General features: G+C 41.4%; 17 protein-coding genes and 1 non-coding gene across 31 annotated transcripts; 11 read left to right on the plus strand and 7 right to left on the minus strand.

Moving 5' to 3' along the window:
* Positions 1–5,468: 5,468 nt before the first annotated feature.
* LOC135612704 (uncharacterized) lies at positions 5,469–7,127 on the minus strand. Its single transcript, XM_065109302.1, has 4 exons — positions 6,837–7,127; positions 6,431–6,761; positions 5,800–5,870; positions 5,469–5,708 (listed from the first exon to the last, which is right to left on the minus strand). The coding sequence occupies exons 2-4, from the start codon at positions 6,754–6,756 to the stop codon at positions 5,695–5,697; spliced, it is 411 nt and encodes a 136-aa protein (XP_064965374.1). The 5' UTR covers positions 6,757–6,761; positions 6,837–7,127; the 3' UTR covers positions 5,469–5,694.
* A 2,088-nt stretch (positions 7,128–9,215) lies between these two features.
* Positions 9,216–12,962, plus strand: LOC103976041 (uncharacterized). The gene is made up of 5 exons (XR_671017.3): positions 9,216–9,476; positions 11,533–11,680; positions 11,797–11,945; positions 12,190–12,243; positions 12,654–12,962. It is a non-coding gene; the product is annotated as an uncharacterized LOC103976041 (transcript).
* Positions 12,963–13,615: 653 nt separating this feature from the next.
* On the minus strand, positions 13,616–15,918 carry LOC135600226 (BIIDXI-like protein At5g11420). The gene is made up of 3 exons (XM_065094126.1): positions 15,762–15,918; positions 14,454–14,951; positions 13,616–14,325 (listed from the first exon to the last, which is right to left on the minus strand). The coding sequence occupies exons 1-3, from the start codon at positions 15,838–15,840 to the stop codon at positions 13,793–13,795; spliced, it is 1,110 nt and encodes a 369-aa protein (XP_064950198.1). The 5' UTR covers positions 15,841–15,918; the 3' UTR covers positions 13,616–13,792.
* Positions 15,919–24,288: 8,370 nt separating this feature from the next.
* LOC135600297 (EG45-like domain containing protein) lies at positions 24,289–25,365 on the plus strand. 2 transcript variants are annotated; one of them, XM_065094131.1, is made up of 3 exons: positions 24,289–24,636; positions 24,731–25,028; positions 25,216–25,365. In XM_065094131.1, the coding sequence occupies exons 1-3, from the start codon at positions 24,480–24,482 to the stop codon at positions 25,220–25,222; spliced, it is 462 nt and encodes a 153-aa protein (XP_064950203.1). In that variant the 5' UTR covers positions 24,289–24,479; the 3' UTR covers positions 25,223–25,365. The 2 variants fall into 2 exon arrangements, with proteins under 2 accessions (XP_064950203.1, XP_064950204.1); XM_065094132.1 differs by having other exon boundaries at positions 24,308–24,636; positions 24,712–25,028.
* A 147-nt stretch (positions 25,366–25,512) lies between these two features.
* On the plus strand, positions 25,513–31,803 carry LOC135582406 (protein TIFY 8-like). Of its 4 annotated transcripts, none has more exons than XM_065094128.1 (6): positions 25,513–26,853; positions 26,944–28,780; positions 29,978–30,165; positions 30,285–30,917; positions 31,293–31,500; positions 31,609–31,803. In XM_065094128.1, the coding sequence occupies exons 2-6, from the start codon at positions 28,534–28,536 to the stop codon at positions 31,641–31,643; spliced, it is 1,311 nt and encodes a 436-aa protein (XP_064950200.1). In that variant the 5' UTR covers positions 25,513–26,853; positions 26,944–28,533; the 3' UTR covers positions 31,644–31,803. The 4 variants fall into 4 exon arrangements, with proteins under 4 accessions (XP_064950200.1, XP_064950199.1, XP_064950201.1 ...); XM_065094129.1 differs by lacking the exon at positions 25,513–26,853 and having other exon boundaries at positions 27,650–28,780; positions 30,285–30,709; positions 30,830–30,917; XM_065094127.1 differs by having other exon boundaries at positions 25,513–28,780.
* A 201-nt stretch (positions 31,804–32,004) lies between these two features.
* On the minus strand, positions 32,005–35,931 carry LOC135600324 (serine/threonine protein phosphatase 2A 57 kDa regulatory subunit B' kappa isoform-like). Its single transcript, XM_065094133.1, has 3 exons — positions 35,626–35,931; positions 34,074–35,403; positions 32,005–32,598 (listed from the first exon to the last, which is right to left on the minus strand). Exons 2-3 carry the CDS (start codon positions 35,235–35,237, stop codon positions 32,230–32,232), a joined length of 1,533 nt encoding a protein of 510 aa, XP_064950205.1. The 5' UTR covers positions 35,238–35,403; positions 35,626–35,931; the 3' UTR covers positions 32,005–32,229.
* A 1,694-nt stretch (positions 35,932–37,625) lies between these two features.
* On the minus strand, positions 37,626–42,745 carry LOC103976035 (protein FAR1-RELATED SEQUENCE 11). 5 transcript variants are annotated; one of them, XM_065094137.1, is made up of 4 exons: positions 42,607–42,745; positions 39,248–40,338; positions 38,660–39,100; positions 37,626–38,567 (listed from the first exon to the last, which is right to left on the minus strand). In XM_065094137.1, the coding sequence occupies exons 2-4, from the start codon at positions 40,274–40,276 to the stop codon at positions 37,830–37,832; spliced, it is 2,208 nt and encodes a 735-aa protein (XP_064950209.1). In that variant the 5' UTR covers positions 40,277–40,338; positions 42,607–42,745; the 3' UTR covers positions 37,626–37,829. The 5 variants fall into 5 exon arrangements, with proteins under 5 accessions (XP_064950209.1, XP_009389488.2, XP_064950206.1 ...); XM_009391213.3 differs by lacking the exon at positions 42,607–42,745 and adding an exon at positions 40,869–41,401 and having other exon boundaries at positions 39,248–40,291; XM_065094134.1 differs by lacking the exon at positions 42,607–42,745 and adding an exon at positions 40,999–41,400.
* LOC135611655 (acyl transferase 5-like) lies at positions 42,417–42,917 on the plus strand. Its single transcript, XM_065107295.1, has one exon. The coding sequence runs from the start codon at positions 42,417–42,419 to the stop codon at positions 42,915–42,917; it is 501 nt and encodes a 166-aa protein (XP_064963367.1).
* On the minus strand, positions 42,748–45,796 carry LOC103976034 (uncharacterized). 5 transcript variants are annotated; one of them, XM_065094139.1, is made up of 2 exons: positions 45,222–45,791; positions 42,748–42,885 (listed from the first exon to the last, which is right to left on the minus strand). In XM_065094139.1, the coding sequence occupies exon 1, from the start codon at positions 45,685–45,687 to the stop codon at positions 45,223–45,225; it is 465 nt and encodes a 154-aa protein (XP_064950211.1). In that variant the 5' UTR covers positions 45,688–45,791; the 3' UTR covers positions 42,748–42,885; position 45,222. The 5 variants fall into 5 exon arrangements, with proteins under 5 accessions (XP_064950211.1, XP_009389485.1, XP_009389486.1 ...); XM_009391210.3 differs by lacking the exon at positions 42,748–42,885 and adding an exon at positions 43,085–43,224 and having other exon boundaries at positions 45,222–45,796; XM_009391211.3 differs by lacking the exon at positions 42,748–42,885 and adding an exon at positions 43,762–43,780.
* Positions 45,797–46,287: 491 nt separating this feature from the next.
* Positions 46,288–49,316, minus strand: LOC135600395 (uncharacterized). Its single transcript, XM_065094138.1, has 3 exons — positions 48,751–49,316; positions 47,886–48,015; positions 46,288–46,929 (listed from the first exon to the last, which is right to left on the minus strand). Exons 1-3 carry the CDS (start codon positions 49,306–49,308, stop codon positions 46,709–46,711), a joined length of 909 nt encoding a protein of 302 aa, XP_064950210.1. The 5' UTR covers positions 49,309–49,316; the 3' UTR covers positions 46,288–46,708.
* Positions 49,317–53,867: 4,551 nt separating this feature from the next.
* On the plus strand, positions 53,868–57,746 carry LOC103976031 (uncharacterized). Its single transcript, XM_009391206.3, has 3 exons — positions 53,868–54,214; positions 56,239–56,319; positions 56,959–57,746. The coding sequence occupies exons 1-3, from the start codon at positions 54,056–54,058 to the stop codon at positions 57,352–57,354; spliced, it is 636 nt and encodes a 211-aa protein (XP_009389481.2). The 5' UTR covers positions 53,868–54,055; the 3' UTR covers positions 57,355–57,746.
* A 1,755-nt stretch (positions 57,747–59,501) lies between these two features.
* On the plus strand, positions 59,502–63,516 carry LOC103976029 (cytokinin riboside 5'-monophosphate phosphoribohydrolase LOG7-like). The gene is made up of 7 exons (XM_009391205.3): positions 59,502–59,776; positions 60,586–60,683; positions 61,101–61,131; positions 61,728–61,827; positions 61,916–61,986; positions 62,555–62,698; positions 62,943–63,516. Exons 1-7 carry the CDS (start codon positions 59,627–59,629, stop codon positions 63,036–63,038), a joined length of 690 nt encoding a protein of 229 aa, XP_009389480.2. The 5' UTR covers positions 59,502–59,626; the 3' UTR covers positions 63,039–63,516.
* A 1,845-nt stretch (positions 63,517–65,361) lies between these two features.
* Positions 65,362–69,394, minus strand: LOC103976028 (ATP-dependent Clp protease proteolytic subunit-related protein 1, chloroplastic). The gene is made up of 9 exons (XM_009391203.3): positions 69,020–69,394; positions 67,771–67,886; positions 67,477–67,677; positions 67,260–67,364; positions 67,065–67,127; positions 66,161–66,272; positions 66,027–66,088; positions 65,764–65,946; positions 65,362–65,674 (listed from the first exon to the last, which is right to left on the minus strand). The coding sequence occupies exons 1-9, from the start codon at positions 69,285–69,287 to the stop codon at positions 65,588–65,590; spliced, it is 1,197 nt and encodes a 398-aa protein (XP_009389478.2). The 5' UTR covers positions 69,288–69,394; the 3' UTR covers positions 65,362–65,587.
* Positions 69,395–79,117: 9,723 nt separating this feature from the next.
* Positions 79,118–83,186, plus strand: LOC135600512 (plant cysteine oxidase 2-like). 2 transcript variants are annotated; one of them, XM_065094143.1, is made up of 5 exons: positions 79,118–79,811; positions 80,792–80,910; positions 81,008–81,167; positions 81,381–81,482; positions 82,678–83,186. In XM_065094143.1, exons 1-5 carry the CDS (start codon positions 79,595–79,597, stop codon positions 82,800–82,802), a joined length of 723 nt encoding a protein of 240 aa, XP_064950215.1. In that variant the 5' UTR covers positions 79,118–79,594; the 3' UTR covers positions 82,803–83,186. The 2 variants fall into 2 exon arrangements, with proteins under 2 accessions (XP_064950215.1, XP_064950213.1); XM_065094141.1 differs by having other exon boundaries at positions 79,128–79,811; positions 81,276–81,482.
* A 743-nt stretch (positions 83,187–83,929) lies between these two features.
* Positions 83,930–89,956, plus strand: LOC135582431 (heterogeneous nuclear ribonucleoprotein Q-like). The gene is made up of 9 exons (XM_065094144.1): positions 83,930–84,069; positions 86,635–87,091; positions 87,163–87,279; positions 87,805–87,945; positions 88,116–88,289; positions 88,388–88,592; positions 88,680–88,843; positions 88,957–89,042; positions 89,565–89,956. Exons 2-9 carry the CDS (start codon positions 86,666–86,668, stop codon positions 89,677–89,679), a joined length of 1,428 nt encoding a protein of 475 aa, XP_064950216.1. The 5' UTR covers positions 83,930–84,069; positions 86,635–86,665; the 3' UTR covers positions 89,680–89,956.
* A 15,496-nt stretch (positions 89,957–105,452) lies between these two features.
* On the plus strand, positions 105,453–106,921 carry LOC135612707 (phospholipase A1-II 5-like). The gene has a single exon (XM_065109308.1). It carries the CDS (start codon positions 105,549–105,551, stop codon positions 106,653–106,655), a length of 1,107 nt encoding a protein of 368 aa, XP_064965380.1. The 5' UTR covers positions 105,453–105,548; the 3' UTR covers positions 106,656–106,921.
* Positions 106,922–117,970: 11,049 nt separating this feature from the next.
* Positions 117,971–119,104, plus strand: LOC135611659 (phospholipase A1-II 5-like). Its single transcript, XM_065107303.1, has one exon. It carries the CDS (start codon positions 117,971–117,973, stop codon positions 119,102–119,104), a length of 1,134 nt encoding a protein of 377 aa, XP_064963375.1.
* A 13,177-nt stretch (positions 119,105–132,281) lies between these two features.
* On the plus strand, positions 132,282–133,751 carry LOC135612710 (phospholipase A1-II 5-like). The gene has a single exon (XM_065109317.1). The coding sequence runs from the start codon at positions 132,379–132,381 to the stop codon at positions 133,483–133,485; it is 1,107 nt and encodes a 368-aa protein (XP_064965389.1). The 5' UTR covers positions 132,282–132,378; the 3' UTR covers positions 133,486–133,751.
* The last annotated feature ends 6,033 nt before the right edge of the window (positions 133,752–139,784 follow it).

Here is a 139,784-nt window from a genome sequence, read left to right on the forward strand (position 1 = left end):
GATATGTACCCCACAAATTCCCTCGTGGAGCTCGGCGAGGACGGTGTTGGCCTCAGGTGGTGCAAGGCAGAGCAAGAGGGGCTGTGAGAAACCCCTACGGTACAGCTTCCCACCGACTAAGCTGTACCAGACTTGCATTCGCCTTAGTCGTTTCACTGCTGTCGGGTCGTCGGGCTCCGTCCCGTCTTTCTTGAAGCGGAGTATCTCCTCCATCCAGTTGGGCGGGTCTTGAGTCTCGATGACGCCGCAGGTCGGTATGGTAGATGTCGTTATGTGCTCGGTCACGGGGGTTTCTTCTAAACCCCGCGCGGAGGCTCCTTTCGCCAGGGCGTCAGCCGCCGCGTTCTGGGTCCGGGGTACCTGAGTGATCGAGAACCGGCGGAAGAGGCGGGCGAGCCGTTGCGTTTTTGCCAAGTATGATGACATCGTGGGGTCCCGGGCCTCGTAGCTCGCATTCACGTGCCCTGTCACCAGCTGGGAGTCGTTGAACGCCTCGAGATTGTCTACCTGCATTTCCAAGGCGAGGCATAGGCCATGTAGTAGCGCCTCATACTCGGCTTCGTTGTTAGTGGCCCGAAATTTCAGTCGGACGGACCTCTCGTAGATTTCTCCAGTAGGGCTTTTAAGTACGAGTCCGACCCCGGCTGCGCCGGTGATGGCGGAGCCGTCGACGTGCAGGGTCCACGCGCAGTCAGTGTCCTTCCGCCCATCTGCACAATCCTCGGGCGTTAGCTCAGAGATGAAGTCGGCCAGTACCTGGGCTTTGATGGCGTTCCGAGGAGAGTATCGGATATCGAACTCGCTGAGCTCGACCGACCACCGTAACATTCAGCCTGACATGTCGAACTTGGATAGGATTTTCTACAGCGGCTGGTCGGTGATGACTTTGACCGTGTGGGACTGGAAGTAAGGGCGCAGCTTTCGCGCCGTCTTTACCAACGCCAGAGCCAGCCTTTCGATGGGGGGGTACCGCGCCTCGGCACCGACGAGGACGTGGCTGACGTAATAGATAGGATGCTGCTCCGACGGTGCTTCTCGGACCAGTACCGAGCTGACCACACGCGCTGACGCCGCCAGGTAAAGGCCCAGGGTTTCCCCTGGCTGAGGGGAAGCGAGTCGGGGCAGGCGGGCAAGGTACGTCTTTAGGTCTTCAAAAGCTTCCTCGCACTCGGGGGTCCAAGTGAAGTTATCGGCTTGTTGCAGGGCCTGGAAGAAGGGTAGGCATCTGTCGCCTGACTTGGATATGAATCTGCTGAGCGCCGCCAGCTTCCCCGTAAGGCATTGGACTTCTTTGACGGAGCGGGGTGAGTGCATCTGGTGGATGACGAAACCGAGGAATCTTCCCGAGCTAACCCCGAAAACGCATTTCGCGGGGTTTAGACGCATATTAAATCGTCTGAGGGTCTGAAAGGTTTCCGCCAAGTCGGCAAGGTGCGCCTCTGCGGTTCTGCTCTTTACGATCATGTCGTCCACATATATCTCCATGTTCCTGCCAATTTGGCGTTTGAATAGCTTGTCGACCATCCTCTGGTAGGTTGCCCCAGTGTTCTTCAGGCCGAACGACATCACCCTGTAGCAATATATTCCTCTATCGGTGATGAAGGCGGTATTCTCTTGGTCCTTTGGCGCCATGTGGATTTGGTTGTAGCCCGAGTACACGTCCAAGAAGGTGAGGAGTTCATAACCCGAGGTGGCGTCGACTAACTGATCTATCCTTGGGAGCGGGTAGTAGTCTTTAGGACACACCCGGTTAAGGTCGGTATAGTCAACGCACATCCGCCAGCTCCCATTAGGCTTTTTAACGAGGACTACATTTGACAGCCATTGAGGGTACTTCACTTCGGAAATGAATCCGGCCTCTGTTAACCGGTCAATTTCTTCGCTGATCGCCTTCTGCCGGTCGGGCGCGAACCTCCGTGGTCTTTGCTTCACGGGCTTGGCCTCGGGATTGACGTTAAGGTGGTGTTCGGCTACCATCCGATCGATTCCTGGCATTTCCTTGGGCGACCATGCGAATACATCGACATTTTCTTTCAGGAACTCGACGAGCTGGAGCTGGTTTTCTTTGGGCCGGGCCACGCCGATTTTCACAATCTGACCGGGTCGGTCCTCCTTTATCGTCGTCTCGGAGAGTTGCTCAGGGGGTTCGAGGTGGGTTGGTGTGGCGGCCTCTTCTCGAGGGTTTGGGATATGGGGGCATACTCTCTTCGGGAGGGAGACCGCAGTGAGGTAGCACCTTCTCGATTCTCCTGGGTCGCTTCGTGACTCTCCGACCCCTGCCGGGGTGGGGAACTTAATGGCTCAGTGGTAGGTTGAGACTACCGCTTTCAGCTTGTTGAGCGTCGGGCGTCCGAGGATGACGTTGTAGGCCGAGGGCAGGCTGACCACCATGAACGTAGTCATTATCGTCTTGGTTCTTGGTTCCTCCCCAATGGTGACAAGGAGTGTGGTGGTGCTGAGCGGGGAGATTGAGTCTCCAGTGAATCCCGTGAGTGCCGAACTCATGGGAATGAGGTCCTCGGTGGGCAAGCCGAGCTTTTTGAAGGCGTCGAGGTACAAGACGTCGGCGGAGCTCCCAGTGTCGACCATCACTCTTTTTACCCAAGCGTTGGCGATCTGGATGGAGATCACCAGAGCGTCGTCATGATGGGACCATTCCCCCTCCTCGGCTCCAAACGAGATTTTGGGTTCTAGCTCGGGTCGGGGACGTTTCTCGACCGAGCTCCGGGCATAGGATTTCCTTGCGCTTGAGCTGCTGCCGCCTGTCGCCGGTCCCCCGATGATGACATCAACCTGCCTTTCGACGGGGATCCGGGGACGCGAGGTCGTTTCTCGGGGTTCCTTGAGATAGCGGCCGAGGTACCCCCTTTTGATCAGCTCCTCAATCTGGTTCTGGAGGTCGTGGCAGTCCTCTGTGTCATGGCCATGGTCTCGGTGGAACCTGCAGTATTTCGACCGATTTTTGTAAATAGCTCTCATGGGATTGGGGGGCCGCAAAAGACCTTTCTCCCTGATTTGGAGAAAGATCTCGGTACGGGGCGTGTTGAGTGGGAGGGGCGGAGGCCTCGGGAGCCGTTGCTCGGGATGGTCGAGCCTCCGACGGGGTTGTGGGTCGATCGGCGAGGTGGCGGTTCGGGATTGCTCGGTCCGCGGCTTCTTCCCGACCGTGCGTCTTCCAGCCGCTAACGCTTCGCCGGCGATGTATTGGTTGGCACGGTGGAGCATCTCAGGGATAGTGGACGGCGGCTTCTCAATTAGTGACCATAAGAACCTTGAGGGTTTCAGCCCCGTCAGGAACGCCTGCATGATCAAAGAAGGGTGAGTGTCCGAATACCCGCGGATCTCCGCGGCGAAGCGTGTTACGAACTGTGCGAGCGTCTCCTCCTCGTGCTGCGACAGCGCCAGTAGGGCGGCTATGGAAGGCCAAGGTCGTGCGCTGGTAAGGAAGTTTTGTTCAAACTCCTTGGCGAACTGGTCGAAAGATGCGATTGAGGATTGGCGCAGCCGGCTAAACCATGCGCGTGCTGGTCCTCTGAAGGTGGTCGGGAATGTACGGTACATCAATGCGTCGGACGTGCCGTAAAGGGCCATCTGAGTTCTGAACGCGGCGACATGTTCCGCCGGGTCGGAGCCGCCGTCGTATGTTTCTAGGGCCGGTACCCTGAAGTTGAGGGGAACGGGTTTCTCTTGTATTTCCTGAACGAAAGGGGATCCACCCGAGGCGCCCTCATTTGATTCGTCCCGTGATTTCTGGAGCTCACGTCGGAACTCGTCCAGGCGGCGGTTGACCTGGGAGAATTGTACCTTAATGAAGCTGTCTGCCGTGTCGGACGATATGGTGTCAGAAACGCGTGCGGGCGAACTTTCGTGGTGAACGGCCCCGTCTCGGGTTTCACCGGTTGCATCCCGTCCCGTGCTCGACTTTCGCTGGGCTGGGTCGGCCGGGGGATCTGTCAGTCGCCTGATTTCGGGAATAAGTGGGACAACGGTCTGCATTATCTCCGCCATTCCGTGTACTTGCTTAGCGAGGGCGAAAAACGCCTCGGGCGGTACGACCGGGGGGCCGACCGCGGGTAATGGGGGTGGCATCCCTAAGTCGTTGAACAGGCGCCAATAACGATCTGGCGTTGACATTGGGATTTCTCCTTCTTCGTGGGCGACGGGTCCGGCGGAGCCGGCGTGAGGATCGCTCGACATTCAGGCCTTCCTTCTAGCACCAATCTGATGCGGCCTGATCCTGTGCGGCCTACACCAGTTTAAGCCATGACCTCAGAATGGTACGACTCGGTTCTGGGGTCCGGATGCCGAGGATCTCAGGAGGAGCTTGACGTCTTTCGAGAAAGGGTTCGCGGCAACCCGCTCGGGTCGTGGTCTTCGGAGGCGGATAGATGCAGCGCCCCGGTTGCGCGGTCGTCGTGTACCTGCACAAAGGTCGGACCGTTCCTCCGGCCCGACCCCTCCGACGGTCTAATTAGTGGACGAGAGCAGAATGGCCCTTTTCTCAGGGCCTTGGACTCTTTATAGCTTGGGTCTGATATTACCTGATGTTCCTGTCTGTCAGAGCAAGGTCGTGTCTCTGGCGGGATTTGACATTGCTATTAAGGTCGCGTGGCGGACCATCTTGTCGCAGGATGTGGGTGGCCTCGATCGTTGCCCCCTGCGTTTGGGTGAACGTGCAGGGCATGGGCGAGGGAGTCGCTGGCTGTGGAGGGGTGACGTTGGTGATGTCGGGTCGATGTTAATGCTCATTCCCTCGACTGGCGACGTGGAGTGTCACGTCGTCATTACTCCCTTAGGGGAGTACCTTCGGGTGTCACACCACGGGATGGCTGGCGTCACAGTCTGCATCCCTGCTGACTTTATGGTGACTCCCCTATCAGTGTTCTCCTTCCCTGCACCGAAGTTTCTTGCAGCATTGTGGCTCTCTACAAAGGCAAGATCGTTACTGATTTTTTCGAATTTTGAATAGATTTTCCCAATAACTCTGGCATCATTCACATTGAGGTGCTACTTGAGGGACCCATATCACCATAGTCCAAAATGACCCTTTTATATGTTGTATGTATGCTCAAGGCTTCTCACATTGTCGACACAAGGAAAGCGTTCTGTTCATTACGTTCACTACTGATGTATTAGAAACTTCTAATCATCAGGTTCACGGTCTTGACAAGCTTAGGAATCACATATCCGGATTATTCATTTGATTCTAATATCCAAAACATGTTGAAGTCATTGCAAGTGAATTTATTACTATCAAGCCAACCCCTGTTGCATGCAAGTAGGAGGAGGAGGAGGAGGAGGCCCTGTAACTATCGTTCACGTCCCCAAAAGCTGGTATTATGAGTGCTAAATCATTGGCTGGCTACTCACAATATCCTCCCCTGGGACGTGGACCACTCAATAATTTGAGAGAATAACGTGACATGGCACGTCAAGTAGCAACAGCAGCAGGGCCATACAACTGTTGATACACAAGAAAAAGGAAGCCAAAAGGTCCATGTCTCCTTTTAACATATGGATATATATTAAATAGACGGAATTGCCATAAGCTTCTTTCATGTCTATATTATAAGTATATTATAAGTTACATGGTGTCATACGCCCTTTCTTCCATTTCGTACGTCAACGCAACTACACGATAATGATACAGCAACACTCAGTCCAGTCTCCACTCTCCTTGGTTTACTCCTCTGCTTAGTATCCTGAACCTGAAACGAAACGTACGGGGAGACGGAGTCATGAGAGAGAGAGAGAGGAGACTTCGTTATCAGAGTGCTAAACACAAGACTGATTACTTACTGTAGTCCCTCGGTGCATTGCATCGGAAACATTCCATCCTGCTGGCATAGTTGTGCTCGTTGCAGCCTAATCTGTTTCATCAATAAAGTGGGATCAGCAGCCTACGCTAAAGTTGGAGAATCCATGACATATAGCTTTGCCTTTTAGCTTATGTTGTACATGGTCGAGACGGTATATTCCTCCCCAAAGTTTACATGCATGCATATACATTGAAATATGGGTTATCGATCCATGTATTTTCCATGATCCAACTACTTCCAGGAATATTCACGTAATGATAGTGGCTGAACACCTTAAATAAAGTCATGCTATCTTCAACACACGGCATCTCTTGGGATGAGTGCTACTTTACGCAGCTGACATGTAATATATTCACGTAATAGTGGCTGAAAACTACAACAAAAGTCGTGTTATCTCAACACATGGCATCTCTTGTGATCGCTGCTTTACACCACTGTTGTGTAATAGTGGTCCTAATTGCTCTTCTAGATTATATCATAAGCTTCTTGTGTGTGTGCATGCCTGTTGCAGGAATTAACACACAACAGTGGTATACTATCTTATGAGCAATGCAATCTTATACATGCTGGGAGAGATTGGTGCGGTGGAGGGAGCAGGAGGAGTGATATACCTGGTGCAAATCCAGTCGCCGGATTTCCAGCCCGACGACCAAGCGCCACTGCATCTGAAACCCCAAGACTGCGCCACCGCGGAAGCAGAGTCGTCTTTTGTTGCGCCGCACTTGAAGCAGCTGGAACGGCTGGCGTAGTTGTGGACGCCGCAGGAGCAGTACCAGTCGCCGGGCTTCACATCCCAGCTCCCGCTGACGCTGGTGTAGTCCGCCCTCTCCACGCCCAGCTTGAGCTCCCCGCATCGCTGGCACGAGTCCCGCCGGCAGAAGTTGACGTACTGACACGACCTGCAAACCCAGTCCCCGGGCTTCCGACCGCTGCTCATTCTCCCTGTAAGGACAACCAACCCATACATCGATACCATGGCTCTCATCTCATGTTTTAATGGAAGCCACGAGAGCTTACTTGTGTTCTGGAGTGTATTCTAATGCTGATCGATCGATGTCAAGCGGGCAACGGTTGCTCGAGTAGAGGAGATGGATCTCTTGAGCGAAGTTGGTGGCTTGGTTTCTGGTGGTTTAGGTGGCGTGGGCTTTTATAAGGAAGGTGGTCTCCTGTAGGTGATAGCAGTGCATGCAACGCGAGAATTGTTCTCTTGTGGCCCGCCTAAATCGAAAGGCGAGACTTGTAAAGAGGGAGGGAGGGAGAGAGAGAGAGAGAGAGTAGGCGAGACGATGCACCGAGACTATCTCTGTATCTGCAGGTTAGAATGGAATATGGGGAGGCTAACGCTGTGCTGGATACTGGATATATAGAGAGAGAAGGGCTGAGGAAGGGCAAGCATGGACAAACTCATGTGATTGATTGGAGGAATTTTACATTATAGTTCGGACCTAGCGTCCTTCTCTCTCTTTATGCGATTCCCCCACACTTTGCTAAAGCTCAGAAAGAAAACCCAAGGCAGGTCTTATGTGGGGAGCTCATGTTCTCTCGCTCCCATCCGCACCTGTGTAAACCCACATCACATGTTCATGTGCGAGACACCAGGAGAACGCGTGGCGGCGAGGTGGAGCCCCGCCGTCCTCTCCCTCAAGGAACGTGGCTCGCCGTGACATGGAACCTCTTTCTCCTTCCCTCTCGCCTCTTATTCTGAAAAGATGTGTGCGGCTCGATCGTCTCCATCTCCACCACTGCGCGCTCCTGCGTTTACATGTTGACACGGATTAATGTGTGGTTGTCGTAATCTGGGTAATAGTAGCGATCGATGATCCGTGTTCGCGATGATAACTAATGCGAATCTGTGGAAGTTCTTCCTTTACAGATATCGCATGAAACTGTTAAAACGCGAGCCGCTTAATTGCTCCCCGATCCAAATAACTTTCAGCTTCTGTTGATGAACAGTGGGTGGAATGGCATCTCTTCAGGAGCTGTCTTGTCCTCCTAATTTTAAATGAAATATTGTCTAATTTATATGAGATGCTGTATCAGAACTACTCTGCATATGCATTCACTCACTCCTCGTCATATAGGAATGTAATAAGATGCCTCATCATACACTGTTGCAGTCTGGATTCATTTTCCAAAGAAGAAACAATGAATATGCTCGAGTAAGAATTATCTGCATATAGACCCCTCGAAATTTAAGGTAAATGCCTCGAGTTCCCACAAATCCAAGTTCCTTTTCGCTTGCGGAGTAGCCACGTTATCAATTGATGTTCTCAAGAAGATGCGTTAATTCATGTCACCAACATACCACAGACCCCTTTCGATTGATTAATCGACACTTGTTTTATGCATTGCATCGCATTGGATTCTTAGCGCATGCAACCATGTTCGACACATGCAAGTTCTTTTCTAGTTTCAGCTCGTGATGCTCGTGGCGCAAGAAGCACATCGAAGGGTTTGGTTCACCGCATCGAGCATGCGGTTGAATCTATGTATGATAAATGGCAGCCGACGAGAGCATCTACGAGTGAGTGTGCATGGAGATTCCAACTTTTGATGGCGTGCGATAGAGAAGGAAGGGGTGAGAGGGAGGAGGATGTCTGCTACTACGACGACTAGTACAGGAATAGAAGGAGACGCCTTCCCCGAGTGGCTCACAAGTGGGATGCTACTGCCAGCGATCGGTGACGCCGGTGGGCTCGGCATGTCTCCCTCCATCGCCATTGGGTGCTGCTTGCATTGGTTTGGTCCTCTCCTTTGGCAAAAGGCTGGTTCCGATCATGTCAGTGTGTAGAGGATAAGGAGGAACCGCCGCCACGTATCACGCCAGCCAACATGAATGAATACTATCCCAACATCCGCCCAAGTAATCAACCAACCAACCAACCAAACTTTTCATGCGTACATTATTTAATTTGCATGAAATCCCTTCTGTAGGCAGTGGCAGAGGCAGAACCAACAGAAGAGTCACTTTTCCCTTTTGGGGGAATATTTGGCACTGCTAATTAATACAAATGATATTTTAATGTTTAATACCAAAAATGTGATTGGAAACACAAGATGACAGTTTTTCGTGTCTGTGTGTGTCAGTGTGTAATAACCTTTCAAAGTTAGTAATTTTGGTCTTTATCGGTACAAAGCACAGAGACTAAAAAGATTAATGTAATTAATCACCATCACTTGACATAACAAAATGTGTTAATTAATTTAAAATTTATTTGAAATATTATTTATGTTCGAAAAACTAAATATTTGAAGGGGTTTTTCCTAAATTGGGAAGGGTAGATGCGTCATTTCACTTTTGTTTTTAGGTTACAAAGCGGAACGCATTGTGATTGTTTCACCGTTTGGGAACTCAAAATTGCTACCGGTTGAGGTTCGATGAACCAATCTTCCCGCGGCCTTTCCCGATCTCTTCCCACGTGTATGGCCAAGAAAACATCATCCAGAAACTTCTCAGCTGCGACTGAACTCGATCCTAAACCTATTGCCGAAGCCGCTTCCACCGCCATCCCGCTAATTCCCGGTCAATCGCGCGCCTTCCGCTCTCGGTTGCGCCTCCGTTTGTCGCCGGTAATCCTTGCTCTCCACCCGTCCCTCCTTCCATCGCAGGTTTCGGGGCCAGAAGTCTCTCTCCGCTGGTTTGGAGCGATTCCGGAGGTTTTAGGCTCTCTCGATCTTATGCATATGTTGTTGAAATCTACTAACAGTGCTTATGATTTATCAATCGATTAAGTAGATCCGTTGCATTGCGACTGGTCATGGATTCCGATGCCGATTCAATTGTTCTGTGATTAACCCGCAGTTAATCCATCTAGGATGTCGTCTTTCTGTATATCCATCTAGTTTATTGAGTGATTTGTCTCTGAGATGTATGTGTTTCAATTTCATATTCACATTCTAAACATTTAGGATGATCGAGTCTGAGATTGCTATTATTTACCTTGAATTTTTCAACAAAAAAAAATTCAGAAAAAAAAAGTTTGTTCTATACGAGGGATTACCACTTCTTCTGTATTAAGAATGTGTGGTGGATGCTAGTTTTCTTCTGGTTTATTTTATCCTAAAGAAGGGAAGGCAGTAGATGGACTAATTACATATTATCCCTATGTACGTAGACCTCGTTAGGCATCTTGGTCCCTATTCTTAAAAAATCTAAATTGGAATCCTTGTACTTATGAAAGTGAAACATCTAAATTTTTTTATCTTAGCACCATCGGTTTTATCCACGAAAATACAAAAACAATAGATAAAAAAGTAATTTTAATATTCCAGTTGGTGGTGACGGACGACGACACCATTGGGGGCCTCGGGTGCTGCTGTGGATGAGGAGAGCGGTGGCAAGAGATGAGGGTCGTTTTGCATCTGCGTTCACGTTGACGTAGTTGTCGAGTGATCCTTTTACTGCTTTGCATCTGCATCGATGTCGACATAGTTGTCGAGCGATCCTTTTGTCGCTCTGCATCTGCATTGGCGTCGACGCAATTGCCCAATGGCGAAAGGGTCGACGATGTAGATACCGAGTGGCCCTTTTGTCACTCGGCAACTGCGTCGACGCCAACGAAGATGTAGAGCGGCGAAAGGGCCGCTCTCTACATTAACGTCGACGCAGTTGCTAAGTGATGAAATAGCCTCTCAACATCTGTATCGACGCCGACATAGATACAGAGCGACGTTGCTCGGCAACTGCATCGACGTCGACGTAGTGAGTAGCCCTTTCACCGTTCTGCATTTGCATCGGCATCGGCGTCAACATAGTTGTCGAGTGACGAAAGGGTTGCTCGACATTTGCATCAGCACCGGCACAAATGCAGAGTGGCGCCAACATAGATGTAGAGCAGCCCTCATCTCTCATCGTCGCTCTCCTCATCCACAGCAGCCATCCGCCTCCACCGATGTTGTCTATCACCACAAACTAGAATATTGAAATTACTTTTTTGTCTATTGTTTTCGTGTTTCTATCGGTAAAATCGATAGCGTTAAAGTAAATGGACCTAGATGTTTCATTTTCATAACTATAGGGATTTTAATATAAATTTTTTAAATCTAAGGATCATAATGTTAAGGAGGTCTAACTACAGGGAATAATCTATAATTAGCCTGCAGTAGACATAGCAACTTCAACTCTTTGATGGCTGCTCGGGATACCATCCATGATAGACCAAAATATAATAGAATTACCACCTGGTCCATCTTCATCTCGAACAAGATTACTCCTTAGATTTCATTTCACTGGGTTGTGATAAGGTACATTATCTAGTATTGTTATTTGCACAATTATTTTTCCTTTCGGCACGATATTGATGTTGGAGTCCCTTGAGAAAAGAAATGCTTGGTCATTTACTTTCACTTTCTTTTGGTGTACAAACTTGTTCCTTTTTCTGTTCTTTGCCTTTTCCTTTTTCCCTTTTTTTGGTGAGTATACATCTCTTATTTTCTACCCTTAAAGCAATAGCTTCTTCCCTTGTCTGTCTTCATTAGTAATTAATCACAATGGAAGCAGGGAGGGAGGTGGAGGCAGTTTCCTCGACTCATCATCTTTTTTTGTGGAGTGAAAGAATTTGCTATTTACCTTAACTGAGTGAACTACTGATTCAAGTTATGGTTATATATATATATATATATATATATATATATATATATATATATGTGTGTGTGTGTGTGTGTGTGTGTGTGTGTATCTCATGACTTTTTGCCTTATCATATTACATTGCAGAGGAGAAAGAATGCCTGGAGGAAGGATCCCTCCACCATGGCGAGTTCTTGGGACTGCTACAGCATTCGTCTTCGGGGGCTTGTTCACTCTGTCCCTCGCTTCTTCTGTGGCTATGCGATCCCTGCAATCCTTAGCAGAAGCTAAGCGGGTGAATATTTAGAGATGCCTTTATTAGTTTTTCTTGCTTGCTTAATTCCTTGTGCTTCAACCCTTGAATCTATTTTTGATAAGTTAGAATGTTTCTTTCCTACAAAATAACTGTAGAAGAAGGTGGCCCTGCCTTGTTTGGCATGTAAAGGGAAAGGCTTCTATGGATGCAAGTTATGCAATGGGAAATCCACCATCGAGTGGTCTCCTTTGTATGATCCTATAGTTATCAACCCTTGTCTCTGCCCTACCTGTGAAGGAAACAGGTCAGTCTTTTATGAACTTGCACTCTCTCAAATTTTATTTTATTTTTTGCTGACTGACATCAATGGAATTTCACTTCCAATTTAATAGATTTGCTAGGTAGTAATTTGGTAAGTCGGTCTTATCTACTATTTTACCTGAAAGGGTTGTAGGGAATTGCGTTTACTCAAGAAAACTCTAAGCAAATAAATGGTCGCTCATCTCATTTATTTTCACTGACGATCTCCTTGAACTCTCTTTTACCAGAATCCAGAGATGCTTGAACTGTCTTGGGAAGGGTTATGCATGATTCATCTTATGGTATGCCTTCTTTGTGGTTGTCTTTATCCTACTACACAATCATTTTTTGGAGTACCACTAAGACAGAATAAAGAGATTTACTTGAGTAAAACTATGTCTGAAACCTGAAACAGGTGAAAATAAGATGCTCTAGGAAACAAAGTCATGTATGGATCTGAAACAAGTTTATGACACTCCATAAACGATATTTTGCACAACAGCTCCTGATAGTCCTTGTTCATCTGGTTGACGTATTCTGAGTTATAGGCCGCTAACAATCATTCATTGAAATTGCATGCATATATGGTCTTCCTGAACAAAAATGGCTCACACGCTGAACATGATTAGTGTTCTTTTTGTAAGTCTATGATCATGTATTGATTGGTGGATCTTTCAAATCCTTGTGTTCAATAATTGTTCTTTGGTTTCAGCTATGATCAACAGGTGGAGCTTTCTGTGGCATCATAGCGGGATCTTAATTTTTCTTAAACATTATTCAGGCTGACGCAAGAGGTGTCGGTTCTTGGCCCGGGCATGATCAGAGTCCATGGATTTGCTTATTTTTCCCTGAAAAGATGATAGGACAGGAGGACATGCAAAGGGAAAGCAGCATGGTTAATGAGGCAGATACATTACTGTGTATAGGTACCTTGTTTTGGGCAAGAATACATGACAGTACGGGCATCAGAAATCTATGCTACCTTTCAGGTTCCAATGAATCATCAGAATCACTTCGTTCAGCTTCGCCTCCACCAGTCTTCGCATCTGGCTTTGCAGTAGGCACCAGAGCCCCTTTTTTGCGCTGACCACCTGCCTCAGGCGTGAACCTACTTAACAGTCGCTGTAAGGACATTAAGCAGTAAGAATCAGTTCTCGTAATGCATTAATTAGGGTGGATCGGGAGATCTTTCTCGACCCGTTGCACAACCTCCGACTGTTCATGCAAGAGAAATGTGCGCATGGATATAAGACAGAACAAAAGGAATGAATACCAAGGAATAGTATATATAGTCAAGGCAATTATAGCGAAAACCCGAACAGACAAACCAAAATCTCCATCGGCAGTAGACGAGAGTTGTGTTCTTGAAGGCTCTACCATCAGATCGCCTCCCGTGGAGTCGATGGGGAAGGAGGAGAGAGGATTCGAGCATCCAAAGTGCAGAGCAGAGCGACGGGCGAGAGAGGGGAGGAGGATAGCGCACGGGGAAGAGGGCGTAGTTGTTTTAGGAAGCAAGATGCTTCAAACGGTCTCGAGAGCATCCATTATATGACGCCAGCATCCGGACCGTTCAAGCTGGATTGATGTGTAAAGGGATGTGAACCGGGTTCGATTGAGTATTTCCCAATTGGGTCGGGTTGGGTCAGATTCGTGGACCGAGTGCAAGTACTCATGTGTTAAAATTGGAGTACATCACAGATCATATAATTACTGGATCACTCGCAGCACATATAGGGTTGATTGATTACATGATGATGCATCAGAATATAATCCCGGTATTAATGATGAGCGGGTAGGGATGGAAGTCGAAGGGTTCGAGGCATTAATAACTTAAAAGCCCTTCTCGGTGGTTCAGTCCCGGCGCACGGGGCTCCGGACGCTCAACAGGGACACGTCGTCCAGCGAAGGACCGCAGAGCGAGCCGTCGACCTTCGTGTGGTAAAAGGTGCTGAAGAACACGACGCGGGTGCGCTCCGCCACGGCCGTGAACCGGAGCACCCCGCGCTTGTACCCGCCGGTGCCCTTGGACTCGTAGGGGATCTTCGCGGTGCCGCGGCCCGCGAACGCCTCCACCACCATAGACCCCACGCAGCCGTTGCCCGCGTCGCCGATGGAGAAGGCCAACGCGTAGACCTTCCCCGGGACGGTGCGCGCCACCTGGGCGAGGGCGCTCTCCTTCCCGGCCACCAGCTCCACGGCGCGCTTGCCCCGGGGCACCGAGAAGTGGTCGGAGTCGATGTACTTGACGGCCTTGAGGGACTCCACCGTCCATCCGGGCAGCGGGGAGTGGTCGTCCTCGATGTTGGGCGGGATCAGCACGCCCCAGGTGGTGTTGGGCAGCACATATGGCCCTTCCTCGAAGTCACGGTTCTTCAACAAGTTGTCTGCACCAATGCCAAGAGGAAGGGAGCAAAGCAAATCAATGCATGCATGCACAGACGCGATCGATCAGCTCGACCGACGAGCTAAAAGAGTGTGGGTGCTTGTGCCTGTGTGTGTGTCCATCACTTACCGCCGGTGAGCTTTGGCGGATAGAGGGTTTTGATGGCGACGGAGTCGATGAGAGGGCCGCAGGCGGGGTCCTCCTCGACGCCGGGATTGTGGATGACGAGGTGGACCTCCTCCAAGGCGGCGCGGAAGGCCCAGGCGTAGGAGTCCCAGCCATCGCTGCCGTACGTGGTCTGGATGGGGAGCAGGCCGGAGTCGGGGGTGACCGACACGTTGAGGCGCTCGTCCTGGGCGCAGGTGCGGGCGGCGCTGAAGGTGATGGAGTAGTACATGCCCTTAACCACCTTGAGCTTCTGCTTGATGGACGCCTCGTTACCTAGCCGGACGGCGTACGCGCCCTCCGGCACCACCAGCAGCATGTCCCCCTGCTTGTGCCCCGACTCGATGTACTCCACGAAGCCGGAGATCTCCCACTGCGGGATGGCGTAGCGGCTCATCACCTGCGTCCCATTCAGGTCCGACGCCTTCGGCTTCGCCTCGAAGTTCCCATTTGGCACCAGACCTGTAATCGCATCACGCGTGCAATCAATTAGCTAACAAGTAAAAGATTAGATCTGGATTTGGATTTGAAGATGAAACTGCCCCGACAAAGGCAGGCAAACGGACACCGTGGTTTCAGAAAGATGAATGGATCGGCCATATTATTTTATTGTCGGAGGACGACACCCATGTGAACCTTCTTTCATCTGTTCGTCAAAAGTACAAGTGCTGACAGGCATCAACTCATCGAGTGTCAGCAAAAAGTTAGTCGGCCGACCCGTACCCAAGTTTTGCCTTACATGCAACACAGTTTGAGCGAGGGCATCTATTGCTCCAGCTACCTACGGAGCCACCAACTCGTGTCGTCAGACCGTATTTTCCGTCGTTCTCGGCTCCAAATATATGTCGGGATGACGGCAATATGATTAACTCGCAGGTACGAGTAAGTCCATGGTAGATTTGGTTCATGAGGCATGGAGAGAAGGGATACAAACATGCATTTTATTTTATGCTGTGGCGTTGCTTTCTTTCCAGGGTAATAATTTAGATATGCCTATTTAGCAGCTTCCAATCGAAGCGAAATTGTTAAGTACGAGGGAGGGAATGACTTTTGTTTATTGGCCGTAGCACCTTCTTGGAAGTCAGAGCACGCGCTCAAACTAGGAAGGGAAGTGAAGAAGAAGAATACAAATAAATTACTGGAACACGAAAGATTTTTGTAGCAGAGTGAATGGCTGGTGACAAGTAAATCAAACTAAGAAAATGCAGTAAACACCGAGCGCAGCAAGTAGATTCGAGGAGTAGAAATAAGAACAGGGAGACGCAGGCTAACCATCGGTTATGGCCAAGGCAATAGGAACGGCGGAGCAGAGCAGTAGGATCGCCGCAGCGCAATGCATCATCTTCTTCATTCTTCGAGGGTTGCAGCGCGCAAGGAGAGAGAGGAGGTGGTGGAGGAGGCCAGGGAGGGAATGGTTGTACCGAAGACGCTTTGGCCCTTTTTATGGTGTGTATGGCAGCAAAAAGCCCCCCGATGCTAGCGCAATATCGAGAATGCCAACCGCGCATTGCTCTCCGCTGCCTCAAACTGGCCTTTGCCACGTGCGGATGGGCCGCCCTTTCGAACGCTGTCTCGCGCGGGATGACGCCTCCCTTCTGCAATTCGCCACCACCAACTGGGGGAGGCGTGCACCGCCTCCCGATCACGTGGGGCTGCCCCCCTACCTCGCGCGCCACGCCGGTCAGGCGAGAACATGCAAGGGTAGTTTCGTCAGTTCAGATCCCATCCGTCAACTTGCTATTGTCTCGCTCTCACGACTCCACCGGCGGGAATCGAGCTGACCACCACCCGCTACGCCGGATTGGTGTCTACGTAAGCGAAAGAGACATTAATTTCGCTAAACTCATTATAATACGATCCCACTCGTCTTCCCCAATCGACGGGTAAAAACACTAATGGAACAAAGGAGGGGGAATAATTCCACAAAGCTTGAGGTTGGTAAAAGACAGCAAAGATAGCAGAAGGCGTGGGTGCATTAAAGTACGCTCGGAGGTGGTTCTGCGAAGGAGGGGGGCGTGTCCCTATCCAGGATAACAAGCGCTACGATCTTTAGCCACGCAGGCAGTAAACGGGTGGAATCTCCGCGCCGGTGCCTCCCCCAAGAGATCGATGCCGTCTTATCAGATGTGTCCTCGAGGGCCACAGAGATGCTGCGCCATGTGCATGCGAGGGTGTCGCGATGGCGACTTCGGTCATACTAAACTTCACAGCTTTGCTGTCGTCTTAGACGAGAGACAGTCGAGACCTCACTGTCTCCTCCCGACTGGATCTCCCTGTGGCAGATAAACCCACCGTTTCTCCTTTGATCGAGGGATGCGAGATCGACAGACATGGGACCGAGAAAGCCCATAGAGCGAATCACATGTAAAGGCCCGGTTGGTCAGGGAACAGCCCACGAGGTGATGGGTCCAAGCCGCCGGATCGAGATGATTCGATCCCCTAACCCAATCTTAGCCATCGGAGTCGGCTCTTGTTGGTTTCCCGGAAGCTCATGTGGGGTCTGCAGCACATGTCCTGCCTTGCTCCGCGGAGGAGGAAGAGCGCCGTCGTGTCGGTTGACAGCCGCAGAAGCCGCGCCTAACTTAACCATGGCCCACATTCTCGACGCAGCGAGTCTCTGGGTCGAGTTGTGGGTGGGTCAGATTCATGTACCGCGTCCAATCACATCACCTCCGTTCATCCCCCATTCTGGACTTGATCTGCCGACTGAATGGTTGTCTCTTCCAGTGAATTAAGAACGATGCAGCTGCAAGTGGCTGAGGTCTCCTTCATCGTCATAAACGAGAAGAGTTCCGATTCGCGAGCAAAGATAAGTGACAGAGATCGTCGGCGATTGCAAACATTTCATGTCACACGGTCCGATCGAACTGGTCCACCGTACAACAGTTATGGTGTTCCATGCAATTATTTTTGGTCTAATGCTATGCCACGTAAACACGTTCTTCACCACATCCTGGAGGTACGGTCTCGCGCAGACATCACCTTGCCTATGTCACTACAAGAATCAATACATTTATAGATTAAAATGAGCTATAGCCGTCTGATCAACCGAAACGCCGCGTTCGACTCGTCGATTGTAATCAAGACAAGAAGGTGGGAGTATGAATCACCACAGATGTTGAAGGATTCCCAAATGGTTGAGTATATTGTAGATTTAAAACATCAGTTGACTGTTTCTGAAATGTCAACCTTCTCGTGTTACGGTGGGTGTCCTTAAAACTTTGGCCGAATTTTTTCTGGAAAAAGGTCACATTTTATAGGTTTTTTTTTTTTATTTTGGTGCACCCTATTTTTCAAAATTGATTTTTTTTTTAAACAATCAGTGAATTGATACATTAAACGATTATTTTACATTTAAATGGTGGCAAGAGACAACATGAGCACAATCGAAGATAAATTAAATAAGTACGTCGATCATCCTCCATGAACCGATGTAATTATTTAATTTATCCTCGATTGTGCTCATGCGGTCTTTTGCCACCGTTTTGATAGTCTCTTCCTCTCGTCTATTTTCGTCAGACTCTATGTCTTTCGGTTTTGATTTCTATGTTTAATTGTTTTAAAATTATTTTTTGATGATTATATACGAAAGCACATGTCATTTGATGAACATATGATGACATTTAGGTTATTTCAAGGTTCTATGAATAAAATCTTAAATAATTTTAATTATTGAATTAAAAAATAATCAAACAATTTTTATTTTTTATATTTTATCTTCAATTATATCTTTAATTACTGAAAAACTAGTCGAATCATTTTCTGATCGTCCTCACATCGGATGGATAGTCTTGAGTAAAAATCTTATGTTTTAAGATAATTATTACACACTCCTGTGTCTCTCTAAATTTTATCCTAATATATATATATATTTTTATTTTATTAATTTTTAAATAAAAATATTAAATACCCTACGTTTTATCCTAACAAGCTTTTCTTCACTGTCATACATTGAAATCATATTAGAGGGAGAGAATAACAGGGTAGAAAAAAGAAAATGACAATAAAGATGAAAGACATGCATAGTAACAGACAAAGGCGAAGAGGATGACAATGATGAAACAATAATAGACTAAAAGTGATGAGGATGATGACAACAGGATAGGCAAAAGGCGAAAATGATTGAAGGTGATCTTAAATTTTCAACTCATTGATTGCTATTAAAACAACAAAGTTCGAGTATGAATCACCACGGATCTTAATTTTCCCAAATAGTTGAGTATATTGTGGATGCAAAACATTGGTTTACGGTTTCTGAAATGACAGCCTTCCGGTGCTAGGAAGAGTGCATTGGGTCCAATCCTTACAACCTTCCGGGCTTATAAATTTTAGTATCTGATGTAGGTTTGCTGTTCTTAGAGTATGTATCATTCAGTACATTTTCTTGATTATGAAATACCAAACTCCAACATAAACCTTTAGATGTGATGTTGGGGTTCCATCACCTTTTATAACTTCATCCTCTTAAAAGGGGATAAGTTCTTTCTTACAAAAGTTAAAACCTACATGAAAGTACGAGTGGCATGACACGTAAGTCATTATCGACACATCATACCCTTTTGATCGATACCTTAGTTTCACTTAATTAACATATTATTTATATTAAATGTTAGACAAGATTCGATCTTATACGATTGGCGACATAATATAAATGAGAGTGTCGACTCGACCCTACAAGGTCAGTCTTGATAAAAAAAATTGACTTAACAAATTGTTACGTTACAATAATCAAGTTCAATGCACATGATCTCATGATCGATTGATGGGTGATTAATGTTGTCTAGTTAAACATCCTCTAACATCGATATTTGATCGAATCTATCAAACCCTCACTAACTTAATCAAAGGAGCATTATCATTTGTGCCTCTAATGTAATTTTTTAGAGAGTCGATTTGAATCCTTCTGACTTTCCAATACTTTAGCCTAAAATAAACTTATAAGTGAATCTTGATCATCTCCAAGCTCAATTAACATGCTGGACAATTAGAATATATCGTAACACATCTCGACACTAAGAAGATGATCGAAAAGAGAGTTATCACGAAAAGAAAAGATATCTCATCGGTGCATGATCTATCTGTATTGAGATACGTCCCTTGTCTGCTCAAGAGTCGAAAGAGTTTCGTGTATTCAGAGGTCCACTACGTATCCTCGTATGAGCCACACTAAATTTCCATTGGACCAACACTGTGTGTTATTCATTATCACTATCCTGAAACCACAGATTGTACCAAAACCAAAACCTGAATATATATATACATGAAATTACTTATTGTTCTTTAGAAAGATTATTACTATGAAATAAACCAAAGAAAGCTCATTTCCTATTGAACACCTAACTTTCTTTAGTGCACAATCATGATTCCACGTGCAGTGTGGACTACCGATGAGCGAGCGACCATGACGAGGATCTGTCTGACGTACACTGATGAGTGGACTAAATTGATCGATTGAGTTGCCATGGGTGCAACCCCGAATAGGATAGAACTACGTTGTTCCCTTGTTTGTATGATTACTAGAAAGATATTGACAGTTTATGGAAAGTTTCAGTTATCTTAGTAAAGATATTGACAGTTTATCGTAATATCTTAAGCTCAAATCTCATCTTCATCATTTATCTTTTGAGAAAAAAAAAATCTTTCAATCACTGGGGTGACAATGTGAGGCTACAGTATTGGATGTGATAATAGTAAGCATGCTAATCAAGATGATAATGATTAATATACTTAGAGATTTAAAATTGGATTGGCAGTTATTGGTGATTGTGTGATACGTAATTCTTAGATCTTTCTTTCTTATAAGAAAATCTTTCTTTCTTATCGTAGAATCTTACACTCCAATTTTGTTTTCATCACTTATCTTTGTTATAAATAAAAAAATTTATCTTTCTAATATAACAAATTGATAAGAGCTATTAAACGAATTGAGACATAGCACAAATTATAACCCCCAAAAAGATGGCAACAAATCTAACAGGGCCTTAACAAAGATAGCCCGCATGTCTAACTCGGTCTCTCTATCTCAAAACATTTCACATGCGAAATACCAGCTAGTCAATACGCCGACCGACCAAATCAAATTACCGAGTTGCGATGACACAAAGGCAGCACGAAATCGCAACTTTCACATAATTGGTCCAATTGTTTTTTGTGAATCGAGTGAAATGACCGCTATTGTTACATTTGGAGTTGTGCAAGTCCAATGATCATTGTTTGGCTCTGTAACGATCAAAGGTGTACCAATTAAGCTCGACTTAATTGATCGGAGGCTCGAATACGTATGATCATTCTCATTTGTGCTAAACAATGATAAAGGTTCCAAAAGGACCTATACTCACCGACTCAATAAATAGAATTGGTGATGTTTTATCATAATAGTTTCACTCGATAACTATTAAAATAATAATATTAAATCGTATATTAATTGAGGAGTAAAAGAATTAAGAGTTTGTTAACGCTGGAGTCATCCTAGACTTATCAAGAGGACAAAATCATAAAGGGATGACTTGAGCTCTCGTCCTTCGATCAATTTAGATAAATGAAGACAAATAATGACTTATCATCCAAAATCATTGATTAGTCTTAAAGATATTTATTTCTCTTTAATAAAGATGAGTATCGGTGTGAATTGATCTCTGTTTAATAAAGATAGGCATTGGTGTGAATTTTCCCTAATTTGCTATCAACTGTTAAATACGTAAATCAATCATATGTATTCTTAATTTTAAAAAGAATATTTTTATTGGTAATCTCTTTTGCTATTTAGAACCTAAAGTTTATTATTCATAACCCTTTCTTTACTATTGATAATCTTTTAAAAAATAATAAAATATTATTTTACTATTTAAAACCCTAGTATTATCGACTTTAGCCTTTCTTTTTTATTTTTTCATTCACACAATCTCTTATTTTATCCTCGTCGACGTCGTTCGATGTTATCTATCCCCACTCGCTGCCCCCTTGATGCCGTCCTTCAAAAAAGAGGAGGAAAAAAGAAAAGGGGAGAAGGAGGAAGAAATTGTATTTATGTCTATTTACAAAGGAATAGTTTATAAATATTAAAAAAATTAAAATAAAATTATATATAGTAAAAAAGGGATTTTAAATAGTAATATATTTATAATCATATTTTAAGAACTTTTAAGACTCATAAGATATCCCTTTATAAATGGATATAAATGCTACGATCATCTTTCCCTTTTTTTTTTTTTTTTTTCTCTTTCGTCTTCCCCTATTCACAAGCACTGATGAGTGACATCGATGATGTCGAATGGGGTTAGTAATCCCTTTATTCTACTCCTAATTGTGAATGACGAGCAATATCAACAACATCGAACTTACTGATAATTAAAAAGATTTACCAATAACAAAATAGGGATTGCTAATAACATGCTTATTTAAAAAACTGACCACAAAACAAAGTGATCCATTAACCTCCTTTCAATTGGCAAATTGGTAGTCCTCCGACACAGATTCTACTGATCCAATTCAACTCCATCAATTCATTAGCTGTATCATATGCACGATGATAAATCTTAGGTCACTGACCGATCAAGTTGTGCTCAAATAAGACGTCCTTAATTTTCTTTATTATCATACTTCATTTAATCGAATCTTACTTGATCAATTGAAACTTTTTCAGTTAGACGAGACAGGAAGAGAATAATGATATCACATTGATATAATATCTGATATAAAGGCAATTCGATGATATGTCATGTCTCTTTTGTATGCGTTGTTATCTAGTCATGATAATCGAAACATCATCCCATAAGGATAAGGATGGTCCATTTAGCCAATAATTAATGGCCATCAATGTCAATATGAATTGTTACTTCATAACTAAAATGTTCGATGAGTCAATGATAATTGATGGCCAACAATGATGGCTAACTATTCTGTATGATCATTCTCGGAGTTATTCTAACTCCGAGCCAACAAGCATTGATGTAATATAAATTACCCCTCAATTACATCAAAATTATTCTCTCATGCTTCCCGAATCCTCCACTAACTTAAGTATAGGATATCCTTTATTAAGAAATTTCGTATCTTCCCAACATCCAATATGTGCTAAGCTCGAAGCATGCATTATTTGATGTTAATAAATTACATGAGGACTATTATAATCCAATCGTAAAAAATGTGGATGATCATTCTAGATCATGAAATCTAAACTGTTTTCTATTCACTTAAAACTTAGGAATTACACTAATAAAATATATATATATATATATATTTATAAAAGATAAATGATAAAGACGAAATTTGAGTCTAAAACCTTGCGATAAACTGTCAACATCTTTACCAAATTTGATTCATACAAAACAAGGAGTTAATGCCCAAACTAACTACATACGTTGATGAACTAATTCACACTCTTATATTTTCTTTACGTTCTTTCTCTAACATGACACAATTGTTGTCTTCGTGTAAGTCTCAATGGCTTCGATGTCTTCCCGTTTCGATCGACGTGTAATAAATAGCATGGACATGACATGAGCGGTTTTGATTTCTGGCTATTTGACTCTCTCGGAGGAAGCTTTTCTTCTTCCATAATGTACGTGACGGTGAACCATCGAGCTGGTTGGACGATGGCACATTTCTGTGCGCGTTGCCAACGAGAAAAGAACACTAGCTTTATTAGCCATAAGGACTCACCGATCACCAACAACGGGAGCCGCCAAGGCTGACAACATCACTTTCTATGTGGACCCCTTTCACACGACACGTCGTTCAACATTCATCTTCATCCTAATTGTTTCATACGTGGCAGCCACGTGGTGAGAAAACGAAAAAAATCTCACTCCATGATATGTCACGACAATAAAATTTGAAAAAAAAAATTCTTCCAATATTTTTTGATCACATATGACTTTTGAGACGATTGATTATTAAAAAGTAAACACGAGAAATTTCTCTCTCTATTCTAAACTTATTTCAAAAGTTTAACTTAGACGTTCGATGAATCATGTCGAAACCTTCTTTCGACGTTAATATTGGTGCAAGAAAGATGCATCACGAGATCAGAATTCTTAACGTAGATCGGGTATGAATCAAGTTCGGTTGGTCAATTCATTTGAAAACGATCTCGAGTATCATATAATAATAATTATCTTTTTTTAATCATAAAGATAGGGGTGTCGAATTCATCGAGCTCTCAAATTCATAAAGATAGGAGTGTCGAATCGGTTTCGGTTTTATCAAATTTAAAACCGAACCGTTGGTCTAATTTTGATTCGATTGATAAAAAAATTAAATTATTTTCTCAAAATTCAAAACTAAATTATTAGATTTTAAATTTAAAATACTAACCGTTACACCATCAAATCTATTTTATTTGCCGGTTCAGACTCATGAGTTTGAGCATTAGTTCCGATTTTTAAGAACCGAAACCATATTCTATGGTTCGATCTTGATTCAATTCGAAATCGTCGGTCCATTAACCCGGTCCCGGATCGATTTTGAGTTGAACCGGTTACCGCGTGCTTTATTATGCTCGGTTTAATGTCCTCGATCGATCATGTTGGATCGATATCACGGACCTCTAATCGAGGTAAGCTTCAGAAGATGTCAACGGAGCAACAGTAACCCATGTCATGATTGGTCGTCCCAACCCACGTCGTTGTCACCGAAAACGGCACGCCTTGGGAATTGATCCCAGCCAGTAGAGCATCGATGCTCTCGCGGCAATCATGCCAAGCTCGACGGAGAGGCGAGCTGTTCCGGAGATGACATATAGCGCTGGGACAAGTTTATGCTGCTCTGCTCTCGTGTCGCTACTACTCACACTAAACCCACCTATCAGATAATCCAGTGGATGATGTTTGATTTGGACCCTATGATCTGGACGAGCTTCTACGAACATCTTCCCTTCCCACTGAGACCATTTGGTAAACGTTTCTTTTGGTTTAGTCCAAGTTGCAGGGCTGCCTTGACCACAATCTTGGTCGTTCTTGCTCGTTTGGGTTCACCGGGATCCACCGAGCAATGATTTATACCTCGCTTCCTTGCTCGGGACAAGCTTCCACCACAGGCATGATGAACAAGTCTATCCTTATCCCGTGCCTCCTCTCCTTCCTTTTCCTTTCCCCTCCCTCTCTCGCAGATGTCGGCACCGCCGCCTCCTACGGCCCGCCCTACCTCCGTAAGACGCACGCTCACCCACTCATCTCTTACACCATCGTTCCCAGTGGTCCTTAGTTCCCTGAGATTCTTACAGAAGTTGTCCTTCGTGATAGCCACGGCGTGCTACGGGAGTGACGAGAGCCAGTTCCCGCCGAACAACCTGTTCGCGGCGGCGGGCGACGCGATATGGGACAATGACGCCTCCTGCGGGAGGCAGTACCTGGTGAGGTGCCTCAGCTCCGCCACGCCGGGGGCGTGCACGGACGGCACGGTGCAGGTCACGGTCGTCGACTACGCACCCTCGCTCGTCTCCGCCCCGTCTGCGGTGGGTGCAACCATGGTTCTCTCGGAGACGGCTTATGGGATGATATCGCAGTCGTCAGCGAACGAGATCAACATAGAATTCACACAGTACGATACTCATCATTCTCTTCTCTTTACTCATCATGAACGAAGCACAGAATCATCGTAGTAATTGCACATCGATTGTGTTGGAAGGCAACCTTTACGAGGCGATAAGCTTCCTTCTTACCAGTAGTAATCATCATAGTAACTTCAATAAGATTTCCTTTTTCATATGATTCTCTTTTGCTTGCAGGGTTTGATTTGAGGGAAGAGAGACACAAGGAATCAAATGTATGTATGTTTATGGTTGGATTTTTTTCGCTTCCTACAGCCTCTGTTTTGTCTTCTTCATTAGTTGGCCATTTGTCCCTTCACGTCAACTCAACATGATCTCTTTATTACAGTTTGACCTTACAATTTACCCGCACCAGTTCTTCTACTTTTTGCTTTCTTGGCTACCGTTCATAGTTATTACGATCACACGATGATTTTTCAGGGGTTGCACATCGTATCCAACCTTCTCGATTAGTTCGACGTCTCTGTCACTGCAATGTGCAACGATTTTTTTTGGCTTGCGAAAGATATTTAAGAAGGAAGACCAAATAAAATAATACTATAAACGATACTAAATTGACCTTTTATAATTATGTTTTAGTTTGAATTCCGATATATTATTGACATGAGACGTGGCTCTATATAATATTACAGGCATATTTTTTTATATTTTTAAAATTAGATTTGTATGAATAAAATAACATGATTGACACAGCATCACGTGGGCGATGTGTCAGACTCAAGTGATCGACACATTGAGACTATATGGTTAACGTATTAAAATCAAGTGGATGACACTAAGCCATCACCTCGGTGTTAGATAGTTGATCCTTTGGAGCGTGTGGTTGATACCTCGATGATAGCCCCGTTATACCCCATTATTCTTTCACATCTTATCATTTAATCTTCATCATGTGTTAAAGCATTGTCATCTTGGATTCGGTATAGATTAGCAGTAGTTACGTTCGAAATCAATGCATCACATTCCTATGCGTATCATATCATCTAAATGTAACGATTCAACGAAGGGATCTACAAATATGCCCCAAAAATAAATCTTGAACTCAGAATGAATTCGACCTATCAAACGAACTTACTAACTTAAACATCAGAGGAGCTTTGTTGAGAGTGTCCTGATATAATTTTGCAGTAATCAAATTGAATTAGAGAAGTTTAACTTGAGATCAGCTCGAGGAAAGAACAACTTTTCACATCGGACAACTAAAATCTAATTTAACAAGATCCAATTGGGATCCACTTGTATGCTTATCACATGTTATGATATTGAACAGAATTATGTTAGAAGCATGCTCGATAAAATGTTAGTCGATTTCTCATCACCAAGATATGAATTTTGCAATCTGCATGTCATCTCCCCATATCAATACTTATTTGACCAAAATTGGTCAAAAGATCGATGCAGTCAAATACAAAACCGTTGAAATTGATTGCGTGATTTGCCAATGCCAAGTAAAATTTCAATGTGATCTTCGTTTCGAACATACAATTATTATAACTCAAATCGACTAAGTAAGTTGTGCTATAAAATTATACATTGATCTCTACTTTGAAGTCAACTTGGCGGACTCAACCGCCACCCACCGATAACATCATGGATGTCTCTCTTGATGTGATATCGTTACACATCCATATTGCTTTAGTTCGATGTCGTGTGTTGTTTCTATACTTGATGATGAATGTGATACTTATCTGTATGCTCTTATTCTGGTGACCACAAAGCCACAAACACATGATGGGCATTCGAATACTGTTTGCTGCTAAGTTCTAAGTTCTTTATTCTGAAGACCCATTGGATAGGGATAAGGCTTAAGATGAGGTAAGGAATAAGACTCCTTATTCGTCAAGCAATTTAAATGTTATCGGAATAAAGCTAGAACAGTTGCTCTGATCAATTATTCCATGACAGAGGTGGAATCCGAGTTGGTCTGTGTTAGGACCCCAATGTGGTGGAGATGGTACTACTGGATATGCCTTGTGGGCTGGACCTTGAATGGATTGGTGGATCCACAATTCGGTGATGTGCAGGAGGAGAGACTTGTTTCTGGCGATGACTTGGAGAGGAGCTGCTTTGGCTTCAGGTGGCGGTGGTCGCGTTTCCTGTGCTGTTCGCTTTCCTTCTCTGCGTTTTCGATAAAGACGCTCAACTTCCAAAAGAGACGAAGACGGCACTTCCTGCGAGCCTTTGCAGTCAAGCCAGAATAGTTGCCGGTGTGATGTTGAGAATCCTCAAAGCATCGCTGATTGCTCATCTGTGCACATCACAGAGCTATTAAGAATCATTTGGGCGACTAGATTGGACTCTTCAATGATCACCCTTCGTCACTTTTGTCATATAGCCATCATTGAGAATATTCTGCATGTTTAGCAATCAAGTTTCTTGTGGGAGAATGATAGCCCTCTATGGAATAAAGTGAATTCTTTCGGGATCTGCAATAGCATGGGAAATTTTAGGGGAGCTTCTCCGGGATATGCAATTGTGGGGTTTAATGCATCAGTTATACACCTTAAAATATGTTCTTTGGTAAGAATATTGATCTTTGCTTTCTTCTTCTCTCATCTTCCTTTTACATCTCTTTCTCTGTTTGATGGTATTTGTGTCAGGAGAGAGATTGATTGATGGTCTGTAGTTATGATGAAACAATGCGGAAAGATTGGTAAGCATCAGACTGCTTGAAAAAAGATGTGGTGTTCTTGGTGGTCATCCAACAGTGAGATTCTCTCGTTGTGGACGTTGGTCCGTTGGATCTGTCGGATCTATCGTCAGATTTGAAATCTCGAGCAGTCAAATTAGGACGTTGGTATCTTCAAACGGAACTAAATGTGTATATCAAATTAGAATCGTTACGTGGTTGCTTGTTTCGGGGACCGAACTATTGATCCGTGTCATGTCACCAAAGTATCGATATCGGCTGATGCTAGATTTATAGTAAGGCTTCCCATTCATGATATTGTATAGACTGCTATTGTCTTCAATCCCTACCGAGCAAAAGAGATGATAATGTTGACTGTACTGTATGAGAGTGAAAGGTGGTGGAGCAGCAGCGAGATTGTACATTGTAACCCTGTACTCCTCTCCGCTCCGTTTGCTTTAGTTCAGCCGCTCTTGGTTGTGCTGTTCTCTGGCGCTGCGACGACCACGAACACGCGCACAGAGAGAGAGAGAGAGAGAGAGAGAGAGAGAGAGAGAGCTAAAAAGATATACCAAGGAAAAAAGAGGAGGAAGAAAAAGAGAGAAGAAAGGGAAAAGAGGGGGTGGGGTGGGGTGGGGTGGAGTGGAGAACCGGAACGAAGAGAAGCTCCCACATCTTGCTGCTCTTTAACGCGTTCAATTCCTCTGACTAAAAGACTCACTCCTCCCTCCTTTTGATGCCCCGTTCAAGCTTTATCTTCTTTTTCTTCTTCTTGTTTTCTTTCTCCCCCTCTTTTCCTGGGACTCCGAGCTCTGCTTCGGGATTCGGAGACATAGGCATGAGGAGGAGGCGGAGAAAGAAAGGGTATGGCGGTCGTGATGACGACGGGTGCGGGCGGGGATGAGCAGCAGCAGCACCACCAGAATCCCTTCTTTCTCGACTTCTTGGGCATGGGCATGAGCTGTGGTGGGCAAACGCCCGCGCCTGATTCCCGCTCCATGGCCGGGCACGCCGAACCCGACGCAGCCTCGCCCTCCGCTTCCTGGCAAACGCTTGGCGTCTCTTCCGCTGGGCAGCATGGCATTGTTTCCGCAACCTCTCTTCTCGGTTCAGGTCCTCTCTCATTTGTGTTGGCAAACTTCTATTTTCCCTTTCCTATGTCTTACTAAATCTTCCCAATAAGAAACTATTTTAGCTTTAATTCTCAGTGCTTACTAAATCTTAGTTGCATCAAAGATTTCTAGCGACAATCTTTGCACAGGCAATCAATTAAAACTCTTGCTTTGGTGGTATTGTATTAATTGATTGTGGTAGTCTTTTCAGGTAGACAGACTAGTTTTTGATCGATTGTTAGCTGACTTCAGTTGTTTGATGGATTGTTTGCTGAATCCGTGTCCTTCTGCATATAAGTATAGTGAATGTGATGCCCTTTATGTCTTCTGCTTAATTTCATACAAATTTGTTGACTACTTCCTCAGGCAGAACTACTCCACCAACTTGCAACAAACATGACTTGTTACCACCTCCACTAACTACATGTAGCCTTTTGATCTTTATAAATCCGTCTGTTCTCCACAACAACAATGTCTCTTCCTGCAAGCACTAATTATGTCTCTGATAGCTTTGTTTGGAATTTAAAGTTTGAATCTAAGGTACGACTAGAAGAGTGTGGTATTATGGTATTTCTGTAGTAACTTTCAATTATGACCTGTTTTTGTTTAAATATCTTTGTTGAAGATTATTTGTGCTTTATACAATGTTGTTATTACATTTGAAACTGCTTAAGACTCTTCAATGTTTTGGCAACTCAATATCAATGGTGGTCAAACTTTAGCATTCCATGGGAGCATGTTAGCAAAGACATAAGAACACTTTGCTTTGTCTGAGACAATAGGAATTTTACGATTAATGATATCATCCTCAGCAAAAATTGATGGGGTGAAAGATCGATGTTTGGTATTTGTTGCTGCATGTTGCCTCATGAGCATGACCATTCTAGCCGTATGATCTGCTCCAGAAGCTCGCATAAAGCAAGCTTTGTGGCTAGTAGTTACAGATGTACTGGTTTATCTCTCTTTTGGAATAATATGGGACAGGGAGTAGCCTAAGTGCAGTTGGTCTGTCGCATACAGACATTTTAACATGAATGGATGATTAGGATTTAGGATTATTTATTTTTCTGCACCTACTTATTGAGATGAAAGATATGCCAATTTTGCTGCTTATATATGCTGATCAATACTTGTATTTTCAAACGCTGCAATTTACACCTCTCTGACCGGAACTAGTTTATTTCCTAATCTTTGGTAGAGAGACGGGGGATGAGAAGTTCTGAGGTTTTTCACTTTCATGGTAGGAAGAATGCCATTTCAGACCCCGAAGGAGGTAATACATTGCCAGGAAGAAAGAGGAGCCATCCTGAATCAGTATATTCAGGTTTGATAGATCGAGCATTTCCCCTGAGCTCTGGCTCCGCTGAAAGCCCATGCTTGATTAAGGTACTAATCCTTTTTCTTTTGCTTCTGCGCTTATTGTGGTAACAGTTAATCTGCATGCTTTCCTGTACTTTGATAAATGGTCGTCTGACCTTTTGTGGTTACTAACCTTGAAAAATTAGATGTTTGGAAAAGAAATAGTTAGTGAGCGCCCGGATAAAGCTCGTGATGATGAAATTATGTTGTCTATGCATCGACCACCAAGGCCAACTTCTCTTGTGTTGCATCCTCCCCTTAGTAGCAGACCTGATTCTCTTAGTTCCAAGTTAGAACAATCATTGTCCAGAAGTCCTGGACGGTTACTACATGCTTCATGCTTTTCGAAAGCTACAATTTCTTCTTCATATGTGAACAAAGATGCAAGTGCGGTTGCGACAGTTATTTCACAATCTTCCATAGATGACGGTTCTCGAACAAACATCAAAGCTTCTGGAGTTGTAAGTATCAGCAACCCCGTTAGCATGGTTTGTGAGAAAATATCAACCGAATTCTTGCCTAGACCTAAGGCTTCTCATGCTACAGAATCAGAAACTTCTAATGCTGTAAGGTGTGTCTCTTTTACAATGTGGCTTATATGTTTCGACAAGCTCTCCCTTAACTTTGATTCATCCGTTAGTGTTGAATATGATGGTATCAATGCCACAAAACCTATATTTGTCTTTGACAGGCGATCTAAGGCAGCGTCTCCTGGACGTCAGATGACCATATTCTACTCTGGCCAAGCACATGTTTTTGACAGTGTCCATCCAAATAAGGTCAGCTTAATGTTCAAGATATTGATCTTTGCTGTTGTTTATCATAACAATCTAGGTGTAATTGAGTGTCTATGAAAATTTGATGTTCTATTACCAGAATATGTACCATGGTATATGGCATAGCCTTCACCAACATTGCTATAAGATTTAGTACTCTATACAGAAATGAACACTTAACTAGCATATCACTAGCCGTTCATGCTTTGATGCAGATTATTTTTTCCTATCCAAAAGAAACTTGACTTCCTAGCAGATCTATTTTATTTATCTTGCTCCCCGTAAGATGTTTGAAATCAATTTATACCAACATTTCTTCAACTAATCAAATCCACCCGATAATAGCCTCAATTCATGATTCTATATTTTCAACTTCAGGCAGATGTAATACTGGCTTTAGCTGGATCAAACGGCGTATCATGGTCGACCACTTACCACTCCAGATCTAGTGATCAGTCGATCGTGAATGAAGCTAAAACACGAGAGGAAGCGCGGACGAGCAATTTGCCAATATCTGTACATGGGGATATGAGTCACCAAATTGCAGAGATACCACCTCCGAGTGATCATTCTGCCATTAGATCTGGTACACCTTTTCTCTTGTTCAGTGAATAGAATCATATAAATATGACCTCTATGTGTCAATAAACATTAGGAAATTCTAATGATGGATTTGTGGCATTATGGACTTCAGGTGGAAAGGATGTGGGTGACGAAGGGTGCGCTTGATTGAGGACCCATTTGGATCCATTTCACTTGGTGGTGCTTTGGAATTCTTGGTTTTGTTGTCATTTGCTTTGGTTTGGTGGTTTATGTGACTACAGGAACTTATCGATCAACCTTCAAGACTTTCTATATGTATCGTTTTGCATCGTTGCTAGTTTTCTCATGCTGATGAACTTTTGGATGCATTACTTTCTCTTCAACCATGACATTTTATGCCTTCAATGCAGCCACGATATATAACTCATTACCTATAGAAGATAAGGAACATGCAAGAGTAAGGTCCAAGGGGTGTGTGTTATATCGAACAATTAGAGCTCAATACAACTTCTTTGATCAGATGCCGAATCAGGAAAACAAGCGATGATAAGGGAATCGGCTTATGCTCCTAATTGATAGCATAAGTACATAAAATGGTTGTCATTACTCCCACAAGCATTGCCTTCAACACATCAACAATCTTCTAACATAGTTACTAGAGGACACAATAATATAAAAAGGGAAAAAGAAGAAGATATAGCAACAGAACTTGAGCAGTCTGAATACACTTCAAGCTGCTATTCTTCTTCTTCTAGCAACCATCTTGAATACTTCAACTAAGAGCAGCGACAACTGGTGGAGCGATTGCCGGTCTTACCAAGACAGATGTGTTCCCAGTTACTGGCCGGAAGGCAGCGATGGACTCCAGCCGCTCCCAGGTCATCCTTCGCTTCTCCTCCATTATCGTTTGCCTCGTTTCCTCCTCTTCAAACTTCGTTTTGCAGGCCAAGAACAGCTCCTCATCCATCTCAGAGAGCATCTTTTTCACATTCTGTGTTAGATTCAGAACAGCTTGATTCCAGTGACTCCGGGTGTTCCTCTCTAGAGCTGGCAAAACCACGGGCATGATTGCTTGCCGGTGTTGGGACACCAGGCTAAGCACATGATCATTGTTCCACAAGAAGAGGGCCCGCTCCGCCACCTGAAACCCATTTACAAATTAGTAAGACAGTTAGTTAGGGTTATCATACCAAAGATGCTCTCATATAGCTCATTGCAAAACAAAATTTGCCAACTAAAAGATCTAGCAACATCAGCTTAATGATTACCCATGACTCAAATGCAGTGCCATATTGTTTGGTAATCAGTAGTCATCATAATGGAGATAACATATGACCACACTTGATATTACATCACTATCTGCTTACAAAAATGGGTAATTAGTACGAAGAACACCAACATAACCCAAACATGTTGATGTTGACCATATGTTCACAATTATTATACACAATTTACCGTCAGGGCCTGCATTTGCTTCTGAACAAAGTTAGGTGGTCATCCATGGACTTGTCTTTCCATCAAAGATACTGATTTGTTCCAAGAGCCATGATAGAAAGTCGACTCCTTCCCCAGCAAATCCTTACACCAGTTGATGAAATTTCTACCAATATCTTCACTACTCTCTAAAGTTAAACCTATCATCTAAAATAATAGACTGAATAAGATTCATTTTCCTATGATCAAATCAGTATCTTTGATGGAAAGTGTTAAGGCCCATGGATGACAACTGCTTAACATCTGCCAAAAAGAACATGATCCAACTCCAGCTGATACATGTATAAAAATTAAAAATACCAACTAAACTTTTACATATATATAAACCCATAGAGTTTCTTTTCCTTAGTACATAAGCATGTGTGTGCATATTACATTTGCTATGTAACTATAGGTTCCTGTTTATCAGTTTCAGATAAATAGATAACAAAAATCATCATAAATACAACATAACTGAATATATTAACTAATCTATCTTTTTCATATTGTTTGCAAAATATAAAATATTTGAGAAAATACCTGCTACTAGTGGTAGAAGTTAGACATAAAGAGGTTAACCTTCCAAATATTTAGTGAGAGTTAATTTATACTGCAGTGTGCTGTAATTGTCTCTCTTCCAGTGCTAAAACTATTCTTCAATGTTTGTCAAGCTTCTAAGTCAGCATCACTAAGACTAGTGAAAGGACAGACAAAGAGGCACAGAATCTTCAAGATGAAAAATGAGATGATGACATCTCTTAGAAAACATCCTAGTGGTGAAGTTAGATGAACTAGTGAAGCATCTAAATGACACTGAGGAAAAGCAAAAGAATAGGGCCAAATTCAGAACTCGATTTGGAAGAACAATCGAAGGAAAGAATGCCCACCCATGAGATTCAACAAAACTTTATAATCAGTTTATACAACTTGATGCTAACCATAACCAGTCATTCCTGACCAAGAAAAGCTTCAGGAAGAGAGGAAATCCTTAAAAAAATTCTTCTGGGTAGAAGGATATTCCTCTCAGTTTGTAGTCTAAGCTCATGCTACTAAAAAGCTGATGTACAAATCTCATATGGAGATGGAGTAACATAGAAATAATGAGAAAATTGGAGCATAAGTTAGAAAAACAGTTCTCATCACCTGGAAGTGGGAGCTGTTGATGCAGAAACTAATCCTCCGGAACAATGGAATCATACACTTCTGGAGCTCCACCATGTTAGTAGCCTCCATGACCTCCTCTAACTCGCTCAAAAACATTACTTCCTTCTGGCTACTTGTTACTGGCCAATATCTCAGCAACCCTTTTATCACTGAACTCGCCAGCTTGGGCTCTTTTTCTATGAACTGTGTCACACAGTAAGTCAGCTGTTGGAGATAAACGCCTAATGTCTTTGGTTTGTGCAGAGGTATTAGTGCCTTCCACAAAAATATTTTGTGCTCCTCCTTCAAAGGCAGGGCAAAACCACTGATCACACTGCCAAAAACTTCTAACAACTCAGCAATCCCATTGTGCCGGTCTGTCTCAAACACGAACTGATAAAATATATTGCTCACTGCTTTCCGGATGAAAGGACGATGCACCATGAATTTTCCGTAGATCCTATGCAAGATTGTCTTCAAGCAATCCCTTTCTCTGGGATCCTCAGAATCAAAGAGGTGAAGCAGTCTCACGATGAAGGAATGATCTACGTACTTCTTCCCAATCTTAGCATCAAGCGAGGAGGATTCGATGAACTTAAGAAATAAATCATAGACAAGTTGCAGATGAGACCAAGCTGGTTCGAACATCGGCTCTTCCTCTTCAGTCTCCCCACCACCAGCGCTTGATCGATTGTTTGGTGGAAAGGCCCTGAACAAGTTCATAGCAAACATCTTACAGCTAGCAGAAATCATGGGCTCAGTGAACCGAGAACTCCCAGCATCAACATAATCAATGAGATCTAGTAGTGCCTGCCGTTTCATATCCTTCTCGGTGGAGTTCTTGTTTGGATCGGAGAAATCGAAGACAACGCAGCAGAGGTTCAACTTACTGATGAAAAGGTTCTGCTTTTCCGTGTTGGGGACATCTTTGAATAAGAGGAGAGGCTCAATGCTGGTGACAACACTCGACGGGAAGATAGCAGAAGCAGTCCGCTTCACGGCGGTTGAACGGGAGGGGACTACATTGCCGCTGCTAGTTCGCTGGATTGGATTCCCGTTCATGGAAGTCGTGCCATTGTTGATGGGATGGCTGCGGGTCGAACCCGAGGAAGCATCAGATTTGGAAGACTTGCGGGGTAATTTACTGAGGAATTGCTTCCACATGGTGCCAAATTTGGGAACTCTCAGATCAAGCTCATGCTGCCAGAGACAGGCGACAAAAACTGCATGTGCCGAACCTAAACCCAATCCAGCTCCAATTTCAGATACGAATCCAAGCGTAAAGATCACGCCAACTTTAATGAACCAGAGACATCATAATAACCACTTCCTGAGAGAGAGGAAAAGAACCAAAAGCAATTAGACTGTGATTCTGGATTGATGTGGAATACTACCACCCACTTCCCCTGTACCCCATGATCTGGAGATTAAAGGGGAGAAAGGGCTAATCTTGGATCGAGCCAACAGAAGGCTACGAATACGATTCAAGATCCGCGATTGAAGAGTAGAAACCATAAATATCACGAATGACCAGCAGAAACATAAACCCCACCTGCTGTGAAAGCGGGAATCAAGATCTTCGGCGAAGAAAACAATCAGGGGAAGGAGTCCGAGCACAAAGTCCTTGAGGCCGCCGGAGTAAGACCGCGTTCAGATTTCCCAGGTCGAAGCTCACGGATCCGGCGAGACAAGCTCGATCCGAAGCTCCGTTCCGAGAGGCGGAAACGAATTCGAGCAGCACCTCGAGAGATCGGAGCCGCCTAGGATCTCTCGCACGCTCATTTCGGGATCGGATGTGGAGACCCAAGAGGAAGCGGAAGCGGAAGCTGAAGCAGAAGAGGAAGGGGGGAGACAACAGCCGCAGCAGTACGATGAAGCCTATAAAAATAGCAGCGAAAGGAGCGGTTCCGAGTGGACCGCAGGGGGCATCCCGAAGCATCCGAGCCGTCCAAACGAACGCGCACGAGATCCGCGGTTGACGATACGCCAAGCCGTAGCCTTCACGAGACGGGAACCGTAACGTGAAATAAATGACGACAATAAATACCCGGGAGTGACAGCGATGCGATGTGGCGGACGAGAGCCTTCCACTTGCCCATATGGTCACTGCGAGATCGATCGACGAGGAAAGATTTGGGTGGCAATGCATCAGATTTTACTTGGTCGGCCTCTGTTGGATCTTTGTCGGATCATGGTTGGAGGAAGAAGAGTAACAACAAATAAATTAGTATAGTGTACAGTTCGTGCTGATCCAATTTCCCCGTTCCTCTCTGTCAATCACATTTTCTCTTTTGAGGAAAAAATGGGAGCCATGACTCGGCATCATGCTGGATTGCTATAAAGTAGTGAAGGATGAGCAGCGATGAGCGCTCAGCGCTGACCGAAGCAGAGTAGTGATATCACACGGACGATGCGTGACTTCGCAGCGCTGCGAGTTAAGTTTAGTCAAACGGAAGGAATACTGCGTTGTACGTTGTTCAATGGAGCAGCTACGACGCCTGCTGCATGAGGTCCAAATGGAGCACAGATAATACAAGGAATTTATTCAAACACTTGGTGGTCAAATAGTACCCCCAAACCCTAGTCTCATCCACTGCTAATAATGATAAGGCCATGGGGATGAGTCTTCTCACGGCTCGTTTCAGACTGGATGAGTTGGACGGCGGAGCACAAGCCCAAATGCATGGGTTCCTGAAACCATTAGGAATTCAGCTGAATACTTGCCCAGCAAAATGAGGAAAACAGAGGACCACATTCAGAAGTTTGTCTGAGTGATATAGCCAGAATTTGATGCATTAAATACCGATCACGCTCTGTTCGTGAGCGAACCTGTGACTCTGCCAAAAGAGAGAAAGAAGGGTCTGCTTCAACAAGTGTGTTGTGGCCTACCGGTACCACAAACGGGTCCTTGTTCTGAAGGAACCTACCTTACTGCAGGTTTGGTATCAGAAATCAGGAGGAAGAGGTTCAAATGGTGGACAGAGAAGACAGCCCGTGAAGCACAAAGATCATATCAATAAGCTCACTGGCTCACATCAATCCCACGGGCACGGAGTGTGAGACGGAGAAAAGAAACCAAGATTCAGTGGCTGATGCGAAGAGGACTTGTGAACCTAAATGGCTCACTTCGCACTGACCACCCTTGGCAGTACAAGCAAAACAACAAACAACAGGAGAACAACTTTCAGACAGCGGCCAAATATTTACCTGAGTTCACCACCATATGCAAAACTAGCCAATGGCTCATGAAAACACTATACTGAGGATGAACTACACCAAGTGCAGCAAGTATCTCCAAAAATGCTAACATGGAGCCACACAAAGCAGAGTCAGAAATTATATGGCTGGACTACGGCAAGTCTGCATGTTGTCACACTAAACTTTCAGGCTGCAATGTTTCTTCCGACCGAAACATGAAATATGGATCGCCCAATCTCCTGTACCAGAGCACCTGAGTAAGGAATGTCATAACCCTTTGTCGATCACTGGTCTTACTACTGGGATTCAACTCAAGGCAAAGACCATAAAATAAATCTGAAACATTCAAAAAAGTGAAAAATGAATTCATGATAAGTATTGCAATATAATTACTATAAGACTGATATATATACACACACATATAACGGTAATGCTACAAGATCACTACATTTTGAACAGAAGGAAAAGCACAAAAAAAGGTTCTTAAGATATCGAATATAAATTAAAGAGGTCAACATGTCGACGAAGGAAACAAAATTTCCATGTATCATGTAGGTGCTAAGGCAATTCTGACAATTCTAGTGTTTCTGAAAATGTTTGAGCCTTGGATAATTCTTGTGTCTCGTTTGGCATTTCAACAACTGATTTTACTTTTCTGAGCCTTGTTCTAGATCTTCTATTTGAGACTGTAGTATCAACTGATGTGACAGTCTCCATATCTGAGACCACTTCATCAACTGTCGGCATGTTCCTCACATGAGTGAGAAGCTTACTCATGTGCCACTGCACATAGTTGAAACGGTCTTTTGTTATTGAAGATTCCTGTATTATGATTGATGAAAGGGAGCGTAAAGCTTGGGATCGATAATTGTAACCACTGCTTTTTGGAAACAATGAGCTTTCACGACGCCACCGCATCAATAGGTATCTATCTGGAAGCATGAAACAATTTTTCAAAGAAAGCACTCTGAGGGTATGCCTGCATAATATTCCACAGGATTCGAATCCCTTGCAACTGCAACATAACTCTTGCTCCGATGGAAAGCACTGCACTATATAGCCTCCATCTGCCTTCAACCGGTGGCGGACAAGGTAAGTCTCCCTCTGTGACTCATATACTGCAAATTGTGTCGATGATATAAGTTCTTTCTGAAACATATCAAATGCGTAAGGCGTCAATATACTCAAACAATGTTCTTCAATAGGCATGCATGTTTTAATCTTGACATTGTGATAATTCTGTCTCATTGTTGCTTCCTCTCCAGCTTGATTTTGTAATTCAATTGCGACACCCACCTACAAAAGGGGGTCCATAAAATTGTTCACAAAATAGCAAAACTAATAAGAAGACATGAAAAGGATAATTATCACAAAGTTATATTCAATACCTGCTCCACAAAATCTTTTAGACGTGTTTGTGCATTCAGGAACCCTCTGAAGAATGGCTTGATAGACACTGAAGAACTAGTCGTCAATCCCCCAAGAAACCAACCATGTAAGAATGGTAATGCCCAATAGGATTGATATAGTGAAAGTATGGCTATATGTCTATCTGAAGCTAGCCCAAACTCATTAACCATATGACCCCATTGTTGCACAAAGTCATTCTCACTCTCCAGGCTATGAACTTGATGGAAAGCATTCATAAATGAATTGTATTGTGAACCAAGTAAGGTAGAAAACCAGCTTGATAATCTATGTGTAACATACCATATGCCAAAAGCATGTTTAGTGTTTGGCAATTCACTCATCATAGCCTCTCTAAGTCCCATGTCTAGATCAGTCATTATTGTTTGCGGGAACTTCCCATCCATAAGACTAATAAACGACTACAAGGCAGAGAATTATGAAGTGTCAGTAGACATAGAAAAAGTAAAGCCATAACAGATGCCTTTATCTACTATTCTCTTCAAGTAAAATATGTTATTTAAGTAGAAACAAAAGGAAAATGACAGAATAAGAAGCAGTAAACACACCTGCAAGGCCCATTTGAATGAAGCTGGCCTTTCATCTTGCAGTAGAACACAACCTAAAAATATTAGATTTCCGTAGTTGTCCACGCCAAACCATACTCCAAAAGGCCTGTCATATGCATACAAACGATATGTTGTGTCAAAAATAACTACATCCCCAAAAACCTTGTATGCATGAACACCGTCTGGATATGACCAAGCAATATGCTCAAGCTTCTCATTTGCATCCAACGTGTAGTCATAACGAAAATCTGAGCTCTTGTCCCTCATAGCCTTGCAGGCCTTAAGGAGTTCTGAACCTTCGGTTTCTCGATCAATGCCCTTGTTAGCCTGAAGAAAGTTCCTCAAGTCCCTCTCTGTGAAAGTTAAATGACCTGGCTTCGCTCCCCTTTCCATCTCAAGTGCCCTCATCATAAGATTCACAGTGCAACCAGCCTTTGACAGAAACAAAATACGTTCACGGACAGCCGGAGGTATATTCCTGTAGGCAGGGAGATGGCGGACTTCCTCACTATCCAACAACTGATGGTTATGCTCATTACTGAAATGAACAACTATCCAACAGCTCGTACCCTTTAGAACATTCTTCTTGATAATCATCTGAGCCTCACATTTGCAGCGTGATGATTTCTTGTTTCTCTGCCGTTTGAGTTCTACAGTTTTCCTAGGCAGAGATACTCCAGCACGATGGCAGACAAGTTCTCGTTTATAAACACCCAGTGGATGTGCTGGATTCCCTTTTGAGCGCTCTCGCCGGATGGCAAACCCATTCTTCCTGGCAAAGTTGGTATAGTATTCCTGGGCCTCTGCATCGGTCCGAAAAGACTGTCCGACATAAGGAGCGTCAACTACAGTGGCCTCAGCAGTAATATGTTGTGCTCCCTGCATAAGGTTTGGTTCCGAGAGAGCCGAAGGATCCATTGATATGTCTTCTTCATCCTCATCAAGTCTGATGCAACACTGCTCATCTCCACACGGGCAGCGTCGCCTATGGGTAAGGCAACCATTGTTCTTCGATGACATTTTCTTCATTCTTAGTTCTTTATGCTTGAAAAACACATCGACATGTCAACCACTCGCACAAGGAAACCAAACTAGAACAAGAGAAAACAAGAAGAGAATCAATATGTGCATTGAAACAAAAACAAACATAGTGAAAACAAACTGAAACAATGAAAGCACTACATTTTCAACTCAAAAGCTGCTTCTAGGAGAACATCAAACCCCAAAATTACATCTTGGCAAATGCCTAACATAAGAATAGCAATAAGTACAAAAGCTCTTCCACTATGCTTGATCCTGCGGAGTAATATGCAAACACAGATGTGTATACACGTAAAAAAAAAAGACTCTTTTTGTGGCTAATTTAAAATGAGAACCAAGAAATCGAGACTATTAGATGGGGAGGCGACACTTGCTGCTGAAGAAGGAACTACCGATAAGTATCAGAAAATCCAAATAACACACCATTTCAAGCAAGCAACCCAGTTCCGCATAACTGGTACCAAAATTCCAGATTCTGAAGGTTAATCGATAGATCACGAGAGAGAACACTGAAAACGGGCCCAATAACGACGTCAGGGGAACTAATTCTCGATCTTTTAGGCTAAAAAGAATCAATCACCTGATCGACGACTTCGGGCAGACAATGGCACCACTACGGAGAGCGAGAAGATGCGGGACGGTAAAGGGGTTCCAATAACGACGTCAGGGGAACGAATTCTCGATCTTTTAGGCTAAAAAGAATCAATCACCTGATCGACGACTTCAGGCAGACAATGGCAGCACTACGGAGAGCGAGAAGAAGCGGGACGGTAAAGGGGTTCCAGTCTAGGGTTAGGGTTAGCAATCGAGGTAAGACTGGTGGTAGATTTGCGGCCGCAAAAGAGGCCCGGGGGGGCGGGGCGGGGTGGGGGAGGTGGGGCGCGCGAGGAGCACCGGCAGCGACCGAGGATGACGACGACGATGATATTCCAACCCCCAATTGGATCGGGGAGTGTCGTCAAGTCACCCCTCGGCAGGGAACACAGAAGAGATTAGAGGGGAATGAATCGAAAGAGGAGTGGGAATATCCAGCATTATAGTCTTGTGAGTTGGGACAGTGTGTGATCATCAAATGGGCCTTTCCTCTTTGGGCCCCATTGTTCGACGGCCAGATCGTTGAGAATCCATCCCGTGGGTGCGGGTATCGGTAACACATCCGTCTTCGATTCTGTCGGATCGGATCTATCGAAATGAGTTAATCGAATCAAAATCTAAATCCATATCACTCGAGCCAACAGCAATAAACTGGGGCGTTGTTCACATCTAAATCTGGAGATACGGATTGTACGCTCGATTGTGTATGTGGTGGTCGCCCCCGGCGATGATCGATGTGCACAGCACAAACTTCCACTAGCATTGGACGACATGAGAATGATACATCTCCAGCTATTATATCCACCTTACAGATTCCTGTGCTACAGTGATTGAGATGGAGAGTGGTGGAGGAGACATCACGGCTAACATGCCATTGTCCCCCAGCTTATCTCCTTGTTCATTAGTCTTTTCGTTTTGAGAGCTTCTAGGCATCAAGCAAGGTGAGGAGGCAGAAAACATACCCACCATGAGCTTCTCTGTGGCTAAGTTGGCTCCGGAACTGATAGTCCCGAGCGAGGCGACGCCGACTGGCAATCTTCCCCTCTCTTTCATGGATCGACTTCCCACCATGAGATTCATGGTGGATTCGATACATGTCTACAGCTACGGGGAGGAGCCGGCGGAGCTCATAAGGGGGGCTCTTTCCAAGGCCCTCGTCCCCTACTACCCCATGGCCGGCCGGTTCACGATGTCCGGTGGTGAGCTCGAGGTTGCTTGCACCGGAGAGGGCATATGGTTCGTCGAGGCCTCAGCAGATTTCTCCCTCAAGGACGTTAACAATCTGCAGCTACCTCTTGCGGTCCCGAAGGAATCTTCCCGGACTTCCCACCTGAAGACATCAAGGACGTGATCATGTTGATCCAGGTGCACGAATTTCTTCTGTCGCAGCATGGATTGAGCTCGGTTTTAGATCGATCACTAGCTCTAAGAGTGCTTATTGTCGTGGATTGATGTATATATGCAACTGTAATGGTGTCAATTGACACTGTTCAAGTGCGGCGGATTCGTGGTGGGCATCAGATCCGATCACGCGATGGGCGGAGGCGCCGGATTCGTCGCGTTCATGCAAACCGTGGCAGACATGGCCAGTGGTCGCGCTGCGCCGTCTGTCATGCCGGCCTGGGGCAGGGAAGCCATCCCCAACCCAGCGAAGCCCATCTTGATGGGTGGTCCGCCTCCGGTCTTCACTCCCATGGACTTGCAGAAACTCGCAGTGGACATACCTTTGGATCACATCAACCAGCTGAAGAGCGAGTACGCGAAGGAGACCGGCGAAAGATGCTCCACGTTTGACGTCGTGCTCGCCAAGGTGTGGCAGTGCCGCGCACAGGCGATCGGTCTCCACCCCGACGCCGACGTCCGCGTCGCCTTCGCCGCCAGAACGGTTCACCTCCTGAAAGACGTGCTGCCGGAGGGCTTCTACGGGAACTGCGGCTACCCCCTAACCGTCTCCGCGGCCTCCGGCAAGCTCACGAACGCGTCCTTGGTGGAGGTGGTGACCCCTAGTATGAAAGCCGAGGGCAAAATCGTATGAGTTCACTTAAAGCAAACAATTCCTCTGACCCTTCGGGCTTGCACCAATAACAATAAAATTCTGTAATAGATTTATAAGCATACAACTTCTCAGAGGACAAGAAACAACAGTATGATCAGCATAGTTAAGAGGCAATTCTTATACGGTAGAGAATGATTTGGTTCAGAAAACACTTCATAACTGGCACACTCCACAAGAACATGAGACCTCTGCTTCCCCAAGGAACAAAGAAAAAGAAGAAAGGGAATGCATGATTCCAATGGCCACAGAAAGCCCCACATGTCCTCATCATGCTTCTTAATCCATCCTGCGAGCGTCGGGCTAAGCTTTAGCTAACCATGATTGATTGATAAGAAAACGACTTGTAATGTTGAAGAAGGCAACTATATAAATATTTGCTGGATCACAGAACAGCAAAAAGAAGAATCTCAGAAAACAAGAGAATGGTAAGTGTACAGCCAGACATGTGAGGTTGACATCAAACAATGTTGGGCAACAGAGCATCACCAATGAATCATCATCAGCCTTGCTTGTGCACTTACTTTTATACTGCACAGCTTCCCAGCACAAGCAACCAAATAGCATTGCTAATTAAATCCATGAGGGCATTGAAAACCAAGGTTTCATATTCCATGATGTTTGATGACACTTATACATGCTTAGCTCATGCTTTTCCAGTTGTGCAACTTGCATAAAAAATTAAGAGGCTCCAAGCTATCATCATCACCTCTTTTCAATCGATAACATGTAATACATAGACGCTATGGTACACGATTCAATATTGGAATAATGCAATGATTTCCAACAACAGCTTCTAACCTCCTCACCAAGACTTCGCCTTACATAAGTGTCCCTTCATAATGCTTCAAAGAACGGATACATATTCGAGAAACAAGCATTGTTACCATGCATAAACATCAAAACTAAAAGCAAACTATTATCGTAGTTGTAAGAAGAATAGCTTGAAAAGGTTGGCGGTGGTAAAGAACATTGATCTGAATAGATAATATAATCCTTACAATATCAACTTACAAAAGATTTCGCGCCAAGCCCATTCCTGCAGATATGGAATATCAGCACAAATAAAATGAATGACTTCATGGAGCATCCGATAAAATTTTTTACTGATCACCATCAACCAAAATTGGATCCCGTAAAGTCGACATCAAGTTTCCAAACAAGGTAAGAGAGACATCCTAGAAACCTTGAAGGCCATATTCACCAAAAGAACACATCTAAGTTACAAAGCTAGAGAGGAATGCAACCCCAAATTAACATCATATTCTTTTTTATCAGAGAACCCACCAAGACTTGGTTTCAATTTTTACAATTTCCACACTACTTCCATGCAAAACATTATTATGCCTCATTACTCTGATATATGCATTAACGTTTTGTTTCCATTGGATACCTAGTACATTTGTAGATTCGAATGAAGCCAACGAAAAACCTAGTAATTCCCTCCTGTGCTAGACTCTTACCATTTCTGGGAAAAATCCAATGTTGCTACAAATTTGAATAAACTTATCTTCATAGAGCAGTTAGAAGACAAATCTATCTGAAAGTGAAATTTTCAACAGGATTGAGGATACATATACAATATGTGCTTCCCATGTTTAGGATAAGCTTCATCAAGATTGACAGAGACTACGTACCACAAATATCTTTTATGGACTGAACAATTTCCTAATAGAAGTTAAAAGTTCTAGAAAGGAAAGTTTAGCTCTCCATTACTCTTGGAAGGCATTGCTTAAACACTAGCTTGCTTCACAAGGTTTGCCTAGTCAAACATCCATAGCATATTTAACAGATAGGTCACATTTTTCTGCAGCAAGCCCTTCAGACTCCATGTTCACATCATTTGCTACAAAAAGGACATACCAGCCTCCCGTCAATGCAGGATCCAAAGAGAATCTTCATACGCAAAGAGAGGCCTTTTACATCACTCACGACTCTAAACCTGGTTTCTCTGTCACAAAGGAGAGACCTTAATTTTGTGCTTTCCATTTTCACATCATTTGCCAAGGGTTAAATTTTCTAGCATCACAAAATCCAATCAAGAAGTGAAATTTCTCGTCTTGTTCCCCAATTAATACAAATTCCAGAAAAGAAATAATTCGATGACCATGATATATCTTAATAATGAATCACACTGTAAGAGAAGAAGCAAGAGACCAGAAATAAGTCAAGGTACTTTCATCTAGAGATCCAATCGCATCCAAAAATTTGGGAACGATAAAGCAGTAAATGAACCAAAACCCCGATGAAGATCAAACTTTTAAAGACGGTTAACGTCTCATCTACCTCAAGAGGCGGCCTTTCTAGGGCTGCGGCCCTCGCAGTCAGGGCTCTCGTCGAAGTTACGGGAGGGGTACTTGGCGGAGACGACGCCAACCTCGAACACCAGATCGTCGCCGGTGGAGCGTATCCCAGTAATGGACCACCAACGGAAGAAGGCCTTGACCCTGATGCCATCGAGGTCGGATATTCGGCGGTCCGCCAGCTTGCCGGTGATCCGGCGGGAATAGGTGGCGAGGTAGTTGTCCGGGGGGAGGGTGACGCGGCAACGGTCGTCGAGGTCGACGGCGAAGGCGCCGGAGGTGCGGTTGAGGGAGTAGGTGAGGACGTTGGTGGGGAGGAGGCCGACGGGGAACCCGCTGGTCCTGAGCTCGTCGTAAGCGGAACCAGATTTAAGGTCAGGATCTTGGGAGAAGGAGAGGAGGGCGAGGGAGAGGAAGGAGACGAGGACGACGAGAACAGCTTCCGCCATGCTGTCGTTGTCTTCCCGGTTTGGTCCACAGCGGGGCCGATGGAAACGATACTGTTCGATGGATTGCCTCCGAGGCCGAGTTGGAGTTTGGGGTCAAATATTGCGGGCGTGAAGAATGACTCGAGGAGCGTACTATTTGCATTACCATTAAATCCTTCATATAGGTGGCAAATCACTTAATTAGAGGAGTCAAACTGAAATAGTATGACTTAGATGGCAAACAAATCATATATGCTTAATTAATGTACGCACTTAATTATAAAGAATACTTAATTAGGTTAATCTTCAAAACTGTTGTGGCTCTTTCCCGAAGCGTTCATGCGAACCACGGGAGTTCGGATAGACCACAAGACATTGATGTTTTAGCTTTGAGCATCGATAATATGTGGATTTCTTTACTGGTAAGCATATCTTCCGTTTTATTCCCACTTACCTTGCGATACATAGAACGTCACCGACGTCGTTGTGTCGACGTCGTTGTGGCAGCAGCACAAACTAAAAGCACGTCAACAATTGGGTCGATCCACCACTGCCAAATCAAAAAACAGAGTCAATATCGATTGTGTTCATCAACTGTTGGGTTGCTCCACCACACCAAAGTAAAAAAAGTAGAGTCATTATTAATGACTATATAGCGAGCAATCATTTCATGAGGCTACGCTAAAGTTGGCAACAACGTACAAATATGAAATAACACTAACTCGGCTAGAACGTGGCCTCCTCCATCACTCAGGGGTTCACTGTATCAATCTTTTATCTGTCTTGCCACAGAAATGCAAGAGCTTCTACCAAATCTCTTCTGATGTTTTCACGATTTTATACCATTTGAGTTCTGAACTCTGATACAGCAATAAAGGAGCCCTCCTCCTGTCTATGAAGTCATTAGTCCTAGCTAGCCTGAATCATCATCTGGAAAATCTCGAAAGATCACAAAAAATTCTCAAAGTGCACCGGAGGAAGAGGATGACAGCAGATACCAAACATCTGTTGATATGGTTCACTGGCTTGCTTAGGAGAAGACTCATTTAGATTTTTTCTTCTCCTGCGCCCCCGATCCTACAATTTTACACACAGGTTGATCCGGTGATTGAAGCAATTGGAGTCTAGGATGAACCTTCAGGTCTCGCATTACCAACTTCTGGCCCACATCCAATTCACTCAGATCTACATCGATGTATGGTGGAACAATGTCCGCAGGGCAAAGATACTTGACTGTCCTTTTTATGACATTCAAGTAGGAACCTGTTGAGTAAATAGAAAAGGTCACAACAGTTGTCCAATTAACTACAGAAAATGAATGTATTGGAAAACTAATTAAATATCTCGATGAAAACAAGCCAAGAGTCAAAGAGAACATTCAAATGAAATCCTGCTGTATGATCTATTCCACCTCACTGTGCTCACGGCTAAAACCTGAATATAACATATTGCTTCATAAATATAAAAGAATCATGAATATTTCCTTCATGATGTGAATTTATGCAAAAGAATTTCCTTTCATTGGTACATCTAAATATGTCTTAAAGTAGAAAAGCATGATAATCTGTAGTATGACTTTCAACTTACTAGACCGATTCTCCTACGTATTTAACATTGGGTTTACTTTCCATCGAAGAAACATTTAGTCATGTGCACCTAAATGCCAGCATCATTACACTTTCCCCATCATCTTTTTGCACTTTAGTAAGTCTGGATTTGTAGATGCAAAGAGCATAGATCCAGTTCATGAAAATCTCGCATCATACTGATTAGTCAGCTCTTCTCTATCATCAACCATTGCTCTAATCTGAACCACACTGCTTTCACAATTGCAGCAAAAAAGGTCTCTTATCCCCCTCAAATATTGAAACAGAAGTCCATGCTTTTTATTTTCTCTTTCACCATTTATTTGTGGATTTAATGAATTTGTTCTGGTTCAACTGAGAAAAATAGATAGGTGAAACTATTCTTTTAAGAACAATGAGCTCTCCAGACAAAAGTTGGTCCTTCTAAGTTTTAAGAAAGGGTCCAACAATTACTAAATAATTCATTAAAGAAAATTATGGTGTGCATCCAACTTATTGTATTAAGAACAGCGAATAAAGAGAAATTTGAAAGTTAGCATATACTATACTTCCAGAAAATAAGTATTATATTTTAAAGAAATGGTTTGCATTATACAGCATCAAACATAAAACACAATGCACAGAGTTTAATACCTTTTCTAAGTCCAGGAGATGCATCTTCTCCTCTGAATACAAGAGGAACATCAACTTTTAACAATGCCGATGAAGGAGCTCTCAAAAATGTCACATTCAAGGGTGCATCAGTGGCCGAGTGGAGATGCAACTAACAAGATTCAAAGATCTCTTAGCTGGTAAGTCAAATCAAACAAAATATAATGCTGAGAGTAAGCGTTAGCCAGGGAGATGAGAAAGATAACTACCTTATTGATGTTTTCTTTTGGCACTTAGACTGGTGGAAAAAATAGGAACTAGCTCATTTCTCCTTTAATTTTATTTTCAAGATTGGTGTTAATGATATAGCATGGCAGTGATCTCCATTTATTCAATTCCTTTCCTACACTATAGGCATCAACATTTTACCTGACAATATCTGTAGTTCAGACCTCACATCCCTCCAAGAACCAAAGTGGGACACTAATGTATATAAACCTCATCTAGTCAAGAACCAAAGTGAGGATAGTAAAACAAATTTTAATTATATACATCCTTGACACTGACTTTGCTGTAACATAATTAACTTGAGCAGAAACCTGAGAAAACAAGGATACTTGTTTTTTACAAATCAAGCATGCTTTTTGTCATAATATTTGATCGAAAGAGAAAGGAAAATTGTTGCCAACAAAGATCTTACTTCGATCTTGTCTCCATAAACAATTACACTAGATATCAATCTAAGAAATAAGCTATCGTCGCCTGCTTCTCATGCTAAATCTTTTCAATGTCTTGTATAAGTTCGGGATGCTTAGAAAAGTATCGCTCTTTATTTCTTTCTTAAGGGAAAATAATTTGAAAAAGGAAGGAAGAAAAGTATAATAAGATTCGACCTTTCTCTACCAACCTTCCGTGGCAAGACGCGGACTTTTTCGATAAGATCCCCGGCGCCACCGAACTCCGAGCGAACCTCGAGCTCAAAAAGCCTGGAGAGAAAGAAAGACTGGCCTAAATGGTCAACAAGCTTCCGAACCTGCTTCGCCTGTACGGAGACGAGCCGCTTGTTCCCTCCCTCCTCCCCGTTCTCCTGCTCGAACACGATGCTGGGCACCCTCCCGGCCTTCCTCTCCTTCGCCGAAATGATCTTCCCGGAGGACGCCCGCGGGACCGCCATGATCGTCTCTGCGTGCTTCGGGTCGGGTCTCGGGAGCCCTTCCAGGTACTCGAGGGGGGCCAGAGGATCCAGCGGCGCCCCCTCCTTCGGGGTGATCGCCGCCGCATGTGAGAACGAGCGACGGTGGATGAGACTGAGCCGCAGAGTTTCCGACGAGCGGCGAAGCAACATCTTGCGCCCCTTTGCAGTTACACCAATCGGAAGAGCCGACGACGGAAGGCGGCGAAGCCAACGCTGGAGGTGAGGAGAGGCGAAAGCGACGCGGTTTAGGTTTATGTTATAGGAGAGCATAGAGGTAGCATCACAGTAGTTTGGTGTCCATCGCATGGTTCAGATGAGGAGAACATAAAGGTCGCATCACAGTCGTTCGATGTCCATCGCATGGGTCAGATGAAGCCATCAATGTTGCTCGCGGAGCGATTTGCGCTAAGAACCTCTTCATCCAATTTCTAACGGTCATTAATCTTTTTATTTTTACTAATATTTATTGAAAATTTAAAATATTTGAATACGTTAAAGATAGTCAAACCAACGAACATTGTATATGAGATCAAATATGTCCCTTGTTGAGTTAGTTATTTTGATTTTACCCATTTTAGGAGCATAATCTTCGAAGTAATATAAGTTTTGACGATAGCACTCGTTCTCTCCTTCTCAAAGTATATTAGTTTTTCCTCCCCTTTCTCTCTTGACAAGTGACCTATAGGATCTTCTGCTTCATTTTACTTGTTCTTCCTATTCCAACTACTTACATATTTGTTTAGAGAATTATAAAATAATAATAAAACGTGTTCTGAAGTCAATGATTTCCTATTTTATATTTTTAAAAAAATTAATATGGTGATTGAATTTGATCCTAATGAGTTAAATAACTAAAGAGGCTTGGCTAAACTATGCCTATGGTAAGTTCTTGGGTCACACATCGAAATTTCTCGATATTATTCTTTTAAGATTCTAAAATTTCTTAAGTGATATTCAAATTATTATCATGATTTCTAGTTTCTTTTGCTTTTAATTTACTTCTTTGTAAATGATTGACATTCACTTAAGAGGATCTTAGCTCGTTGGTGGCTAAGCCTCAATTATGCTTCCTTGAAAGGATAACTTTCAATCCTTAAACTAAATGGTTAAGGTTAATTTGACCTGGATTCTGTTTCCAAGACTACCTCTTAAACTCTTTCACTTTAATATTCCTAGCAAAATTATTTTTAAGATTAGAAGACCGATCAAGATCGATGAGATTGTCTTATCGTGATCAATAGGTAAGTTCGCTCGGGTCTCCATTCTAATTAGTTTTTCTAAATCTCAGCTTTTGGATCAAGGAGAGCTTGTCAATTCTTTCAAATAATAGCATATGAGAATATTCTCAACATTTACTTTTGTTGTGCTATGGTTAATCACTATTCTAATATCAACCCTATAGTCATTTTAGACCCCAACACCCTTGTGCCTTCAAACGACGGAGAAAATCAATGCTAACCAAGCAAAAGTTAAAGACTAGTCCACCTATGGCTTATGAGTCAAAGGAGTTTAATGCAAGCCTAAGGATTAAATGAGGGCTCCTACTATTTGTGTTACAAAGCAACCTAGGTTGGGTCCAAAGTCTTTTGATTTTGGTCATCCAACATAGACCGTAAAGCATCAACTCAAACTGGACCATTGGGATTTTTATAATTGAATCGATCCTTACTAGGTCTGGTGTATTCTTGATTATTGAGGTAGACTTCTTAGTGAGTCTTAATATAATCCTAATAATACTCGATTTATAATATAATATGCTACCTAAGGAATCTCCTTGCAAACCTTGTCCTCTCCATTGCTTCATGTCATTTATGTATTTTAGATACATGTTTATAAGTTATTATATGATTTAACTCAATTGCCCTTTATGCTTATTGCACTACCTAAGAAAGGTGTTAAGGATTTATTACAATACTAAAACAAACCTTTGAATAATCATACTCATGGTGCTACAAGTGGGAGCCTGATGTGGAAACCCTCAGCCACCCCACTACATTTATCTCTAATCCTTTCATAGCTTTGAGCCAATGTATAGATACAGAGTTTCTTCCTTCCTCTCCATCCTTTTCTATTGGCTTTCAGTTTATTACAAGAGCTATCTCACATAAGACTCCTTAGCCTTTCCCTTTTAATATTAATTTTGATTCTATCTTTAAGTCTCTTATTTGCATGATGTTAAAAGGCTTTTCACAATACCATGGAGGATGGCTCGAGGGATAAGATGATCTCCTTAGCCTTTAACAATACTCGTATGTGTAAACCCTTTTTTTATGTTGGAAATTATGAATTCTCATATCATTTTTCCAAAGCACTATCTCCTCAATCCAAACATTAAATCTATAACATACTTAAATTTAACAAAGGGTCTTAGCCTATGTCGCACCTTCGTCTTCTTGATCGTATTATTGAACGCTTTCAAAATAAGATAATAAAGCTGTCAATTAAATCAAGAGTTAAAACAAAGGTTATCTTACCCATGCTAGCAAAATCATTATGATCAACTATCTCATCAACTTAATTTTGACTCATACCCTTTTAAACTCCTGGACTTCAAGAAAAAAAATTAGAAATATAGGTCAATCACTAGGAACTTCTCTTAGAATGATTGCTCCAAATACAATAAATACAAGCTAATCAATTAAGATCATGATACTAATCCTAAATGCCATGGTGGCCTTGGTATATATGACCTAAAGCTTATAAAAAAAATCATTAATGCTAAACATACTTTATCTCTTTTGAATAATGAGAATACACATCTGAATAATTGTAACCCTATAAGAATGTATTATGCTAAGCGTGGCCTCTTTAATCATATTAAAAGAGACTTAGAGGGACTCAAATCAAAGTGTTGATTGATCCTTATATATCTTTTAGTTGTTGGAATACTTTCTTTGATATCAATGTTGTTGAGAATATTACTTTTGCTTTTGATCTTTTTACAACAAGATACTAGGATTTGGATAAACTTATGACAATTTCATTCATTGTTCATTAATTGTATTCTTTGGATTCACGTATCATAGCTCCCTATGATGATGTTTGGATCAAGAGTTCTCTTACTACTTATAGATATGTGAAGGATGACACATAATAAGAAGAACAAAATTGAGATGGTTGGAAGGTGCTATAGTAGCTATGGGTTGCATCAAAGGTCAAAATATTCATTCCTTTGGAAGCTCTTTCCATAATTGAGTTGTTTGTTAAATTTTTCCATAAGCCTTGTTTGGTTTATCACCTTTGTGGTGACTTTGCCAATTCATTCTAGGATTTTCTGTATTAAAATTTTTTTTCTTCAAATCTTCAACCACTAGAAGGACTGGCCTCATTGAATTCAATGTTATGATCTATCAATACATAAGTGTCTTTGAATTCAAAGCTTCATTGCTAACTACCTTTGGTAGCTCTCACTTCTGCAACCACTATCCAAAAGTGTTTTCTCTTATATTATAGGATTATCACTAACACAAATGATCTATATTTCTTTAATGTACATGAGGGGATCAAGCAACATAGAGAGTATCTCCTTCCTTGTTTCTTGAGCGTGTCAACTCTTTTGACTTAAATATTATTAGTTTTGAAGATATAGGTATCGTTATCAAAGACATTTGCCTCATCAGCTCTCATGATGGAAGCACTTGTCATGTTTGAATGGCTTAAGGAGTTTGATTGAACTTTATCGAGATCTGCTGGAATTTTTAACTTTCATTCACTTGCTTATTGAATATTATTTATTTTAAATATTTTGATGGATCTCTTAACATTGTAACTTATGGACCTCTCAAATTTTATAGAATATTTTGACTAAAAAATATTTTTTTAAAAAAAAATAAATCTTTTTTATTATTGATAAGACATATTTTGGTTCCCGGATGAGTCATCGACGTCACAAGCCATACACACGTCACACCCCAATCAATATCAGAAACCGACGCCGCACGCCATCAGAACCCTATGATGCACGTCATGTCGGGTTTCGTACCAATACACTATGTGGCATGACCACCTCGAGAGCTTGGGGCGGTGCCGTCTGACGTCGCTCAGGCATCCCAAAAAACGTCAACTCGTTATAGAAGTTGTTCCATCCCATAGAGGTCAGCGACCACATCGAATCGAGGCGCAACCAGTCCTCGCGCGATAGTATAAAAACCCGTGGCCAACACCCAGCAGAAGGGGGGCAGGAAAAATAAGATCGAGACAAGCAACACTCAACTAACTTGCTCGTCGGAGGGGCCAAAGTTGAGAAGCACCCGACGAAGGTCATTTTTGCAGGAAGGCGATCACCCCTGAGCAGCAAGCATCTCAACCCGGGAATCGCTATCCAGTGCACGAGGACGCGCTGCCATACACCCCGAAGTCGGAGGGACGCGACCCATCACAAACGACACCCAGGTCGACAAATCGAGGAACGCTGATAACACCCCCTCGTAAGGGCTGCCTCACCAACGCCAACCAGGATTCCTTCCAAAGGATGCGGCCACCTCATCATCCTACCCACTCCACGAGAAGCTCTTGACATCGGTCCGCGGACCTAACCATATTGACTCACCGGTCACAATACTTTTGTTCACTAACAATTATTTAGGGTTGGATATATAGATATTTTATTATCATTAAATTATATAAATAATCATATTTAAATTAAAAGTAAAATATATTAAAATTCTATTTATGGTTTTAAAGAGATCTTACCTTTTTTTTTTTTTGTTATCACAAGGAAAGTGGTGGAGCCCATGAAGTTCCTCGTATTGGATCGGGTGGTGGAGAAGGTGGTGATCCGAATACCCCATTAGAACTACCTAAACCACCAGGAAATGACGGATGCGGAGCACGCACATGTCTCTACAACCCGCTATAATTTATACAGGGCGATTAGTGCCCAAATTTGCTTCGTCTCGTTCTCTTGCTTTGCATTTGGGTTTGGATTGGGGTTTGCGTCAGTGAAACGGATCGGGGTTTCGTAAAGAGGGGTAGGAGAGGATCGATCCCCCACTCTTCTCGCCTCTTGGTTCGATCGATGGCGAGGAAGCGGAAATCGGAGGCGACGGGGCTCGATGAGGCCGATCGGACGCTGTACTCCACCTTCTGCGCTGCCGCTAATTCCCTCTCGCAGCTTTACACGCAGGCCATGAACCAGCAGAAGCTTGCCTTCCAGGCCGGCGAGCGTCATGCGCTGGTTAATTCCTCTCTCTCTCTCTCTCTCTCTCTCTCTCATGATCTTTTCCCTATCCTTGGAGGGTTTCTCAGATTCCTAAGTTGATGCTTGTTCTTTCTTCGTCTTCTTCTTATTGTAGAGTTCGATGATCACCATCATGGGCTAGGTTCTTAGATAGAATCGCTTGCTATGTAACAAGGTTCTCGTTGATAGAATGTGACTCTTTTTTTCTTTTCTATTGGATCCTCTTATGGCAGTTAAATTCTCACCTTTGTGTTTCCATTGGGTGGTTTGCTCAAATTTCCTTTTAGTCTTGTCTTGAGTGAAAAAAACCTTCGTGAACTTTCAGTTGTTCACATGAAGGGGATCCTTCGTTGTGGTTAACTTCAGGTCTTGTACTTGGGAGAGCTGGGGTCTGTTTACTGGTTTCCGCCTCTCCAAATAGATCTTTCGTTCTTGCTTGCAATTCCTAAAGAAGCAAGCAGTGCTTAATGCGAACGGGGGAATAGCATGTCTCTTCAAATGACTTTCTTGGTACCCAAGATTTGCTACAGAAGATCTTGAACATGGTTCTTTTAATCGACTTGATTCTTTATAAACAAGATTTTACATGGAGGGGGACAAAATGAAAAAGCAAATGGTAAATGCAATAAGAAAGAGAAGTGAATTATGGCCGATATTTGAAGTTTTCATCTGAAATTGCTGAATTTCAGCTACTGAGAGCCTTTACAAACGCTTAAGCTATATTCATTTTAGTTAATAGTGCTAACATGGTGATATGGGTTGTCCGTACACATTGGTAAAGAATAACTATCTGAGTTTCTTCTGAAAGGAGAATATGGTTGACACTTGGGATTATCAATCCACTTAATATACTATTTTCTAAAATGATAATTCACATGGATGTTCGCCATAGTTAGTTCTGTCTTTAAGAAATTAATTTGTACGTTGACCATCAAACATTTCAACTGGAGAAAATATTCGCTTATGTCTTCTGCGTAAATCTTAATGACAAACTTTTTCTGACATGACTGATTTATCCTATTGTTTATTCTTATCGATGGGTTTGAGACAATCAACTTTAGTCTTCAAGTTGACTGTTGCATTGGCTACGAAGATGATTCTTTTCCTTGTTTGGTCTGTTGAAAAATGCATTTATTTCTCTCAATGTTTTTTCCTTTAGGAGAGATGACTCAATCTCTGTCAATTATGAAATGAGATGGTGATGCAGGCAACATAGAAAGGAAGTAATTACATTTAGATAGGATGTCTAAGTCATGTATTTGAACCTCGGTCCTATGCCATTTTGGTAATCAATCAGACCAGTACGATCCAATTGATACCAAATGGGATATCAATCTGTACCATCTAGTATCGTCTAATTCATATTCGTATATGACCATATACTGGATCCTTGGTCGGACCGGTAATAAAACACCATGGTCTAATTATCTTTGGCTTTATTTACTTCATCTTATAGCTATCTACTTTGCTTCATTAAGTTAGCTTTTCTCAGTATAATTTGAGTAAATTCTAGTGGGTTATTATCTGATCACTAATCTAAATTAATGTTGATTAAAAATGTTTATGGGAGTTTTCTTGAAATAAGTTGGGTATGCAAATAACATTCTTTTTTAACAAAGAGCCCCAATTGGGGAAGTCATTGACTAGTTAAGTGATCTAATAAAATGCCTCTAAGGCAGATACATTACTATTCTCTTTTCTTTCCCCTTATCTGCCTTTTATTTGTTATTTCACTTGTTTTCCTTTTCTATCTTGTTTTTTCAACTTTATTTTCATAATGCACAGTTATTCTCTGCAGTTGGTGGAAACTAATAAGTATGATATTTATAACCCAGTTTCTAGCCAATGACCCACCAATAAACAGTTTCTCCTTATTTAACATTTAACAAACCAAATCCATGTTTGAGTTTTTCATTGACTTTGATATGTTTTCTCTAGTTGAAGTCGTATGCAATTGTTGGCTATTTAAAAATTTATATTTGTTAGGTACTCTTGAGTTCATTCATTTCATGTTTATGCAGGAGAAGCTTTATCAATGGATCATGAGAAAGCATGAGGAAGGGTCAAGGATTACTGTATCTGATATAGTTACCCATATTCAGGTTCTATTATATTGATTTCCTATGTGATATTGTTGCTTCAACTTTCAACTATCATGTCATTTGATTTTCGATTTAATTTCCGGTACTTTTAGCACTAGTGTGACCCCATGTTAGTCCTTCATCGAGTGTAGGCTATAGTGTGAATTAGTATTCAAGTCGAGGAGTAACTTCCAAATCTCTTTTTTGGTGTTTGATACTTTGATTCAAAAAATGTTGCACCACATTCAAGTATTTGGCTTTTTATGCATCCCACTGTTGTGTGTACAATTAAAGTCATTTATAATCATTGCCTACAATGCACTTCTACCTTGTTAATATTAACATGAAAATCTTGCATGGTTTCTTCCGAAGTATCTATTATTGTCGAGCTTGCTCTGTCTGATTGCTATTGACTCGTAGAGTTCTGTGATTTGTACAACTTTAAGCATTACAAAGTGCTTCAAGATGATATTAGTTTAGAAGTATTCACTTTTTTTCTGGTGAACAATTGTATTCTGCTGTAAGCAGTTCTTTCTTTCTCTTTGTGTACTTTCTACTGACAAATGAATATATTTGTCTATCAGTGTATGTATATCTTTTTTCAGCAGTGTAAAAGACAAACAAAATTCAATTTCTATAATCTGTTTGTTTTCCAATCAGAGTGAGATGGATTATACTGGAGAAGATGCATTAATCACTCCAAGATCACCATTCCAACATCAACACCAACAAACAACAATGCACATAGCAAACTCTGGTGTCCAACCTCCATCTGGTTTGTTTGGACAGCCAACAGTTGGACTTGCCCCCCGAAGTGGTCATGCTGATCAAGCGAAAAACTCAGTTTTCTCAAATGCTCTTTCCAGCCCTGTACGCAGGAGCCTTCAACCATATCAGCTTGCTCAAGGAAGTGGATTTTTTCCAAATGCTGATCTACAGACCGGAAATGCAGGAGCTAGAAACCAGGATTCAAATCAAAACCGGGAAGCTAATTCTCTCAGCTCCAACGATTCATCTATGGATAACGCAGAGAGCCCACCTCACGAATCTTATTGAGAACGCTTCTTGCCTTGTGATTCAAATCTAGTTCAAGAGCTTCAAACTACTGCAGCCTTCAATCTATGTTCTACTGTAATCTAAGAGGATACAAGAAAAGGCTAGTTGACGTCTGAACTAGATTTTATCAGCCAGTCGTGCCAAGCGATGCATGTGGTTGCGAAGAATTCAAGTCGTATATAATGTGTGCTTTGATCGTCTCGTTACTCTCGAATGTCTCTCTCTATTACATTATGGACTTAAACGTGAGTTGTCCATTTTAGTTTTGTTTCTAAAACTGGTAATTGCTTTGTACATGAACAAGAGCTTCTTATATAAGTTGGTCCTGTATTCCTACAACTGATATATTTTATGCTATAGCATGTTTGAATGGGAATATCCAACCTTTGTCACACTCTTGCATCCTCGGTTTCTTAAAGATGAGGTGAACATGAAGTTTTGAATGCTTTCAACTCCATTATGAGTTGTTTGCGGTGACAAAAGACCATCCGTTATCTGATGGCACCATCTGATCTGTGTCAATTGTGATGGTGATAAGTTAGTGTGGCAATTGATGTCTAATGATCAAGTACTGGATTATCTCGAACTATGATTAGAGCTGTAGTCTTGAACGAAGAAGGTCAGTCTCCTTCAGTGTGGATGTAATATTCCTATGCTATTCCTTATCAAACTAAAGTTGGGCTCGTACACAAGAAAGAAGAATGGCCTGTGCAATCTGAATACGACAACTACAATATTCTCCTATTTTGGTACGTCTTGGAGGCGATGCATTAATCATGAATTAGCTTATAAGACAAGGCATGTAAGGCTCTGCTAAACCTGCACCAGCCCTCGATGACCTCCCTCTGCTAAACAAACAGCAACCAGTGGATTCAACCAAAGCCTCGACTTGCAGATAAGATGTATAATTACTTTAATTCTCAGGCCTCAATTATCATCATTATGCCTCAGCTGAATTATGGGTAAACAGCAGCAAACATATAGTTGCTCCATGTGGAACTCGGATCCTCGATGGCAGACATGACCAAAGTAAGGGCAATCTCTGATGCCACTTCTTCCACGCAGAGGTGGTGGTTGGGGAGCAACTACGTAGATTACGCAGTATCTCCTTTTTCTACTCCAACGTTGTTGTCACAAGTTCATATATCTATATATATATATATATTTATATTCATCGAACCAAGTAGATTTCCACTGACTTGACATTCTCCAGAACAAAAGAATATATTCCCGCGTGATCCATCAGCTGCATTTTCTTGTGCCAGTATTGCATTTATATTTGTGATCATCAAACTTAAACCCGATGCATGTAGTGATGTCATTCTCGGTCTTCAGAATCTGCCGCACGTATTAAAGCCTAAACTAGCAGCAGTTTGGATAATTGACAGGCTATTTCCCAGCTGTGAGATTTCTGAGAGATGTTAGCCAGAGCATATGAGATCCTTGGGTGGATCTCCTGCCATCCCTCATCCATTTATACTGACCAAATAATGCTTTTGATCGAGAGATTGATACCCTTTTTAAGTTATCGAGGTGGAACGCAGTGGATCAGACCAGATCTTAAGATTGAGACACTCCAGCAAAAAGAAATCTTTGTTATGCTTTCTGGAAGATTGACACACAGCAAGTTGATAAACTACGATATCGAAGATATGAATCTTTCCAAGAAAATTCAACAATTTATTGATAACATTAATTGCTCATATAAAACAATGTATACGCAGATTGCAATATCAGAAGATATATATTGTGTTCCCACCACGCCGACGTGTTGAGATTCTATCGGTGGACGCGAGACACGAGGAAAAAGATTTGATTAGTTAGTTGACCAATACTTACGCTTTCCGCTTCTTAGCATGTGTGAATGGAGATAAACCATCGCCGTCCGATGAGGCCATCTTGGCACGAATCTTGGCATATCTTTGTTCCATCACCATCCGTTGGTTGCCCGCCCGATTCATTCGAAGCGGTATTCGCAGATCGATCGCCGTTCGCACGAATCATGAAGGCTCCGTGAACGGTGATGCGAGGCTTCGTACCGAGATGACCGTGCGGAGTTTCCCCACCGAAGGCTCGTTTCCCGAACCCAAAACCCTAGAGAAAAAAATAAGGAACGGGTTCAGAGCCCAAAAAGAAGAAAGGTTCGAGTATCCTCTCTCACCCGTTGTTATAAATACCGAACGGGGAGAGAGGCGGAGGCCTCGTCTTCGTAGATCCCGCGCGATAGAGGAATCGAAAGCATTCGGAAGAACGATTTCATTCGCTAACGGTGATGAAGGGAGACAATGACATGGAGTTCATGGCGGCAGAGGTGACAGCGGAGAAGAAATCCAGGTTTCGGAGGATATGCGTGTTCTGCGGGAGTCAGTGCGGGAAGAAGACTAGCTACCAGGAGGCCGCCATCGAGCTCGGCAAGGAACTGGTAAATATTGCCTCAAGAAAGTTGTTTCCTTTACCGAAGCAAGACGTTCTTTCCGCTTGTTTTTGTCTGTCTTGTTCTTTATTCCTTCGGTTCTAAATGGCTTGAAGGTTACTACAGGGGATTTGTTCCTTGTTCGCTTCGGTCTTAAATATTACGTAGACGAGATATGAAATCATACAGTCAGATTGTTTCGAGTGCGAAAACTACTGCATTCTTTGTTTTTCTGGATTCTCTTAGTTTTCAGATATGTTCCCATCGAGATATGTTCCTCGCATAATGATTTGCGATGGATCTTCTTCTGCGGGTGTATTGTGTATTGATCAAAAGTCATAATTTTTGGCTTCAAAATTCTACTTTTTCCACCCTTTTGTATTCGGTTTCGTTGAAGAATTAGACAAGGGTTTGATGGAGTTGTAAGAGGACAGGGTGTGCTCGTGCGGTGGGAGGATTCCGGGGTTTTGGCATGAGGGATTGCTAGCTGTAGTCCGGTTGTCCGATGATCAGCCTTCTTGCGTGATCTCTGCCAACCAAACGAAACAAATACTCTGTTTTTTAAATGGGATGAAATGGATGCTATCAATGCTATTATGTGAGATAGAAACGTGATGCCTCGATGCCATGACTCATTCCTTGTTCCCCACATTAATCCACTCCGCTTCCGTGGGGTTTCCATTCCGTTGCTTTGCCACTGGGCTTCATATTAATCGATTCGTCCTCGTCCTTTAGCTAATGGCAATTGCAACTTGGGGACTGTCCTTGGCTGTTTGGGACGTGGTGTTTGATGTTTGCATTTGCATGTTGCCGTGCAGGTGAACAGTGGAATCGATCTGGTGTACGGAGGAGGGAGCATTGGGTTGATGGGCCTCGTTTCTCACGCAGTTCATGATGGGGGGCGCCATGTCTTGGGGTCGGTCTCTCTCTCATCTGTCAGATTCTATGATTTCACGTTGTTTGGTTTTGGGTTATACTGCTGCGCGAGTTTCTTGGTCTCTCCTCTTTTTTTATTGCCTTTATGTAGTTTGGGCATTTTAATAGCTGCAATCAACTCATTGTTCTTCACTGTTACGCAACAAGCAGTGGTGGTTTTCCTGACCTTGATGTAGAATGGTGTTGTCTTTGTTTCTGTCAGCAAAGAATTGTTTTTCTCTTCCTCCATGACGAGAGTAGTGTATATTCTTTTTTTCATATCCAGTCTCTTTCTCTCACAACTTATCAAACTAGTTCTATGTCTACCTCTCTAGTGATTCCAGATGATATTATTTGTCTTTACTCTAAAAGGATTACATTTTTGGTTATCTCATGTGAATTTCATTTTTCTTCTCAGGGTTATTCCGAAATCCTTGATGCAGAAGGAGGTGGGTTTGGCTAAATTACACTTCTTTTAACAATGTATTGTTTGCCATTTAGTTTGCAAGCTTGTTTGATTGAAATTGATGTATATTTTGGTGAACTACTAATCATTTTGCAGCACTTTGGGTGTTGGTTACCTCTTCTGACTTGAAGTCACAATTCTCTATTTTAATGATAGATTGTACGATATTCTTTTTCCTTGTAGAACTGTTTCTGAATGATATTAACTCCTCCATTCTTCTTCTAAAACAAAGAAATTTTCTCCTGTGTTCTGTTCAAGTTTTTTTTTTTGAGGTAATATTTTGGATTTTCAATATATTAATGCATGATTCTTCATAGATAACTTTGGATTTCACTTTCAAGTATTGCTGGAAATCCTATACCTAGAGGACTTGCTAGTAATATAATTTGATGTATATGAAAACTGCATACTTGCATTTTCTTTAGCAGAGCAAAATTGCTATTGCATACACTTTGGTAATCACCTTAATATATCCTTGGTGTATTGTCAGATTCAGACTAGAATTATATTCTCTCAGTTTCCCAGATGCATGCCCGTGATGCAGATGTGGCTTATACATGTATGCCTTTTTATATGCAGCTTACTGGTGGAACAGTTGGAGAAGTTAGAGCTGTATCAGACATGCATGAAAGGAAAGCTGAGATGGCTCGCCAGGCAGATGCCTTCATTGCTTTGCCCGGTATAATTTCTATCACTGAACAACCTTGTATGCTTTCATGTCAGCCATTTCAATCTTTTATCATCTCCTAATATCAATCACAAATCAGGTGGATATGGGACACTCGAGGAACTACTTGAGGTCATTACATGGGCTCAGCTTGGAATCCACAAGAAGCCGGTACAGTAAAAAAAAGATGCTTCTCATTTTCTTAGTAAAGGAATAGGCAACTAGATTTAAATATAATGCTTCTCATTATAATATAATTCTGTTGGAACAATCATTATCATCCTGTGCCTGCTGAAAGGTGTTTTTATAGCATTGACCATGTTTCCGGTAGCCATTGGCCTCAAGAGTTTAACTATGTGCATGCATACCATGCCCTCCATTATTTAGGAACTTCAGATATTAGAATGATGCATGTGTCTCTTGCTTTGGTTACAAACTGCAGCTAGGGAGCTTTTTGTTTGCTTCTTCTCTACACGACATGTACTTAAATCTTAAAACGAGGAACACATTAGTGGAACCCATGTGTCAACAGTCAAAAGGTTTCTGTTCATTGTGACACCAAACATGTAATGTTCTTCCAATCTAAGCAGATTTTTGGGGAACTAATCATTCTAATACTTCAGATACTGCATTGAGCTACGTATTTGTTTTAACATTTCCTATTGAACGTGCCATCACATGTATTTGGAATAAATTATTGCAACTTTATCTAAAAAAATTATGATTATTAACTCATCAGGTTGGACTGCTGAATGTTGATGGCTTTTACAATTCATTGTTATCATTCATTGATATGGCTGTCGAGGAAGGGTTCATATCACAAGCTGCTCGCCACATCATTATATCTGCCCATTCAGCCAAGGAGCTGATGAGGAAACTTGAGGTAAAGAAAGAAACCTGCAATGACAAAAACCAACTTTCTGATTCACACATGCCATGTTTTTTAATTTATCTTAGCCCAAATAAGTGATCGATTATTTATTCTTTATCCAACAATCATACTCTTTGCTGGTTTTCTTTTCATTGAGCAAATTTTGGGTTGTAGCAAATCATCCATTGCTCGGATTTGCTTCCTTTTCTTTTTCTTCTTAATCGATTTAAAGCTCGTTGTTGTTTGGATTTTGTAGGAATACGTACCTGAGTACGAATCGACGGTGGTATGGGATACCGAACAGAAGGCACTGAGCTTTGTGCCGGAACTGGAGTCCAGTATTGCATCCTAATCTCCCTGCGGCGCCGGCCGCTTGGCTTTCCTCCCTTGGTCACTAACCATACTCTTCAAAGACAAGTTTAGAACAGAGTTCAACAACGTCAGAGTAAATAGCGTCCTCAACATTTCGTTCTCAAGTTAAATGACAGTCTCTCTGTAGTCTTTGTATTTAAATGGCACGATTCACGCGTACAGAATGAATTCATAGATTATATATTCCTCTCGAGTGTCTTGATTTTGCTATGTCAAACTAAGTGAAGATAAATTGATCCGATGAACCTTAAGATCGACAAGAAATCGATGTTAAACCTCTTCACAGTGATGCATTTGTTGTCACGATTGCTCAATGTTCATGTCTTTATTGTGGATTGATTCCTGTCCTCTTTAGATTTTGTGGTGTTGATCCCAGATGGCATTGCCAAAGCCAACCTAATCCCTTCCTCTCTTCCTCTCTGTCATGTGATAGTACCGTGAACTCTGAATTATCATGAACGAACTAGACCTACAAGGAAAAGAAACATGATAATGAACAAGCAAACACGTAATTGTCGTCAAAGCATAAATTCAAGATCCTATAAATAAAAATATTTTATAAATATCATAAAATATAAAAATAGATTTCATAAGTTTTGAACGATCGGAGAAAAGATCTAGGATAATTCGTCACGCACAAAATTCCAATATATAAGTGCTCGTATGATATTACTGTAGAACTAAGTAAGGTCAAACGAAGGATATTACCTCAAAACTTCATCCATGCTATCAGAGATTCCAAAGCATCGAGATGATTGACATTTTATACCACATAATTTGAATTATAATTTTACCTCCCTACAGTAACTATATATGGGAGCTACAAATATAAGCTAAAAACATTCACAAATCTAAAATAGGGTTGTCAATTTTACTATAGATCTCTTACATGCTGCTAAGGCATAAATAAACCCAAAAAGTATGAAGATTAGATCAAACTCCACCACAGGCTAAGGGGAAAATAATCTAAACTCGAATTGTTTTGATTCGATAACTAAATGGTACTAGCGATATGGCATCACCGAGTTAACTTGGTGCGGTACGAATTAGAGTGAGTGGAGTAGCGATGGTGTTCGTCAAGCAGACGATAGTGTTTGCCAATCTGAACGATGCTCCAAACTGGGCTTTAATGGTGTTTGTGGAGCTGAGTTGGGTGCGAGTGTCGTGCGTGATTCCACACTCCACTTATCATATTTCCATTGGTGTGGATCGTCTTTCTCACATCAATCTCGTTCTTCATCCATTAAGATATCATCGTCTTGAATCCGACATGTCTTTTAGGACCCATAATTTTATCCGTCCGTTTAGGGTCGAGATTATTTCCGGTTCAAAAATGATAGGACCATTATGGATGTTCCGAAATAAAGCAGAATTAGGACTATTTTGCCAGCTAACTTTCACAACAACTCATTAATGACTACATTCCACAAATCGATCAACCATTCCATTCACGACCCATCCTAAGCCTCGGAAGGAATATCTAATGTTTGCTTGCTAGTGGACGTACGTGACAAAAATGATTACTTGATAAGAGCATAATCATCCTTTTACATACGTTGATAAGTATGCTTCGTACCAAAAACACCACACGTAAAATGATAAAATTGTTAAGGGCATAAGCATCCTTAAAACACCACACATAAAATGATAAAATTGTTAAGGGCATAATCATCCTTCTATGGATTTTCGAAACTTTCTCTTCTTAAAATCGTCTTGCACTCTACTTTCACTTGGGCATTAGAGAAATCAAGTCAAAAAAAAAATGATAAGCTTAGCTACTCGAGGGGGTCTCAATAGTTCAAAAACAGCTTCCCACCTTGACAAATTGCATTCGATAACTCTTTAACTGCATCTCAACAACTCTTATTGGTTAAAAATCTGGCTCTATCTCAACATACATCCCAACTAATGATTATTTTTTTTATGCTAAATTAAAGGATAGAATTTGAACCAAAATCTTACGATAAATTATCAAAATCTTTATCTTAATTAGTTAACATCTTCAAAATATATTAGTTGATGTTCCCAACCCTCAACTTTAAAATATATCGATTGATGTTTAGAACTTTTGACCTAGAAGCTCAGACCAAATAAAATCCATAACATGTCAAGAGGCGACTGTCCTTGAAAATAACAATGATTCATATAATGACCCACAATAAAACAAAAATGTAGCAGTGGTCTTTAAAAGTACCACTAATACGGCCACGAGAGCGTAGTGCGCTACAGCCCATGCCAGAGATGAGCATGAACGCGAAGGATACAAGATTTCGGGATTTGGATTTGGAAAATATGCCACCAGATTGCAGACGTAATGGTAACTATTATAGGATAGATTCATCTTAAAGCATCACACTTGTGCTTGATCATGGGCAAGAGTAACTAAAATATTTAGACCTTTATATGCCCAATGCACAGCACACCTTCAAAAACAAGCACTACTTTTCTGGCAGTAGCATCAACATGTATGTTTTCAGCCAGAAAATTATGAGGTACTAAAGTTATTTATCTGCTGATCAGTTCAAATATCTACCTAAACCCAGATGGTGCTGCTTGTGGACCAGCTCCAGCTGCCCTTCTCATGGCTTTCGATTGTGCTAGCATCTCATCGTAGTTCTGGACAAAATATTAATATGAGAAATCCAATCTGAGGAAACAAAACTGAGGCATTTTATATGAGCAGATGAAACTTCTAAAGTCTTAACCCGTTTCTCAAATGCCGCATCTCGCGAGTCAATGATCTTGTCTGCGATTCCATAGGCAATAGCATCTTGCGCCTGGAAATATTTTGGTCGCTGGATGTCCTTTGAAATCTCTTCCTTTGGTTTACCAATTCCTTTAGCTAACAGCTCTATGTAATAGTCGGTGTTGGCATCAAGCTCTTTTGCCTGAAACAAGTAAATGACATGAAGATTGCGAAGATACATGATAGACTGACGTATATATGGGCCGTGCTCAAGAGAATCACCTTGATCCACATGTCAATAGCCGCACCACTAGATTTGTTCACCTTTGGAAGATACAATTTGGCTGCAAAGTAGCGACATCATTAAAGTTGTGATATGCAAATACACAACTACAGGAGAGTGAACATTTACATACTGGAGGCATTTGGCTGCAGAGCCCGATAGCCCTTGGCACCCAGAGATAAAAGCATTGCAGCCTGACCATATGCCATGCCACAGTTTACTGTATAGACTTTGGATTTGCAGTACTGTTGACCAAAAAAAAAACCGAGATGCAGGTCAGATATACAGTATGTTGTGGAGATAAAACAGCACTGAGCATCAGTTACTCATCTTCAGATATTTTTTGTTTATGGTATATATATGGAAATTAAAAACATTGGAAACAAGAAGTAGAAATAAATTATACAAAAAAATGCTCCTGGGAGATTAATTTAGTTCTCAGATGTGGGCAAATTGTCTCTTTCCTGTTACTTTTCCATATTGGACCCTAAAATGATACTGAACCAGATAATATTCTGCAAAATATTAGTATATACATAACTTACATTTTGAGCAACATATAAAAACAATGACAAAAACTGTAATGAGCATTAAAAAATAAAAAAATACAAATCTGATTGACCCCAAAAAAGCTTCCACTTTATCCAAATATTGACTCAGTCTTAATCATAATTCTTTAACCTGAATTCGGCTGCATCACTATAAAATTCATACTTCCAAATCAAGTTGGTTCGCACTAGTCAAAGGATATCAGATAACTGAAACACTAGACTTTATAGTCACCATGAAAGTGCATCAAAAACAATAAATCAGCACAAAGGATCACTTTTATAATTATAAAGACATACAAGGCAAATATATCTGGCAGTGATTTATCAGATATATGAAGATATAAAGATTTCTCAACTTTGGTAAACTAAAAAAGTAAACATGCCTGAAAAAGGAGGTCAGAAGTAGCAACTATTTTTCAACAGTATAACTTATATCAATGTTCCTCAAGCCAACTGATCCTCAGAGATTCGAATTGGTTTACTTACAGCCATCATATCAGCAATAGCATAAGCCTCAGTTTCGGATGCAACAGTCTCCTTATTCTCATTCTGGAAGTTATACAATAGAAATGAGTATGTACACAGATTACTGAACTTCTAGTTGTTTCAGCAGAATATAATATATGATTGACATCTTCTCCAGAGGATATAAAATAACTGATTGTTTATAGAAACTCTTACTTGAGTCCCAGGTGAATTGATGTATAGGTATATAGGTTTGGAGGGGTTATCATAATCTAACCACATCAGCTGAGCAACAAGAAGCTCGGTGACAGCAGGAACTATCTGTTTAATATATAGAAAAAGACATGATCACACATCTGCATAAGACCGAAAGATGATGAATATCAAGCGCATGAATTTGCAAGCTACATTGTCCAAACACATGATGTCTTACTGGCATTCCAAGGTATACAATTCGAGCATCCAAGAGCAAAGAAGGCAAATCTGGAGGAGCAGATCTTGGCCTTCCATATCCTCGAGCACCACCACGATACATACTTACACTCATACTGTACTTTGATGGGCCATCATTAATGCCTGTTAAGCTATACATCCCTCCATTATCAAGGTAATTTCTTGCAGAAGAAATGCTTTCCTGTAATTACATCCAATAACGCATGGGACTCATCTCCATTTTAGTTCTTTGAACGAAAAAAACTTGAAAACAAGGTACTAGTCTCTCAGCTACCTCTGTAACTTTTTCCGCTTGCCGCCTCACGGGGTTATCTTCAGTCATGAACATGTCCATTTGTGAAGCAGTAAGGCCATATAGGTGCTTAGGAATGTTCTTATAATTGTCCATCACTGTCAACCATCAAAGAAGGGAGGATTTTAATCTAAAACACAGTACAAAAAGTGTACATTTTACTAAACATAAACAATTTGTTTGCTGAAAGAATGTAAATGGGAAACACCACTACCAAATCTAAATTAAATGAAGAAATATAGATCGAACCATTTAAGTTGATTCTGCACGAAAAAGTAGAGGTTGACCAAATATTGAACAAGTCAATGTGAACGGGAAATACCACTCCCAAATTTAAATTAAATGATGCAATAGAAATGGAACAGTTTAAGTTGATTATGCACAAAAAATTATAGGATGACCAAATATTGAACAAGTCAGAAATCAACCACTCTCACACTGCACAGAATGAACCTTCACAAGCATATAAATGACCTTGATGTTTCCCGGAGAAAAGATGAATACTAAAAGATGGCCGACTCTCTCAATGTTTTCAGCATAGGCATTTTGGTTACAAAAATCTTACTTTAGCATGAGAAAGCTCCATCAAAGAAATAGTTTGATATCATCTGTAGAGCCACTGTGATCCTCCGAAGTCGTTTAGCTCCCGATCTAGACACCTCATCTTCAAAACCACATCATATTTCACCCTTATACCAACACCCATATGAAAGAAAAATAAAATAAGCTTCCTAGCATGTCCAATTTGAGAACACAAAATCGATAACTATTGTAATTAAGTGTTTCAAACACAGATTTTCCCATTTCAAAACTGTGAATTCTCTCTCTCTCTCTCTCTCTCTCTCTCTCTCTCTCTCTCTCTCTCTCTCTCTCTCTCTCTCAGGTGTGAATTATATTGTTGTGATAGGGAAAAAGCTCGATGAAGTAACCAGCCGTTTTGAATGACTGGTGTTTATGGTGTTTATCTTCCTTACAACCTCACAGGAATAAAATGACAATAGAAAGTCTGAACTCATCAAGAAAGACTTGTGAGGAGTGAAAGTATGTGAATAAATGCAAAATAAACCTACAAAAGTTAACAGATTTGACCAAGTTAAGAGGTTCACATCTTCATAGTAATAACAATAACAAAAGAACATGAAATCAACGGAAAAGACGCAAGCACTGAATCTAATTATCACGAAAATAAAACAAAATAAATAATTTCCGATACGGGGCACGAGGCGCTTACATCCCTTCTTGAGGTTTTCCTCCCGAAATTGTTTGGGTATGTGCTCATAGCTGCCAGAAGACCGTGACTCGCATCTCCAGGCCGCCTTCTTCCTCGAAGCTGTGGCGAGAGAATGAGGGGACCTCGACGATAGCTTGAAGGGGGCTAAAAATGAGCTCTTGGGGACTCCAGATCGAAGACCTAGTTCACGAGAGGCTCCTCTTCCGGGAGCGAGGGAGACATCGTCATATGGAGAAGAGATGGAGAGAGGTCGCAGCGCGACCGCCATGGATTAGACTTCCGAAGAGAAACCGATGTAGTAATCCTCCTGTGGCGAGCGGCGGATCGAGCCCTAGCAGATGGCGTGTTACTATTTTTCTTGTGCCTTCGCTCGTTCTCTCGATCTCTTTCATCCTTTAGATGATGTTTTATGAAAAATTAACCGCTTGAGTACCCACTAGTACACCATCCCTCGTGTCACATGGGTCTGATACAGGGCTCCACATTTTCTACCCATCACACCAAAGGTGGCTGGTCGTGGAAACTCGTACAGTAGTATTTCCAAACGAGGGGCCACGTCGTGTTTTATTCTTCACAGAAAAAAGAAGAGATTATGGAAGGAAAAATAATATAAAAGAAGAGATTTTTTATAAAATAGTTATTTTGTAAAAATAATGTTTTTTTATTATTTAGGTGTTTTTATCTTAAAAAATCGCACTATTCAACATTTTACCAAATGAGCCCTCTAATTAGTTTTTACTCTATGATATATTTTTTTTTTATCAATTTGATAAAAATATCTTTCAACTCTCCACTAGTCGTTGATTGTTGCTGCCTTCATCGTCATCGCCCTCAACCATTGTTGTTGCCTTGACAGTCGTTGCCTCTGTTACTGTCACTATCCTAGCTCCTACCGTGAGTAGTGTCGTCTGTTGCCTCCTCCTTTTCCTCTTGCTCTCCATTCTCCCTTCTCCCTTCTCCTCCTCTCTTGTTGCTTGCTCTCCCCTGTTGCCTATATGCAATGCCACCCATGGGTAGCAACCTTGTGCCCTCCTTTATTGTCTGTGCAATGTGGGTAAAACCGAAGCAAACACACAAAGGCACCAATAACATAAATATTAAATAGATGACCCTCATGGTTGACAAGAATGAGATCAAATGGCTCCTTGTCTTCAATCACGCGGAAGAGAGAGTATAGAAGATGGTGTGGGCAACGAGCTCCAGAACCCTATTTTGACCCTATGTGAACCATCTAGCTACAGAACCGTATTTTGGCCCTGAACCATCGATAAATGCTGAAGATCGACGTGACATCGTACACCTCCAGAACCATGGGGTGCACACCACGTCAAGCTCTGGTGCGACTGTGCAGCCTGACCACCCTAAGAGCTGGGGGCGATGTCGCCTGCTGTTAGGGCAGTGACGTTTGACGTCGCTCGAGCACCCCCGAAGACGTCATCTCGTCAGAGAGGTTGTTTCATCCTTAGAGTCAACGGCCATACCGGACTAGGGTCCGACCAATTCCCGCATGCAAGTATAAATACCCTCGACCTGATCCTCGAATGAGAGAGACAAAAAAATCAATTGATCATTCGACTTACTTGCTCGTCGAAGGAGCCTCATCGGGTGATCCTGACGAGGGCCATTTTTATAGGAAAACGTGGCCACTCACGAAAGCGAGCTACCAACCACTCGGGAATCGCCATCCAGTGCACGAACGAGAGCAACCAACCGGCCCGGATCCCGACCAACACCAACCAACACCCCTTCCCGAGGTCGCGGCCACCTCACGAAGACAAGCGAAGGATTGCTGCTGAAGCTCGTTCAATGACTCGGGGTTACTACCTCCCGGACTTACCGAAGGATCCTCGGTCGTGTCACCCGAGACATTCCTCAGCCTGATCAACCAAGTACAAGCGATGGCAAGGATGATGTAGATGCTCGTCCTGCTCATTCCCCAAATCATGCAACTAGCAACTCCCTCGACTAACTCGACCCGGCAAAGGCCGAGCAGGGAGCAGGTTGAGATGGCAGAAGCCCGAGACCAAATGACGGACCCGAGAGGTCAACCCGAGTAGAGCATACTTGCACCCTGCCAAGTCACACTACCCCACTTCGAGCCTAACACCGTATCATCCGACTCGGCGGATGACTTGCTTAGGGCCCAATTGTCCCAGGTCAACCAACGTTTGAATATGTTCCAGCGTGAGTTTCAAAAATCGTGGGGCGAGTCCAATGAAGGCGGCTCGGGTGGGTCCCCTTTCACTCAGGAAGTACAGGACAAGTCGGTACCTCTCAACTTCAGGCTGTCGACATTGGAGACATATGACGGCGGCTCCGATCCCACAGAGCATGTCTCCACATTCTGGGCTCAGATGGCCCTCTATGGCACCTCCGATGCATTGATGTACGGGGCATTTCCGACCACTCTAAGGGGACCGGCACGAGCACGGTTCAGCCGGCTACGCAATCCTCAGTCTCGTCCTTCGACCAACTCATCAGGAAGTTTGAGCATAACTTCCTCGCCAGCGCACGACCTAGGCCTTCCATGGCCACCCTGCTCGTGCTATCCCAGCACGAAGAGTGTTGCTTTCTCAGTTCATGGCATGCTTTGCCACTGAGATCCGGGGATTCCCGGACGCTCACCCTTCTCTTATCATGCAGGTGTTTCTGATGGGCTTAAAGCCTTCAAGGTTCTTCTGGTCACTGATCGAGAGGCCGCCGACAGCCATCCTCGAGATGCTCCAACGTGCCAACCAATACGTCGCCACCAAAGCTCTGGTGGCGAGAAAGCGCATGAACAACAAGAGGCTAAGGGCGGAGCAATCCCGGGGAACAACTTCAGCAGCCCCGGTGCAACCCCGCCAGAGGCCCGACTGACAAGAGCTATTACTCCCGAGGCCTTCGCTTCTCCCTTTGAGCACGTTCCACTAGGATTACGACCACGGTATGGAAGATTGTCATGACCTCCAGAATCGAAGCGAGGACTTCATCTGAAAAGGTCAACTCGGGCACTATCTCGAGAAACCCCAAGAAGCAACTCCACGTCCCAGGGGACCCATCGAAAGACGCCGACCTAGCACTTGCCCGATCCTCTCCAGATCGGTTCTTGACCTGCGGCTCGTCATCCCAACTCTTGCCCAAGCCTCTCCAGATCGGTTCCCGACCTGCAGCCCGCAGGCCCAGCTCTTGTCCGAGCCTCTCTAGATCAATTCCCAACCTGCAGCCCATAGGCCCAGCTCTTCCCCGAGCCTCTCCAGATCGGTTCCCAACCTGTGGCTCATTGGCCCAGCTCTTGCCCGAGTCTCTCCAGATTGGTTCCCGACCTATAACCCGTAGGCCCAGCTCTTGTCCGAGCCTCTCCAGATCGGTTCCCGACCTATGGCTCACTAGCCCAGCTCTTGCTTGAGCCTCTCCAGATCGGTTCCCGACCTACGACCCATAGGCCCAGCTCTTGTCCGAGCCTCTCCAGATTAGTTCCCGACCTACAGCCCGCAGGCCCAACTCCTACCCGGGTCGCTCCAGATCGCTCTCGATTGACGACCCGTCGGCAACTCAATTCAGAGCCGAGCTCACAACTCGGTCCCCAGACTCAATTCGGAGCCGAGCTCACAACTCGGTCCCCAGATTCAATTCGGAGCCGAGATCACAACTCGGTCCCCAGATTTAATTCAGAGCCGAGCTCACAACTTGGTCCCCAGACTCGATACAGAGCCGAAGCTACCCACTCGGCCAAATCCAGCGTTCGAGCCACACACTTCAGCCATCCAACTCCCGAGTCGCATCTGGACCAAATCCAGCGTTCGAGCCACACACATCGGTCATCCAACGCTTGAGTCGCATCTCAGCCAAATCCAGCGTCCAAGCCACGCACATCGGCCATCCAACGCCCGAGTCGCATTTCATTCAAATCCAATGTCCGAGCCACGCATCTCGGCCAATCCAATGCCCGCGTCGCATCTTGGCCGATCCAACGCCCGAGTCGCATCTTGACCAAATCCAGCTTCGAGCCACACCTAACGAGCAATCTTATGCCTGAGCCACATCTTGGTCAATCCAGCGCCCGAATCACTGGCCTAGTCTGTCAATCCAAGTTGCTCCACATCGACCCCCGACTCGCTCGCTGACTTGCAAACTCGGCAGTCATAACTCCGAGCCATGCCAAACCCGTTATCCGACCTACCACATGTCGTTTTCGCCTCACCGGTTTCGATGCTTCGATTTCGCCTCACCAGGCCCCTACCGTTCGACCAGCAAGGTTAGTCCTACCCAAATCATGGGGCACCACCCCTCTAAAACGCCCCCCGACAAGTCAATCTAACCTCGCCGCGCAGGTCTCACCTCGTCAGTTTCGACGCTTCGGTTTCGCCTCACCAGGCCCCTACCGTTCGACCAGCAGGGTCAGTCCTGCCCGAATCACGGGGCATCGCCCCTCTAAAATGCCCCCAGATGAGTCAATCCAACCTTCTCGCGCAAGTCTCGCCTCACCGGTTTCGACGCTTCGGTTTCGCCTCACCAGGCCCCTACCATTCGATCAGCAGGGTCAGTCTTGCCCGAATCACGATGCATCTCCCCCCTAAATTACCCCCGACAAATCAATTCATTCCTCCCACAAAAAGTATAGCGCTATCATATCCCTCAAACCCAGGCATGCCTCTCGGACTGCCAACGATCCGTTGGCACGCCTCGGGTGGGGGGGAAGTGATAGGGTGTATTATGGCCCTATGTGAACCACCGACAGATGCTGCAGACTGACGCGACACAGTACGCCTCCAAAACTGTGGGGTGCACACCACGTCAAGCTCCAACGATGCGCCTGTGCGGCCTGACCACCCCAAGAGCTGGGGGCGGTGCCGTGGCAGTGCCATAAAACATCGCTCGAGCACCCCCGAAGATGCCATCTCGTCAGAGAGATTGTTCCGCCCCCAGAGTCAATGGTCATGCCAGACCAGGGCCCGACCAATTCCCTCATGTAGGTATAAATACCCTCGACCTGATCCAGGAACGGGAGAGGCAAAAAAATCAATTGATCACTCGACTAACTTGCTCGTTGGAGGGACCTCATCGGGTGATCCCGACAAGGGCCATTTTTGTAGGAAAACGTGACCACCTCACGAAGGTAAGCTGCCAACCACTCGGGAATCACCATCCAGTGCATGAAGGAGAGCAGCCAACCAGCCCGGATCCCAACCAACACCAACCAACACCCTTTCCCGAGGTTGTGACTACCTCACGAAGATGACCTGCCAACCACCTCGGAGAAGGATAGACGTAGCTTGGCATACTCGGCGTCGGATTGGCACGCCTAGGAACACTGATCAACACCCCGTCGCGAGGGCCCGGTCGACCTCGGAATCTAGCTCAACCAACAGAAGACTCCGGACATTGACTCGTGGACCAGATCGTGCTGACTCATCAGCCATGACACATTTGTTTACTAATAGTAATCTTAATAAGCGAGAATGATGAAAGACATAAGATATTTTCATCAAATTAATTAAAAAGATCGTTTCAAATAAAAATCAATTAAATGGTACCCTTCAATAAAAACTTAATAAGGAAATCTTTTTTAGATAAAATATTTTTAATTATATTTATAAAAAACATTATTTTTTAATGAAAATAATTATTTTGATACCTATGTGAAAATAATTATTCTTTTTTATAAAAAAAATAGATAAATTATTTTTAAAACAATTTTTTTTTATGTTCGAGTTCAATCAATTTAAATCGAATAAGGATGCCTTTTAATTTAATTTGAGATAGCTATGTGTAGAAAAATTCTTTAAATCAATTTTGGGACAGATTTATCAGTTAATTAAGTTTAATAGGATAATAATAGGTATCATATTCACTATAGATGATTTTAAATTATTTAGTAATTAGTGTATTATTATCTTAACTATTAAACGGTACCAAGGAAAATTTGAGGATTAATAAAAATAGAAAAACAAGACTATTTCCTCCTCTAATCTTTCAACCGGGATTGACTTGCACAAGTAACAAGCAAATTTTTAACCTTTATAGAAATATGTGTATTAGATATAAATTTAAAGAAAAAAAATGCATCAATTATTTGAAGTTAGAGAGATAGTTAAGCAAATTTATTTATTTTATCATATCTATTATATGCGAATAACTTAGAGGGATATTGTTTTCATATATGGAGCTAAATAGTTATTGGGATGATGTCGAGTTGAATAATTATTATAATATCTCAATTAGTTTTATATTAAAAACGGATTAAGATTAAGATTAATCTATAAAAATTTGATAGGTGTATTATTATTAATTTCAGTTTAAATATTTTAATCAATTATTTAGGTTGAACAAAGTTAATAAATCAATTAGTCAATCATATCGGGTCATTATAATTTAACCCATAATTTTTAAATAATTTAATGTGAATATTTGATTTTGTCATGTAATACGTATTCCCATTCGAATCAACAACCCAAGTTATATGTTCTATTTTTAAAAAGACCATGTATATCATGGTTTATATGTCATAATTAATATATCATATAATTATGAGAAATAATGATTTACATATATAAATAAATTCCATTTAAAACTTTAATAATTATTACATTCTTCTCTTACTCCATCCTTTTCCAATTGATACGTATATTATTTCTAGTCGTTAACACAAACAATTTATATGTGTAATATTTCTAATCGTTAACGCAAACTCATATGAATGACATCAATTATGGTTGGAAATTGTTGAAATAGTTCGATTTTGATTTTTGAAGACTAAATCTTATTTGAGAATTTTTTTTTATAAATTTGATTAATCGATTTGGATCAAATCAATTTTAATTTTACAAATATTAATCTGATCAAGTTCACCATCTAAAGCCCTTAACCAGTGCAAATTAATTAATCAAATAAAGGTCAAATTTGTCTAAATTTCAATATCATAATTCTACAAACGAGTCTAATTTTATCAATTAGATTCAATTAAATCGAATTAATTCATTTTAAATATTTTTTTTAAAATATTTAAAATTATAAATTGATTAGTTGAATCAGTGTTGAATCTCGTATTTTAATGATGAAACCAATTGATAAGTGTTCATGTTTCAATCTACGTTTTGAGTGACGTATGATGCTTTAATCAGGATAAGACAATTAAAACAGGAAAAATCATGTTGGGTCGGAGAAATATATGTCAGAAGATTGGACGTTGAGCCGGTGGATCGGTCGAAGTATCAACAGAAGGCTTCGGGCCATGGATTCGGGCATCGGGCCAAGAAGAGCAGATATTGCGTCAAGGATATCAGAGTTGCGGAGTCAACTGACCGATTGAGTAATAGGTCGCAAGAGAAGACGATGTGCCGAAGAATCAGACGAAGCGTCAAAGGACAAATGACATGTCGGATAACATGATTAATGCTTAGTATTAATTGGTTAGATCGAAGTGTGTTTTACATGTGCAGGATTAACTACGATAGCAAGACATGAAGCAAAATGAAGCCCCAGAGTCAAGGACGCGATTTCGTTGGGAGTTCGAGAGTTCGTCGGAAGTCCGAACGTTCGTCGAAAGTTCTGGCGGAACCAACCGAGAAGTCTCGGAGCTTGCCAGAGAAGCTCGTCGGAACTCACTAAGAAGATCGTCGTGAAGTCCAGGAGCTTACCGGGAGTCCGCCGAAACATTGCCGAGAGATCGTCGGAAGTTCGCTGGAAGCTCGCTGGAAGAATAGACTTACAGACTTGTTTAACTTAGATTATGTCTTAGATTTCATAGTTAGCATGTAATTGGGTTTGGATTTGGGCTAACCCAATTAGGAGCCAGCTAGGCCTATGTAAGGACTGTGTTGGGCCTAATGAGAGACCCAAATAATGCTCCAAGAAGTCTCATCGTCGTGACACAGTCTTCGAGACCATGTCAGGCGATGGTACCACTAGTCTGGGCGGTTGTATCACCCTTTGCAGGGTGCCAGGCGATGGTACTGACCAGCACAGCCCCCCAGGTGGTGGTACCGCCCAGTGCAGTGTCAGTGTCAGACAGACACTGGCGGTGGTACCGCTCGTGCTCGGGAAACTCGAGATGAGATATTTTTAGGTTTCAAGTTTAAATCAACTTGAAGCCTATAAATACCCCTCTCATCCCTGGTTAAACCACACAAGTGCAGAGTATTCAAAAGTGAGAAAACACTGCTACGATCTCTTTAGAAATTCCCTCCTCCACTCTAAGTTTAGAATTCTGTAAGAGGAGTATGAGTGCTTGTAAGGGTTATATTCTAAACCCGTGGAAAGGAGAAGAGAGGTGTAAAAGGTGATTGGTCTTCACCTATTGAAGGAAGACTGATAGTGGATACCAATGGCCTCGATGGAAGAAGAATCGGCGAAGTGGATGTAGGTCATGACGATCGAACAACTCTAAAATCTTGTTTGTATTTCTTTGAGTAATTTACTTTAATTACAAATCTCCTTACTTGCTCTTTACATCCAGTACTCTCTTGTGTACGCTTTCAAAGTATTACATTTACGAAACGGTTTTACGTCGGAAATGATTTTAATCGAAACGAATTCACCTCCCCCCCCCCCCCCCCCCCCCTCTTAGTGCCGACCCCGATCCTATTTTAGTTGATTTTGAATCGATTTGATTATATTGGTCTAAATTAATTTTTAGTTCGAATCTATTTTATTTTAATTAAAACTAAGCGATTCGATTTGAATGAAGCTTAACACCCTTTGATCACTATTATGTCTCTTATACTTTCGCAAGTAATAACGCCACCGAGTTCCGGGGTCGACTCAGAACGATACCACATGAATTTATTGCAATCCCTGTATCCTGTCGCGGTTCATACTCTCTCGTGTTTGATCTCGTAGAACCAATGATGATACGGGGTCCAATGAATGATACGACACACATAAAAAAATCAAGTCTTTTTTGTACCAAAGATGGAATTGAATGCACGATCAATGTAGCATTCCAACAGAGTGTGACCCATTGCCACTCATCCACGTCGGACGCAGCTTTTGCATCACCATCGGCGTCTTCCTCTCGATTAAACGTCATCAGCTCCATAAAGGTTGTCGGCCTCCTCTCGGCGGTCAATTCGTAGGCTCATGAGACGGCGGTGGCGTTGCTCGGCGGGTCTGAAATCAAAGAAATTGGAATCAAAATCGAATCATCTGATACGGCTTCGATTCAATTCGAAATCATCGAATCATTGATTCTAATTCTTCATCTATTCGATTCACGTTCTCTTTCGATTCGAATCCAACCAGTCTCGTATGCGATGACAAAACGAATGGCAGCCACCCATTTCGCTGCTCCGCGATGACCGACCGAGTACCTCTTAACGTTAGGAAAAAAGAAATCAAATCTTTTGATTCCTTTACCGTCTCCATCTGCTGCCACGATATTACGTGGACCAGATCGTCAACACGAGTCACCCAAGATGCCACATCACTCCTGAATTTTTTCATGGCCGACGCGACCCCACAAATTCTTCAGATGCCGACGTCTATGACACATAAATAGTTCGCCAACATAACCCATTCCTTTTTGACACGTATCACTTTCACGTGTACTTCGCTTGATAAGTCGTGGCCGCCGCTGCGGTATTACGGTTGGTGACGAGTTAGTTAACGAAACGATGGTTAGATTCCCGGTACATGGTCAGCCTTTCCCGCTCGCTTTGTTGCTACTTTATTTTTCGTGCGCATGGCTACAGTTGCGGTCCTTTCTGATGCCGTGGTCCAGTATTGGAGCGGCCCTTAACTGTCATCAACACCAATGCCTATATTTACTTTTTATTTTCTTTATTAAAGAAAAAATCAGCATATAGATGTTTATCCATGAGTTCTCACATTCATAACTATCAAGAGGAGAGAGATACAAGTAAATAAATATGTTGCTTGTACGCACAACAGGGACGGGTGTACAGCCACAAAGGTTTCATAAAGATCTCTACGGTCTTAAATCAAAGTCCTGCATCAATTGACTTATAAGATGTTGACAGGAGGCAGTTTCTGGTCCACCACAGCGCATACAACCAACATACTGACAGATCGGAGGGAGGGGGTATAAAAACCAAAGGCAGTTTGGAGCAGCCCACAGGAAAGCTGAGAACCTCCCTTGGCATGGCCCCTGGTTTTCGATCGCCTTCCCATAAAAATGGTATCATTGCGGAGCCTCCCTGCTTCTTATGCCTCATCTCCATCATCTTCGGCCAACAGGAATCGTCCCAGCCTCCATCCCGATCTCAATCTCCCCTTCCCTTCCTTAAAAAAGAGGCATTCAGAACATAGATTTCTGCTCTTTTTGAGAAAGCAAAGCGACATAGATTTGCTCGCGAGTACGGCGGCCATGTAGGTGTACAGGAATCATCACCCAATCTTCCCTTCCGCTGGTACCTTTCTTTCTTTGTTCCTTTCCCCACCTTGCAACCCAGCTACCTTTCTGCTTATGCTTGCCAAAAATCCAATCTTTTCCACGTTCTTCGTGTTTTCCCCGTCCAGCATTCCGTAACTCCTCGAAAGTTGTAATTTTGATTGCGACTGTGGTTTCGGTGGATCGACTATCCCCGATTTAGAGCTTTGCCTTTCTTTTCTTTTTGTGTGTGTGTTTTTCTTTGGATGAGGGTCGACGCCACCTTGGCTGACCGCGAGGTAAGAGAAGAGTTGGCGACGGAGAAGGGCAAGTCATCGTCCAAAAAGCGGCGGCAGAAGAAGCTGGCATCGATGCCGCGTGCCGTGCAGAGGCTGTTTGAAACTTGCAAGGAGATTTTTGCTGAGGGTGGGCCTGGCATCATCCCATCACCGAATGATGTGGAGCGCCTTCGATCTTTTCTTGGTACTGTTCTAATCTACTATAGGTGAATGGATCATTTTGTTTCTTTGCTTTTCTTAATTTGCTTTCTGGTTTGTCTCACAAGTGTTCATCTTTAACTGTAATGTGATTACATAGATCGCTTTACGGCCATTACATATTGACATATATGATAATTGTTTACTTTAGTGCAAAGATTGGATTAACTTGTTGTTTATGGATATGCACACATTTCTGTATACCAGACATGACAATTGATGGCTTAAAGCAGCGATTTTGAAATAAGATATTGGTTAATTTCTACTTTTCTTCCTGGATTCGATTCATGCACGCTTCTTGCTAGACAAGCTATGTCTAATATCCTACTTAAGACCATCAGGCTTTCTTGTGTCTTCAGATGCTGTTCCTTTCTTATTATGATCTGATGTTACATCATAAAACTGAACTTGGAGTACTGACAAATATGAGCAAAACAAGAGGCAACAGGACTGTCTCCGTACCTGTAGTCTTAATATTTTGTATTCCTTGATTTTTTTGTTAATACGGGAGTTCCACGCACCACGTGGTTCTTATCATTGTCGACGTCTGAGATGTTTAAGCTAATACTTCTTTATATGATCATGGTTAGATCATGGCTTTTCTGCCCTTTCTCTCCCCATATCTGTCATTCGACATGTCATGTTTTTGTGGGGTTATAACAAGGAATTTACTATATCTGAGCACATCTATTGCTCCAATGGCAGTTTTGATTTTACTGTCCAATCTTATGTTGTTTCTGATCTCCTATATTATAGGAAATTGCCATAGATTACATGCAGGAAACAAGATATATAATTATAGCAATTAGTTGAATGCAGGTAATCTAAACATATTTTGGTTCAGTGATCTCATAATGGAAACATAGAATTGGAATCTGGATATATCTATCCTTTGGTTAGTTTCATTATCACCTTTGACCTGTATTGTGTATTTGATATGGTTTGTGGTTTTGTCCTTTCATGCAGATACTTTAAAGCCAGCAAATGTTGGTCTAAGTTCAAACATGCCATTTTTTCGGAATGTTGGGATGGATGGACCTCCTCCAGTTACATATTTGCACATTTATGCATGCCCCAAATTTTCGGTATCCAACACTATTTAGATTCTACCATTTAGTGATTTGATTTTGTAGGCAGTTTGGAAGGTTACCATTCTCCTTTGTTGCTGGCTACATTTTGCAGATTGGTATCTTCTGCCTCCCTCAAGCAGCTGTCATTCCACTTCACAATCACCCAGGCATGACTGTTTTTAGCAAACTCCTTTTTGGCTCCATGCACATTAAGTCCTACGATTGGGTTAATGATCCTCAGGGCTCCAATGAGAAAATCAAATCCTCAAGTGGTACGCCCTCTGTTGGAATTGTTCAGTTTGTATGAACACGAAGAAGCATGTTGCTTGCTAATTTGTTTTTCTTGTTATTAGTATGTCATTATTGTTTAAAAAATGCAGGTGCATGTTTGGCAAGGGTGAACACTGATGCCATCTTTAAGGCACCCTGTGAAACATCGGTTTTATACCCTACCACTGGGGGTAACATGCATTGTTTTACTGCAGTAACCTCCTGTGCAGTGCTAGATGTCCTTGGACCACCATACAACGATGATGAAGGTAGGGCTTGCATTTACTACAAGGAGTATGCATACTCAAGTTTTCCAGGTATGTTCATCATTCTAACTTGCAGCGACTTTCTAATTGATGTTTCTACTCTAATATCCTATGGCGTTACATTCATGCGATGCCAAATTTATGGACACTTGCATCAGCTTGGAAAGCCTACAAAAATGTAGTACCTTGACATTTTTATTCATGGTATTGGTATATGAGGTTTAAAGGCAGCTATTGGTAATATCGCAAGTTAATCCTGCTGGCTCCTCGTAACCCACGTTTAATATTATGATGCCGCTGATTATGTTGCAAGAGTATGTCCAATTTTTTTACCAATTTTCCATATATGCCTTTTCAAGTTAAGTTACGAAACAGGGTTTAGTACCATATGCATATTATATCCAGATTTTTAGTAGGACTCTAGCTGACTGTATTGAATTGGGTGATTACAAATCTCAAAACAAGCCTTTAGGAAAGGGTTGGATATATGATTTTTAATATCTCTTCTCACAAGTAAGCCAGTTAGGCTTGATGTGTAAATGAAACCTGAGTGAATGGTGCAAGCTCAAATGAAAAAATAGGTACGTCGCAAATTTTTTTTTAATTAAACATTGGGAAAGAGGGATAGGTTCGGGAATTGAACTCATGACCAGCTTTGATATCGTCTAGACCATAAATCCTGAAGGCTTAAGCTGTTAGGGAAGATACATGCTTTAACACCATAGTGGAATGGATCCTTAGAAAGCTTATGTCAGGGTGTCAGGGGTTTGGTAGCCATATCATATTACCTAATTTTTTGTGGTAACTCAATGTGTGGGATGATAGACCTCACTACCAATTATGGCAAAGAAAAGTTTTACTACTTTGAATTCAAACATAATCATTACCGATGTCGAGTTACTTTAAAACCACTAAGCCTTTTTCATAGTTGTCCCTTCATATCGCCTGAGCTGGAAATAATGTGTCTCAGGAGCCCTTGTTGATTTGTGGGCAATGAGGTGCCATGATGTTCTTGAGATTATTCTAATTTCATTATCTAAGGAACAAATTGAGCTGGACATCTCCTGTTGAAAACAAAAAACCATGGCTTATAATCTAAGAAACTATTACATCGCGGTATAAAAATGTGACAAAAATCTTGACTATTAACTGTAATATTTCAGATTGGATTAGCAATATGTTTGTTCCTTTAATGAAAAATTTCATCTTTGAGGCAAGTGTCTTGTGGCATGACCCATTATTGCAGGCGATGCAATCGTGTTGTCTGGTGAGAGCGAGGAGTATGCATGGCTGGAAGAGAGGGGAAGTGAGCCTGATGATCTTGTCGTGCGTGGTGCTGAGTACAAGGGCCCAAAAGTTGTAGACTGCTAATTTGCAACTCTGCGATGATGCTGCGACGTTTGCAGCAAAGCACAAAGAAGCTACGGGGCTGGTTGTTTGAGTGTAGATACATAAAGAAAGAAAAGGTTAGACGATAAGATCAGGGCGGTGTTTGCTCACCTTCAAAAATCGTCTCTTCAGAAACCTTTTTCTTTGATAGAATACTAGCTTAGATCCCCCCAAAAAAACATTTCAGGGTCTGTTCCAGAGAGTTTGGTTCTGGTCATGGGTTGTCATGGAAAGCCATTCTTGTGTAGCTTGAGAAGGTTACGAAGCTCGCTGATTTCATCGTCTCTCATGGAACTCTGATGGCTCTTCTTCATTTGTAAGGCCTGCAGAATCAATTGAGCATTTGCGAGTCATCCTTTCATGTAATTGTCAATGCTTCTCCAGTTCTGTTTGCTTGATGTTTGTGGTGGTTGATCTGACTTCGATCCTGCTGATGTTGAGCTGCATCCATCGAATTGTTGCGTTTTTATGTTGGTCTTTAATTGCACACTAATTATATATTATTAATCTAAGAATTATGGATTCTGTCTCTCTAAATTATCCTTGAGGTCACTGTAAATATCATGGATGTAAACTAAATCATGCTACGAAAGCTTAACCTTTCAATTAATTTTGCAGCTTAGAAAATGGAAATTTTAAGATCGAAAATTTATTTTTACTTATATTTCTAAAAAAATATAGTTTATCATTTAAAAATTTAATGTGATTTTCTTTATATTGTATTCTTAACAATATACTAATTGGTTTAAATCATAGGATCCATCAAAAAGTTTCTCTCCCCCACGTATATAAATAAATGGAATTGGTTCTCTCTCTAAGACATCCAAAAGACCACAAAAAAGGGTATAGTTCGTGTTTATCCTTCATGCATTTCTATTATTCTTAATCCATTCTTTCATATTTTGTGCCACCGCTGTTTGCTTATGTGAAATTTCCAAGTAAAATTTAAGGCTCATCTTATTCAACTTCCATGGCCCAATTAGGCCCATGAGGCATCTACATGGCCCATTTGGTCTCGGATAACTCGCATGCGAGTACCGACCGCTTGGGGTGGGATGGTTGGCCACGCAGGGGTAGTTCCGTTATTTAACGAAAGAATTCCCCCAATGCGGAGAGCGCATCTTTTGTGACCCTCAGTTCTATCTAGGGTTTCCCCCTCCCCCTCCCTCATAATTTTTCCGCGAGGGTTTCGAGCTCCCGCTGCAGCTCGAACTGTTTCCATCCCTGGCCGTCCTCGATTGCTTCTCCAGTGAGTTCCTGCTTCGATCCTTCTCATAGTACAATCTCTACTTTGTTGTCTTGGATTTGCTTTCCAGAAGCATGCGAGGCTGATTTCTCGTCCTCGTCTTTTTATTTCTTTGGGGCTTCGAGTCTTGAAAGAACGGTTTTTGTGGGCATCGACGCGTTCGGGGAAGGTCGAGGTGCGTCGCGTAGTGGTGAGCGTGATGGGGTTAGGATAAAGAGCAAGGGCTTGAAGATTTCTATGGTTTCCGTTGTCGGTTTGGGGGGAGAAAATGTTGACGTTAGGGTTTGGTGGTGCGAGCTATGATTTCCGGTACCTGATTGAGTTGGTTTAACGGCGTTGTCGTTTGGTGGTCTCAATCCATGAGGCGAAACGTTTGTTATTTGAGCTATGATCACGGCTTTGTCTAGTGCCTGAATGCTTTTTCCAAGGGTTATTATGATTGCTTAGGTTCAACCCTTAACCGGGATTTCATTAGCTATGTTGGCAGCCATGCTTGCTATGGCGATTCAGAATTGTCAACTCGTAGCCTTTGTTGCTTCTCTATCACGTTTCTCATTGCAGCCATATCCCGACTAAAAGTTAATATACATTTTCCTGTTATCTAGATGTGGTTAGGGGCTTACTTTAATGAGCTTGCCAACGTCAAGCCTTGAGTCTGCAGAATAGAAGCACGCTTTGCTGTTTCTAACCCATCTTTGATATTGCTAATTGTGGGCTTCATTGCTATGGTGATTATGATAAACTCTTATGTGCAATCCTACCATCTGCACTAGCAATTACTCAGGCTGAAAAATGGTTCTCAGCTTTCTAATTCTTTGCCTCTTCCTTTATAATCATAGTCATAGAATAAGATACTTTTAGCATATTAATTTTTTATTATCTCAATTTTATATTAGTTCCTTGCCTAGGTTGATTTGTTCAGTTTTGTAAAACCAAGATTGCTTCATTTCATTATTAAGTCAGACACAACTGTCTTATATTGTACTCTGCAAACTATTAGTTTGTTGTATACTCAGGCATAGTGGCTTTGTAAATAATGTTATTGTTCATGTCTAGTAGCATGTTGCAACACTTTTCTCTCGCTTTTTCTTTTTTGGATTTTTGCATACAACCTCGATGTAATTTATTTACTATGCGAAACCTCCTTGCTCACGTGTTTGCAATTCAAAACAATGCAGTAGAACAAAGGGAAGGAAATAAAAGATGGAGACAAAAGAATGGCTGTGGTGGTGTTGGGGGTGTAAGGGCTAGTGGTGGAGGATGAGGGTGAAGATGAGGTTGGGGATGTGATGAAGGGGGTGTAGCAGGATAGATTATTATACTATTGGTGGTTGAGTAGAAACAGGGAATGGAAGAGAAAAATGGAGCTAGTGTGGGCAACAATGATGGTGGAGGAGATGGTGAAGCATGAAATAGTGGTGAAAGGCGATAATGTAGGTTGATTTTGGAGTGGGAAATAAAGGTGGTTGGAAAGGATAGCCATGCACTTAAAGTTTGAAGTACTTAAAATTATAATTTGATTCAATATCTAAGAATATCTTTTATGAAATTTTCTTATACTTGTCTTAAATTTGGATTTTAAAAAGGTGTTATAAACTTTAATTTATAATCTGGAGTAGTTGAGTTTTACATCAAGTAATTGACAACATAGAGTATGTATGTACTAGTTAGTGGTATTAGTGCAGGAGGGACAGCAAAATATTTTGAAGAATTTATTAGAAACAATGAAAATGGATTTGATGGCTGTTTGTTTGACTAGTTTATTCTCAACAGAACACAATAATAGAAATGATCAATTTAATTGATCCCAAGTTGTTGGATGAGTCATATCTCTCGACTGTACTAATTTTCCGTGACCTTTTCATATAAACCATGTATTTATATGCATATAGGATAGTCTTGGGTTTGGATGATAATGACTGTGGATGGATTGGGTGCTACTTCCTGTTAACATGAATATATTTGATGATCCTTTTTTCACTATAAATCTATGACAGCATTCAGGTGTGGTTTATATGCACTACCTGTTTATGTTTCTTATTGTTCGATATTCTGTTATAAACCAATGGATGTTGGTATTTTTAGATACATACAAGATGCTGCACGTTATAGATTAGGAGAGACATGATTGCATTACTCTTTCAGTTTACTTTAATGAAATTTTATTTGCTCATTTCTCATGACAGATTTTTTTTCTTCCCTTTTTCCCTTTTCTTTTGATTCCTGTGCATTGGAAAATAGATATTTATTCACATAGACCAAGAAGATTATATTGGGCTTCAGCTTGATATCTAATTTATACAATATTCTTTTTCACTATATTGCACCTGTTGAACGTCACCCTCTTGATTATCAATTTGAGATACTTTCTCTTGCCTGTCTCATATTACTCGTACTGTTGTCAACCACATGGGAAATCTTTGACTTTGAAACTCCTTTGAGCCACCATGGCTCGTATTGAGTTGAGATTCTTACTCTGTAATTCCTGTTGGCCTTTCTATTTTCCTCATTCCAATGTATCTATGCTTCCTCTCGCGAATGCTTTTGGCTCCTGTGCTTCTTCCACAGTTGCCTTGCGAGCTTCTTTCAGATACCTAAGATGCCGAGGACAAGGGCAAGTGCTGCTGCTGCCGCTACCAATCCAGAGCCAGCGAATCCAGCTGAGCCTGAGGAACAGGTTGCTCTTGATGACCCTGAGGAAATGATGGAAGAAGAGGTTGAGTATGAAGAAGTTGAGGAGGAAGTAGAAGAGGAGGAAGAGGAAGTTGTCGAGGAGGAGATTGAGGAGGAGCTTGAAGAGGAGGAACAAGAAACAGATGTTGCTAATGGAAGTAATGCTGGTGATGCAGCTGGTGGTGATGCTAGTATGGTAGAAGGTGAAAAGGATGACGATGAGAGTAAGAAGCATGCAGAGCTCCTTGCACTCCCTCCTCATGGATCAGAAATTTATGTTGGCGGCATACCTCATGATGCATCAGAGGAAGAATTGAGAAGCTTTTGTGAGCCAATTGGAGAGGTGACCGAGGTGAGTCACCTTTCTCTTACTGTTCTTTGCGTTCTCTAGGAACATATTTATCTGAGATTTGACAATGGCAGGTTAGGGTGATGAAAGCAAAGGATTCAACAGAGAATAAAGGTTATGCTTTTGTTACCTTTAAAACTAAAGAGTTGGCTTCAAAAGCTATTGAAGAACTAAATAACACCGAATTCAAGGTAGATATCCTTCATGTATCTCATAACACATTTTTTATGGATGTTATGAACTCCTATTGTATGAGAAATCAATCTTTTATTGAAAGAGAAGGATAATTATATTCACCTGTCTGCTCGTAATGCTTTCTGTTAAAAGTTGGTGTAAAGAGTCCCATTCAGTGAAATGAACTTGCTCTTAAAAATTATTACAAATTTAAGTAGACAACTTTTTATCCAAAAGTGCTGGAAACAATGACTTGTTTCTTAAAACTTTGCGATGATTTAGATATATGCTGAAATTATTTCTTAAAAAGCCGAGTTATGGTTTTTGTGACAACTTTTATGAGTTCTTATAAGGTGTCTTAGTTGTTTCTTGATTTTTCCACACTTAACTGGTGGTTACTGAGTTTAATAGAGGGGCATTAGATAAAGAGTTCTTTTTTTTTTCCATGTATGATCCAGTTTTTTTGTTGGTTCTGGAAGTTATTTCTGCACTGCATTTTTGTACCTTTAACAGAATATCAATGGCATTGCAATGCATTTCAGGGTAAAAGAGTGAAGTGTTCGACATCTCAAGTTAAACATCGGTTGTTCATAGGTAATATTCCTCGAAATTGGGCGGAGGATGATTTGAAAAGAACTGTGACAAGTATTGGTCCTGGTATAATTAAAGTGGAGTTACTGAAGGTTAGTGCATGATTACTTTCTACCAAACATCCTTTTTGTTTCTCTGTTTTTCATAATAATTTCAGAAAGAAAATTCTGCAGTGTGTGGTCATGACACTTCAAATATTGGTTTCTTGCATCTTCAAGTCGCTTAAAGTTGCATTGATATTTTTTGTCTTCTACTATCTTAGGATCCACAGAACTCTTCTCGTAACCGGGGTTATGCTTTCATCGAGTATTACAACCATGCATGTGCTGAATACTCGAGAAATAAGATGTCATCTCCAAAGTTCAAGTTGGATGCAAATGCACCAACTGTGAGCTGGGCTGATCCTAGGAGTGGGGATTCCTCTTCTAGTTCTCAGGTCTTTGTCCTGTTCTTGTTGAGATCTATTGATTGTTTCATTGTTTGACATCTTCCCGGAATTGTCACGTATCCTGCATACTGGCTGAATTTTCACAGGTAAAGGCTATTTATGTGAAGAACTTGCCAAAGAATGTGACACAAGAACAGTTGAAGAAGTTATTTGAACACCATGGTGAAATCACGAAGGTGGTACTGCCTCCGGCAAAGCCTGGACATGAGAAGAGATATGGTTTTGTGCATTTTAAAGAGCGCTCAATGGCCATGAAGGCACTCAAGAACACAGAGAAATATGAAATTGATGGTGATACTTGTGCTATTTTATTTACATTTCTGGTTGCCATAAGCTGCGTATTTTCCTCGTGTCATAACATTTCCCTTTCTGGGATAGGTGATGTTCTCGACTGTTCACTAGCAAAGCCTCCAGCAGACAATAAAAAAGTTGAAGCAGGATCAAGCGCTCAAAAAGCTGCTTTGCTGCCAAATTATCCTCCTGGGATTGGATATGGTGTTCTCGGAGGTGCTTATGGTGCTTTAGCTCCAGGGTTTGGACAGGTATAATGTGCTTCTGTTGCGAGTCAAACTTTTGGTGACTGACACTCATGCTTACTGTAAGCTCATTCTCTTGTTTATGTTGTTTGATGTATTTCTTATGTTGTACCTTGCAGTCTATGGTTTATGGAAGGGGACAGACACCTGCTGGCATGGCGATGGTGCCGATGATCTTACCTGATGGACGCCTTGGATATGTATTGTAAGTGAGCCTAGGCTTTCTTTAAGCCTCCTGCTTCGAAAGTTAAACGACAACAACGAAGAAGGCTAAACTAATTTAGGCTTGTGGTTAAACTCGTTGTCTATGTTGTAGATGAACTTAATTTTAACAGCAAAAACAAGGAAGAAAGCTAATCTGATTTAGCCTTGTGGTTTAACATGTTGTCTATGTTATATATGAAGAACTCTTAATTTTTTTTTGCTTGGCATGATAAATTTACCAGAACGTAAACATTAGCTTCAAATGGGCATTTAAATTTACATCTTGTAAGTAACAGAAACTTGGGTGCTCAGGCATCTGACTAGGGATCCCATTATGCTATCATTCAAACTAGTAAAATAATTATTGGTTTTGAGAACATATTTCTCAATTTGGTCTTTTATTCTGTTTATCATTTTAGGTGTGATATACATGGACTTTTGACGGTCACAGTCTACACCAATGTGATATATTGACATAGTTTGTTTTTCTTTGGTTAACTTGTATATCCCATCAATGTTTCAGGCAACAACCTGGAGTGCCTGTGGCTTCACAGCAACATGGTGGAAACCGTGGAGGCAGCTCAAGCGGAGGGAAAAGCAACGACGGGGGCCGTGGGCGTAGATTCCGACCATACTAATTTTTCATGGCCCATTCATGGATTGGTCACAGGAGCTCAACATGGATTCCTTGTTTACCGATGAGCATCTTGTGTGTAGTACATTAGTTCAACAGTAGCTAGCATAGCTTTGTCTGTAAGCTAGGAGTTTTAAATCATCCAAATTTCTGCAAGTTGTAGTCGTTTTGGAAGTTGGATATTCTTAAAAGTTGCTTGCGGAGAGAGGATGATGATGATTATGGATCCTGACAGTTGGGTGTTTATGCTTCATTCTGATGTGTTATTTCTGTTGGTTTTACTGTTGCCTCACAAACTCGACTAGTATAATTGATGTCCATCACCCAAACATATCTTGATTCTTCCAGGTTGCGTGTGATCTTGCTAATACACATAAGATGATATTAAAACTGATCATTGTTGATGGGTTTTGCCTTATGATATCTTTGAGGATAATTGTGTCATCTTAATCTTTCATCTTTAATTATCCAAATATGCTATTAACGAAGAAAGACCCCTGTTCCAAATGTGCCACCATAGTTATGTTGATATTGGAGTCAGATTATACGCCAGAGGAGAACCACGATCCTTCATACCATCATCGACCAAGTGGGGCGATGGGGAGAACCACGATGTCAACCCGATCATAGGCGAGAGGAGCCTTACACTAGTGAACAAGACGAGAAATTTCTTGTAGGACGAGTATCTAATATCAAGAATAGTTTGTGCAGTTCAATAGGTGTTTGTGATCACTCTACAATGATTGTTATATATGCATGTGTAATTGATCTACCCAAAAATAAATATACATCAATCTTAATGTATTTTAATTGTATTGTGTGAAATTGGTTACTTGATATTCTCGTTTCTTTATATTTGAATTTAATTCCCTGTTTATTTGTGCAAAAATATTTTGATAGGCAAGTAACTTTCAAATTCGATTGCCATATCTCCAACTGAGCAGTGAAGAACAAAAATAAATATAATATATATAAACAAAACATAATCTTTGATAAATTAGGAAACTTTGGGTGTTTTTCGATTGCTCCCTCTCCACTAAGCACGGTGAAGAATAAGAATAAATATAACAAATATAAATAAAACGTAATATTTTGTTCGATCCCTGTTCGAAGTGGGAAACTTTAGGTGTTTCCTAATTCGATAGCCCCCCACCCCCTCTCTCTCTATATATGATACCCCTCACTTGCGACATCACTTTTCTTCGCTCTCGCTACACTCCTTCGTTCCTCCCTCTCGCTTCTCTTCTCTTCTTTCTTCTTCTTCGTTCCCCTTCCTTCGCTGGCAATGGCGTCGGAAAATACCAGCGATGGCGGAGACGAGACATGGAGGTGGATGGGGTGCCATTTTACCCCGACCGACGAAGAGCTGATGGACGATTGCCTCCTCAACAAGGTTCGTAATCTGCCGCTGCGAATCCCCCCCGGCTTTAGCATTCCCGAGATGGCGGTGTACAAGAAAGCGCCCTGGGAATTGATGGTCCGCTCCAGCTACCTTCCCACGGGTGTGTCCTACTGCTTCGTCCGCGTGCCCCGCTCCAAAGCCAGGGACAATAGGCTGAAGCGGAAGACGCGCGGTGGAAGATGGGTCGCCAACGGCAAGCCCCGCGACATACCGCATCAAGATAGGAGGGCGGCGATCGCCGGGACTCGGAGGAGTCTCAAATTCTTCAAGGACAGCGGTGATCCAAGAAAGAAGAACAAGAAGGACAGGAGCCTCGGTCTGCAGTGGATAATGCACGAGTACCGCCTCCACCCCAGCTTGTACGAGACGATCCCCTCCTACGAGACCGAGGAGATAATCCTGTGCCGAATCCAGCACAAGGGGAGGGGAGCCGCAGACGAGAGCGACGGCGACAGCCTCCCAGCCAAGGCCCCATCTGTGACAGATACCCAAGAAACGCCGGAGCCATGGATGGCGGGACCTTCCACTCAAAGCATGGCAATTGACGTCCCCGGGTGCTGTTGGGTTCAATGTGGGACCGGAGGTACTGAAGAAGTGTCGTGGATGGCGGCGGCACCTGCGATCCAGGGTGCGATGGCAGATGTCTTTGGGTATTATTGTATACCTGAGACGGGAGTTATGGGAAACGAGCCGTCTTGCGAGGGCCCCCCTGCGGTGCCAGAAGCGTGGACTTGCGATGACAATGTTGGATTTCTTGACGACCTTGATCTCGTAGCGGAGGCCACATTTGCAACAGCGACATCGGTAGCTCCATCTGCTACGGAGCCGTGGATGGCAGGACCTTCCACTCAGAGCATGGCAATTGACGTCCCTGGGTGTTGTTGGGTTCAATGTGGGACCGGAGCTACTGAAGAAGTGTCGTGGATGGCGGCGGCACCGGCGATCCCGATGGCAGATGTCTTTGGGTGTTATTGTGTACCTGAGACGGGAGTTTTGGCAAAAGAGCCATCTTGCGAGGGTCCCCCTGCGGTGCCAGAGGCGTTGACTTGCGATGACATTTTTGGATTTCTTGACGGCCTTAATGTCGTAGCGGAGGCCACACTTGCAACAGCGACGTCGGTAGCTCCATCTGCTACGGAGCCGTGGAAGGAGGCACCACCTGCGACCCCCGGAGAACAGAGCCATTGCACTGCAGTGGAAGAAACGTGGGCTTGGATAAAGAGATTGGAAGCATGTATAAAAGGCTGTAACTAAGAGAAACTGGAATTGTGTCTGTAAGTAACATAAACGACACCAATTTATCTCCCCAACGGTACCATTCGAATCGAAGCACAAATATGACTCAAAATGTATGACTGATATGTTCCTGAACATAGTGAATAAATTTTGCTGACTGGGCACTCAGTAGGTGGGATATTGAGCCACCATAATTTCAACTCAAATGGTCTTTCCTAAGCTTAAAACATGCACAGCATATAAAATTATCAGCGACATCGGTATTGAAGCTTTCTATCCTTTCATTCAATCCAATCATTATGTGACAGCTCACCTGTTCTTTAAATTGTTCTTCTTTCTCTTCGTAACTTGAAAGAGCCACAACTTGTACCTGGAAATTTATGGCATGAGAATGGAAGAAGTAACAGATTAAATTTGATCAGAAACCAGCAAAAACTAAAGATTAGCTTATCCTACATTGATTAATTCACTAAGAGGAGTTTCTTTATGAGCTTGTGGTTTTGGAACATTATCCCATATATGCAAGTAGTGTGTGTGAGACATTAAAGATAAAATTGTTACAGAAAATGAAAAGCAGGAGCACTGCATAACATGCACCTTCTGAATATCCTCCCTGAGAAATAGGTTCAAGACTTTCCAGCGATGTCTGCTCATGAAACAAGATGTCAATTGCAAGTACATACCGGTTAGAAAAAAAGGAACTACCAATATATTGTGTAAACAAACGAAATTTTCACCTTGGTTTTATCACTATGACAAATCGTAATGTTGTTTTACGAGAGCAAAAAAACCTCATCATCACCTGTTATGTGAGAAACATAAGAATGAAAGTGAAAATTATAAGCTGATAAAAAACAAGAACAACTGAAATATTGAAGCTTATATGCCTAGATGGGTGTGTAAGTCTTTTATGTCTAAGATTACCTGAAATTCTGTCTTTAAAAGAGGCTTGTTTGCAGCTTGTTCTCGACCAATATCATGACACCACAAATTTTTACGGAGGCAAAATTAAGAGAGAGCAAAAAAAATGTGTTGCTTGATTAACTGTAGTCATACATGTTTATAAGGACAATATCTGAAAGTGCTAAAGCAAAAAAAGCAGAATCATTATGAGTTAAGAATCATAATCTTATGCACTGACTATTATGTTCAAGAGTTTGCTTTTATCTTAAGTTAGCTTATATGCCTAGATGGGTGTGTAAGTCTTTTATGTCTAAGATTACGAGGGTAAAAAAACCTCATCTTTGAACCATAAAGATTGATTTCGGATCTGAAGTCTTCTCCATGTAAAACAAAAATAAATTCGGTGGTTACCGAAATAAGGTCAGCAAGAAATCAGATAAAATTACCAAATTTGAAGTTTTGAGTTTTGGATCAGGTCAACCAAAGATAAGTTTTTAAGACAAATTCTGATAGTTCCGGAATCACCATGGCTATATTATTGATCACAGAAGTAACCATCTATGATCTAACCATGTACTCTATATTGCATAAATTAAGCAAATACAGTACATGCCGAGAAAATAGTTGGCCCTAGTTCAGAATAAACATCCGGTCTGTTACAAGAATTAAGGCTTCATTGCACAAAAAGAAAGAAAAAAACATAGAGTGCAGAACCATATTCATCCAGCATCCAATGGTCGTAAACTTGCAATGATTTGTGATGCCATGCTTTTTTATAAGCTCTAAAAACACATTGATATCTGATCTTACAATCTAGCAATGGTTGACATAATGTTTAATTGTATGACAATCCATGAAATTTCATGCGGTTGTTGACTGTCTATCCAATCACATCATGTCATTCTTTTCCTGGCCTTGTAAATATTTATTTGAGGTGCAGATTATTTCACTTTACATGCCCTAACCAAATGTGTTTTTCAACTTACTAAAAATTCTCCTTGGAAACAGGATTAATGTTGTACAATTTGAATATTTTGAGTTCGCTATCTCAAGATAGTGAAGCAGCTTTTTGATTTGCTTAGCACAACCATAAAGCAAAATAGCATGAGAAGCAGCAGCAACAATACTGCCATTAGTGGAGCAAGTTATAGAAGAAGATCATCTAAGCAAAGAAATATGTCATATGCTTTGAATTAATTCGGTGAAGTGATTCAAAACCAATTCAAAGAAATGCCTCCTAAAGGATTATGCCACTAAAAATTGGATATATGTGGACCCTTAGAAATCATATGACACCTTCTATATTACATTCTACATACCGTTAAGCATCTAGCGACACCTTATAAAGATAATTTAACCCAGTTTGTAACAGGATTGACCAAAACCATTTTCCAGTAATAAAATTTCTTAGGTCCATACAATCCAGACCCTAAAATTGATCAAGATCAGTCAAGTTATGTCAAGTTTGGCTAGTATATGCCCCAGCACATGGAATCAACAGGGATCACCAAAGATAGTAAGGATTGATAAGTATCATCCGGTCAGAGTTAATCCTTGATTTCTTTAAGCTAATTCCATTCCACTAATATGATCCATTTGATTTTGCCATATCACAATTGAGACTTTCCAATCATTTAAACAAAGATCAGGGTTCCTCAATTTAAGATCCTCACATAAAGTAACAAGCTCATATGTAACAAATTAATTATAGATCATTCACGATATTACATAAAGAACCTTACAATATCCGCTCTACTTAGCCTCATATTTTGAGGCTCGATGGTAAATCAAAAGGAAATAGTATAGATGTCATTCATTTATCTAAGAAGGCTTTTAATGGCAATTACTGACTTTGCTAAATGATTTTAGTATTAGCGGCAAAAATAACAAATGGGAGGAAGTCAAAGAGCAGAGGATTGAAAAGTTTACGGTGATAATTCATGTAACTTGCAAGCATACCGCTACTTTGTGGGGCCCGATAGTCCACACTCAGCCAACTTTACCGTCCTAATAAGATGTTCGATGCCAACAACAGTGAATGCACCATCTCCATCAATAAGTTGGGTAGAACAACAATCTTCATCCATTTCTTTTTCTGAAAAAGAAGAAAACAGGAATTGATTTGAGATACAGATTATCCTGTCCAAACTATTTTGCCACCACTTCCATTTCAATGGATTTGGAAGCCTGCAGCCGCCAAAATGAACATACGAAATGATTCATGAAGGGTTTATTCCTATTGAGAACGTGCAAATTCTAGGTGCTAGAATTAAGCAAGAAGCAGTGAGAAAATTGCCACCATGAAAGTTCCAAGGAAAGACAACTTTTGAAGTAATAAATACAAAGGAGACATCAGAATTTCCAGTAAAATGTAAAAAAAGAAAAAAAGAAGTTGGCCAATGCTCCTCTGCTTTGTCATTCTTATCTCATTTCTCATATACATGACCTAGAATAGAATACAAAGTACATATATGTTCAAAATATCCACGAACCATACAACAGCTAGAAATAAACTTCTAAACAGTAAATGTTTATTAATGGAAAACGGAAGTACAAACAAATGTACCCTTTAGTGGAACCCTTTTTCATTTAAATTATAGGGGTTGCACAAGTAGAAAAAGGAGATGTAACGATGACCATAGACAGAGAAGAAAGAGATTTCAACGACTGATTCATCTCTCAACTCCTTAATCATCAAATTCAGAAAATATCCTAGTGTTGAAGTATATCGATCACATATTAGAAAAAATGATAAGAAATGCACAGTTGAAGTGTTTAATTGATTCCCTATAGGAGGCACACATGAAATTGAGGTCGATCAGCATTCTTGCAGGAAATATCCAAGAACGTAATTTGAGGTGAGTTATGAACAACTGTCACGGAATAATTAAACTAGTGAGATCAATAATATAAGCACTACGAACGCACACTAGATTTGGCTGGATTCATCCAAAAACCAAAGAACTTTCATGAACTGAGATATTCACTTGAATCTTCCAAGCAAGAAATCTCTATCGCATCTACGAAAGGATGATCCCAATCAAAGAATCATCACAACGATTATGGAAGAAAACAACAAAAAGACTAACAATCAAACACTAACCAACTGGAATACCAAGAAAGCAACAGGACCAATATATTGAACTTATAGAACAGGCGGATCGGGCCGATACATGCATCAAATACATCAAGAATCTTGGTGGCATGATCGGAACCAAGAAGGCCGCATCGGGAAGGAGAAGGGAAGATCAGGGGACGTACCTGCGGCAGGAGGAGATGGTCGCCGAACGCTTCTCCACAGTTGGGTTTCAGAAGAGCGGCAGCAGAACAAGAAGACAGCTAAATATCAAACGGAATGGAACAAGAAATGACGGCGGTTGTTAACTACCAATGGGAGAAACTAAAGGACAAATTTTAAGTTGAACTAATCCAATTATAATAATTTTACATTATATTATAGTATTTTTAATAATAATAATAATACTATAATATAATATAAAAATATCGTGTTATAGTATTACTATATTACATGTTTTTACTAAATATAATTGTCCTAATATTACATTATATTATAATTTTTAGTATTATTGAAAATACTATAAAGGAGTGTAAAAACATAAGAAATATATTTTTTTTGTAAAATTTATATAAATATATGATTATGTTAATAAATATATTTTTTTTTATAAAATTTATCATAAAAATATGATTTTTAATAAAAATTATATAAAGATATGACTATAAATATAATATAGTCGATTATATTAAATCATGAAATTATTAATTTATCATTTGGAGGTTGAAAATGTCAAATAAAATAATTGATAGAATCATTGTTAAAAGAAAATTCGGAGATCGAGCATCCAAGCTACAAAGATTTCAAACATAGCTAACAAAATAAAGTAGAATAAAAGAAACCAAAATGATAAAGAAATCTCATATGTTTTGAATATATATATATATATATATATCATTTTTATTATTATGATTTATATTTTTTAAAAAAAATTATTTATGAAGAATAATAATAAGAAACTTCATCAAACATAATATCTTGAGATACCATATATCTATGTGTTTGTGGATCCATAAAAATATATTTCTTAGCTTTAGCATCAAGTTTGTTTTTCTTTGGATCTAGTATATATACATAGCACGAAGAACATACAGTTTTTCACTAAACATAAGCTCATATAGAAATTCTTTGTATGAAGCCAACATTTATAAGTCTCCATGAGATATCGAATCTTTCATACAGTCATACTATTTTATTGTGATGTATTTATATATATAAGTTCCTTTTGATGTCATGCTCTTTGCAAAAAGAGAAGTATTTATCAAGAAGTAAACTCTTCACCATTATCGGTGTATAATCTTTTAATTTTTCTTTCAAAAAACTTTCAGCTGTTAACTTGAACTCTTGAAATTAAAAAAAGAATTTCATAAAATAAACCCAAGTGAACCTTGTAAAATCATCAATAGAGATAAGCATATAACGAGAACCTGAATAAGATGGTGTTTGAATAGAGCCCATTAAATCGTCATGAATAAACTCCAATAAAAATTTACATTTTAAAAATGATATATCAAAAGATTATCTATGTGCTTTGTCATATTGACATCCTTTGTAAACTTCATTACCACTAAAAATAGTAAGATCGAGAAGACCATTAATTTTTTCATGTACAACAAAACTGTTGCACTCAATTACTACAAAATGCATGCATTCCGTACATTCACGGTAAGTAACATAGTGTACCTGAAGCCATGCAAAAAGGCAGGTGTTAAGGTATATTATTCACCAGAATCTAACAAAAACTCTCAACCGAAGCCAGTGTCGTAACGCATACTTGCCTTTAGAATTTTTCATGTACAGCTACAGTTTAGAAATTTTCGAGTAAGTATACTGCCATGTAAGCTGGAGTTGTAAACCATCCAATTTCTGCAAGTTGTCGTTTTGGCAGTTGGATGTTCGATCCAAATCGTCTCAAATTGGAAGGGAGCAGTCTGAGGTGATCGTAATGTAAATCTTGACAGTTATGATGACGTCACCGGGTTAAACTGACCGGTTGTGAAACCGGTTCACCATCCGGTCCGATTTAAATCGTCCAATGTGAGATCATTTTGGGACATTCGAACCTGGACATTATAGCATGTCCCATGCATAATTAACACTTGTGGCGGCCGGAAAGGCTGTGTGCTACGACTCATAGCTCGACTCAAGACACCAGCCTGCATGCACCACTGTACCACCTTCTCTTAATTAACTGCCACTCCAGCCCCGAGTGTCACCCCACGCTGTCGAGTGAAACATGTTCTGTATTTTCATTTGTACTGTTCTCTCTCACAATCAACGAATGGGGCAGGTAGCACATTATTGGACCAGAAACAGGAAGCAGCGTTCCGTTCCACGACCAAAGGCACGAACGAACCTGGTGCAAACTCTACCCTCTCCTGGATGTGCATCGCTTGAGTCGGTCACCACTTGAGTGTTTTCCCATCTCCAATTCTCTGATATTATTTCCTCCTGACAACTACGTACCTCCTCCCAAGTTTTGGATCGACATGCGAATTAGGTGATGTTCCAAGTAGCCAAGTAAAGCACAAACTTGTTTCCTCCACCTCTGTGCACGAGTAACATAATTTGCACGAGAAACTGTATCGACTTCCTCTGGTGATCCTATATATGCATTTAGCTTCGGGTTTAAAACAAAATTTTACTGTTGTTGATAACTTGAATAAAAGTTAACGGTGAAGTGTTGGGTCCAGCTCATATGTGGGTTTGGATAATTGGGCCTATTAAGCCCAAATCAGTAATTAAGAGAGAAAGGGTAAAATTGGGCAGCGTGCAACGTGGGTGTGTGCGCAGATCTGATTGCAGCGTGTGTGCGGCGGCGTGTAGTGAGAAAAGAGGAGAGAGAAATAGAGAGAGAAAGTAAAGTTTTTGAGTTTTTTGCTTGACGATCGGTGGCCAAACGTTGTCAGTTTCGGCCCAAATTTTATGTGGAGAATCCTTGCAGCAAACTCTACAATCCTAACGGTGTTGATCTGCAGTTTACTCTCTCTAAGGTACTTTCCTGCGATATCCACTCTGTGAGATCTAGAATTCTCTTTTGAAGAGATCCATCGTGATGAAGATATGCTATCCTTGAGCCAAGATCTATGTTCTTGATGTTATTCTGATCCTCTAGTTATTCTAGAGAAGACCTACTGTAAACCTGTTATCATTATTATTGATGGTGGAAGTTTGAGGTGGACTACGGTCCCGTGGTTTTTCCCACATTGGGTTTTCCACGTTAAAAAGATTTGGTCTCACTGTGTGATTGATTTATTGCTCTATTGTTTATGTTGTGCTGATTGATATTAGCATTTTAATATCAAGTTGGTATTTTGATGAGGAACCTATTTTGATACACAAAGAGGGAAAAGAATTATTCCGCATTAACATGTTTCTTCCCAACAAGTGGTATCAGAGCATCAGGTTGTTTGGTGCTAGTTTTCTTGTGTGATTGAAATGGAGTCAGATGGTATGATTAAATTGAACTCATCAAATTATTCCACTTGGAGGCGTTTGATGGAAGATTTGCTCTATTGCAAAGATTTGTATAAGCCTATCAAGGTTAAAGATAAACCTTCTATTATGGACGATGAAGAATGAGAAGTTCAACATAGAAAAGCTATTGCCTATATTAGAAGATGGATGGATATAAACTTGCATGAGCATATTTCAGATGAAATCAGAGCTGATGTTGTTTGGCAAAGGTTAGAAAATCTCTTTGCGAAGAAGACAGTGGGAAATAGAATTTCTCTCCTCAGAAGACTTGTAAATTTGAAGTATAAAGATGGTGGTAACATTGTTGAGCACATAAGCCTATTTCAGAGTCTTGCAAACAAGTTGGTTGCTATGAAAATGAATATAGATGATGAGATGCAGGGATTATTACTTCTCAGCTCTTTACCAGAAAGTTGGGAAACGTATGTGGTGACTATTTGTAACTCCACGCCAGAGGGGACTCTAACCATAGATATGGTTAAAGACAGTTTGCTAAATGAAGATGCAAGAAGGAAAGAATAGGGTGAATCTTCTTCTGGTGCATTTGTTACTGAAAAACAAGAAAGACGTGGAAGAAGTCATAGCAGAAATCCATATGGTTATAGAGGAAGATCCAAGTCTAGAAGAGATATCAAATGTTTTCACTGTAATAGGCCAGGTCACATGAAGAAAGAGTGTAGGTTTTGGAAGCGAGAACAGAATGAAAGGAAGAAAAATGAGAAAGAGATCAATACAGTTGCTGCTGAAGGTAATATCACTATTGTCTGTGATGAAGGTTGTGTTAGCCTTGTAGCTCAGGACAGTAATTGGGTAATTGACTCTGGTGCTTCATTTCATGTTACTTCTCATGGTGATTTCTTTAGATCTTACAGTGCTAGTGATTTTGGTAATGTCAGAATGGGAAACAACGGTACATCTAAGATTGTGGGTATTGGAGATATTTGCTTGGAGACTAGTATTGGGAGCAAATTGATACTCAAAGATGTAAGGCATGTTCCAGATATTCGTCTTAACTTGATATCTACAGGTAGACTTGATGATGAGGACTTTGCATATTATTTTGGTGAAAGTAAATGAAAACTCACTAAAGGTTCTCTAATTGTGGCAAAAGGAAAGAAGATTAACTCTTTTTATGTCATGGAAGCTAAGCTACACAAAGGAGAGATTAATGCAATTCGAAAAGGTGAAAGTATAGATCTTTGGCATAAGAGGCTTGGACATATCAGCGAGAAGGGACTTCAAACTCTTGCTAGAAAGCAGTTCTTACCAGAGTTGCAAGGTACATCTCTTAAATCTTGTGATCATTGCTTAGTTGGAAAAACACATAGAGTTGCATTTCAGAAATATCCATCATCTAGAAGATCTTATGTTATTGATTTAGTTCATATTGATGTTTATACTATGCAAACTAGAACTCTTGGAGGTGCTCTTTATTTTGTTACTTTTATTGATGACCATTCTAGAAAAGTTTGGGCTTTTGCTTTGAAATCTAAAGACCAGGTACTCGATGCTTTCAAGGAGTTTCATGTTAGTGTTGAAAGAGAAACTGATAGAAAACTCAAGTGTGTTCGATCAGATAATGGTGGCGAGTACAGGGGTCCTTTTGAGAATTATTGCAGGTTTCATGGTATCAGGCTTGAGAAAACAGTTCCTAAAACTCCTCAGCAGAACGGTGTGGCAGAAAGGATGAACAGAACTATTGAAGAAAGGATTAGGTGTATGCTTTCTCACGCCAAGTTACCAAAGTCATTTTGGGGAGAGGCTATGAGAACTACAGTTGACCTGATAAATCTTTCTCCATCAGTTCCTCTGCAAGGTGATGTTCCAGAGAGAGTATGGAGAGGAAAAGATATATCTTATAATCATTTGAAAGTCTTTGGGTGTAAAGCATTTGTTCACATTCCCAAAGATGAGAGGTCCAAGCTTGATAATAAGGCAAAAGCATGTATCTTCTTGGGATATGGTCATGAAGAGTTTGGGTACAGATTATGGGATCCTTGCTTGAGATGAGATCCTTGCTTGAGAATCATACTTATGACTTGGTAAGATTGCCTAAAGAGAAGAAAGCTCTCAAGAATAAGCGAGTTTACAAATTGAAGACTGAAAGCAATAGCTCACAACAGAGATACAAGGCACGACTAGTTGTGAAAGGATTCAGTCAGAAGAAAGGTATTGACTTTGAAGAAATATTTTCTCCGGTTGTGAAAATGTCCTCTATCCGAGTTGTTCTTGGTTTGGCTGCCCGCTTGAATTTAGAAGTTGAACAACTTGATGTAAAAACATCATTTCTTCATGGTGACTTAGAAGAAGAAATTTACATGGAGCAACCAGAAGGTTTCAAAGTCAAGGGAAAAGAAAATCTGGTATGTAAGCTTAAGAAAAGCTTATATGGACTCAAACAGGCACCTAGACAGTGGTACAAGAAGTTTGATTCCTTTATGATGAGCTAAGGGTATGATAGAACCACATCTGATCATTGTGTGTTTATGAAAAAATTTTCAGGTGATGATTTTATTATTTTACTGCTATATGTTGATGATATGTTGATTGTTGGTCATGATGTTGGAAAAATTGAAAAGCTTAAAAGAGAGCTAAGTAAGTCTTTTGCCATGAAAGACTTAGGATCGGTGAGACAAATACTTGGCATGAAGATTCTTCGTGATAGGAAGAAAAGGAAGATTTGGCTATCTCAGGAGACTTACATTGAAAAGGTTCTTGAAAGATTCAACATGAGTAAAGCCAAAGCAGTTTGTTCTCCACTTGCAGGTCATTTCAAGCTGAGTTCAAAACAATGTCCTACAGGTGAGAAAGAAAAAGAAGAAATATCCAGAGTGTCTTACTCATCTGCAGTAGGCAGTTTGATGTATGCTATGGTTTGTACTAGGCCAGATATAACTCATGCAGTTGGAGTTGTTAGCCGATTTCTCTCAAATCCTGGAAAGGAACATTGGGCAGTAGTGAAATGGATATTAAGATATCTAAGAGGTACTTCCAGGTTGTGTTTATGTTTTGGTGATGATGAACCTGTGTTAGAAGGGTACATAGATGCAGACATGGCAGGCAATACTGATTCCAGGAAGTCCACTTCGGGATTCTTGATGACATTTGCAGGAGGAGCAGTCTCTTGGCAGTTTAAGTTACAGAAGTGTGTTGCTCTATCAACCACAGAAGCAGAATATATAGCAGTTACTGAAGCCTGCAAGGAAGCTTTATGGATGAAAAAGTTTCTACAGGAATTGGGCTTGAAACAGGAAGGATATACTGTTTACTGTGACAGTCAGAGCGCTATTCACCTCTCCAAGAATTCAACATACCATTCTAGATCCAAGCATATTGATGTGAGATATCACTAGATTCGTGATGTGCTTGAGATGAAAGAATTACAATTGGAAAAGGTGCATACCAATGATAATGGTTCAAATATGTTGACAAAGTCTTTGCCTAAGGAGAAGCTTAAAGCATGTAGGCGAAGAGCGGGCTTGGTACAGCCCACCATATGAGCTGGAGGGGGAGAATTGTTGGGTCCAGCCCATATGTGGGCTTGGACAATTGGGCCTTTTGAGAGAAAGGCCAAAATTAGGCAGCGTGGGTGTGTGCGCAGATCTGATTGCAGCGTGTGTGCGGCGGCGTGCAGTGAGAAAAGAGGAGAGAGAAATAGAGAGAGAAAGTAATGTTTTTGAGTTTTTTGCTTGACGATCGGTGGCCAAACGTTGTCAGTTTCGGCCCAAATTTTATGTGGAGAATCCTTACAGCAAACTCTACAATCCTAACGGTGTTGATCTACAGTTTACCCTCTCTAAGGTACTTTCCTGCGATATCCACTCTGTGAGACCTAGAATTCTCTTTTGAAGAGATCCATCCTACGTGATGAAGATATGCTATCCTTGAGCCAAGATCTATGTTCTTGATGTTATTCTGATCCTCTAGTTATTCTAGAGAAGACCTACTGTAAACCTGTTATCATTATTATTGATAGTGAAAGTTTGAGTAGGACTACGGTCCCGTGGTTTTTCCCACATTAAAAAGATTTGGTCTCACTGTGTGATTGATTTATTGCTCTATTGTTTATGTTGTGCTGATTGATATTAGCATTTTGATATCAAGTTGGTATTTTGATAAGGAACCTATTTTAATACACAAAGAGGGAAAAGAATTATTCCGCATTAACAGGTTTCTTCCCAACATGAAGTTGGCATAAAAATGCCAATCGGTGCATCTAAGTTGAATAGCTCGGCTGATAAGAATGCGAAAACAAGGTCCATAGAAATGAATAAAAGGTGACTTCTTTATTCTTTCTCCTTTCTGATTCGATTGCCAACTTTTGTTTTGCTTCTTGCTTGCTTGCTTGCTTGCTTTCGCGCACCTTGGATAAACCTTGGATCAACATCCTCGCTGACGCAGCAGTTATCGCATATGAAGCAAAGGCCTAAAGTTATTTCGCCCAACGCCATGCATGGGGTTGCATATGAAACATGCGATCGTCCTTCAACAGCACGTAGCGCGCATGTGTTTTGGAGGGGCAGATACATGCATTATATACAGCGTCAAATTGAGCACCACCAAGCACAAACACAATCCTTCTTATCGCACCAACACCCACATAATCCTTCTTCCCTTTCATAACCATGGCACAAATCAGTGGCACTGAGAGTCCATCATGGGCGGACCTCCTGGGACTCAACCACTGGTCCGGCCTTCTCGACCCCCTCGACGACACCCTCCGCGACCTTTTAGATCTTATTACATAATCAATCTTAGCTAATTAATACTTTTTTTAATGAATTTCATACTTCTATTTCATCATTTAGATCTTCTAATAATACTAATTTATAAATATTCATTAAGATTATTCAGGTTTCTCTTTCATCCTCCTTGAAAAATCAGCCAAGAATATTTTCATCTGACATATGAATGAATTGTTTAAATCTCAAATATTATGCTTCAGCATTTGTTACCTCTTTAAATTCCTCAAAACCAAAGGTTAACACCTTCTGATCCAAGTAAGGATCTTTTATCTTAACCATTCACGTCTAATAATTCAAATCCTATCAAATCCTGTTCAGATACAATATGCATTTTTATTGTCGAAAAAAATAAACAAAAATACACACTGCCATCATGCTGACGTCACCCAATCAAATCAAATCGGTTCATAGCCGGGCCCGGTTTTTTTTTTACATTTGGTCACAAAAACGGTCCAGTGTTTCGTGCGTACGTTATACATATGGGGCCGCTAAAAACAGTACCGGAGCCACGACGCAAGGTACGACTCGAGCGGACGCTCTGCCCTCTCCCAGAAAGGTCACCACTTACGTCACGCTATTACCGGACAAAGGAAGTGCACGCATGTGTTTCTCCTTTCTTCTTCTTCTTCTTCTTCTTCTCTCTCCTCCCTCTAAGAGCCCTCCTTCCTCCTACTTCTGGATCCGTCCAAACTAAATAAGGACAGCCATGTACTCTGCTGACACAGCATCGCAAAACCGAAGCAAGATCCCAGTTTGCTTCCTCCACCACGTTGCACGATTAATTCATGAGGTTGCATAGTATCAAACGATTGGCATTACAGTACGTCTTCACTCTTGAATCCTCATCCGGATTAGAACCTAACATGGCATTGCATGACACACATGTGTTTCATGCATATGGACGCACAGGCAGATGCATCGATATATATAGTCTTCGCCACCAGGCACCTCGCATCCCAAACACAGTCGATCCCACCATCTCCTGTTGTCCTACCAAAACCTAAAACTGGTCCTCTCTCCTTGTGTCGCAAAACATGGGGCACAATGCTGACAGTGAGAACCCATCGTGGGCGGAGCTCCTGGGATCAAATCACTGGGCCGGCCTTCTCGACCCCCTCGACTACTCCCTCCGCTGCCTCCTCCTGAAATTTGGCGACGTGTGTCAGGTCACCACCGACTCCTACATCACGGCCCTTGACTCCAAGAAGTACAGCGGCAATTGCAGCTACAGCATGGACAGGCTCCTCGACCAGACCTTCTTTACCTACGCTGCTGACTACCACGTCGTCCAATACCTCATTGCCAATTCGCAGGGTTGGATGGGCTATGTAGCGGTCTCCAACAGCGCTCACGCCGACGGATCCGGAGTCCGCGAGATCTACGTCGTATGGCGCGGGACCGAAGGAACCAAAGAGTGGTGCGACGATATCCCCAAAACTCTCGTGCCGTTCGACGACTCCACCAGCGATGTTCCGATGGTCATGAAAGGCTGGTTTGAGATCTACACCGTGGTAGCCGACGTGCAGACGAAGGAGAGCGCCAGGGAGCAGCTACTAGCTAAGATAAAAGAGCTGGTGGAGCAGTACAAAGACGAGAGCCTCAGCATAGTTTGTCTCGGCCACAGCCTTGGAGGCGCCCTTGCTATCTTAAGCGCTTACGATATAGTGAGGAGTGGGTTGTCTAAGATCGGGGAGAAAGAGGAGTTCCCCGTTTGCACCATGGTGTTTGGTTCACCGCGAGTGGGGAATCAGGCCTTCAGCGATAGCTGGGCGAAGCTGCCCAATCTGAGAGCTCTGCGTGTCTTGAACAAAGATGATCTTGACATTCCAAACTTTCCGCCAACTTCAGATGGCTACGTTGACATTGGCACGGTTCTGACCGTGGATTCCAGAAAGTCGCCGTGCTTGAAGACAAATCATGACAGGCATAACTTGCAGGTGAACCTGCACACGGTGGCCGGGTGGACCGGGGAGAACGGCGACTTCGACTGCACCATCGTGAAGAGGAGCCTTGCGCTGGTGAACAAGCACGGTGGCTATCTGAGTATAAACCCGGCGCTGCCGTCGTGGTGGGCGGAGAAGAACAAAAGGATGGTGCGTGGCGAGGACGGCTTGTGGTCTGAGTTACCGCCCGAGTCCTAGTTGAAGGGTCAAACGTCGCATGACGATGGAGCTGCAGGTCATCTGATCGAGGCATGCACGCATGTGGCGGATGCCTCCTCCTCCTCCTCCTCGTCGTCGTCGTCGTCGTCGTCGTCTTGTCACTTTTCAGTTGGTGTGATGTGTTCCGTGTGTGGGCGTCGTAATAAGTAGTCCGAAGCCTCCTCTACGCCATAAATCGGACAACTTCTCGCTTGCTTTATCCGATCATAAATATAAATTTGTCATATCATGGTTTATACAATCCAGTCAACGTTTCGCATTACACATTTTGAAAATTTTCTTTAAAATATGATGGGATTTAACGAAGCATAGATTATAAATGAAGAAGGGAGTCGATTCAAAACTAAAATTTTTTATTAAACACAATAACTTATAAAACTTCTACCTTCATCTCTTTTTTCTTCTTAAATCGGGTCAATCCAACCAAATCTATGATTTCAACTCACATAAAGATTAGATAAAGTTCAATTTAATATTCCAATATAAAACAAATTCATGTGCCTGCTCCGACCATAGCATCTCAAGAAAACAAAACGGCCTATCATATCAGACCAAAGAGAGGCAAAAAGAAGTCCCAATCCTTTTATGTCATACTCCTTGCAAAAAAGAAAAAAAAGAAGTATCAATCAGAAGAAAACTCTTCGCCAACATCAGTGTGCAATCTTTTAATTTTTCTTTGAAAGATTAACTCATAAAATAAACCCAAGTAAACCTTGTAAAATCATCAATAGAGATAAGCATATAACGAGAACATAAATAAGATGGTGTTTGAGTAGAGTCCATTAAATCGCTATGAATAAACTCCAATGAAAATTTACATTTTGAAAGTGATATATCAAAAGGGTGTTTGTGTGCTTTGCTATTGACACCGTTCATAAACTTTATTACCACTAAAAGTAGTAAGATCGAGAAGACCATTCATTAAATTTTTCTACATCATAATCTTTAATTTTAAAAAAATTATATGACCAAGTCTAGCATACCAGATCGATGCACTATCATTTGTACTCATCTTATCAACATAAGTAGTTGACACCGACAAAACATGTAAATCTTTGACCCTTTTACCATAATATACTATATGTGCATCTAATTCTTTTATATTATAAAGAATCTTGACTTTATTAGGATCAAAAAGAACAAAATTTATATCATCAACTGCATTTGCAATAGAGAAGAGATTTTTCTTCGTACTTGGAATATGGTACACACTCTTCATTGTAGTAGGATCATTATCTTTATTTGAGATTATAATAATACCATTATTTTTCATTTGGTGAATATTATTATTTGTCATTGTAATTATATATTTACCTTCATATTGATGAATATTAGTGAATTTGGTACTATCACCAGCGAAATAATGATCACATCCTGAATCAACAATCTAGTCATTTTCAAAATTGATAGATGTCATTGCCTTACTAATTTCAACCATAAAACATTTGTCCCAATTTTCAGCATTAGAACAATCTTCTTTATTTGCAATATTTCTTTTTTGAATCTTCACACAGATAGTTTTTCTTGATATGGCCTAACTTGTCACACCTATAATACTTGATCTTCTTTCGATTTGCACAATTATTTGAAGAAGACTTTTGCTTACTTACCATCATTCTTCTTCTTTTTATTGTTATCATTACCCTTTTTCTTATTTATAAAAAGGGCATCTCCATCTCCCCTCTGAAATAGAAGCTCCTATCGTTTGACGAGGTAGGGATTCCTAAGAAGTAAGAAGATTTTTCAATTGTACTAAAAATGATTGTTGAACCCATCCTTGAATAGATGTAACATAAAAAATATATTCTATTCGAATACCATGAATAATATAATGTTTCATTCGTGCATCGCACATCTAGATCTAAGAGTGATATCATTTAACATAAATTTTTAATCTTAAAAAAATACTAAGAAATTAAGATGTTATCTTGGATAGTATTTATTAAATCATTCTTTAAATACTAAAGCTAAGTCATATTTTTTTTATTGAGCAATGCATCAAGGGCGATCCTCTTTAAAGTTGATTTACATACGTCTCCGTTTGCAATATCGGGTACTGTTGTTGTATTGCCACCAATCACATCTTATAGATCTTCTTCAAATAAAGATTCCAAACAAGTCTTCTAGATCTTATAGTTACACTTATTGATAAGTTCAATACCAAATTCATCAATTCAACTATAATTTTTCATAGTTGAAAAAGATTATTTTCTTTACTAAGAAGAGCTTGAAATACATATTATCACTCTTGTGGCTTTGATATCATGTAAAGAAAGAGAGGATTACATGTCAGTATAACCTTTTCTCAAATAGTAGTAACAAGATACTAATAGCCCAAAATCGTAGTAACAAGGTACTAATAGCCTAAAATCAAATCCAATAAAAGAAGATGCCACCTATTTATGGATATAAAATACAAAGAATCCTTAATCCCTATAACTCTACCACCTATTTATGGATATAAAGTACAAGAATCCTTAATCTCTATAACTCTAGCTAATATTATTTGAAATCTTCTAAAATTTATTTTGAACTAAGAATTCCTTATCCTTAAAATTTTATATAATTTTATTTAAAATATAAAAATATTAATTTATAATGTTTCGAAATATACTTTTAACTTCTTAACAAATTTATCACCGGAACTACGATGGCGGCGACACCAGATGTCTCTCGGTGTTCTTGGGTTCAGTGTGGCACCGGAGCTATGGAACAAGAGCCATGGCGACGACACCTGCGATCCAGGGAGCAGCAGCAGACTTCTCTGGGTGTTCTTGGGTTCAATGTGGCGCCGAAGCTATGGAAGAAGTGTCATGGATGACGACGGCACCTGCGATCCAAGGTGCGACAACAGATATCTTTGGGTATTATTGTATCCCTATTGGGTCCAGCCTATATGTGGGCTTGGACAAATTGGATGGTTCGAGCCCAAATCAAAGAAATAAGTAATTAAGAAAGAAAGGGCAAAAGGTGAGAAAATAGAGATTACAGTGTGCAGAGGAAAGAGGAGAGATAAATAGAGAGAGAAAGATTAGGTTTTTGAGTTTTCTACTTGACGATCGGTGGTCAAACGTTGTCAGTTTCGGCCCAAATTTTAAGTGGAGAATCCTTGCAGCAAACTCTACAATCCTAACGGTGTTGATCTGCAGTTTACCCTCTCTAAGGTACTTTCCTGCGATATCCACTTTGTGAGACCTAGAATTCTCTTACGAGGAGATCCATCCTACATGAAGATATGCTATTCTTGAGTCAAGATCTATGATCTTGATGTTATTCTGATCCTCTAGTTATTCTAGAAAAAACCTATTGTAAACCTGTTATCATTATTATTGATAGTGGAAGTTTGAGGTGGACTACGGTCCCGTAGTTTTTCCCACATTGAGTTTTCCACGTTAAAAAGATTTGGTCTTACTGTGTGGTTGATTTTTGCTCTATTGTTTATGCTGTGCTGGTTGATATTTTCATTTGGATATCAAGTTGGTATTTTGATGAGGAACCCATTTTGATACATAAAGATGGAAAAAAATATTCCACTTTAACATGTTTTTCCCAACAATCCCTAACACAGAAGTTTTGGGAAAAGAGCCATCTTACGAGGGTTCCCATTCCGTGCCAGAAGCGAAGGAAGCGTGGATTGCCATTACATATTTGGATCGTCTTGCGAGGGTTTCCCTACGATGCCAGAAGCGTGGACTTAATGGATGGATTTGTTGACGACCTCGACCTCTCAAAAGCGTGGACTTGCGATGAGATGTATGGATTTCTTGACGACCTCAACCTCGTAGCGGAGGCCACACTAGCAGCAGCGACACCACCTGCTACAGAGTCATGGATGGCGGCACCACCCACGAGCCAGGGTGCGACGGCTGATGTCCCCGGAGAATTAAGCTAGGAGCTTTAAATCATCCAAATTTCTGCAAGTTGTAGTCGTTTTGGAAGTTGGATATTCTTAAAAGTTGCTTCCGGAGAGAGGATGATGATGATTATGGATCCTGACAGTTGGGTGTTTATGCTTCATTCTGATGTGTTATTTCTGTTGGTTTTACTGTTGCCTCACAAACTCGACTAGTATAATTGATGTCCATCACCCAAACATATCTTGATTCTTCCAGGTTGCGTGTGATCTTGCTAATACACATAAGATGATATTAAAACTGATCATTGTTGATGGGTTTTGCGTGTGATCTGATTATTAAAACTGATCATTGTTGATGATCTTGCTAAGACCCCTGTTCCAAATGTGCCACCATATTGTTATGTTGATATTGGAGTCAAGAGTACTTGAAACAAGGGCATCCAAGTATGATTATATGCGAGAGGAGAACCACGATCCTTCATACCATCATCGACCAAGTGGGGCGACGGGGAGAACCATGATGTCAACCCGATCATAGGCGAGAGGAGCCTTACACTAGTGAACAAGAAGGACGAGAAATTTCTTGAAGGACGAGTATCTAATATCAAGAATAGTTTGTGCAGTTCAATAGGTGTTTGTGATCACTCTGCAATGATTGTTATATATGTATGTGTAATTGATCTACCCAAAAATAAATATAAATCAATCGTAATTGGTTACTTGATATTCTCGTTTCTTTATATTTGAATTTAATTCCCTGTTTATTTGTGCAAAAGATTTTGATAGGCAAGTAACTTTCAAATTCGATTGCCATATCTCGAACTGAGCAGTGAAGAACAAAAATAAATATAATATATATAAACAAAACATAATCTTTGATAAATTAGGAAACTTTGGGTGTTTATTGCTCCCTCTCCACTAAGCACGGTGAAGAATAAGAATAAATATAACAAATATAAATAAAACATAATCTTTTGTTCGATCCCTGTTCGAAGTAGGAAACTTTGAGTGTTTCCTAGTTCGATAGCCCCCCACCCCCTCTCTCTATATATTTGATACCCCTCACTTGCGACACCACTTTTCTTCCCTCTCGCTACACTCCTCCTTCGTTCCTCCCTCTCGCTTCTCTTCTCTTCTTTCTTCTTCTTTGTTCCCCTTCGTTCGCTGGCAATGGCGTCGGAAAACACCAGCGACGGCGGAGACGAAACATGGAGGTGGATGGGGTGCCATTTTACCCCGACCGACGAAGAGCTGATGGGCGATTGCCTCCTCAACAAGGTTCGTAATCTGCCGCTGCGAATCCCCCCCGGCTTTAGCATTCCCGAGATGGAGGTGTACAAGAAAGCGCCCTGGGAATTGATGGTCCGCTCCATCTACCTTCCCGCGGGTGTGTCCTACTGCTTCGTCCGCGTGCCCCGCTCCAAAGCCAGGGACAATAGGCTGAAGCGGAAGACGCGCGGTGGAAGGTGGGTCGCCAACGGCAAGCCCCGCGACATACCGCATCAAGATAGGAGGGCGGCGATCGCCGGGACTCGGAGGAGTCTCAAATTCTTCAAGGACAGCGGTGATCCGAGAAAGAAGAACAAGAAGGACAGCAGCCTCGGTCTGCAGTGGATAATGCACGAGTACCGCCTCCACCCCGGCTTGTACGAGACGATCCCCTCCTACGAGACCGAGGAGATAATCCTGTGCCGAATCCAGCACAAGTGGAGGGGAGCCGCAGACGAGAGCGACGGCGACAGCCTCCCAGCCATGGCCCCATCTGTGACAGATACCCAAGAAACGCCGGAGCCATGGATGGCGGGACCTTCCACTCAGAGCATGGCAATTGACGTCCCCGGGTGCTGTTGGGTTCAATGTGGGACCGGAGCTACCGAAGAAGTGTCGTGGATGGCTGCGGCACTTGCGATCCAGGGTGCGATGGCAGATGTCTTTGGGTATTATTGTATCCCTGAGACGGGAGTTATGGGAAACGAGCCGTCTTGCGAGGGCCCCCCTGCGGTGCCAGAAGCGTGGACTTGCGATGACAATGTTGGATTTCTTGACGACCTTGATCTCGTAGCGGAGGCCACATTTGCAACAGCGACATCGGTAGCTCCATCTGCTACGGAGCCGTGGATGGCAGGACCTTCCACTCAGAGCATGGCAATTGACGTCCCTAGGTGTTGTTGGGTTCAATGTGGGACCGGAGCTACTGAAGAAGTGTCGTGGATGGCGGCGGCACCGGCGATCCCGATGGCAGATGTCTTTGGGTGTTATTGTGTACCTGAGACGGGAGTTTTGGGAAAAGAGCCATCTTGCGAGGGTCCCCCTGCGGTGCCAGAGGCGTTGACTTGCGATGACATTTTTGGATTTCTTGACGACCTTAATGTCGTAGCGGAGGCCACACTTGAAACAGCGACGTCGGTAGCTCCATCTGCTACGGAGCCGTGGAAGAAGGCACCACCTGCGACCCCCGGAGAACAGAGCCATTGCACTGCAGTGGAAGAAACGTGGACTTGGATAAAGAGATTGGAAGCATGTATAAAAGGCTGTAACTAAGAGAAACTGGAATTGTGTCTGTAAGTAACATAAACGACACCAATTTATCTCCCCAACGGTACCATTCGAATCGAAGCACAAATATGACTCAAAATGTATGACTGATATGTTCCTGAACATAGTGAATAAATTTTGCTGACTGGGCACTCAGTAGGTGGGATATTGAGCCACCATAATTTCAACTCAAATGGTCTTTCCTAAGCTTAAAACATGCACAGCATATAAAATTATCAGCGACATCGGTATCGAAGCTTTCTATCCTTTCATTCAATCCAATCATTATGTGACAGCTCACCTGTTCTTTAAATTGTTCTTCTTTCTCTTCGTAACAGATTAAATTTGATCAGAAACCAGCAAAAACTAAAGATTAGCTTATCCTACATTGATAAATTCACTAAGAGGAGTTTCTTTATGAGCTTGTGGTTTTGGAACATTATCCCATATATGCAAGAAGTGTGTGAGACATTAAAGATAAAATTGTTACAGAAAATGAAAAGCAGGAGCACTACATATCTGGCACCTTCTGAATACCCTCCCTGAGAATAGGTTCAAGACTTTCCAACGATGTCTGCTCATGAAACAAGATGTCAATTGCAAGTACATACCGGTTAGAAAAAAAGGAGCTACCAATATATTGTGTAAACAAACGAAATTTTCACCTTGGTTTTTATCACTATGACAAATCGTAATGTTGTTTTACGAGGGCGCAAAAAACCTCATCATCACATGTTATGTGAGATGTAGCATCAATATTGATCTAGACAATTTAGGAGGGTAATCGATCTCTCTCCCTCTCTCTCTCTGGAAACACACTATTTCATCTGTCTGCATTGATCTTTGATGGATGTTGGCCTTCTTTTCTGTATGGTGAACAGATTAAGGACACTTATTTTAACATAAGAATGAAAGTGAAAATTATAAGCTTGTTTGAACTTTAAAAGAGGCTTGTTTGAACTTTTGAACTAATAAATACAAAGGAGACATCAGAATTTCCAGTAAAATGTAAAAAAATAAAAAAAGAAGTTGGCCAATGCTCCTCTGATCATTCTTATCTCATTTATCATATACATGAACTAGAATAGAATACAAAGTACATATATGTTCAAAATATCCACGAACCATACAACAGCTAGAAATAAACTTCTAAACAGTAAATGTTTATTAATGGAAAACGGAAGTACAAACGAATGTACCCTTTAGTGGAACCCTTTTTAATTTAAATTATAGGGGTTGCATAACTAGAAAAAGGAGATGTAACGATGACCATAGACTGAGAAGAAAGAGATTTCAACGACCGATTCATCTCTCAACTCCTTAATCATCAAATGCAGAAAATATCCTAGTGTTGAAGTATATCGATCACATATTAGAAAAAATGATAAGAAATGCCCAGTTGAAGTGTTTAATTGATTCCCTCCCTATAGGCAGGCACACATGAAATGAGGTCGATCAGCATTCTTGCAGGAAATATCCAAGAACGTAATTCGAGGTGAGTTATGAACAACTGTCACGGTATAATTAAACTAGTGAGATCAACAATATAAGCACTACGAACGCAGACTAGATTTGGCTGGATTCATCCAAAAACCAAAAGACTTTCATGAACTGAGATATTCACTTGAATCTTCCAAGCAAGAAATCTCTATCGCATCTACGAAAGGATGATCCCAATCAAAGAATCATCACAACGATTATGGAAGAAAACAACAAAAAGACTAACAATCAAACACTAACCAACTGGAATATCAAGAAACAACAGGACCAATATATTGAACTTATAGAACAAGCGGATCGGGCCGATACATGCATCAAATACATCAAGAATCTTGGTGGCATGATCGAAACCAAGAAGGCCGCATCGGGAAGGAGAAGGGAAGATCAGGGGACGTACCTGCGGCAGGAGGAGATGGTCGCCGAACGCTTCTCCACAGTCGGGTTTCAGAAGAGCGGCAGCAGAACAAGAAGACAGCTAAATATCAAACGGAATGGAACAAGAAATGACGGCGGTTGTTAACTACCAATGGGAGAAACTAAAGGACAAATTTTAAGTTGAACTAATCCAATTATAATAATTTTACATTATATTATAGTATTTTTAATAATAATAATAATACTATAATATAATATAAAAATATCGTGTTATAGTATTACTATATTACATGTTTTTACTAAATATAATTGTCCTAATATTACATTATATTATAATTTTTAGTATTATTGAAAATACTATAAAGGAGGGTAAAAACATAATAGATATAATTTTTTGTAAAATTTATATAAAGATATGATTATGTTAATAAATATATTTTTTATAAAATTTATCGTAAAAATATGATTTTTAATAAAAAAAAATATAAAGATATGACTATAAATATAATATAGTCCATTATGTTAAATCATGAAATTATTAATTTATCATTTGGAGGTTGAAAATGTCAAATAAAATAATTGATAGAATCATCGTTAAAAGAAAATTCGGAGATCGAGCATCCAAGCTACAAAGATTTCAAACATAGCTAACAAAATAAAGTAGAATAAAAGAAACCAAAATGATAAAGAAATCTCATATGTTTTGAATATATATATATATATATATATATATATATATATATATATATATATATATATATATCATTTTTATTATTATGATTTATATTTTTAAAAAAATTATTTATGAAGAATAATAATAAGAAACTTCATCAAACATAATATCTTAAGATACCATATATCTATGTGTTCGTGGATCCATACATTTATAATATTTCTTTCTTTCATCGTTGTCAATAAAAATATATTTCTTAGCTTTAGCATCAAGTTTGTTTTTCTTTGGATCTAGTATGTATACATAGCACGAAGAACATATAGTTTTTCACTAAACATAAGCTCATATAGAAATTCTTTGTATGAAGCCAACATTTATAAGTCTCCATGAGATATCGAATCTTTCATGCAGTCATACTATTTTGTTGTGATGTATTTGTATATATAAGTTCCTTTTGATGTCATGCTCTTTACAAAAAGAGAAGTATTTATCAAGAAGTAAACTCTTCACCATTATCAGTGTATAATCTTTTAATTTTTCTTTCAAAAAACTTTCAACTGTTAACTTGAACTCTTGAAATTTAAAAAAAAAATTCATAAAATAAACACAAGTGAACCTTGTAAAATCATCAATAGAGATAAGCATATAACAAGAACATGAATAAGATGGTGTTTGAGTAGAGCCCATTAAATCGTCATGAATAAACTCCAATAAAAATTTACATTTTAAAAATGATATATCAAAAGATTGTCTATGTGCTTTGTCATATTGACATCCTTTGTAAACTTCATTACCACTAAAAATAGTAAGATCGAGAAGACCATTAATTTTTTCATGTACAACAAAACTGTTGCACTCAATTACTACAAAATGCATGCATTCCGTACATTCACGGTAAGTAACATAGTGTACCTGAAGAAGCCATGCAAAAAGGCAGGTGTTAAGGTATATTATTCACCAGAATCCAACAAAAACTCTCAACCGAAGCCAGTGTCGTAACACATACTTGCCTTTAGAATTTTTCATGTACAGCTACAGTTTAGAATTTTTCGAGTAAGTATACTGCCATGTAAGCTGGAGTTGTAAACCATCCAATTTCTGCAAGTTGTAGTTTTGGCAGTTGGATGTTCGATCCAAATCGTCTCAAATTGGAAGGGAGCAGTCTGAGGTGATCGTAATGTAAATCTTGACAATTTATGATGACGTCACCGGGTTAAACTGACCGGTTGTGAAACCGGTTCACCATCTGGTCCGATTTAAATCGTCCAATGTGAGATCATTTTGGGACATTCGAACCTGGACATTATAGCATGTCCCATGCATAATTAACACTTGTGGCGGCCGGAAAGGCTGTGTGCTACGACTCATAGCTCGACTCAAGACACCAGCCTGCATGCCCCACTGTACCACCCTCTCTTAATTAACTGCCACTCCAGCCCCGAGTGTCACCCCTTACGTCACGCTGTCGAGTGAAACATGTTCTGTATTTTCATTTGTACTGTTCTCTCTCACAATCAACGAATGGGGCAGGTAGCACATTATTGGACCAGAAACAGGAAGCAGCGTTCCGTTCCACGTCCAAAGGCACGAACGAACCTGGTGCAAACTCTACCCTCTCCTGGATGTGCATCGCTTGAGTCGGTCACCACTTTTGAGTTTTTTCCCATCTCCAATTCTCTGATATTATTTCCTCCTGACAACTACGTACCTCCTCCCAAGTTTTGGATCGACATGCGAATTAGGTGATGTTCCAAGTAGCCAAGTAAAGCACAAACTTGTTTCCTCCACCTCTGTGCACGAGTAACATAATTTGCACGAGAAACTGTATCGACTTCCTCTGGTGATCCTATATATGCATTTAGCTTCGGGTTTAAAACAAAATTTTACTGTTGTTGATAACTTGAATAAAAGTTAATGGTGAAGTTGGCACAAAAATGCCAATCGGTGCATCTAAGTTGAATAGCTCGGCTGATAAGAATGCGAAAACAAGGTCCATAGAAATGAATAAAAGGTGACTTCTTTATTCTTTCTCCTTTCTGATTCGATTGCCAACTTTTGTTTTGCTTCTTGCTTGCTTGCTTTCGCGCACCTTGGATAAACCTTGGATCAACATCCTCGCTGACGCAGCAGTTATCGCATATGAAGCAAGGCCTAAAGTTATTTCGCCCAACGCCATGCATGGGGTATAGTAGCATATGAAACATGCGATCGTCCTTCAACAGCACGTAGCGCGCATGTGTTTTGGAGGGGCAGATACATGCATTATATACAGCGTCAAATTGAGCACCACCAAGCACAAACACAATCCTTCTTATCGCACCAACACCCACATAATCCTTCTTCCCTGTCATAACCATGGCACAAATCAGTGGCACTGAGAGTCCATCATGGGCGGACCTCCTGGGACTCAACCACTGGTCCGGCCTTCTCGACCCCCTCGACGACACCCTCCGCGACCTTCTCCTCATGTGGGGTGACATGTGCCAGGTCACCGCCGATTCCTTCATCAGAGACAGCGACTCCCGGTATCGCGGCCTCTGTCGCTACTCCAAGAACAGCCTTCTCGACAAAACCTTCTTCCCCAATGCTGCCGACTACGAGGTGGTGGAGTACCTGTACGCCCTGTCAACGGTTCTATTTTTCCTGAAGGAATCCAACTGGATGGGCTACGTTGCGGTCTCCAGCAACGCGCATGCCGAGGCCGTCGGCCGCCGCGACATCTACGTTGTATGGCGCGGCACCAGCCGAATAATGGAGGCTTTCGAGGATATCACCATTCCTCTCTGGCCATTTGACGACGACAACGAAGATGTGAAGGTCATGCTCGGCTGGCGTGACATCTACAACTCGAGCGATCCCAACTTCGAGTTCAACAAAACGAGTGCACGGGACCAGCTGCTTGAAACAGTAAAAGAGCAAGTCGGGAAATACAAAGACGAGAACCTGACCATAGTTTGTGTTGGCCACAGCTTGGGAGGCGCCCTCGCCATCCTAAGCGCTTATGACATAGTGAAACATGGGCTATCGAAGATTGGGGAGACGGAGGAGTACTTCCCAGTATGCGCCATGGTGTTTGAATCCCCGCGAGTGGGGAATCAGGCTTTCCGTGACAGCTGGGAGCAGCAGCCCAACCTAAGATTACTACGTGTCAAGAACAAGGGAGACGGTGTTCCTGAACTGCCACGGCTAGAGTGGGGCTATGTTGACGTTGGCACAGTTCTGGAGGTGGCTTCGGAGCAATCAAGGTTCTTGAAGAGTGAGGGGGACAAGCACAACTTGCAAGTGATCCTGCACACTGTGGCCGGGTGGGAGGGGGCCAGCGGCGGCTTCGACCCGACCAGAGTGAAGAGGAGCCTTGCGCTGGTGAACAAGCAGGGCGACGATTTGGTGGACGAGTGCAAAATACCGGCGTCGTGGTGGGTGGAGAAGAACAAAGGAATGGTGCTCGACAAGGATGGCAACTGGGTGGAGGCGCCGCCTGAGATATGAATGTGCACGTGTCGCCAACTGGTGCGTACTATAATTACGCACGTATAGTCCGTCTACTTCAGCCTACTGCATCTGAACGTCACGCGTGCTACCAAGTCATCAGTCGGAGGTCTTGTATGCTATAGTCGTCCAGCGGCACGTGAGTACCCCCACGTGTTCCACTGCAAAATAAACGCATGCTGCTGCGTGCTTTGCTTTAAATATGTCTATCAGTGTTTGTGGCCGTATCGGTATCGGTTGCCACCCAAAAATAAATGAATAAATAAGTATCAGTATTGTGATGTCAACCATTTAATTCTGAATCGTGCTATTTGTCGTGACAAGCACAACTTGCAAGATCCCAGTTTGCTTCCTCCACCACGTTGCACGATTAATTCATGAGGTTGCAATGGTATCAAACGATTGGCATTACAGTACGTCTTCACTCTTGAATCCTCATCCGGATTTGAACCACAAAGATGATTTCGGATCTGAAGTCGTCTCCATGCAAAACAAAAACAAATTCGGTGGTTAATTGAAGTGATTTCCAACAGCCAATGTCTGACGTTGAAGTATATCGATCACATATTAGAAAAAATGATAAGAAATGCACAGTTTAATTGATTCCCTCCCTATAGGCAGGCACACATGAAATTGAGGTCGATCAGCATTCTTGCAGGAAATATCCAAGAACGTAATTCGAGGTGAGTTATGAACAACTGTCACGGAATAATTAAACTAGTGAGATCAATAATATAAGCACTACGAACGCACACTAGATTTGGCTGGATTCATCCAAAAACCAAAAGACTTTCATGAACTGAGATATTCACTTGAATCTTCCAAGCAAGAAATTTCTACCGCATCTACGAAAGGATGATCCCAATCAAAGAATCATCACAACGATTATGGAAGAAAACAACAAAAAGACTAACAATCAAACACTAACCAAGTCGAATCCTAATCACCAACAACTAGTACCATCACATGAATCATCGTAATCATCAAGAAGGGTGGAAATCGATAACTAAATTCTTTAAGAAAAGAGCAACGAATCCAAAGTATTAAAAGAACAATATACTGAACTTATAGAACAGGCGGATCCGGCCGATACATGCATCAAATACATCAAGAATCTTGGTGGTATGATGGGAACCAAGAAGGCCTGTTAGAGCTAGCCCCAGGATATTTACCACAAGGTAATTTTGGCAACACAACAAAGACAATAAAGCGGAAAGAATAAAAGCGAGACAAGAACACTAGAACACCAGATATACGTGGTTCGGTCAATTGACCTACATCCACAAACGAAAGAGGAGCAAATTACTACTGCAAAAAGAGGGACACTTACAAATGCCTTAGGAAGATGTTCCTACGCCATAAAACACATTCAGCTTCCTAATCAAGAAGACTTCTTGTGGTGCGTATCACATCAAAGCTCAGGCCCTTATTTATAGTTCCAAGACGAGACAACAAGTCTAATTTTCCCGATGTGGGACTATGGGACTTGCCAAACTAACAAATCTCCACCTTGGCATGTCCCAACAAAACTTGCTCCACCTTCTTCACAAAAGCCCCAACGGGCAATCACCAACAATGAATACCAACCAAGTCCAAGCACTGCTTAAACTTGTAAACCGGAAGAGGCTTCGTAAACATATCAGCTGGATTGTCCTTCATATGAATTTTCTGAACAAGGACCTTTCCCTCAGCAATAGTATCCCATTTGCATCCAACAATTTTCTTACCAAAAGGCGGCTTCACAAGATCCCAAGTTCTATTCCGATGGAGAGACTCAATTTCTTCATTCATCGCAATCAACCACTTAACGGAATTATCACAAGAAACTGCATCTGAGTAGGAAGTAGGCTCACCAACTTCACTTGTCTCTTCTGCAACAGACAAAGCATATGCAACCAAATTTGCATATCTTTATGGTGGTCGAATATCTCTCCGTGGTCTATCCTTGGCTATGGAATATTGCTCTTCCTCTGGAGCAACTGCATCAGTAGACTCGGGACCATCTACTGGCATTCTTTGAGTAGAAGAGTTCGACTTAAAAGAATCTGAACTACCAATCTCAAGCTCCACCTGCTTCTGCGCACTATCATTTGTACAACTAGTAGAATCCTCTTTGGAAGATAGCATAGATAATTCATCAAAAATAACATCTCTACTGATTATAAATTTTGGGGATTTGAGATCAGGACACCATAATCTGTATCCTTTCACCCCAGAAGCATACCCAAGGAAAATGCACTTTTTAGCCCGAGGCTCTAATTTTCCTTCATTTACATGCATGTATGATGGACACCCAAAAATTTTAAAATCAGAGTAATCAGCAGGAGTACTTGACCAAACTTCCTCTGGAGTTTTAAAATCAAGTGCTGCAGAAGGAGCGCGGTTGACAACGTAATAGGCCATATTAATCGCCTCTGCCCAAAAGTCTTTTGTCAACCCTGCATTTGAGATCATACACCTCGCTCTCTCCAAGAGTGTTCTGTTCATACGTTCGGCCACACCATTTTGCTGAGGCGTCATCCTAACAGTGCGATGCCGAACGATTCCTTCATTTTTATAGAATTCTTCAAAATCACCTTCACAAAATTCCATGCCATTATCTGTTCGAAGCCGCTTAATTTGTTTACATGTTTGCTTCTCAATCAAAGCCTTCCATTGTTTAAAGGTTAGAAAAACATCATTTTTATGCTTCAGAAAATAAACCCAAACTTTCCTGGAATAATCGTCAATGAAAGTCAACATATACTTGGCACCACCCTTAGACTGAACTTGAGCTGGACCCCAAAGGTCTGAATGAATATAGTCGAGAGTACCTTTCGTTTTGTGAACTGCCGGAGAAGTGAAGCTGACTCTTTTTTGCTTTCCAAAAATGCAGTGTTCACAAAAATCAAGTGGCCCAGTACTCTGTCCGCAAAGTAGACCCCTTTTGCTCAATATGCTTAAACCTTTTTCGCTCATATGACCCAAACGCATATGCCATAATTTGGTGATGTCAGAATCAGACAATGATGATGACGAAACTGTAACTGAACCTGTGACAGTAGTTCCCTGCAGAATATACAAGCTACCGGACCTACAAGCTTTCATAACAATAAGGGCACTTCTAGAAACTTTCATAACTCCACCTTCAGCTGTGTATTTACACCCAAGGGCCTCTAGGATGCCTAAAGAGATGAGATTCTTTTTCAAATCAGGAACATGTCTAACATTAGTGAGCGTCCTCATAATACCATCATGCATTTTAATTCGGATTGTTCCTCTACCAACAACATCACATGCGGCATTATTGCCCATCAAAACAATTCCACAATTACAAGATTCATATGTTGAAAACAAATCCCTATTGGGACACATGTGATAAGAACAACCTGAATCTAAAATCCATTCATTTTTAGACCTCGTCCTGTCATCAATAGCAGAAAAAATATTTCCAACATTTTCATCAATTGCTACACTAACTTCAGCGGATTCAGTAGTTTTTTCAACAAATTTTTCCTTTTGCTTTAATTTATTTTTCAATTTAAAGCAATCAGATTTAATGTGCCCCATTTTATGACAATATCTGCATTCCAAATTTCTATGTCTGGATTTAGATCTAGATTTAGATCTACTACTGTCAAATTCTCTTTTATCCATTCTCCCCCTAACAACCAGACCCTCAGCCTGATTCTCTTTACTTTCCCCAGTGATATTCCTGTCTATCTGCTCCTTAGATTTCAGTGCAGATTTAATTTCTTGATACAAAACTGTTTCTTTTCCATAAATCAAAGTATCACGGAAATGCTTAAAAGATTGAGGAAGAGAACACAAGAGTAACAAAGCCTTATCCTCATCATCAATTTTTGCATCTATATTCTCCAAATCCATAACCAAAGAATCAAACTTATCAAGATGCGAGAGTATAGATGAACCTTCAATCATCCGAAGCATATACATACTCTGCTTCAAGTAGAGACGATTCTCCACTGTCCTCTTCATGTACAAGGCTTTAAGTTTGTCCCACATGCTCTTAGCCGTAGTCTCCGTAGCTACCTCCCGTAAAACCTCGTTAGAGAGATTTAGAATGATGCTGGATCGGGCCTTCTTATCCATACCCGCAAGATCTTCCTTTGACATACCATCTGGAATGTTCTCAGCACCCTGAAGTGCCAAATCAACTCCGTCTTGAACCAGAATGGCCTCCATCTTGAGTTGCCACATGCCGAAGTTGACATTTCTATCGAATTTCTCGACAACAATCTTTGTTATTGTCATCGTTGCCAAAAGATCCCAGAACCAGGCTCTGATACCAGTTTGTTAGAGCTAGCCCCAGGATATTTACCACAAAGTAATTTTGGCAACACAATAAAGACAATAAAGCGGAAAGAATAAAAGCGAGACAAGAACACCAGAACACCAGATATACGTGGTTCGGTCAATTGACCTACATCCACAAACGAAAGAGGAGCAAATTACTACTGCAAAAAGATGGACACTTACAAATGCCTTAGGAAGATGTTCCTAGGCCATAAAACACCTTCAGCTTCCTAAACAAGAAGACTTCAAACCATAAGCAGGTTTTCTTGTGATGCCTACTGTACTTCTTGTGGTGTGTATCACATCAAAGCTCAGGCCCTTATTTATAGTTCCAAGACGAGACAACAAGTCTAATTTTCCCGATGTGGGACTATGGGACTTGCCAAACTAACAAGGCCGCATCGGGAAGGAGAAGGGAACATCAGGGGATGTACCTGCGGCAGGAGGAGATGGTCGGCGAAGGCCTCTCCACAGTCGGGTTTCAGAAGACAGCTAAATATCAAACGGAAAAGGAACAAGAAATGACGGCGGTTGTGAACTACCAATGGGAGAAACTAAAGGACGAATTTTAATTTGAACTAATCCAATTATAATAATTTTACATTATATTATAATATTTTTAATAATAATAATAATAATAAATACTATAACATAATATAAAAATATTGTGTTATAGTATTACTATATTGCATGTTTTTACTAAATATAATATTACTAAATATAATTGTCCTAATATTACATTATATTATAAATTTTAGTATTATTGAAAATACTATAAAGGAGTGTAAAATCATAATAAATATTTTTTTTTGTAAAATTTATATAAAGATGTTATTATTGTTAATAAATAATTTTTTTTATAAAATTTATCATAAAAAATATGATTTTTTAATAAAATTTTATAAATATATGATTATATAAAGATATTACTATAAATATAATAATAGTCGGTTATGTTAAATCATAAAATTATTAATTTATCATTTGGAGGTTGAAAATGTCAAATAAAAGAATTGATCGAATCATCGTTAAAAGATAATGCGGAGATGGAGCATGCAAACTACAAAGATTTCAAACATAGCTAACAAAATAAAGTAGAATAAAAGAAACCAAAATGATAAAGAAATCTCATATGTTTTGAATAGACATTACCTAGAGAAGTTTTGTTTCAAGTTCTTGCCTCTTTGAAGTCGTGACAAATTCATCAAAATAAATAACCTCCATGTCATCATATCTGCAAAAAGAAAAAGGAACTTGAAGAGTTCCAAGGAGAAATTAAACCACAGAAACTACTCAGAAACAAAACTGTCGCACTCAATTACTACAAAATGCATGCATTCCGTACATTCACGGTAAGTAACATAGTGTACCTGAAGAAGCCATGCAAAAAGGCAGGTGTTAAGGTATATTATTCACCAGAATCTAACAAAAACTCTCAACCGAAGCCAGTGTCGTAACGCATACTTGCCTTTAGAATTTTTCATGTACAGCTACAGTTTAGAAATTTTCGAGTAAGTATACTGCCATGTAAGCTGGAGTTGTAAACCATCCAATTTCTGCAAGTTGTCGTTTTGGCAGTTGGATGTTCGATCCAAATCGTCTCAAATTGGAAGGGAGCAGTCTGAGGTGATCGTAATGTAAATCTTGACAGTTATGATGACGTCACCGGGTTAAACTGACCGGTTGTGAAACCGGTTCACCATCCGGTCCGATTTAAATCGTCCAATGTGAGATCATTTTGGGACATTCGAACCTGGACATTATAGCATGTCCCATGCATAATTAACACTTTGTGGCGGCCGGAAAGGCTGTGTGCTACGACTCATAGCTCGACTCAAGACACCAGCCTGCATGCACCACTGTACCACCTTCTCTTAATTAACTGCCACTCCAGCCCCGAGTGTCACCCCACGCTGTCGAGTGAAACATGTTCTGTATTTTCATTTGTACTGTTCTCTCTCACAATCAACGAATGGGGCAGGTAGCACATTATTGGACCAGAAACAGGAAGCAGCGTTCCGTTCCACGACCAAAGGCACGAACGAACCTGGTGCAAACTCTACCCTCTCCTGGATGTGCATCGCTTGAGTCGGTCACCACTTGAGTGTTTTCCCATCTCCAATTCTCTGATATTATTTCCTCCTGACAACTACGTACCTCCTCCCAAGTTTTGGATCGACATGCGAATTAGGTGATGTTCCAAGTAGCCAAGTAAAGCACAAACTTGTTTCCTCCACCTCTGTGCACGAGTAACATAATTTGCACGAGAAACTGTATCGACTTCCTCTGGTGATCCTATATATGCATTTAGCTTCGGGTTTAAAACAAAATTTTACTGTTGTTGATAACTTGAATAAAAGTTAACGGTGAAGTGTTGGGTCCAGTCCATATGTGGGTTTGGACAATTGGGCCTGGGCCTATTAAGCCCAAATCAGTAATTAAGAGAGAAAGGGCAAAATTGGGCAGCGTGCAACGTGGGTGTGTGCGCAGATCTGATTGCAGCGTGTGTGCGGCGGCGTGTAGTGAGAAAAGAGGAGAGAGAAATAGAGAGTGAAAATAAAGTTTTTGAGTTTTTTGCTTGACGATCGGTGGCCAAACGTTGTCAGTTTCGGCCCAAATTTTATGTGGAGAATCCTTGCAGCAAACTCTACAATCCTAACGGTGTTGATCTGCAGTTTACTCTCTCTAAGGTACTTTCCTGCGATATCCACTCTGTGAGATCTAGAATTCTCTTTTGAAGAGATCCATCGTGATGAAGATATGCTATCCTTGAGCCAAGATCTATGTTCTTGATGTTATTCTGATCCTCTAGTTATTCTAGAGAAGACCTACTGTAAACCTGTTATCATTATTATTGATGGTGGAAGTTTGAGGTGGACTACGGTCCCGTGGTTTTTCCCACATTGGGTTTTCCACGTTAAAAAGATTTGGTCTCACTGTGTGATTGATTTATTGCTCTATTGTTTATGTTGTGCTGATTGATATTAGCATTTTAATATCAAGTTGGTATTTTGATGAGGAACCTATTTTGATACACAAAGAGGGAAAAGAATTATTCCGCATTAACAGGTTTCTTCCCAACAAGTGGTATCAGAGCATCAGGTTGTTTGGTGCTAGTTTTCTTGTGTGATTGAAATGGAGTCAGATGGTATGATTAAATTGAACTCATCAAATTATTCCACTTGGAGGCGTTTGATGGAAGATTTGCTCTATTGCAAAGATTTGTATAAGCCTATCAAGGTTAAAGATAAACCTTCTATTATGGACGATGAAGAATGAGAAGTTCAACATAGAAAAGCTATTGCCTATATTAGAAGATGGATGGATATAAACTTGCATGAGCATATTTCAGATGAAATCAGAGCTGATGTTGTTTGGCAAAGGTTAGAAAATCTCTTTGCGAAGAAGACAGTGGGAAATAGAATTTCTCTCCTCAGAAGACTTGTAAATTTGAAGTATAAAGATGGTGGTAACATTGTTGAGCACATAAGCCTATTTCAGAGTCTTGCAAACAAGTTGGTTGCTATGAAAATGAATATAGATGATGAGATGCAGGGATTATTACTTCTCAGCTCTTTACCAGAAAGTTGGGAAACGTATGTGGTGACTATTTGTAACTCCACGCCAGAGGGGACTCTAACCATAGATATGGTTAAAGACAGTTTGCTAAATGAAGATGCAAGAAGGAAAGAACAGGGTGAATCTTCTTCTGGTGCATTTGTTACTGAAAAACAAGAAAGACGTGGAAGAAGTCATAGCAGAAATCCATATGGTTATAGAGGAAGATCCAAGTCTAGAAGAGATATCAAATGTTTTCACTGTAATAGGCCAGGTCACATGAAGAAAGAGTGTAGGTTTTGGAAGCGAGAACAGAATGAAAGGAAGAAAAATGAGAAAGAGATCAATACAGTTGCTGCTGAAGGTAATATCGCTATTGTCTGTGATGAAGGTTGTGTTAGCCTTGTAGCTCAGGACAGTAATTGGGTAATTGACTCTGGTGCTTCATTTCATGTTACTTCTCATGGTGATTTCTTTAGATCTTACAGTGCTAGTGATTTTGGTAATGTCAGAATGGGAAACAACGGTACATCTAAGATTGTGGGTATTGGAGATATTTGCTTGGAGACTAGTATTGGGAGCAAATTGATACTCAAAGATGTAAGGCATGTTCCAGATATTCGTCTTAACTTGATATCTACAGGTAGACTTGATGATGAGGACTTTGCATATTATTTTGGTGAAAGTAAATGGAAACTCACGGTTCTCTAATTGTGGCAAAAGGAAAGAAGATTAACTCTTTTTATGTCATGGAAGCTAAGCTACACAAAGGAGAGATTAATGCAATTCGAAAAGGTGAAAGTATAGATCTTTGGCATAAGAGGCTTGGACATATCAGCGAGAAGGGACTTCAAACTCTTGCTAGAAAGCAGTTCTTACCAGAGTTGCAAGGTACATCTCTTAAATCTTGTGATCATTGCTTAGTTGGAAAAACACATAGAGTTGCATTTCAGAAATATCCATCATCTAGAAGATCTTATGTTATTGATTTAGTTCATATTGATGTTTATACTATGCAAACTAGAACTCTTGGAGGTGCTCTTTATTTTGTTACTTTTATTGATGACCATTCTAGAAAAGTTTGGGCTTTTGCTTTGAAATCTAAAGACCAGGTACTCGATGCTTTCAAGGAGTTTCATGTTAGTGTTGAAAGAGAAACTGATAGAAAACTCAAGTGTGTTCGATCAGATAATGGTGGCGAGTACAGGGGTCCTTTTGAGAATTATTGCAGGTTTCATGGTATCAGGCTTGAGAAAACAGTTCCTAAAACTCCTCAGCAGAACGGTGTGGCAGAAAGGATGAACAGAACTATTGAAGAAAGGATTAGGTGTATGCTTTCTCACGCCAAGTTACCAAAGTCATTTTGGGGAGAGGCTATGAGAACTACAGTTGACCTGATAAATCTTTCTCCATCAGTTCCTCTGCAAGGTGATGTTCCAGAGAGAGTATGGAGAGGAAAAGATATATCTTATAATCATTTGAAAGTCTTTGGGTGTAAAGCATTTGTTCACATTCCCAAAGATGAGAGGTCCAAGCTTGATAATAAGGCAAAAGCATGTATCTTCTTGGGATATGGTCATGAAGAGTTTGGGCACAGATTATGGGATCCTTGCTTGAGATGAGATCCTTGCTTGAGAATCATACTTATGACTTGGTAAGATTGCCTAAAGAGAAGAAAGCTCTCAAGAATAAGCGAGTTTACAAATTGAAGACTGAAAGCAATAGCTCACAACAGAGATACAAGGCACGACTAGTTGTGAAAGGATTCAGTCAGAAGAAAGGTATTGACTTTGAAGAAATATTTTCTCCGGTTGTGAAAATGTCCTCTATCCGAGTTGTTCTTGGTTTGGCTGCCCGCTTGAATTTAGAAGTTGAACAACTTGATGTAAAAACATCATTTCTTCATGGTGACTTAGAAGAAGAAATTTACATGGAGCAACCAGAAGGTTTCAAAGTCAAGGGAAAAGAAAATCTGGTATGTAAGCTTAAGAAAAGCTTATATGGACTCAAACAGGCACCTAGACAGTGGTACAAGAAGTTTGATTCCTTTATGATGAGCCAAGGGTATGATAGAACCACATCTGATCATTGTGTGTTTATGAAAAAATTTTCAGGTGATGATTTTATTATTTTACTGCTATATGTTGATGATATGTTGATTGTTGGTCATGATGTTGGAAAAATTGAAAAGCTTAAAAGAGAGCTAAGTAAGTCTTTTGCCATGAAAGACTTAGGATCGGTGAGACAAATACTTGGCATGAAGATTCTTCGTGATAGGAAGAAAAGGAAGATTTGGCTATCTCAGGAGACTTACATTGAAAAGGTTCTTGAAAGATTCAACATGAGTAAAGCCAAAGCAGTTTGTTCTCCACTTGCAGGTCATTTCAAGCTGAGTTCAAAACAATGTCCTACAGGTGAGAAAGAAAAAGAAGAAATATCCAGAGTGTCTTACTCATCTGCAGTAGGCAGTTTGATGTATGCTATGGTTTGTACTAGGCCAGATATAACTCATGCAGTTGGAGTTGTTAGCCGATTTCTCTCAAATCCTGGAAAGGAACATTAGGCAGTAGTGAAATGGATATTAAGATATCTAAGAGGTACTTCCAGGTTGTGTTTATGTTTTGGTGATGATGAACCTGTGTTAGAAGGGTACATAGATGCAGACATGGCAGGCAATACTGATTCCAGGAAGTCCACTTCGGGATTCTTGATGACATTTGCAGGAGGAGCAGTCTCTTGGCAGTTTAAGTTACAGAAGTGTGTTGCTCTATCAACCACAGAAGCAGAATATATAGCAGTTACTGAAGCCTGCAAGGAAGCTTTATGGATGAAAAAGTTTCTACAGGAATTGGGCTTGAAACAGGAAGGATATATTGTTTACTGTGACAGTCAGAGCGCTATTCACCTCTCCAAGAATTCAACATACCATTCTAGATCCAAGCATATTGATGTGAGATATCACTAGATTCGTGATGTGCTTGAGATGAAAGAATTACAATTGGAAAAGGTGCATACCAATGATAATGGTTCAAATATGTTGACAAAGTCTTTGCCTAAGGAGAAGCTTAAAGCATGTAGGCGAAGAGCGGGCTTGGTACAGCCCACCATATGAGCTGGAGGGGGAGAATTGTTGGGTCCAGCCCATATGTGGGCTTGGACAATTGGGCCTATTGAGAGAAAGGCCAAAATTAGGCAGCGTGGGTGTGTGCGCAGATCTGATTGCAGCGTGTGTGCGGCGGCGTGCAGTGAGAAAAGAGGAGAGAGAAATAGAGAGAGAAAGTAATGTTTTTGAGTTTTTTGCTTGACGATCGGTGGCCAAACGTTGTCAGTTTCGGCCCAAATTTTATGTGGAGAATCCTTACAGCAAACTCTACAATCCTAACGGTGTTGATCTGCAGTTTACCCTCTCTAAGGTACTTTCCTGCGATATCCACTCTGTGAGACCTAGAATTCTCTTTTGAAGAGATCCATCCTACGTGATGAAGATATGCTATCCTTGAGCCAAGATCTATGTTCTTGATGTTATTCTGATCCTCTAGTTATTCTAGAGAAGACCTACTGTAAACCTGTTATCATTATTATTGATAGTGAAAGTTTGAGTAGGACTACGGTCCCGTGGTTTTTCCCACATTGGGTTTTCCACGTTAAAAAGATTTGGTCTCACTGTGTGATTGATTTATTGCTCTATTGTTTATGTTGTGCTGATTGATATTAGCATTTTGATATCAAGTTGGTATTTTGATGAGGAACCTATTTTGATACACAAAGAGGGAAAAGAATTATTCCGCATTAACAGGTTTCTTCCCAACATGAAGTTGGCATAAAAATGCCAATCGGTGCATCTAAGTTGAATAGCTCGGCTGATAAGAATGCGAAAACAAGGTCCATAGAAATGAATAAAAGGTGACTTCTTTATTCTTTCTCCTTTCTGATTCGATTGCCAACTTTTGTTTTGCTTCTTGCTTGCTTGCTTGCTTGCTTGCTTGCTTTCGCGCACCTTGGATAAACCTTGGATCAACATCCTCGCTGACGCAGCAGTTATCGCATATGAAGCAAAGGCCTAAAGTTATTTCGCCCAACGCCATGCATGGGGTTGCATATGAAACATGCGATCGTCCTTCAACAGCACGTAGCGCGCATGTGTTTTGGAGGGGCAGATACATGCATTATATACAGCGTCAAATTGAGCACCACCAAGCACAAACACAATCCTTCTTATCGCACCAACACCCACATAATCCTTCTTCCCTGTCATAACCATGGCACAAATCAGTGGCACTGAGAGTCCATCATGGGCGGACCTCCTGGGACTCAACCACTGGTCCGGCCTTCTCGACCCCCTCGACGACACCCTCCGCGACCTTTTAGATCTTATTACATAATCAATCTTAGCTAATTAATACTTTTTTTTAATGAATTTCATACTTCTATTTCATCATTTAGATCTTCTAATAATACTAATTTATAAATATTCATTAAGATTATTCAGGTTTCTCTTTCATCCTCCTTGAAAAATCAGCCAAGAATATTTTCATCTGACATATGAATGAATTGTTTAAATCTCAAATATTATGCTTCAGCATTTGTTACCTCTTTAAATTCCTCAAAACCAAAGGTTAACACCTTCTGATCCAAGTAAGGATCTTTTATCTTAACCATTCACGTCTAATAATTCAAATCCTATCAAATCCTGTTCAGATACAATATGCATTTTTATTGTCGAAAAAAATAAATAAAAATACACACTGCCATCATGCTGACGTCACCCAATCAAATCAAATCGGTTCATAGCCGGGCCCGGTTTTTTTTTTACATTTGGTCACAAAAACGGTCCAGTGTTTCGTGCGTACGTTATACATATGGGGCCGCTAAAAACAGTACCGGAGCCACGACGCAAGGTACGACTCGAGCGGACGCTCTGCCCTCTCCCAGAAAGGTCACCACTTACGTCACGCTATTACCGGACAAAGGAAGTGCACGCATGTGTTTCTCCTTTCTTCTTCTTCTTCTTCTTCTTCTTCTTCTCTCTCCTCCCTCTAAGAGCCCTCCTTCCTCCTACTTCTGGATCCGTCCAAACTAAATAAGGACAGCCATGTACTCTGCTGACACAGCATCGCAAAACCGAAGCAAGATCCCAGTTTGCTTCCTCCACCACGTTGCACGATTAATTCATGAGGTTGCATAGTATCAAACGATTGGCATTACAGTACGTCTTCACTCTTGAATCCTCATCCGGATTAGAACCTAACATGGCATTGCATGACACACATGTGTTTCATGCATATGGAAGCACAGGCAGATGCATCGATATATATAGTCTTCGCCACCAGGCACCTCGCATCCCAAACACAGTCGATCCCACCATCTCCTGTTGTCCTACCAAAACCTAAAACTGGTCCTCTCTCCTTGTGTCGCAAAACATGGGGCACAATGCTGACAGTGAGAACCCATCGTGGGCGGAGCTCCTGGGATCAAATCACTGGGCCGGCCTTCTCGACCCCCTCGACTACTCCCTCCGCTGCCTCCTCCTGAAATTTGGCGACGTGTGTCAGGTCACCACCGACTCCTACATCACGGCCCTTGACTCCAAGAAGTACAGCGGCAATTGCAGCTACAGCATGGACAGGCTCCTCGACCAGACCTTCTTTACCTACGCTGCTGACTACCACGTCGTCCAATACCTCATTGCCAATTCGCAGGGTTGGATGGGCTATGTAGCGGTCTCCAACAGCGCTCACGCCGACGGATCCGGAGTCCGCGAGATCTACGTCGTATGGCGCGGGACCGAAGGAACCAAAGAGTGGTGCGACGATATCCCCAAAACTCTCGTGCCGTTCGACGACTCCACCAGCGATGTTCCGATGGTCATGAAAGGCTGGTTTGAGATCTACACCGTGGTAGCCGACGTGCAGACGAAGGAGAGCGCCAGGGAGCAGCTACTAGCTAAGATAAAAGAGCTGGTGGAGCAGTACAAAGACGAGAGCCTCAGCATAGTTTGTCTCGGCCACAGCCTTGGAGGCGCCCTTGCTATCTTAAGCGCTTACGATATAGTGAGGAGTGGGTTGTCTAAGATCGGGGAGAAAGAGGAGTTCCCCGTTTGCACCATGGTGTTTGGTTCACCGCGAGTGGGGAATCAGGCCTTCAGCGATAGCTGGGCGAAGCTGCCCAATCTGAGAGCTCTGCGTGTCTTGAACAAAGATGATCTTGACATTCCAAACTTTCCGCCAACTTCAGATGGCTACGTTGACATTGGCACGGTTCTGACCGTGGATTCCAGAAAGTCGCCGTGCTTGAAGACAAATCATGACAGGCATAACTTGCAGGTGAACCTGCACACGGTGGCCGGGTGGACCGGGGAGAACGGCGACTTCGACTGCACCATCGTGAAGAGGAGCCTTGCGCTGGTGAACAAGCACGGTGGCTATCTGAGTATAAACCCGGCGCTGCCGTCGTGGTGGGCGGAGAAGAACAAAAGGATGGTGCGTGGCGAGGACGGCTTGTGGTCTGAGTTACCGCCCGAGTCCTAGTTGAAGGGTCAAACGTCGCATGACGATGGAGCTGCAGGTCATCTGATCGAGGCATGCACGCATGTGGCGGATGCCTCCTCCTCCTCCTCCTCGTCGTCGTCGTCGTCGTCGTCGTCTTGTCACTTTTCAGTTGGTGTGATGTGTTCCGTGTGTGGGCGTCGTAATAAGTAGTCCGAAGCCTCCTCTACGCCATAAATCGGACAACTTCTCGCTTGCTTTATCCGATCATAAATATAAATTTGTCATATCATGGTTTATACAATCCAGTCAACGTTTCGCATTACACATTTTGAAAATTTTCTTTAAAATATGATGGGATTTAACGAAGCATAGATTATAAATGAAGAAGGGAGTCGATTCAAAACTAAAATTTTTTATTAAACACAATAACTTATAAAACTTCTACCTTCATCTCTTTTTTCTTCTTAAATCGGGTCAATCCAACCAAATCTATGATTTCAACTCACATAAAGATTAGATAAAGTTCAATTTAATATTCCAATATAAAACAAATTCATGTGCCTGCTCCGACCATAGCATCTCAAGAAAACAAAACGGCCTATCATATCAGACCAAAGAGAGGCAAAAAGAAGTCCCAATCCTTTTATGTCATACTCCTTGCAAAAAAGAAAAAAAAGAAGTATCAATCAGAAGAAAACTCTTCGCCAACATCAGTGTGCAATCTTTTAATTTTTCTTTGAAAGATTAACTCATAAAATAAACCCAAGTAAACCTTGTAAAATCATCAATAGAGATAAGCATATAACGAGAACATAAATAAGATGGTGTTTGAGTAGAGTCCATTAAATCGCTATGAATAAACTCCAATGAAAATTTACATTTTGAAAGTGATATATCAAAAGGGTGTTTGTGTGCTTTGCTATTGACACCGTTCATAAACTTTATTACCACTAAAAGTAGTAAGATCGAGAAGACCATTCATTAAATTTTTCTACATCATAATCTTTAATTTTAAAAAAATTATATGACCAAGTCTAGCATACCAGATCGATGCACTATCATTTGTACTCATCTTATCAACATAAGTAGTTGACACCGACAAAACATGTAAATCTTTGACCCTTTTACCATAATATACTATATGTGCATCTAATTCTTTTATATTATAAAGAATCTTGACTTTATTAGGATCAAAAAGAACAAAATTTATATCATCAACTGCATTTGCAATAGAGAAGAGATTTTTCTTCGTACTTGGAATATGGTACACACTCTTCATTGTAGTAGGATCATTATCTTTATTTGAGATTATAATAATACCATTATTTTTCATTTGGTGAATATTATTATTTGTCATTGTAATTACATATTTACCTTCATATTGATGAATATTAGTGAATTTGGTACTATCACCAGCGAAATAATGATCACATCCTGAATCAACAATCTAGTCATTTTCAAAATTGATAGATGTCATTGCCTTACTAATTTCAACCATAAAACATTTGTCCCAATTTTCAGCATTAGAACAATCTTCTTTATTTGCAATATTTTTTTTTTGAATCTTCACACAGATAGTTTTTCTTGATATGGCCTAACTTGTCACACCTATAATACTTGATCTTCTTTCGATTTGCACAATTATTTGAAGAAGACTCTTGCTTACTTACCATCATTCTTCTTCTTTTTATTGTTATCATTACCCTTTTTCTTATTTATAAAAAGGGCATCTCCATCTCCCCTCTGAAATAGAAGTTCCTATCGTTTGACGAGCTAGGGATTCCTAAGAAGTAAGAAGATTTTTCAATTGTACTAAAAATGATTGTTGAACCCATCCTTGAATCGATGTAACATAAAAAATATATTCTATTCGAATACCATGAATAATATAATGTTTCATTCGTACATCGCACATCTAGATCTAAGAGTGATATCATTGAACATAAATTTTTAATCTTAAAAAAATACTAAGAAATTAAGATGTTATGTTGGATAGTATTTGTTAAATCATTCTTCAAATACTAAAGCTAAGTGATATTTTTTTTTATTGAGCAATGCATCAAGAGTGATCCTCTTTAAAGTTGATTTACATCGAATAATATGTTCAAAGAGATCATGGGAAATATATATATATATATATATATATATATATATAATATAAATTCAACCTTTTTATTTAAAATCCTCCATCTTTTCATGACGTCTCCATTTGCAATATCGGGTACTGTTGTTGTATTGCCACCAATCACATCTCATAGATCTTCTTGAGATAAAGACTCCAAACAAGTCTTCTAGATCTTATAGTTACACTTATTGATAAGTTCAATACCAAATTCATCAACTCAACTATAATTTTTTATAGTTGAAAAAGATTATTTTCTTTACTAAGAAGAGCTTGAAATACATATTATCACTCTTGTGGCTTTGATATCATATAAGAAAAAGAGAATCACATGTAAGTATAACCTTTTCTCAAATAGTAGTAACAAGATACTAATAGCCCAAAATCGTAGTAACAAGGTACTAATAGCCTAAAATCAAATCAAATAAAAAAAGATGCCACCTATTTATGGATATAAAATACAAAGAATCCTTAATCCCTATAACTCTACCATCTATTTATGGATATAAAGTACAAGAATCCTTAATCTCTATAACTCTAGCTAATATTATTTGAAATCTTCTAAAATTTATTTTGAACTAAGAATTCCTTATCCTTAAAATTTTATATAATTTTATTTAAAATATAAAAATATTAATTTATAATGTTTCGAAATATACTTTTAACTTCTTAACAAATTTATCACCGGAACTACAATGGCGACGACACCAAATGTCTCTCAGTGTTCTTGGGTTTAGTGTGGCACCGGAGCTATGGAACAAGAGCCATGGCGACGACACCTGCGATCCAGGGAGCAGTAGCAGACATCTCTGGGTGTTATTGGGTTCAATGTGGTGCCGAAGCTATGGAAGAAGTGTCATGGATGGCGACGGCACCTGCGATCCAGGGTGCGACAACAGATATCTTTGGGTATTATTGTATCCCTGTTGGGTCCAGTCTATATGTGGGCTTGGACAAATTGGGTCGTTCGAGCCCAGATCAAAGAAATCAGTAATTAAGAAAGAAAGGGCAAAAGGTGAGAAAATAGAGATTACAACGTGCATAGGAAAGAGGAGAGAGAAAGATTAGGTTTTTGAGTTTTCTGCTTGACGATCGGTGGTCAAACGTTATCAGTTTCGGCCCAAATTTTAAGTGGAGAATTCTTGCAGCAAACTTTACAATCCTAACGGTGTTGATCTGCAGTTTACCCTATCTAAGGTACTTTCCTACGATATCTACTTTGTGAGACTTAGAATTCTCTTACGAGGAGATCCATCCTACATGATGAAGATATGCTATTCTTGAGCCAAGATCTATGATCTTAATGTTATTCTGATCCTCTAGTTATTCTAGAAAAAATATACTGTAAACCTGTTATCATTATTATTGATAGTGGAAGTTTGAGGTGGACTACGGTCCCGTGATTTTTTCCATATTGGGTTTTTTACGTTAAAAAGATTTGGTCTTACTGTGTGGTTGATTTTTGCTCTATTGTTTATGCTGTGCTGGTTGATATTTTCATTTGAATATCAAGTTGGTATTTTCATGAGAAACCCATTTTGATATATAAAGAGGGAAAAGAATATTCCGCTTACCCAACAATCCCTAACACAGAAGTTTTGGGAAAAGAGCCAATCTTACGAGGGTTCCCATTCCGTGCCAGAAGCGAAGGAAGCGTGGATTGCCATTACATATTTGGATCGTCTTGCGAAGGTTTCCCTACGATGCCAGAAGCGTGGACTTAATGGATGGATTTGTTGACGACCTCGACCTCTCAAAAGCGTGGACTTGCGATGAGATGTATGGATTTCTTGACGACCTCGACCTCGTAGCGGAGGCCACACTCGCAGCAGCGACATTGGTAGCTCCACCTGCTACAGAGTCATGGATGGCGGCACCACCCACGAGCCAGGGTGCGACGGCTGATGTCCCCGGAGAATTAAGCTAGGAGCTTTAAATCGTCCAAATTTCTGCAAGTTGTAGTCGTTTTGGAAGTTGGATATTCTTAAAAGTTGCTTGCGGAGAGAGGATGATGATGATTATGGATCCTGACAGTTGGGTGTTTATGCTTCATTCTGATGTGTTATTTCTGTTGGTTTTACTGTTGCCTCACAAACTCGACTAGTATAATTGATGTCCATCACCCAAACATATCTTGATTCTTCCAGGTTGCATGTGATCTTGCTAATACACATAAGATGATATTAAAACTGATCATTGTTGATGGGTTTTGCCTTATGATATCTTTGAGGATAATTGTGTCATATTAATCTTTCATCTTTAATTATCCAAATATGCTATTAACAAAGAAAGACCCATGCTCCAAATGTGCCACCATATTGTTATGTTGACATTGGAGTCAAGAGTACTTGAAACAAGGGCATCCAAGCATGATTATATGTGAGAGGAGAACCACGATCCTTCATACCATCATCGACCAAGTGGGGCGACGGGGAGAACCATGATGTCAACCCGATCATAGGCGAGAGGAGCCTTACACTAGTGAACAAGAAGGACGAGAAATTTCTTGAAGGACGAGTATCTAATATCAATAATAGTTTGTGCAGTTCAATAGGTGTTTGTGATCACTCTGCAATGATTGTTATATATGCATGTGTAATTGATCTACCCAAAAATAAATATAAATCAATCGTAATGTATTTTAATTGTATTGTGTGGAATTGGTTCCTTGATATTCTCGTTTCTTTATATTTGAATTTAATTCCCTGTTTATTTGTGCAAAAGATTTTGATAGGCAAGTAACTTTCAAATTCGATTGCCATATCTCGAACTGAGCAGTGAAGAACAAAAATAAATATAATATATATAAACAAAACATAATCTTTGATAAATTAGGAAACTTTGGGTGTTTATTGCTCCCTCTCCACTAAGCACGGTGAAGAATAAGAATAAATATAACAAATATAAATAAAACATAATCTTTTGTTCGATCCCTGTTCGAAGTGGGAAACTTCAGGTGTTTCCTAATTCGATAGCCCCCCACCCCCTCTCTCTATATATTTGATACCCCTCACTTGCGACACCACTTTTCTTCCCTCTCGCTACACTCCTCCTTCGTTCCTCCCTCTCGCTTCTCTTCTCTTCTTTTTCTTCTTTGTTCCCCTTCGTTCGCTGGCAATGGCGTCGGAAAACACCAGCGACGGCGGAGACGAGACATGGAGGTGGATGGGGTGTCATTTTACCCCGACCGACGAAGAGCTGATGGGCGATTGCCTCCTCAACAAGGTTCGTAATCTGCCGCTGCGAATCCCCCCCGGCTTTAGCATTCCCGAGATGGAGGTGTACAAGAAAGCGCCCTGGGAATTGATGGTCCGCTCCAGCTACCTTCCCGCGGGTGTGTCCTACTGCTTCGTCCGCGTGCCCCGCTCCAAAGCCAGGGACAATAGGCTGAAGCGGAAGACGCGCGGTGGAAGGTGGGTCGCCAACGGCAAGCCCCGCGACATACCGCATCAAGATAGGAGGGCGGCGATCGCCGGGACTCGGAGGAGTCTCAAATTCTTCAAGGACAGCGGTGATCCGAGAAAGAAGAACAAGAAGGACAGCAGCCTCGGTCTGCAGTGGATAATGCACGAGTACCGCCTCCACCCCGGCTTGTACGAGACGATCCCCTCCTACGAGACCGAGGAGATAATCCTGTGCCGAATCCAGCACAAGGGGAGGGGAGCCGCAGACGAGAGCGACGGCGACAGCCTCCCAGCCAAGGCCCCATCTGTGACAGATACCCAAGAAACGCCGGAGCCATGGATGGCGGGACCTTCCACTCAGAGCATGGCAATTGACGTCCCCGGGTGCTGTTGGGTTCAATGTGGGACCGGAGCTACCGAAGAAGTGTCGTGGATAGCGGCGGCACCTGCGATCCAGGGTGCGATGGCAGATGTCTTTGGGTATTATTGTATACCTGAGACGGGAGTTATGGGAAACGAGCCGTCTTGCGAGGGCCCCCCTGCGGTGCCAGAAGCGTGGACTTGCGATGACAATGTTGGATTTCTTGACGACCTTGATCTCGTAGCGGAGGCCACATTTGCAACAGCGACATCGGTAGCTCCATCTGCTACGGAGCCGTGGATGGCAGGACCTTCCACTCAGAGCATGGCAATTGACGTCCCTGGGTGTTGTTGGGTTCAATGTGGGACCGGAGCTACTGAAGAAGTGTCGTGGATGGCGGCGGCACCGGCGATCCCGATGGCAGATGTCTTTGGGTGTTATTGTGTACCTG

Source organism: Musa acuminata, chromosome BXJ1-2 (assembly GCF_036884655.1).
Source record: "Musa acuminata AAA Group cultivar baxijiao chromosome BXJ1-2, Cavendish_Baxijiao_AAA, whole genome shotgun sequence".
Lineage (NCBI taxonomy): Eukaryota > Viridiplantae > Streptophyta > Magnoliopsida > Zingiberales > Musaceae > Musa > Musa acuminata.

Bases quoted from the DNA above. Each gene is read 5' to 3' on its own strand.
- LOC135612704 (XM_065109302.1), bottom strand. From the start codon at position 6,756: ATGAGCAGCGGTCGGAAGCCCGGGGACTGGGTTTGCAGGTCGTGTCAG. The intron at 5,871-6,430 runs GTATATCACTCC...TTGATGAAACAG, and splicing joins GGCGACTGGATTTGCACCAG to ATTAGGCTGCAACGAGCACA.
- LOC135600226 (XM_065094126.1), bottom strand. From the start codon at position 15,840: ATGAAGAAGATGATGCATTGCGCTGCGGCGATCCTACTGCTCTGCTCC. The intron at 14,952-15,761 runs GTTAGCCTGCGT...ATGCGATTACAG, and splicing joins TGCCTTGGCCATAACCGATG to GTCTGGTGCCAAATGGGAAC. The intron at 14,326-14,453 runs GTAAGTGATGGA...GCATTGGTGCAG, and splicing joins TCCGCCAAAGCTCACCGGCG to ACAACTTGTTGAAGAACCGT.
- LOC135600297 (XM_065094131.1), top strand. From the start codon at position 24,480: ATGATTTATACCTCGCTTCCTTGCTCGGGACAAGCTTCCACCACAGGC. The intron at 24,637-24,730 runs GTAAGACGCACG...CCTTCGTGATAG, and splicing joins CTACGGCCCGCCCTACCTCC to CCACGGCGTGCTACGGGAGT.
- LOC135582406 (XM_065094127.1), top strand. From the start codon at position 28,534: ATGGCGGTCGTGATGACGACGGGTGCGGGCGGGGATGAGCAGCAGCAG. The intron at 30,166-30,284 runs GTACTAATCCTT...TTGAAAAATTAG, and splicing joins AAAGCCCATGCTTGATTAAG to ATGTTTGGAAAAGAAATAGT. The intron at 31,501-31,608 runs GTACACCTTTTC...TATGGACTTCAG, and splicing joins TCATTCTGCCATTAGATCTG to GTGGAAAGGATGTGGGTGAC.
- LOC135600324 (XM_065094133.1), bottom strand. From the start codon at position 35,237: ATGTGGAAGCAATTCCTCAGTAAATTACCCCGCAAGTCTTCCAAATCT. The intron at 32,599-34,073 runs GTGATGAGAACT...AATGGGTTTCAG, and splicing joins TCAACAGCTCCCACTTCCAG to GTGGCGGAGCGGGCCCTCTT.
- LOC103976035 (XM_065094137.1), bottom strand. From the start codon at position 40,276: ATGAAGAAAATGTCATCGAAGAACAATGGTTGCCTTACCCATAGGCGA. The intron at 39,101-39,247 runs GTGTGTTTACTG...TCTGCCTTGTAG, and splicing joins CATTCAAATGGGCCTTGCAG to TCGTTTATTAGTCTTATGGA. The intron at 38,568-38,659 runs GTATTGAATATA...CCCCTTTTGTAG, and splicing joins TAAAAGATTTTGTGGAGCAG to GTGGGTGTCGCAATTGAATT.
- LOC135611655 (XM_065107295.1), top strand. From the start codon at position 42,417: ATGGGCGGAGGCGCCGGATTCGTCGCGTTCATGCAAACCGTGGCAGAC.
- LOC103976034 (XM_065094139.1), bottom strand. From the start codon at position 45,687: ATGGCGGAAGCTGTTCTCGTCGTCCTCGTCTCCTTCCTCTCCCTCGCC.
- LOC135600395 (XM_065094138.1), bottom strand. From the start codon at position 49,308: ATGCTCTCCTATAACATAAACCTAAACCGCGTCGCTTTCGCCTCTCCT. The intron at 48,016-48,750 runs GTTGGTAGAGAA...GAATCTTGTTAG, and splicing joins TCCGCGTCTTGCCACGGAAG to TTGCATCTCCACTCGGCCAC. The intron at 46,930-47,885 runs GTATTAAACTCT...TTTACTCAACAG, and splicing joins ATCTCCTGGACTTAGAAAAG to GTTCCTACTTGAATGTCATA.
- LOC103976031 (XM_009391206.3), top strand. From the start codon at position 54,056: ATGGCGAGGAAGCGGAAATCGGAGGCGACGGGGCTCGATGAGGCCGAT. The intron at 54,215-56,238 runs GTTAATTCCTCT...ATGTTTATGCAG, and splicing joins CCGGCGAGCGTCATGCGCTG to GAGAAGCTTTATCAATGGAT. The intron at 56,320-56,958 runs GTTCTATTATAT...TTTTCCAATCAG, and splicing joins ATATAGTTACCCATATTCAG to AGTGAGATGGATTATACTGG.
- LOC103976029 (XM_009391205.3), top strand. From the start codon at position 59,627: ATGAAGGGAGACAATGACATGGAGTTCATGGCGGCAGAGGTGACAGCG. The intron at 60,684-61,100 runs GTCGGTCTCTCT...TTTTCTTCTCAG, and splicing joins GGGGGGCGCCATGTCTTGGG to GGTTATTCCGAAATCCTTGA. The intron at 62,699-62,942 runs GTAAAGAAAGAA...TGGATTTTGTAG, and splicing joins AGCTGATGAGGAAACTTGAG to GAATACGTACCTGAGTACGA.
- LOC103976028 (XM_009391203.3), bottom strand. From the start codon at position 69,287: ATGGCGGTCGCGCTGCGACCTCTCTCCATCTCTTCTCCATATGACGAT. The intron at 67,365-67,476 runs GTAAGACATCAT...TATATTAAACAG, and splicing joins TTGTATACCTTGGAATGCCA to ATAGTTCCTGCTGTCACCGA. The intron at 67,128-67,259 runs GTAAGAGTTTCT...TATAACTTCCAG, and splicing joins TCAATTCACCTGGGACTCAA to AATGAGAATAAGGAGACTGT.
- LOC135600512 (XM_065094141.1), top strand. From the start codon at position 79,595: ATGAGGGTCGACGCCACCTTGGCTGACCGCGAGGTAAGAGAAGAGTTG. The intron at 79,812-80,791 runs GTACTGTTCTAA...CCTTTCATGCAG, and splicing joins GCGCCTTCGATCTTTTCTTG to ATACTTTAAAGCCAGCAAAT. The intron at 80,911-81,007 runs GTATCCAACACT...TACATTTTGCAG, and splicing joins ATGCATGCCCCAAATTTTCG to ATTGGTATCTTCTGCCTCCC.
- LOC135582431 (XM_065094144.1), top strand. From the start codon at position 86,666: ATGCCGAGGACAAGGGCAAGTGCTGCTGCTGCCGCTACCAATCCAGAG. The intron at 88,290-88,387 runs GTCTTTGTCCTG...GAATTTTCACAG, and splicing joins ATTCCTCTTCTAGTTCTCAG to GTAAAGGCTATTTATGTGAA. The intron at 88,844-88,956 runs GTATAATGTGCT...TGTACCTTGCAG, and splicing joins TAGCTCCAGGGTTTGGACAG to TCTATGGTTTATGGAAGGGG.
- LOC135612707 (XM_065109308.1), top strand. From the start codon at position 105,549: ATGGGGCACAATGCTGACAGTGAGAACCCATCGTGGGCGGAGCTCCTG.
- LOC135611659 (XM_065107303.1), top strand. From the start codon at position 117,971: ATGGCACAAATCAGTGGCACTGAGAGTCCATCATGGGCGGACCTCCTG.
- LOC135612710 (XM_065109317.1), top strand. From the start codon at position 132,379: ATGGGGCACAATGCTGACAGTGAGAACCCATCGTGGGCGGAGCTCCTG.